The following is a 140,769-nucleotide window of genomic DNA, read 5'->3' as shown; positions in this document are numbered from 1 at the left end:
TAAAAATAAAAAATAGAAATGTCTTTGTTTCCCATTCATGGCCACAAATTCATGATGTTCAGAGGTAGCACTTGATACACGATGTGGTGTGATCCTAATGGCCTCATGTGTCAGAATCACAGGGTTGTTTGAGTTGACTCGGTTCGTACAGATAACACACAGAGCACCCAAAGGCCGCCTACAAACTGTCTCTGAGGTTGTGGCACTAAAGCTGAGCAATAATTTCACTCCTTATCACATAAATAAGAAAAATATTGACGGGGATACCAGAAAGACGACAAATTGGAAGGAACAAAGTCTTGCGCATAGGTAATGATTGATGTCTTTATCTCTTCCTCTTTTTCCTCATCCGCCCTTTCAAGCAGGCAGGGAAGTAAATCGAGGACTTAATCTCACTGCTGTGATTTACACCTCTTCAAACGCCGTTTCTCACCCAGTAATACCTTCCCCATGCCTTTACTCAGGCCACAACTTGGTTAGATAAGTTGTGATGCTGTACAGAAATAGGAACTGGACTGGATGTATCCCATGAACCTAACACAACACCTGATAGCGTAAAACTCCAGATAAAGCCGTGTTGTGTAAAAGAGGCTCGGACTAAACATGCTGTGTCGCATGGAGAAAGTTGAATTAATAGTGGGTTGTTACAGACCTGGTTTGAACAGTTTGGGAGGCTTTTAACCTCAAGATGTATCATGGGTAGTTGGGTTAACTACTGAATTGGATTATTTCATGGCCTTCATCAGTTGTGATTTATAAGCAGGGGCAGATAAAGTGTTAAAATATTTTACTGAAATTAAAGTACTGTACTGCACTAATGGGCAATTTCCATCTTAACTAGAAGTAAAAAGACTTGTGTTGTCACCACTAGTTGGCAGTGGAAGACAGATTATAAAACCGGGTGCAGCTACTCATTAAGTGTAATTTAGTTCATACTAACAATAATCAATAATGATTGCTAAGTTTGCCAGCAACATTTGCAAGGCGCTATACAAGTACAGTCCATTTACCATTACTGTACTTGTGTTTTGTCAGGTAACACAGATTACATGACAGACTGTAACATGACTGTAGCCTTTGCTCTGCAAGATGTGCACTGATACATATCTGTGGCTATTTTTAGGTAGGTATATGGTAAATCCTCATGCGTATACGCCCCACTACACCTCTGTGAATAAGCAAGGCTAGCCTCAGACGGGGCATTTCAAAGTCAATTTCAAATATTATATGGCTACATAACTACATACACTACTGATGATTCAAAAGTTCTACACCCTAACAATAACAATTGCAGTTGTCTTAGTCCATAGGAAATGCCTATAAAAAAGTTGCATCTTTAGTGATAGAATATTCCAGCCAGGAGTCGCGCTCATACCAGCTCTGAATGAAGCTGGGGGGGGGGGGTACTTTGTCATGGCTTAAGTAAATACATCTTATGCGATGTGAACGACGTGAATTTGCCAAGGTTATTCCAGTGCATAGACGGTTGCTATGGAAACTGGGGGTGTTATTGGACTGGATTAACCAGAGAATGGGAGAAACAACAGCCAACTAAAGGAAATCAGATTTTAATGTTTAAGTGTTTGGTAATTTCTTCACGGGGCTATGGTGGGGCTATTGTAGTGGCTATTGTGGGCAATAGGCCACCGTAGTGAGGATGGGGCTAGGTCAGCCACTGACTCATTGTTTTTGTGTTTGCACTGAGTAAGCAAAAAACTGAAAAGCTTTTGTCTCTTTTTATATTTAAAGCCAAAGTCAGTCCTTATGGATTTCCTCCTAACCAAACTTCAGACAACTTTGATGGGATTGAATTGGAATTATGTCCGCAGAATTTGATTCCTCTGTTGCAGTTTTTCTGCATTAAACCAAGAACAGTTTAATAATTCTCTAGTTGTTGATACGTTAATTAACAAAATTTCCTCATTTTCTTTATAGAAAACATAATCCAGTTGGTATTATGTGTCCTTCAAAATGTATTTGCTTTTGCAAATTAGTTGTATATAAACATAGTTTCTAGGAAACAGGGTTGGCTAGTGCATCTCAATACTTGAAAGTTATTGTAAGATAAATAAAAAAGAGATCTACACAGACTGTAACTAGTTAATTTCCATATCTGTTTATTTGTGGAGGTACAGAGAAACATGACAAAGAACACAGGTAATGTGCTGGATTTCAACCCTAGAACACAACCACACAGAGAAACTTTCTCTGCCTTACATGTGCAGTGTGGTGGCATAAGTGATGCATTCTGACATTTCTATTTTTGTTTGTTTTTATTTGAAAACACTTGCAAGGCTAGGTCTGCCTTTCTGTCTGTCAGAAATATTAAAATGCTCAGAAGCAAAAGCTCTGACCCTTAGTATGTGGAGCGAATCAGAACCCCCACAACACACACACACACACACCCTCCCTGTAGTGGTAACTACAGGCTGCAGAGCTTCACATCAGCAGGCTTCATGCAGAGGCAGAAAACTGGCTGAAGACAGATGGTGAACAAAAAAAATAAAACTTTTGTTTCAGCTGCTATTTTCTCTCACAATCCAGTCAATCAATCCCCATAAAAGATAACGCCTGAGATAAAAGAGTCAGACATGCAGTAATTACAGATATACAATGCTGTCAGACTGAGGCCTTATCATCTTCTGTCAGAATGACTGTAAATTGTCAGATAGTACCACAGTGATGAGATGAATGCAGCAGGTGTCTCCGCTGAATGAGAACGCTAGAGGTAAAAGCTTGTTAACATCTAACATGTAAAAGTTAAAAAAGCACAAAATAAAATACCGAAGACTGGTGATGTTCTTATTGTATTCTATTTTGATTGATTCTATTTTGCTTTGTATTGTGTTTTTAAAAGTTGTCCTAATGAATTCCCTGCTGCATTTTACTGTGTGTACTGTCTGTGTTTCACCAGGTCAGATTTGGAGGGAAACTGCTGGATGTTTTTACAGCACAAAAAAGGAACAGAGCTTCTTCTGGAGCCATAAGAGCTCAAACTTTCAGTTTATGATTGGTTTAACTTGAGTCCCAAATGGTTTTAAATCCGACAGCCACAATGCACATTTATCAGGACCTCGTCTCCACCCTGTAAAGGTTGGTGCATTGCTGCTCATGTCTTTTTATAAAGCTTTTTGGGCAGCTGGGGATGTTTTTGCTGTACTGGGGCAGGCCACAGGGACAATGTGGCAGCCGGGCAGACTCACCATGCTGAATCCTCCATACAGTAAAAGAAGGATCAAATAGTTGCTCATTTACTCCCAGCACAACACCAACTTGTCAAGATACAGCTTCATTAATCAAACAAGAACACTCTCCAGTTTGGTTTCTATGTTTGGGACAATAATGAGCTACGTATTAAAATGTCAACATTGTACAGATTCATATCTGAAGGCGGCATCTAGCTATGTAATACTGAACTATATGCAGGACGTTTTGCACTAAGAAAAAGAGGTATGGTTCTTCTTGCCACCTAATCGAACAAAACATCATTCAGCTTTATAGATTAAAGGTGTTTCTGACCTCTAGTGCCACTATGGAGCTGTTTTTCTGTGAGTGGGTCCCCAATTTACTCATCTCGTACACACGCACAAGAGTGCACATGCACGTGCCGATGGTTTCACACTATTCCACTGATCAACAGTAAAACGCCAAGATGTGGTGCAATGCTATTAAACATGAATTTAAACAGTGCTGGATTTAAAATACTTAAAACTCAACTTTGCTAATGTTTTATGAGGAAGGAAATACATTCAACACATGCATTCATTGAACCTTGTCAACATCTGTTGATGACGTTTAAGTTTGAATATCTACATTTCAAGATATTATATGCATATCAGAATTCAGTGTAGATCTGGAAATGACCTGACACCACCGATCTGTCACCAGCATGTGTAAATCTCACAGCAGGCCTAACCAGAGGTCAGAGTAGGTCAGAACGCTGGTGTTTTTTCTGCTCTCCTATCAAGAAGCTCTTCATTTGTCCCTTTCTGTCGCTCACTTGGTTCCCCTTCTTCTCTCTCTCCGATGCAACTGTCCTTTGAAGCCTGAGTGAGGAACTGTGCGAGCGCTGCTTTCAAAGCGTCCGTGTCATTTAGCTTGCTGACTGTAGGCAGGTCCTTACCCAGCCTCCATCTCTCTCCATTTTCAAAGCCAGGCGTTGTGGGGGAGGATCAGAGAGACAGAGAGGGGGAGCTAGACGGAGGCAAGGCTTTGTGGAAGATCAGTCAGATCCTCCTGACGCGTGGATACTCTCGATCAGAGGGCCTTCGGGCCAAATGTGCAGAATCCGCCAGTATCTCTGATCGGCGGCTGTCTGGGAGGATCTGTTAGGATGTTTGTCATCAGACATTTTTGTGATGGTAATCAGACATGTTTCAGGCTCAGGGGGACGTAGAGATGGATTTAATGTAACGCTTTAGAAATGAGAACTTGATATATTTCAGTGGTGCTGCTTTTAGGATGAACATGGAAGGCTCTGGTTTATTACAGGTCCTAAGGTACAGAATGTAATATAACAAAATCTACACTGAAATAAAGAAAATCTGAGACTGAGATTCGTCTGCGTCTGGTTGACTCAGATGTTTTACTGTACTCAGAGGATCTTTCCAAAATGCAGTTGCAGCAAATTTATGTTAGTGGCTCCAAATGGCAGCAAGATGTTAATGTTTAAAGATTTTGTTTTTGAATGCTGTTTGTGCTGCACGTCAAGATACTCCGCATACTATTACTCATACTATTACTCATGCAGTCAATGCATTTTCTTTTCTGTTTAGGGCCAATTCCAAAAGTTTTAATGCAATCAGTAGTTTCTGTTTTCTGTTTAGTTGTATCCCAATTCCATACTGCTTAGTAATTCTAAGCAGGCTTTGAGTAGCCTATGTAGTGTGTACACACTGGGAAAAAGAGTCTACAGCCATGCCAGCGGTTCTGTTAGGCTGTACTTAGGCACAGTGGTGTTTCGAATGATATGCTAACTTGCTGATGCTAAGCAGATGTAATCAACTAAGGCTGATGGAAATGTCATTTTGCAGGTATTATAAACCAAAGAATTGGCCAAATTAACATTTTTGACCTGATGATGGAAATTTCATGGCAATTTATGCAATAGTTGAGATATTTCAGTCTGAACCAGTGGTGGGCCGACTGAACGACTGACATTGTCAACCCCGAGAGCCATGCCACTCGTGTGGCTGAAAAGGCAAAATCCTACCTGCTACTACCTGCTGAGCCACAGCTGCCCTTTGCATTTTCTTCTCCATCTTTTATCCAATCAGTGTGACTCCCTCAAATTATGACACTGATGTTTGTTTCTTTCTGTACCCAGGGTTAAAGTTGGATGGTGTGACACAGCTAATACAATGGCTTCCTCCATGTTGGACTCCATGTTGGTTTTCTCTGTTCTCACAGGTCAGTGCTGTCAAGATGTCAATTTGCATGTCAAAGTTCCCCAAACCCTGAACTCTGTGCGAAAGCTATAGATTGTGTAGATTTACTTCACCTCCATAAGCAAATCCAATGACCGTTGCAATTCTATTGAAATAAATTGATTTTGCACCAAAATGTTACTCTTATACAGTATATGCTGGGGTGACCAAGCCCTAACTCTGAAGTTGTATAAAGCTTCATTTAGTTGTAACGTACAAATTGCATATTGAATATATGATGGTGAGTGCCAAATAGTGATTGCTATCGTTTGAGAAGGTGTTGCCAGCTGTTACAGAGTGGCAGGCAGAATAAAGTGATTTTAAGGGACGGCAGGTATCTGTATTTAGGAGGAAATGACGGCACTTTACAGTTCGGATCATCTAAATTTTAAAGCCACGGAATGATTACCTGAAGGAGTCGTCCCCTAAATGAACACATAGCATTATGGAAATGAACTCTTTAATTTCATGAAGTGCAATTTAGCTGTAATGAAAGAGTGTGCATTAAGGTGAGAGATGAAGAGCTGCAGTCCAAAATGAGATTGCCACCATCTGAGAAAGTGACACCAACCTATTACAGAATGACTGACAGCATGGAAGTAAAGCTAATTGTGGCACTTTATAAAGGTGGGTCCTTAAGCTGGGTAATCTTATTTGCTTGTGTTTGCTGTATTTGCAGCATGTTTCTTTAAGCTGCATATGTGTTGTGAAAGTGGTGAAGATGTATTTCTTCATTTGCTTGTGTTTTGTCTATTATCATTTTTTCACATTGCTTTCTTGAGTTGCAGTGTGTTGAGCTCTCTCTGCCACCACAGTATGTGTATAATAAGACATTTGATTGTGATTTTGAGTGTCTCCTAATTATACATATATCCTGTTTTGAATCAGTTATTACACACACAGTACAATACTATTAACAAATGCACTAACCTAAGATCCCAATAAAAAGAAAAGGAATCATACTATGTGCCAAATACGAGAATTATACATGGATTTGTCTTTGTGACATATGGCAACAACACCTCACATCCACATACACAGTACTGTACATTACATTCTACATACTGTAATTCTGTCAGCAAGTCAGTAGTGTAAAAACAGTGTTGAGGAAATGTACAATAATGTTTGGCCACTTCTTGGAGCAAATGAAGCATGAGGGCATTATTAAAATATTCAGTGTTTCCCATGATCTCCCTCATGTTTCCCCGGTCTCCCTCGTTCTTGCGTAATCTTACATAATGTGTTGAATATTTAAAGCGGTTTTAGCTCAAGTGCTTGTTTGCCGCCAAAGGAATGAGGACGACAGTTGGATTCACTCGAGAGGAGACGAACAATGATGGAAAAACACAAGGAGAGATGTCTTTGAGGATGCACACACACCCGAAAACAAACACTCGTGAAACCTGCCTGGTGTTGAAATTTAATTGAAATGTTTACTCTCTCAAACTAGACCCTGTGACAGCTGTGAACTCCACCTTCAGATAGTTTGACATGTAAACTGTTAGATACAATTTATTGCAGCTGTTATTTTGTATTGAAGGAAGGGCTGTCACGATATCAGATTTTCACTACACGATTATCATGGCCAAAAGAATTCACAATACCGATATAACCGTGATATCTATTGAAAATCTGAAAAAAACAGTTAGCGAGCTAAAAACCAGCTAAAAGCTAGCTAGTTACTGTGTCTACCTATTCTTTTTTATGTTTTATGGCAGGTGGCAACCAGCATTAAGGTGCATTACTGCCACCTTCTATGACAAAGCGAGAATAGAAAGAAACAGAAATGATTTAAGAGGCGCTGGATTATTTACACGATATTATCGTATGTGTATTATTAACACGATATCAATATGTCATTTTGAAATATCATATTGACAATTCGTCAATATCGGTATATCGCGACACCCCTGTATTGAAGTATTCATTTCTTATTGTGTATCATTGTGTAGCAATTTCTGTTGCTTCCTGCATTTCGCAGAACCACTTTGGGAGGCCTCTAGAGGACTCTGGACTTTCATCCAGCTGTTGGTTTCAGAAGTAAGTTGAGAGTGAGACAAAGATCATAAGAGCAAGAGTTGACAATTGTTTAAATCATTTTTAAGCAAAAAATCCCTGGTTTCAAATGTGAATATTTGCTGGCTTTCTTCTTCTATGACAATAATCTAAAGATTTCAGGGTTTTGACTGTTGGTTGGACAAAATAAGCTATTTTAATATGTCAAAAATATTTCACCTTGGGCTCTGGAAAACTGTGATGGGCGTTTTTTCTGACATTTTATATACCAAATAATTAACTGATTAATCAAGAAAATGATCTGCAGATTAACTGATCGAAATAATAGTTAGTTGCAGCCCGATGTGACTCTGCTTAGACTACAGTCTGTTTTATAGCAGTACTGTATCCCACTCTGGTCTATTTCCTAGTCCTGTCGGTGCAGGTAAGGGTCTTTTTGGCCTTTTTTATGACAGATTTCTTCCTGTAGGTTTGGTGAATTTTCGAGGAAGAATGGAGTAAAAATAAAAGAAATAAAAAATAAAAAATAGTCTTTGTTTGCTTCATTATCGTCTGTGGATCTCTCTTCCTTAAAATAATCATTTACTAGTCATTTACAGCATTATCTACACCATCTTTAACATCCCTCAATCTTTGGCTGATTACTTTCTAATATGGGGAAATATAGTTAACAAAATGAGTGTTATGGCAGAAAACATGCTATTAAAATCAATTTAACCTCAAAACCTCTTTATTTCTTAATTAAAGGGTATAATAAGAGGCTAATGGCCCTTGCCAAATGAAGTACCTATAGTTAAACAACTCTAACATATTTTACAATTATTAATTGAGCATTGGTTGCCAAATGAATAGACTTTAAAGTGTCTTTTCACATTACTAAGGCTGTAAATGTTGCCCAAAATGCATTAAAAGAATCCCTACATTTTTAAAGCCTCCACAATTCAACCCATTTACTAATTCCTCGGAAAATCCATGATACTAACCCTTACTTTTTAAGATATGACATTTGAAAACAAAAACAATAAATCTTGATTCAGTGGAGTACGTAAAGACATTTATGGAATAAAAGGGTTTTGGTTCGTAGACGGCCTGAAGGTCAGGGTTGACGAACATTTTTAACAAACTGCATCAAACCGGGCACACAAATGGACTGAAAACTGATACAACAACAGGAGCATGATATCAATTAATGATTACTTTAATTACTCCCAAGAGCTTCCTTGTGAAGAGGCGTCACCATTAACGGCCCATGACAAAGAACCCAATACCACTGCTACTAAAACAAAAAGCAGCGGGCTGAAAATAACAGAAGATACCTGCTTTGATGTCCAACATATAACAATCCCATTGAGAAATCAGTCGAAAAAACTCCACGAAGAACCTGAGCGTCAGCCCACTGCCTCGCTGAGCCGCCTCATTGGTCCCGGAGCTTCCTGCATCATCATGATTGGCTGTGGAGGCGGCCATGGTGCCGACTCTCGCCTAGCAACAGGCACAAGTGCAGCCACTGCAGAGCGCCCCCCCACCCAGCTCCTGCCTCCTTGTGGGGGAGCAGCTGATAGATCGACCATGTGGAGACACACAGAGAGAGAGAGAATGAGCGAGAGCGAGGCAGGAACATAGGATGGCATATGTACATGAGCACACACTTCCATGTGCACACACGCACACATACAGTAAGTACATCTTGTACTGTCTTGTTTAACTCTTACATAACCAGGCTAACATTGGCAGCTTCAGCCTGTAAGAGCAGCTGGAGGGAAATCAAACACACAACACTTTACCTGCAGTTCTGTATCCTAAAAATTATGTGCTACAGCAATTACATTTTAAAATGAAACGCCGCTAGGATTTTATCATCATAACAAGGGAACATTCATATTGAGTTGAATCTGCAAATTGTTTACTGTCAACACAAAATGTTCAGACAAAACCTTCACTGTCGAAGTATTTAGTTTTTTTTCCTACATATCTGCATGTGTAAACTAAAGAATAATTCATGTTTCTATGGTAATGCTAGCAACTCAAAGCACTTGGTTAAGGTTAGGGAAGTGGTCTTGGTTAAGTGTTGGCAAAATCATCGCTTGAAGCAACTTGGAGCACTTGGAGCTGGAAGCACTGCATGGGACGCTTTGAATTTTTCAATATTCAACCAAAACCACCTAATAATCAGAGCAAACTGCCATTTCATTTCACTTCATTCAGGCTGACATCATGTTGGTGTATGCCATTTTTTGTTTTGCCCAAACTAACCAGTAGTGAATGATGTATCTGTCCTGCCGATGTAATTATCAGTTGAAACAGGAGCTTAAATAGCGGTATCAGTTATCATTTTTCATGGTGTTCAAATAAATATGTCAATTTAAGAAATATTATTTCTGTGAATTGAATTACAACAACCTGTGCAGCTGTGTTAATCTTATCTACATTTGTTGTCATTTTTGTATAAATCTGTCTGTCACTGTTTTTGATGGATGTAGCCAGGTAGCTAGATAGCACCACATTTTTAATCCCACATTACAAAAGATCACACATTGCCAGTATTTTCTTGAATAAATCAAGGCTGAAATGCTAAAGAACAAAAGGCCATTCAACACTGAATATTTGGAGAAAAAATGTTACAGATGAAGGACCAGTTTGATCTCTCTTAATTCGGTTATCCAAATGTTTTAGCATGTACATTTTCTTTTATTCCTCAAGATGGAGAAAGAAGAGGTTTTAAAGCAGCTTTTCAAATGGCGTCGAAGAACATGCTGTGAGTATAGTGTAACAGTCCCTTTAAGTTGTCATTTTTCAGAGCCAATGAACCCTCTGTCCTCTCGCTGTATTCCAAATTTAGATATCACAAGTTTGGCAGACGATTACAAAGACTGACAGGTCTGAAAGAGCATTAGCCATCATGCAGGTTTGGAGAAGAGGAGGGAGTTATGTGCAATTCAACAGTCTAACTTCAAGGTAAAAAACGTTTGCATGGCTTTTATTATGATTTCACCACACAGGTATCTGACTGCTCACTGTCACAGTGTTCATAGTGTGCTTTGCAGGAGAATACTCAGAGCCTGCAGTACACTATAGTTAAGCTGAAAAATGGTCTATCATCTGGCTGTATTGTTGTGTAATGAACACAGACTAGTCATTACCTACCCTGTATTGCAATTCCACTTTCCTCTCAATTATCACAGATTGGGTTGTGTTTTAGTTCCACAAACATTTCTCTGAGCCAGAGGGATGATTTCAGGGAGATTTTTGGATGTTTTTGGACAATATATGCTACTGCTACAAGCTTAATTACCACCGCAGTTTAATGAAAATACTGCATTAATAATCCCGTTGTGCATGGATGTTCATTCTTGACCATTAGGAAAAGAATCTAAGCTGTAGCTCTGAGCTCGTGTCATGTACAGTATATACAAACACCTGTTATCACGTGACCCAATGTCCACATTTATAGGTCACGTGATAACAGGTGTTTGTATATAAGGGCAGATCATAACCCTGGTTTCTGCTCAAAGATGGTCTTCAATATGTGAATGTCCTTATTCTTCCTCCAACTGTCCACTGACTCCTGGTCGACGAACTTTGACCTCTTCCCAGATGATGCTGTGATCAGTTTTGGTCCAGTCTTCACAGACAGATGATGTTGTCTGTGTTCGTAGTTCATTCAGTCTCTTGTCCAGGGTCCTTGCTGTTTTTCTGTTTTTGTTGTAGTGTTCCCAACAACTGTTACATGTTATGTCATACACCTCTCCAGTCTTCCCCTTCATGGGTTAGGGTCCATTATGGTCTTAAGAAGAGGCTGGATTTTAATTTGGTTTTGATAGCTATCAGTTATCAGTCATTGTGTGTCCAACTGAGCCTACTGAACTCAATGCAGTACAATTTTTACCCGCCTAATTAAATAAAAAGTAGCCCAATTGGGCAGTTTTCCGCTCAATCTGACAACACTGTGACTCATTTCTAATGTCTGTAGGTTCAGTATGGAGCCGAAACCAGGTTGTTGTTAGCCTGGCTTATCATAAAGAGTGTGTGGTTACGTTACCAGTCCGTAAAGGAAGAAGTTGCTTTTGCAAGAACTGCTCCGTTTGCTGGTGGTTCCGTGGTGGATTAGCCAGGCTGGAAAGAATTGTGGTTCTGGGAAAAGTCCTTGCAGTGCAGTATTCCGATTGTGCAGATGGAGGAAGCCGGTCGCTCTGTCTGTTTTCCTTACAGTTAGCTTGGTGCTAACTTCCTTAGATGCTTCTTAAAGTTAACTGGCAGACTTTGTGTTATAGCCGTTGGTTACTACACAAAGCTACTAAGGTTTGTTACAGAAATCTTACATAGGCTCTCGAAGCGCTGCTTTAGATCAGAGAGTTCAGTTCTGCCGTGTGTCTGCTGGTTACCGCACTGAGAGGGAGACAGCAGCAGCTGTCTGCTGCAGTGAATAATTACAGGAGAAGAGAGAGAACAATGGCCGCTGACCCTTTTGTTGACCTGGTGACATCACGGGTCACAGGTCAAAATGACCAATCATAACTGAAAGCTGGGTCTATGGTTGGAGTTCACACCTACAGTAGGTGTGAATAATAATGGATTATGGCAGACTGAGTTCAATGGCTCTCCTTTGTTTATAGAACAAAAGAGCATGCAGTCTCCTTATAAGTTAGGTGAAAGTCACAAATGAACAAATTCATCTGTGGAGTCCAAGTGGTCCCAACAATTGTTTGCAGAGTTGCAACTAATATTGATCTTCTCATGTGACTCTGGCCATGATGACAAACTAAAAGTGCTGTGTTTTAAAACATCTGTTTAGTGCTTTTAAGGGACACCAGGGACTGGTGCTGCAAATTAGCCTTGACTAGAAATCCTATACACAACACATCTGTATCATGTTATTGTAACCTGTTACAATGTTTCTTGCATTGTCTGAACTAATAAATACATTTACAAAATGGTCACAACACTAGTCTGCTCCATATTCAGACCTTCTCCACTGAATAATTAAAATCAGTTCATTTGCCAAGTACAACAAATGTGCAGCAATTTGTCATGGTGGCACTGCTGCAGTAAAGTCAATAAAACCAAAAAGCTAACAGCAGCGACCCATGCAGTACAACAGGAAGAAATTCAATACAGTAATTTATACACATCATCATTTGATTTAGCTGCATATACTGTCTCTGTACTGCACTGTACTTTACCTGTACAAAATAACTATGTGCATTCCAAATGATGTTGCCTGCATTCCTCAGGCTGGTAAATTATGGTAATAATATTATCCCTGCAGCCAGTATTAAATCTCAATCATCAATGCCATTTGCACTCAGATGCTCTTTGTCGAGGGCGGTGAGTGAACTGCGGAGTGTTCAGAAAGTCTTCACCTCTTTAACAGTTCAGCCAGTTCTCTCTGTGCTAAATGCCTCAAGTACACCAGCAGTTTTCAGCTCAGCAGACTGTATCACAAATGAAGATGTTACATTCATAACAATATGAAGAGTGATGTTCTGCTCTATAATCTTTATCATTTATTAGGTTACATTCTTATCCAGAAGAGGCAACCCAGTCTCCTACAAAACACGTTCATATATATATATATATATATATATATATATATATATATATATATATATATATATTACTTAATTTGTTTTGCCAATTAAGTTTTGGAGGAAGTGTAATTGCTGCCTTGATAACGTTCACTGTTTTTTTTCCAAACAGACAAATAAGTAGCCGCAGAGCAGGTACATGTACATGGACATGATTTACAACATTTCGACCACCTCATATAGATTAACTGAAACTACATGTTTCGACCATAAATGAGGCCAAAGTCTGGACTCTTGAGTTCAACTTGCCAAGTTTGAACCTGGAATGAAAGTTCGATTTTGCAGTGCTTTGTAATGAGAAAGTAGCTACGGTCCTGTTCAGGTATCGTTAACCCAAAACTACCCGTGATTGCCTCTTTTCCCTATGTTTATATATATTTTTTCCAATCCAGAAAGTGACACTGCATAAATGTTGTACGGGGTATGGTTTGGCACACAATGCACAGCACTTTGATTCCAGGTTTCATGTTCTGCATCCTACTAGGCTACTAAAACACGTGTGAGTGTATCAAGGTGAGAGAAAGAATGTGGTTGTGATTAAATATCAATGGGTCCTGTCTTGTGCTTCTATTCGGCCTTGACTTCAACATTTCAACAAGTCTGTTAGCTTTCTCAGAATCCAAGCGACCTCATGATTTCTAGAAAACACATTTGCTATTGCTAATTACTTGTATGCAGATGTCATTTTTGGAGGCAGTGTTACATTTCCATACACCATATTAAAACTATAAAATATGAACAATTTGCTAATAGTGCACTATTTAGACAGCTGGCTTACTAAACTGATTATTGCACTGTACCATTTTGTACCAAAAGGGTTGATGATGATGATGATGATGATGATGATGATGATGATGATGAACTCACATCTCAAATACTGTCCCAATTTGAAGTCAGCATTTAGCCAAGTACAAAAGTCCAAATTCCCTTAAGTGTTCCTGATCTGCCCATTTTTCTTTATGCTTCAGGTGCTGACTGGTGTGTGTGAACTTTGGTCTTAGAGTTGAAATCTAATATTTGTTTCTGGTCAGGCATATGACTTCTGTGCAGAACTTCACACTCCTGGAGTGGAAAAATTGCTGCGATTGATCATAGCCCAGGAAATAATTACGTTTCCTCCAAAATAAAAATAAATGTATATAAACACATTTTGTAGGAGACAGAATTCTTTACCGTGAGAAAGTCTGCACTTGCTGGAGAAGCTAAAACCCTGAGCACAAACTGTATTACATTTTAACTTAGTATTCATGTATAACAATATGCACATAGCACAGTGAAAAAATGTCATATATCCAGAGAGAGTTTTACTACATCTTCATTCAGTAACCAACAAGTTCAACAAGTGCTTCTGCAGCTTGCGTTCGCTGTCAGAGATGTTCGTCAGCTGAGCCTCCTCCAGCCCCCTTCGTCTTTTTTTATCCACTTCTCCATCCTGCTCAGTGTGGGGTCTGTGCATCCGTCAGGCGCTGTGTGGGAAACAGTGGGACTGGAGCTTTGTGATTGTTATCATTTTCATCCCGCCCCCCTCCCTCCACATCTCTTGTCTGTGGCCACCTGCCTTTTTTTCTTTTTTTTTCCCAGCTGCTGATGCTGCTTGCCTCTCAGGGGAGTCGGCGGGTTTCATTGGCTCGCTAGATTGTCATGGCAACCGCATACTACAATTTGCAGCTCTCAGAGAAGACGAAGCGATGCCTCTGTGTCATATTAATTAGGTGCATATATATGTTTACATGCTGAATGTGTTGTGGTGTCTTGATGACGCAGAGACAAACTGCAACTTAAAACCTGCACGACGTGATCACATAGTTGCTGCTTTGGGCCATTGTACTAGAATATGTTCATATCCAGTGATGTAGTAAATACAAAGGAAGGCATATATATATATATATATATATATATATATATATATATATATATATATATATATATATATATATATATATATATAAAATGTAAACAAAAGTAATTATCTTTTCATGTCAGATTTTATTTGGCTTTTGCTGCAACCGTGACCTTGATGAGTCTAATATTTTTTTCTGATTTAGAAAACGACAGAACACAGAGTAGGCAGCTCCACTGCTGGCATCATTGACTCTAAACTGTCATTTCTCAAAAAGTACGTTTTAAGTCCACCATAAAAGGGAAATGTGTTTTCATCTTCCAGCTATTGTCTTCTCCTCGCATTGGCTAAAAGGTGGAAACACACTTTGGTAGGATGCAACTCTGTGCATTAGCACACAAATGAGCCAGCACCTTCTCAACAAATAAAACAACCAAGAATAGAGGTGAGTCTACAGTAGGTACATGCACGTTTTAAAAACCTTTGCAGACAGAGTCTGGACGCAAATTTTGATGCAAAAATACAAAACGTTTTTCATCATAACTGTCGCACAGGAACAGTGCACACCAAGCCCAAGATAAAATTGGGCTGTTCTTTGTGTTGTATTTTCTGATTTTCCATCTTGTAGGCAATGGTCCGAGCTCCAGCGATCTCTGATATTTGGATTTTCATGTATCTCAGTAAAATAAAAAGTATTGCGTTCATAGAATCTTGGCAAGGTGACAAGGTAGATGTTGAGTTTCACCGACTGTCTGGCAGCTTTTGATTATTTGACTGATAATTCCCAAAACAACCTGTGGACTAGGTAGGTTAAGAAACAGTGACAAACTCATGCTTTGGCCTCATCTCTTAACGTCGCTAAACAGACACGGATTTTAAAAAAAATTGGAACAAACACCACAATTCTGAAAAGCTTTTTGCATTGCACAAAAGTGTGCAAGGAGAAACAGAAACACATGCACGGTACCTGCTTGGTTTTGTCCAAATATCTTGCATGTTAATATGTAAAGATGCATCAGCAAAGAAGTATTAGTCTCAATTACTGACTTAAATATGACTTCATTAGGTTTATAGTTCTGTTTATGTAAATGTGCTTACTCACGTACTGTACATGGCCAGCGTTTACAGATGAACATTTAAGATAGCAGTTAATGCTCTGTTGTTGTGCTCTGGTAGCTTTAGCTGGTGCTCTGCACAGTCTCCCCGCTGAGAACACCCATCACAACATTTTCAGAACAAGCAAGAGAGAGAGAAAGCATTCATTTTTTGCTCATTCGCCTCAACAGGCTTCAATTTGTCTCCCACTTAGAGACCAATCGACTCAGCACTTCACCCCTGAGACCTGCGAGCAGTTTGGATTAGAAAACGGAGCTCTGCTGAACTGCACTCAGCAGTGTGTGAGGTCCAGTACAGCTACACAACGCAGTGACGTGGCTGACGACAAACAAATGTCTAGATTGGCTTAAAACCCCCAGTTACCACACCTTAACAGTAATATGGTCAGAAACATTAATTCATACAAGGAGGTTGGTGATGATTGGTGCCTGTTATAGATCAGTGGGAAAAAATGACCGTTGACTCTAAACTACATGATATATAAATTTGGCTTTGTGTAAAGTAGAATAGAATTTACAACTCAGATGCTGCAGAGCAGTGAGTCAGACCTTACTCGTACAGCCTGTTCACACCAGCATTTCTAAAAGCAAATTTACAGACTGAAATCTTTAGTGTAATCGCTGGGATCAGTGGTTTCGCGTGCAGAGGCAAAGTAATACATCTGGCACTGCTTTTACATAGTGTTCCATTTTGGTGAACTCTGACAGAAGAATTTGCACCATTGACAAATTACAAACCATCTTGACAGTGCTGACCTTTAAAGAAGCTATCATATTAGCTTTGTTTCAACTGCAATATAACTGCTCCTCTAAAGACGTACGGTTTGTCTTCAGTCATGAGACAGGAGTCAGTGGTAGAAATACATGTAACAACCATGTAACCAACCCAAACTCAACAGGTCCCAACAAAGTATCGGGTTTTGTTTGGGGTTAAGGCTGTTGTTGCCTAAGGCTTTCGGCTCCATGTCACATGTTGCAGGTAGATGTACAACACCCAGTAGTAAGAGGGAACGTAGGTGTGTGAGTGTAGCCGAGCGCTAATGATAGCCAACATAAGTAAAGGATGCATTTTTGTGCATTTTCTGATTAAATCAACCAAGGCAATAAGCAAGCCTAATAACAATAATAAAGTGTGGGTTCAGTCACACCCAGGCCCGAAGTGCCATTACTCCACTAGTGGACATAAAATCCAAGTAAAAATGGGTTTAAACAAATGTGTTCTGTTTTTGAAATCCAGGATTTTTTTTTTTTAATGACAAAGAACCTCGGTATCAGGTTTTAGCCTTTTAGAAAGAAAATACACTGTTTGACTGAGACTTGAGGAACAGAGGCCAGCTGCAGAGCTCCAGCTATCTGTTGTCATCCCCAGAGCCACGCTGCTAGTGTGGCTAAATACACACAAGAAGACAAATACTGAGAATTTCTCTGTTTGGGGGGGAAACTGTTCAGAGGCGCACTTGTCACATTCTGTTAGGTGTGTATGAGACAGCGGCTGTGTGTATATGTGTGTGTGTGTGTGTAGGGGGTGATGATGTTTGAGACTGTTCCTTGGATGTGGGTTGAGCCCCGACAAGCCAAACACCATCATCCCACCCCCCACCCCCACCCCCAGCCAGTCTAGCAGCTTGTCCTTCCCCAGGGCCTGTGTCTGCCATGTCAATCCAAGTCTTGGTGGGTACACACTGGATCATAAAAACACACACCCACACACACACACACACACACATATATATACCAACCGTGTACAAATGTTCAGACAAGCACTCAGAGCGGCTACATTGAATTTTACAAATAATTGCAATAAGAACTTCATCAGAATCAAAATCAAACTGTCATCTCAATCAGAACAGAGTGGCTCATTCGGAGGGAAATATCTTTCTCATCTCAAAGAGGTGGGTCAAACCTTCCATAAGCAGTTCAGTGGATTATGTGTCATGTAAACACGATTCTGATTACTTTCTGTTTTCAGAATATCTAACCTCTTTCTGCACATCCACTCATGCACTTGCTGCAAAGTCAATGGCTGCTGTTTAAAAATAAGATGTCTAGTGCTGCCGCCCCTGGGGGTCAGGAAGAAGAGAACCAAAACTACAGGGTTAGATAGATGTGCAGTAACACCAGAGGTAAGTTAAACACGTGTTTTTCTTTTGTATTTCGGATGAACTGCCCCTTCGCTTGAAATAACAAGCTAACAAAACGTTTGTGCTAGCTTGCAAAAAGCTCAGAGAATATATGCGCTGCATCGCTGTTGGTGATGACCATTTATAACCCATCAGGCTACTCAGAGGTTTAGTTCAACATTTGGGGAAATAGCTTAGGGTATTTGCTTTTTTTTTCCAAGAGTTATGCCAGAAGATTGATATAACACTCCACAGCTGGAGTAAGGACATTGTTAGCCTAGCTTAGCTTAAAGACTGGAAGCAGAGGGAAACGGTTGGCTCTGTCCAAAGTGATAAATACACCTACCAACACCTCTAAAGCTCACTAATTAACATTTATCTTGTATCTCTGCACACACTAAATCTAAACATCTGTTTAATTGTTAGAGATACTGGTTGGAACTTTATCTTTGCCTATGTAACAATAGTACAGTACCAATAATTATATATACTGTTGTATATATAACAATCATTGTTTGTCCCTACACAGCCATGATCCACCTACACAGGTGTTTTCACTTACCTGACCTGATTAGCCCTCTAAGGACAAGGTGTTCATCTCAAAACCTGAACGTGTGGATTCAGAGTCAGTAAAGTAAGAGTTATTTTCAGTTGTCACAAATATTACAGCATCTTCTCACTTTTGTTCATTATATTTTCATGAGTGCATGGTTGCTAAGCAACAACAGCAGTATTTCTGTGTCACAGAACACAGAGAGAAACTACAGACAGGCTGAGTGGGTTTTGATTAAACAAGAATAAATCTTTGATCTTCTCTTGCTCTGCTTGTTGAAAAAAAAAAACAGGACTCTTAGTTGGTTTGTAAAACTTGTTTTATTAGTGGACGTGAACTTTCTGCTGCATCAAAGTTAAACTAATCATGTCACCGTGTTGGAAGAGTGACAGTGAAACTGACAGACTGGCTGACTGAGCTTTTATTGCATAAATGAATTTTAGTGATATTTTCCTTGTTCATAGCTTCCTCCTGGACATTTTTATCTTTAATATTTTGGCTCTAGAAATGGTGATGTCAGTCCACCAATTTCTTTATTCATGACAGGATACTTCTCATAATGGCTGAGTTCTTGTCAGCTTTAGCTTTACTGTACTTTGAGCTTCTTTTTCTTCCTGTGTTTTGATGGTGGGCTACAGACCAATGTGAAATGCCCATGCTGCCAACTATTTAATAGGATAGCAACATGACTTCACAAAATGTCTACATTCTGGATATTAAACCTGTTTCCTGAAGATATCTTAAGAAAGCTTTTCCTACCTCCCATTGTTTGTCTCAGACAATCCTTTACTCCACTCACCCCTTTCTCTATTGACCTTTTACATCCGACCTGCACAATCTCAACATTTAGCTCACCTTTCCAAACGTCTCATTTTTCTGTTGCTTTCTTATTCATGATATAAAATGTTGCATTAAGTCCCGAATGCCCTGGCCGTAATCTTAAAACAATACAGCTTTTTTCTGACAGATACCTCTATAAATTCTAACTCTACAGCAGACTGTTTTATGCTGTAATAATTCCTACCTTAATTGTCTTTAATCAATATTGCCTGCCAAGATTCCAGTATGTATTAAGGAAAGGTTCGTTTTATGGGGAGTTATAAGTCGCTGTTATCATTCGACCTCCTTCTTAACATGATTCCACTGGAAAAGATGGGGGGACAAAATCTACTGTATGCCTTCTGTTCAAAATGTTTTCTAAAAGCAGTCGAAGCTAATTGGAGGCTTCAGCAGAGTGAGATGACTCACATGGGTATCTACCGTTGTTTGTGGCAAAATGGATACAAACGGGAAAGATCTTTAATGTGTTGCATTAATACGAAGGTCCCAAAGTCCCATAAAATGGTATTTTATTAATCCTGTGTGCACCAGATCCATATGATGTTGCACACAAGATTACAACTTGTTAGATGGTTATGCACAGCTTATAAAATAGCTTCCTCCATTTCCTCAAAGGTCAACACAGTCAAGATGGTTTCCAATTTGTCAGCAGCACACAACTCTACTGTACATGAAAGCATCTCGCAGATTTACTCTGCCTTCACAAGCTTTCATTCACATAAATTGATCTTGGTCTGAAGTTTCGCTGTTTTTAATGCCTGTGTGACCAGGCCCTTCATTAGAGCGATGAAGTCGAGCCACGTCTAACAATACAGAGCTAAGTCTGAGATGATGATGAGATGTCAGAGATGTCCTAAAGTGGTCACTGTAAAGAGGATTTTTTAAATGTTTTCTCCTACAATTTAGTTTTCCTGGTGTTTGACTCTACAGCCTCACAGTGTTGCTGTAGACTTTTTCACATTTTATTGGATTCTTGTTTATATCCTTTGCTTCATGTCTGCTGCACTGACCCACTTTTTCTTCAGGGATCAACAAAGTTCTTATTTTTATTGTATCTTATCTTATGTCGGAGCTAATATCAGCCATGCGGTGAGTGCTGTGTATTTAAGTGGAGATCGATGTTGGGCTAAGTGGTGTCTGATTTGTATTGTAAGGCCAGATCAGACAAGCAGGACCTGTTTCCTCAAATGTTGTTAACTGTTAGGAGGTTTAAGGTTTGGACCACGGCCATTAAATGAAAGCTGACCAAAGTACTTTTCTGACTCTCTGTTTGGCTGTGTGAAGAGGATTTGCTCTTTTCATTGTCACAGCTGCAGTATTTCGCTGTGAAACATTAGCTTAATGCTAAAATGTACATTTGTCTGTTAAATAAAACTTCATTTGCATTTTTGCCAGTTAGCTGATATTCGTGTATGTAGCAGCTTGCAATAAGCAGCAGGAGGGTAGTTGTACATTTCTAAATGACATAACCAATAGTAACGAGGTCGAGCAGCAGACGTCACAATAATTACTGGAATGGAATAGATACTTTTGTGGCCCTGCAATGATCATTGATGTGCCCGGTTTAGGCTTCAACTCACTCCACTGTTTTATACTGTGAAGATCTATGAAAGCAAAATATGCAACACATACTGTATCTTATTTACTGTAACACGGTGCAAAGAATTCAGATGAAAAGTGTAAAACAACAATGACCATTGTCCAGTTTTGGAAAGCTTTTCCATTTGCTGCTCTAAACCCTCTCTGTATGTTAGTTATTCCTGCTGGACAGGAAGTGATGCAATTTACTTAATGACCAAAAACAGGTTTGACGTAAAATGTATCCTTGGAACTCTACTGTCACTACAATAAAGGATGTGATTGAGGCAATTATGTGCATATGTGTCAACTCAAATGGACTCTACTATGTTCTTATTGGCAAAAGACACTATGCATCAATATTAGCATCTGTGTTATCTAAATCAAGTTTTCGATTCATAAGCAGAGGTGGTCATTTGGGGAATGTTCAAGTATACATGAGTTCATTTGCAAAAACAGATTAACATTCTTAAAATGAATAAACCAACACTAGTTTGATTGATTGATATTCCCTGGAGTGCACAAAAACACATGATTTAGGAAAATAAATCAAAACAGAGATATCTGTTTTTGCAAGTGGTAAATGGACTTTACGGCGCCTTTCTAGTCTTCCGGCCACTCAAAGCGCTTCACACTACATATCACATTCACACCATTCACACAGTGATGGCAGGTGCCAACTGCTCATCAGTTCAAGGAAACTAACTAATCATTCACACACCGAAGGCACAGCCCTCAAGAGCGATTTGGGGCTCAGCGTCTTGCCCAAGGACACTTCGACATGTGGACTGGGGGAAGCCGGGATCGAACCGCCGACCTTCCGATTGGTGGACGACCTGTATGTTGTTCTGTACGCTGTACAGAACAACATACAGACCATACACAATCTATGAAGGCACTGTACAAAAAACATAAACACTTCGTCTACTGTATATAATTATATATTATGTTATTTTAACCAACATTTCCAAAAAATGTGCCTTTTATTGTTCCTTATATGTTTGGGTCTGTTGTGTCACATCCTAAATCACACTTTGCAATTTTTGCCTGGAATTTTTGAGTTTTTACTGTTGAATGTTGCGTTTGTATTGAATGGGGCAGCTCTGCTGTATTGCGGTCTTTGAAGGGTTAAAGTTTGAGGAATGACAAAACAACAGAGAACAAAACACAGAGGCGACTAATTGTCCAAGTTCTCCAGGGGCCTGTACTACGAAGCCAGATTAGAGGGTTAGCCACCTATCTTTGGGCTTAACTCAGGTTTTTCTGTATCATGAAGCTGGCTCACTTTTAACCAGGTTAGATCACCATGGCAACCGGGGTAGATCACCATGGCAACAGGGGTAGATTTCCATCGTAACCTATGCTGCAGGGCTAACAAGCTCCGGAGCAGGTTAACTTCAAAGGATCAGATCAAAACCTGTATTTCTGTCAGATAGAAAGCTTCAAAGGTCACTGGTGCTTCAGAAAGCTTATTAGTGGTTTGAAACAATAAACTACTCTATATATAATGCCTCAGTGACACTTGATGTTGTTGGGATAAGAAGAGAGGAGATAAATTGTGAGAGATGGCGAGTACTACTGGCAAACGGCGTTCAAAGGTTTGGGAGCATTTCGATCTGATACCACCAAATAAGGCATAGACTACTTCTGATGTACAACTTTTTATGTGCCAGTGATGATAATATGGGTTGTGTTTAAAGAATACAATTATTCTTAAGGTTTTGTGTTTGCTGTGCACACTAGAGTTGTTTTTCAACAACAACACCTCATCTATGTTGAGACATCCAGTGTCAGTTGGACACTTTTTATCCACCCAACCATCCAACCCAACCTCTCTAAGAAGTTTTGTGGCGCTCATGTAACATCATGCTAGGAGAAGTCAAAAAACAAAACAAAAAAAAACTTTTAGCATTTGAACAAACAGCCAATGCTGTTGTTTTTCCAGTGAGGACAGTATTGGTTAGTCATTAAAATGTAAAGAAAAATAGTTAAATATGTCCATTACAAGGTGTCATCTTCAAACTGCTTGTTCTGTCTGACCAACAGTCTAAAACCAGATAATACTCAATTCACAGTGATATAAAACAGAGAAAAGCAGAAAATCCTCACATTAGAGAAGCTAGTGCCAGAGAATGTTTGGCATGTTTGCTTGAAAAATTACTTTCAAGATTATTAGATTATCCAAATATTTGTCGATTAAATTTCCTGTCCATTGCAAGGCACTACACTGGTGAAATATGTAGATGATAACAAATAGCTTACTGTAACTTTCTAATTCCACCATGACACATCATTTCCTCTAAATCTACTTTAATGTACCTTTTCTGTTGCTGTACACTGTTTTCAGATGCTGCCGGTCCCCGTCGAGCAGGACCGAGGCATCTGATGAATTATTTCCTGCTTTACAGAAAGTCTGCCTGTCCTTTGAATCATCCGGCCCTCACTCTCCTGAATTATAGATAGTTAAGCTCAGTGATTACAGCAGATTGCCGTACAATTGCCTGCGTCAGTCAACTGGAGCGCTATCAACTGTCCTAGATTCACAAATTCTCCCTGGAGTGTCTCTCCTGGGATGGAGGGTGCTACTCGTCTCCGACTGCTTCTGTTTAAGAGGTTTATAGGCTGAGAAGTGACAGAAATTCATAGAGAGTGAAACTATTTTCAGCGCTTTTCAAGTCGAGTGGTATGATGACAGGTGGTGGTGGGACTGTTGTCACGAAATCTTAAGTGGAGGTTATTTTTGGTATGAAATTAACAAGGTTGCTGTGTTGTTTTTGTCAGTCTGACGGAGAGAGAAGTAGGAACAGAGACAACGTCGCTTCGGGTAAACCTCTTACTGTAGAAGTTTCAAATCTTTTCTACACAGGATGACTTTTAAAACTAGAATCTGCAGAATATGTTGGCTGTGTTCACACTGCAGCTCAAAATGTCTTAGGTCGGATTTTTCTGACAATTTCTAATTAGTCTAAAAACAAAAGAAAAGAATATAACAAAGGAAAATTAATGTACAATAGATACAGAAGTAATGTTAGGGCAGTGTTCATTTTGGCACACAATTTTTATTTAGTCATTGTCTTTTGAAGAAAATGTATATGTATAGAAGTCATTTGATAGAGACAAAAAGCATATGGTTGTCCAGCCCCAGTGTGTGTTAGCATGCATTCAGGTCACAGAAGTAACCATCAAAAAGGGTTCTTCACAAGATAATTAACCAGCGATGTTTGAAAAACCCAGAAGGTCATCTAAATCTATACTTACCGCTGTTCTGACTGTATTTTCAGAATACAGAAGACTCTTCTAACCATCTGGATGAAAAAAGACTCTGTCCGCAGCACGATAAAAAAAAATTTAAAAATGTATTTATGACATTCTGGGTTTTTCAAATATCAATGGTTAATTATCTTTTAGAGAAACGGATGGTTACCTCTGTCATTTGAATGGGCTAACTGTTGTTCATGGTGTGTCAACTGTGATATAAATTCAATCATACGGTAGGCTATTTGGACAAGTTTGAAAAGAATAGGAAACATAAATGTGACTTTGACTAAATGTTACAATATTTGCTAAAATGGAAAATGCATCTCTGATCAATGTCACAAGCTAACTATGAACGTATGAAACCCATCGGCCCCGTTGTGCTTAAAACTACATGTCCATATTGAGGATGCTCAGTTCTTAGATGGTAAACACACAGTATGCAAATTTAATGTGGGTTTCCAGCCTGTACTGCTTTACAAATATTAGAGTTGATTCATCGGGAGAAACGCTGATGGAGCTAATTCTCCAGTCGCTGCCATCAAACCATCGCAGACGAAAAGCACACAACGAGCTCCAGTCGAAGCTCAAACGATGGAAAACCATGTGGAAAACATGCTGGAAATAATGAATGAAAATATATGTACTGTACATTTACAACACAGGGCTGCACAGTGAAGTGAAATGTACGTCATCATTTATTCACTACGTCTGTTTCTGTTGTACTTTATTGCATTTTATTTTTATCAGTACAAAAACTTTACCGCCTCAGCCAAGCGTAAAAACTTGTGTGCAATATTTCAACTTTTTTTCAGATTTCCAGCATTTCCACTCCAGTTTTTAAATGCACACATTGAAACTGCGCACAAAAACAGCTGGATAGAAACGCATTTATTGTCTCCCGAGAGAGAAAACTGTCTTGATTGAAGAAATTGCTGCACAGAAAAACAGACATGTCAAATGATACATAAATAAACACACTTGTAAGTTACAAAGAGACATTAATTCAGATAAATGTATGGATCAAAGTGACAAAATAAAATAATTATTGTCTAAATATTATTACCCCAAGGGAACAAAATTATTAATACAACGTTGCAAATAACTGATTTCATACCTGCCAGGCTCTGTACAGCAGTTTCATATTGAATACTTTACATTTTATAGTTCATTGGATCGGTGTATCTGTAAATAATTTGCTGTATCACCCTTCATTCCTTCATCACAGTTCTGTGGGTAAATAAGTGACAGTGAAAAATAAAGGGAAAGGCAGCAGAAACCAGTCCTGAACCCAATCAACAGAGCACTCCACAGGTTTGTGTTATTTAAGGGATTAACACACCTGCATCCTTCCTCCTTCTAATCACAGCCTGGGACTCTTTGGGGCTGTATACATTTCAAAGGGAGTATATCATGAGTGATAGCTATGGATAAATAGCGAATCGTAAAATGTGGAATCAAACATTGATGAGTCGTTAATAATTGAGAGGCAGTGTAGAGATCTGTTGGTGAGCAGGCGTTAAAAGAGGGTTTGTTAGACAGGAAGCACTGATGAAGCCTCGGCATGTGTGTGTATTCACATATCTGTGTGTAACATGTACATAGCTGTGCTTTAGTTCCTTTTCAATCACAACTGAAAATGCAGAATTTGTGGTTTGTGAAATATATACTTTCAGAAACAAACATTTGAATTTATATTCTAACACCAATTCAATATTTAGTTCAAATCAAGCTGAAACTTTAAGTTCTCCTCACTCATAGGGAAAGAAACTATAAAGACAATACAGCGTTTGCAACACTTTTCTAATTGTCAAAAGAAGTACAAACATTGTGTGATGGTTAATAATAATGTGACAATATACCACTACTAGCTTGCAACTTCCGTGGACTGCTGCTTGTTAAATGGAGAACTTCATACTGCTTTAACGTAAGAACCGTAAGGCGTTTTTATCCCTCTTTCAATCCCACATGCATACGTCTATCTAGCATTAACGATTCAAGCCTTTTGTCCGTATACAATATTTAACATTTAGGAGGAGTCACCGTGCTGTTCATTTCGTATGAATTTTGCTAAATGGAAGCCAGTTAGCCTGCCTTGCTAATGATAGCACTGATTCCCAGTGGACTTTACTTTTGGTTCCTGTTATTTCAACAGCACCAGCAAAATGCAAGTGCAATAGCCGGGTTTCAACCTGTAGAGGGCAGTCGCTATGCATATTTACAACACAATATGTAGAATTAAATACTTTGCACTAAAATGTCAATATTTGGACCTGAATCCATCAACAACACTACTAAATATCCATACACGTTGGTTTTCAGCTGAAAAAAGTGGTTTGGGGGTTTAGTTACTCTTAACATCAATTCAATATAATAAATATTTAGTTTCTTGTATTCTTACATTTCTTAACTTTAAATCAGTATGTATAATTCATACATTTGGCTTATACAGTACAACAGTACATAGTCACAAACATCTGCATAGTTTAAAACATTAAAACATTAAAAACAAGTCGAAACATGATTAAACAGCAAATAAAGCATATCAGACATCGCCATGGTGTGTGAGTATGTTTCCTCCGAGCCTCCATAGCTACGCTTCCCATCATGATCCTTTACAGGATTAAATACAGGATTTGCTTTTGGCTTGGTTTGCCACCTATACAGAATAACTGACTTTGAAGGCTGGTACTGAATATTAATGTGAACTCCAGATGTCCCAAGGACATGAACTATGGAAGCTCAAATCTCATCATCACTACTGAAATGACATCATCACCCAGTGTTCATCCTCATCTAAATAAAAATAATAAACTGGGATAAAGAGAGAGACACAAGGTCGCTTTACGATTACAATTCTAAACATGAACAGGTGAGACTGAACTCTGGAAAAGTACTCATGATAAAAGAAATCTTTAACTGAGTGTAAACTTTGAAAAATTCATCTTAAAATACAACAACACTGTCTCCTGTTAGCTGTGGCTTGGTTGTAGTTCCTGAGTTTTTGTGTTACTGATGATTTCCTGTTACACAACCCTGACAAAGGTTCTTAAAAATGCATTTGATGGCTACATACACGATATAATGGGAAATCAGTGCTGTGTGATGGTGCGCAAACATTACTGGGGCTAATGCCTACAAGTCCCAGGTAAAAGTCAGCATCGTCACACGTTGATGATGACACTGAAATTAAGCAGCAGAGTTGTTCTTGTAAATATAGTCAGTATATACTTCAGTATGCTAAGAAAAGATGTCATCTCAAACATTATTTCTTCTAACACCACTCAGATGTTTACTACAGAATTACTTGAGTTACTTGGACAAGCAACACAGAGGTTGAATTTATGCTTTTTGTTAGTATTTTCAAACTATATCCCATTTAGTCTACAAGTAAAGTCTTTAAAGAAGAGGACAAACCGATAAGTTTGGCAAAGTCCTCTCGGGTAAACTTCCCCAAAGCCAGTAAAGAACAGGACAGAGTTGCAAACGTTAACCTGAACTGTCACATACGGTGGGCCGCCACGGGTAAAATCTTTGCCACCACAGCAAAAAAAAAAAAAAATCACAAAAGAAAACAAAACATTCCGTAATCAATCATCTGATCACTTCCTCAGTACATACACGTTGGTTCCTCTGCAATGAGAGGGAAGCGTACAGGCGAGGGAGCAGCAGAGGAGAGAGAGCAGAGGGAAGAGAGAACGATGAGACGAGCTTTCCTTTAAAAGGTCATGGAAAAGCTTTAAACTGTGTTTAATACAAATTTTAAAATGGCCCCCAACAGCAAACCTCTCATTCCACATTAAACACTGTATATTGATTTCTAACAAAATCAAGTCATTTGCAGCAGCTTCTTTAGCTGTTCATTGAATATAATATATATGAACAATGTGACAACTGCAGATGGTGGCAAGCTGAAGGAAAACATGAACAGATGAGTAAACATAACAGATGCAGATGCTTCCATACAACAACTGAATGGTTCAAGTATGAAAATGATGGGAATCATGTGCTGTGGCCTCCAACGTCACCAGATATCAACCCAACTGAACACCTATGGAAAAGTTTGGAGCAATGTGTTAGCACTTTGCACCGCCATCATCAAAACACCAAATGAGGGCATATCTTTTGGAAGAATGCTGTTCTTCCTTTGACAGTTCTTTCTTTCATGTGTCCCCATCTGAAGTCTGTTCAGACACACAGCTGCTGTCTCGTTTTGCCACTTCGACTCCTGACGGAAACTCATCTTTGCCTGTTGTTCCTCTCCACGGATCCTCTTCCGTTCTGCTTTTTCCTCAGTCAGTCCTCCCTGACTGATAAACCTCATTATACACATTATGCTGAGTGCAGCCCCACACAGTCCCAGGGACATGGTTCAATGCTTTTTTCTTTCTTTCTTTCTTTCTTTCCGTTTGCCCAGTTTGTCTCTTTGCTTTTGTCCTCACTGACCCATTTGAGCACTTTCAGGTACAGCCGCAGCTCAGCGAGACTCGACGATGGGGCTCCGGGGCTTGTTGCCTAGCAACAGCCAGCAAGCCGGCTTGTGTGGCGGTGGTGGTTTTATGTAACAGTGGGTTTGATGGTTGAATGTAGGGCGCTCAGTCTCCAGGGGGAAGTGTAGGGACGTTTGTGTCAGCGACCATGGCACCCCCCCACCCCCCACCCCACCCCCAACCATCTCCATGCATGAAGTGGATGGACAGTTAACAGAAAGGGCACCCAGCATGAATAGCTGACAACAGAGCCCATCTCTCTCTGGATATGGACTGTGTCATCAAGTGTTTGATCTAGGTAAAGTGGATGGGTTTTCGTTTGCATGTCATTAAAAAAATAATTATAAGGATCCTATTTTGCAAGTGCAGGGTTTTATAATAAAAACATCACCATCATAAATAGTTACATTTATGTAGTACTTTGCTTAAAAAGGTCATGAAACGCTTCACACATGTACACTTACGCAAGTACACAAGTAAACAACGATACATCTAAAAGCACAGCAGTATGAGTAAAACTAAAGCTAGCACAAACTAAAAACACGTACAAATTCTGGGAATGAGAACGGTTGGTCATTCCCCACAGCAGAGAGTGGGGAGTGACGACGTCAGATATAAACATTGTATAAGTTGGCTAAAAGAACTAAATAAAAATAATCTTTTTTGTTGGAAGCATTTTCAGGCTAATGTATTATGAGAACTGCGTTAGTGTTTTCGTCTTTCGTCCTACCCCCTTGTTAAAGGGACCTTACGTTGAGATGATCACAACCACATGAAAACAGCTTTTCTAGGCTCTGAAAATAGTTTACAAATATTAAACATTCATGGTTTTTAAAAAAATCATCATACAAAGACCAATAATTTCAACCTTATTTGCAGTTTAAGGTGTCCTGTCAATTAGCGGAGCTGCTCCCCCACCGCCACTCAACTTGTTCTCGTTGCATATGACAATAAAGCTTTCAATCTTTGAATACTGTTGTTGTATGCCAGTCAGTTGAGTTTCATGTGCTTCTCCTGAGTCTCAACTAGTTTGTATGCTTTTGCTTAATCAAGAATGTGTATTCACGGTTGTGTGTTGGCTCATGTTTTGTACACATTTATGAGTTGTGTATCTGCTTGTCTGTGTTGGTTTGTGTGGCATATTAACATGCTTTTTGTGCATGCATGAGTCTGTGACGGCGTGTGTTCGTGTCTTGCTATGCATGCCTTTTGTGTGTTGTGCATTGTTTTCTGTGCGTGTGTTTGTGTGTGCTTCTCCCTCCTCCCTCCGCCTGCTGGCCCAGATGGCGGTCGACTCTTTGTGGTCAACTGAAGAGTATCACCAGCGGGAAGGAGACGGTTGCCATGGCGAACGTGACGTCTGATTCATATTCAAACAGCTTCAGAAATGTTTAGTTTGACTTCAGTATTTTTAACAGATTTCACCAACAGATGCAGAAAGAAGCTCTGATCGTTTATTCATTAATTAGTATAAACAACAGGGGCCCTCGATGGCAGTTAGACGAGGCCCCCATCATCCTGCCATCATTTCCCCTACAGTTCAATCAGCAAATGAACTGACTTTTGATGGCTTTCTGATCACGTCGCTTGCTGTCAGTTTCGTCACTGAACGCGACAAGATAAACTCCTGTTTGTTATTATTTCTTCTTTTAAAGTGGAGCTGCAGTGGTGGATGTGAGACTTGTGTTAGCTGTGAATAAATGCTTGTCTCTGGTCTCTGTTTCGACTTGGCTGCTTGATTTGATCCAGACATCAGGCTCTCAAGCTCTGAGGTAATAATTTGAGCTCAGCTGCAATGCCACAGGCTCTCTGCTGTGTTTGTGTGTGTGTGTGTGTGTGTGTGTGACAGAGAAGAGAAAACAGGAGAGTGTGTTGGTAAAACAATGTTTTGCATTACAACAGTACAATTCTATAAGCCATGGTAGCAGCTCAGTGAGGCTGTTATTACATACCAGAAAACTAAATTGTTGGATGCAGGAAAAAATTGACACACATTTGTTACTCTTATTCCTTACCACTCTTGGGGATAAAAAATGGGATGTTTGTCCTGAGAGCTACACCAGAGGAAAGGTTACTAGAAAGCTTTATCATTGGCATTTTAGGACATTTCAGACTCAACTTGTCAGGCTCAGCTCTAAACTGTCAAACTTTGTTCAACCGTTATATTTGAATACAGTGTAAACATAGACAAGCAGGTGTGACATGAGTGTCCACATCACACACTGTGGACTTTGTATCCACCTGTACCTGGAGGATTAAAAAGTATCCACTAGTTTACCAAGGTAGCCGAGTAGCAGAGCAGCAGCCCCATCTCAGAAAACGTTGTTGTCGGTCCTTCACACCCTGATTTACTGCCCCCATTGTTGAGGTGCTGAATTGCATCTTGCAGTAATATATGTATATAGAAACCACGTGTATTTAGGACATGTTTGATTATGCTGAATCAATAGCTTGCTGATTTATTTTTTACACAAATATTATTTTCTGTTCTTAAGGTTTTTTGCCCACAAGGGGGCAGCAGAACAAGCTGTTAGCACAATACTGACATATTATCACCTTATAGTGATAGCGTATGCTTATCATGTTAGCAAACAGTTGCTTACTTTCAAATTCAGCAAATACAAAGCAACATTATCGTTTATTTCATGTTTGTGTTCACCGGATGAATGTTAGTCCAATATTCACTCTCTGTTTGGTTTGGTCTCCATCAACTCCTGAGAAAAATATCTGGCTGTTTAGCTGCCAGATGGTCACCAGCTAACTTTGTCTGCTGTGTTGTAACTATTCACTTAAACCAGACTGATTCCTGGTGTGACGACAACAAAATCCTGATTATGAGTAAAAATGTTCCATAGTTTCAAACAACCTGTTGTGTCTTTTGTCATGAAAACCTTGCATCATATGAAGTCTAGTTTTTCTTTCCTGTATTACATTTAGTTCAGATCAGATATCTGCTGGGTATTTTAACCAGCCAAGAGGAAAAAGCCATTAGAAAAATGGATTTGGCAGCGTTGTGTTTGTGGTCAGTCGGGTCAGAGACCTCTGGGAGCGGAAATGAGCCCAACACACAAGGAGCTCGGCCTCAACTTCGACCTCTGACCCCCTGGGGCAAAAGCTGCCTGGATAATAAAACCCATTAGACCCTGTCCGGTTGTTGTGGTCTGTTCCTGCTGGCCTCATGTAGATAGCACTTTACCAGAGCTGCTGTTACTAACCGAATGTAAAATGTTTTCTTCCAATATGACGGAAAAACACTGACTCTTACAAGATGACTAACAGCATATTATTAAAATATAATGCTCAGGGATGTTGTTGAGGATAAACAGCCGCAGCAGCATCAAACTAAGGAATGCTTATTTCTGGACTTGGCATTAAAATGATTGCTAGAGGTCAGATTGCTTCATCCTCCTGTTGAATAATAGGCTTCTTGTATTGAATTATTTGTTTTTATTATTATTATAACCCCTCTTTAATTCATTCTCATCACTGCTGCTTTTTATTCAACTTACCCTTGGATTTTTCTTTGGGTACCTCAAAGAAATTCAGTATAAAATATATTCTGTGTCTGCTTTTTCATCTATATTTTAGGTGAAATCTTTAAAGATGTAATTTGCCAGAAAAATTCTAGACATCTTTGCAAAATTTGTACTCATTTCCCTAATATCCTGACTGACAAATTTGGTATCTTTGGAAACTTTGGGATCTAAATTAGAATTCAAAATAAAGTTTTGTTGGTTTGAAGTTTCTATTTGGATGAAAGTGTTTTTTTCACTGCAGTCTGTGATTAGGTACATTTCCACTCATTTGTATGTGCATTTATAACTTAAATCTGAATGCAAATGCCAGAAATTCAATAAAAAGCCAAAGTATCACAAATGTGTTTCTGCTTGATTGATGCTGAAAACTTCAAAAAGCTTAAAAAAAAACTTGGCCACACTTGAAAAAGAGAAGATCCTCAGAGAAACATCCTCACATTTCTACTTCTGCTGTAGACAAAACATTCATGTCTTGCTGCCAGTCCTATTACAGGCTTCCACTCACGAGACAGACCAAAATATAGTGGGGGTATACATAACTCACCCACCATCTCTCCCACACTGTTGGCTGATAAAAACACCACAGGGTCAACCCTGTCTCCTTAAATTGCATTTATATGGTACTAATTTGTTTTGCTAATTACAGTTTGATGGGATATGGAATTGCTGCCAGGATTATGTTCCCTGGCAACAACTCGAAAAATTCCCAGCACAATTTTTCGAGTGTAGGAAGCACTACATTTACGTACGACATGCAAATCTCAGGGAGGTGGTCAGGGTGGATGGTGGGTGTACAAAACACAGGCATTAGACCGGGGTTGTCAAGTTTAGGCAAAAGCTCTTTGGTTCATGTTAGGGAAAGATCATGGTTTTGGTTAAATGTTATTAGAGTAAACACAATGGGTCTCTTGCTTTAAGTCACTTTTAATTATTTCTATACTTAACCAAGACATTAGACTAGGCAGGTTTACCTGGTAAAGTGGCCAATTTCTAGGAGACAGGGTTGACAAGGTACACGAGGATAAGAAGAGACAAATGAATTTTTTAAAGGCCTTATACACCCACGTGAGAAAACCCACACAGGTGCTTTAACTTGTTCAGTCTAATCAGACTTCTTCTCAGAACCACGTGGGCATGTAAAAACTGTACTTGATTAAAAGCTCTCTGACCCTATTTTTTAAATTTGTTGTACCTGTTTGTTCGGGTGGAAAAGTCACGCCTTCGTCATTCTTAAGTTTGGTGACATCATGTAATTGCAGCATAGCTCCACCCAACTTCAACCCGATCAGCCAGAATGAGTGCAAACAGCTGTGTGGGGGTGCAGGGCCTTTAAATGAAAATTCTGGTGTATTTCAACCATATTCATATTTCCCATAAATGTAGTCAGTGTGACTCTGGGTCAGAAATCATCATGTTTATTTGGAAAGATGTAGGAGGCTCACACAGCTTGCCCCGATATACATTGCTTTGGGCCTAATCTCTACAAGCACAATGTTAGCACGGCCCATAGAGCCACAATGGCCACATGTATGGGAAATACGCCAGTATGAAGTATACTGGAATTTTCCTTTAAGAAAATGCCATCTTAGCTTGTGGTATTTACATTTTATTTTCAGAGTTTCAGAGATTTTCTTAAAACTTGTGCAACATTACAATGGTAAATAATGTTTTGGGTTAAACTGCTCTGTGAAAGATACATCTAGGTGTTTTTTTGATGGTTTATTATCATTTTCAAGATGCAATAGTGAGGCTGCTTTACAGCTCTTGTTTCTCCTCAATCTGCAGAATAATTCCCTCACAGGTCTAACATCCGAAATCTAAAAAACTTCATCTGCTAACAGACACACACAAACACACACGTATGCACTCATAGTCACAGTTATACACACACTGCACCCCCAACATGCCAATGGTCGCTATGGCAACTCCATTCTCCACATCTCTGCCTCTCCCGTTGTTTCCTCCTCCTCCTCTTCCTCCTCCATGTCTAACAGAAAATCCATACAAGGGAGGGAAATGAGAGAAACACAATCAATTTCTCCTGAACACAGCGTTTGTGTTTGTCGCCGTCGTGGTGACCGAATGCTCCGAGTCGTTCGGATTGATTTCCTGATTTATTCATCAGTGATGTCTGTATTTAGAGACGCCTATTTGAGGCAAATAGAAGAGTGGGAGGAAAATTAAAGCTGCAATATGCAACTTTTAACACATTCAAATGACAATGATGGGACATTATTAGTCCGTGTACTAAGGTAGACTTTTTGTGTTGTGTCTGAAATTGACATGAAATCGAAATGATTTTTGTGGGCGTACACTATTTCCAGTGGGCGTGGCCAGCACCAAAAAGAGTGAGCGGTGATGGAAGACAACAGGTAGAAAAGAAATGTGAAGATAAACATTCAGCTATTGTTTTGGTTTGCTTGTTAGCATGATCGAGACCTGACAGCTCTCATCGACTTCATGAGCAGCTTCCTGAGCTAGCACAAGCTGACCGGACACCACCTGCTGAATGCTAAATGAAATCCAAAATACACGAGCGGCTGGTGAAGACTTGAGCATCTGCAGCCCGGTCCAGTGTGATGTGTGTGTAGTATGGCGAAAGGTAAATATGTTGAGGTTGATGTGGTTTGACTTTGACACAGGCAGCAACACCTCTTATCGCCCCTAGTGGTTGAAAACTTACAGAAAGTTCTGACCTTACATCCTGTCGTGCTGCTGTTCCAGTGGCCTTCTGTAAAGCTGGATCCAAACGTCCGGACTTGACCGCACTTGAAGACTTGCAGACCAGGAGCATGCACACTAAATCCACAATTCCAAATCTACCATTCATTAAGTCCGTAAGGGCGCTGATGTGGACTTTCTGCAGAATTTTTAGAGAGGCCGCTTGCAGTGTAAACTTCACCTGACCCACAATTCATTACAATACAGATGTGACACTTATAATTTTAATCGAATACACAAGAACATAAAACTTATCATACTTGTTTTATGTAGTCACAAGACATTAAGTATACTTGCATCATGTAGAAACAATATTTAACCTTATAATATTGTAGAAATATGTCAAAGAAAATAGATTACACTAAAATGCATTTTAAGATATTTTTAAATACTATAAAAGCTGTGAAATACAATATATAATACATGCTCGATCAATAAAAGTTCATACTGTAAATATGTTATTACATTGCTCCCATGCCATTTGCTTTCATATGAAATCTCCAAAAACATTTACTACTGATGTTCTCAGGTACAATCCTTCGGTTCCCTACAAGGTAACCAGCAATGAAGAGGTCAGAGGTCACGGCACCATGACAACAGATGGGATGGGACAGAAGGATCAACAATATGTATCTGCTTTTTAGGCTGAAACCCTCCTCAGTGTCTGACTGCAGGAGTCTGACTGAGCATATTCTGCCATCTAGTGGGTGTCTGCACACATCGCAAGAGGTTTGTGTTGAGTTACTGAGCTGTTCTGTCTGTTCTTTCCAGTGGTGGTGGAAGTATTGAGATATTTTAAGTAAAAGTAGCAATACCACAGTGTAGAAATACTTTCTTACAAGTGAAAATCCTGCATTTAAAATCTTACTTAGGTAAAAGTACATAAATATCAGCATCAAGATATACTCACAGTACCAAAGTAAAAGTACTCATTATGCAAAATGGCTTATTTCAGAAAATAAATATATTATTTTACTGGATTGTAATTAGTGATGTGATGATATGTAAGAGTCACTAATGTTTAAATGGTAAAGGTGGCGCTAATTTCAGCTACTTTATATACTGCTGGGTGGATTAATGTATAACAATATTATTATTTATTAGTAGATTTATAGTTTGTATTAATAATAATAATAATATGCAAAGTAACTTGTAACTGAAGTAAAGTATCAAATAAATGCAATGGAGTCAAAAGTACAGTATTTGCCTCTGAGATGTAGTGGAGTAGAAGTATAAACCAGTACAAGTACCTAAAAGTTGTACTTAAGTCCAGTTCTTGCGTAAATGTACTTAGTTCCATTCCACCACTGTTTCTTTCAGCATCATTACAGATATCAGGTCTAGACAGGATTTGAACCCAAAACCTGTATATTACCAAAACTGCTTCTTAACGAGTGGCGCTAACAGGTTTTTATCAGCTACATCAGCTCTCACACAAAATACTGGATTAGAATATTTGTCAGAATAGTGAAAATAAACATTAAATCTGGATGCCAACATGTTGCAACTTAAAGGCAGAGTAAGTAGGATTTGTCGGTTGCTGTTTGTAACCACACGATTCAAAGTTGGCCCCTCCTCCCCAGCTCAGAGTATGAGAAAGAGAGAGAGCTGGACAGTGAATGAAGAGAGAGAGCGATGGTGGCGAGAACACAGCAGTGAAACAGAGAAATAAAATAAACAATGAAATAAAAAAAAGCCCTGTTCTTGGTCGAAAAGACACAACAACCAAATAAAGAGCAGCTCTTTATACAGTCTTGCATGACGTATCTGCACACTTCGTTTTAGCACTGTGCCAGCGCTGGAGATACAGCCATGACATAGACAGAGAGCAGAGAGAGACGGAGACAGAGATGTAATCTGCTCGCTACGTTTTTATACAGTTCTGACCTCACAGCGCTGTTATTGGCCGGGGGCTACACCCCACTGCCGAGAGGTTGACGCCCAGAAACGTCCCGAACACAGCAAACTAATTAGGAACTAAGAAAATAGAGGCAGAGGGCAGGGTTTTTTGCATGAGTCTATACAAAAAACTTAGTTTTTTTAGGTAAATCTTACTTATTCTGCCTTTATATTCATTGTGTCATTATACCAGTGATAACATGTTGGAGACTAATAACAGTGAAGTTGGGATCTTGGGATCAAAGGTTAGTTTTCTCTCTACAGATTCATGAAGATTAATTTTCTGACGATCAGAAGAGATGGGGTCAATTTGAGGAAACACCCAATAACACAGAGACATGGAATCAAATCCCAGCAGACAAAGTAAATCTCATACAAACAAGGGGAATGTCATCACAAATATTGATGCAAACAGCTATAAGTGGGACTAGATGAAAAATCAACAGGTGCAAAAAGAAAGAAAACTGAAAGACAAAAAGCTGAGAAAAACACACTCAAACACACGACACTCTAAAACAAAAATCATTAGAACTTTTCTGTGTCCAAACATTTTTTCTTGGCATATATATTCATTCTGTTAATCAATAACAGTTCCTCCCATCGTTTTAGTGGAGATCAGATACTTCCAGTATCTGGGCTCTGATCAGCCTTCTTGTCACTGATGACTGATTTAAGTGGTGCTTTCGGTTTTGTCTGCAGTCAAACATGAAGCTCTCACGGCTCTGATCACATCTTTTCTGCATCAACGTGAAAATCAACAGAAAGCCGAGGAGCCTCATAAGAGGTTCTCTGTTTTAACATTTTGTTTTCAGGTTCTTTTCATATGATGTATTAAAAGAGGCTTCGGGCTTCTCAGGAATCCTGGAAAACCTTTGAATCTTTAATGTGACTTTTTAAGCAAAGAAAAGTCCTGAAGTAAATAATTGATTTTCATGGAAAATGAAGATGTAACTCAACTCTGATATGGACTGTTTAGCCACCTAAATGTATTTTTGTCTCATGTCCTTGCAGCTGATATTCAAGCTCTGTTAAGGACGTGGAAACACTGATTATGTATGTAATGAAACGATGTTGCTGACACTGCACTTCATAGTGTGATTTTCTTGGTCAAGGGTACATCATCGTCCCTAATTACTGAAATATGCAGACATCTTCAGACAACATTAAAACATACTTTCATTAAAAACCTAAATCAGTTTGCTTTTAGAAAACTCATTTAAAAAGAAAAATGTGTAAAGACTCTGATCGCCCACTGCCATGATAAATGTGTCTGAGTGCAGGCTGGTATTTCAGACTGTGTGGCTGCATGAGTTCTGTCCCTGTTTCTAAGCACAGTGGCCCTGCTAGACCAGTCTTGTATCAAATAGATCCAGTTTGCACAATAAATGAGATTTCACACATTCACATACATTTGTTTAATTCTGCTGGTGACTGTGGACTGGCTAAGTATCATTCATCATAATTTCATCAAGCTGTGTCTTTCTGAATGAGCAATTATTATGTCATCATTAAACTGACTGCATCGTACAATGGGATTCCTATCCCCAGTTTTAAATACTTTTTTGTTTTATTTGTTTATTTTACTGTTTTTATCTTATTTTAATGTGTTTGGGGCATTTTATTCTACTTTATTCACTGTACTTTTATTTTCTGGATTTTATTTAATTGTGGTGCAAATGTGTTCTTTGTAAAGCACTTTGTAACATTGTTTTGAAAGGTGCTATATAAATAAAGTCAAAATGTGTCTGGAATTATCATTGTTATTAAGTTGTATGAGTATACATTACAGAAATCCTGTCAACTGTTAAAACTGGAAAATCTTTATCCCAAAATATTGTTTATGTGGAAAAAATGGTAACAGAACATAAATAATATTTAAGAATGAATTTGATGTTTGTTGTTGATCAAAGTTGACCTCAGATGCTTCTTCCCACTACAACCTTCTCATGGTCAGACAAGTTGTGCAAATGTGACAAAATAAAGGCAACCAGACACATGGCTTATATAAAAAATTAGACCCCTTTTATTGTGTTCTCATATATAAAAGAAATACAAAAAAGAAACATCGACACCGGGCGAGGGTCAGAGCGGGACAGGGTTTCTGGGTTTTGGGCGGGGGTGGGTCGGTGGCCAGGCGACATAAAAAGGGGAAGTGGAAACGACAGGAGGAACGTCAGACAGTCCGAAGGGATCAGTCGAACAGACATCGAATAGATGAGGGTGGATGAAAACAGAACGCAGCGGTCCCGTCCAGCCCCTCCCTCCCTACCCCACCAACCCCACCACCTCCTCTTCATCCTCCTCAACCTCCTCTTTCAGGATCAAAGTGGAGCGTCAGTTCTACAAACATTCATCAAGAGAAGAGCTGTCCTGGAGCAGGAATTATCTCATTGATTGAGTTAAACCTGAGCGGGAGGAGCCAGAGAAACCTTTTCAGAGCACATTTGGGCTAACTGGCAAGAAATTGAAAAGAAGTAACATTGGTGAAAATATGTAAGTGACTTCATTCATTCTTACTAGACATTCATGATGTTGAAAGGTCAGCTAGGTTACCTCGAAAGCCAGCGTTTGAACGTGTGAGCTCAGCTGGGCTAACCCGCTAATTAACCTCATAATGTGAGACTGGTTTATGTTCAGGTTGTAGCTAATCTCAATAACCAACTCATCCAACATGAATATGTAGAGATTAAAGGTGCCCTGTGGTGTTTTCTTGTAAACAAACAACAATTTTTCTGTTTACATTCAGTGTTGCTCACCAAAACACTAATAAACTTGTTATATGTCTACAGAGCCCCTCTGGGGTCAGCTGAGAAAAAACAAGAGCCATGTGTAACGCTGTACTCTCCAGGGGGGCTCCATTTATTTCTTTCCTTACAAAACAGTCGATTTTTCTTAAGTTTGAAACCTGCATTGGTTACCGCCATGTATATTAGCTGGCAGTCTTCTTCTTCCTTGCCTTTGTTGGTGCATTGTTGTGTTTCTTGTTGCGTTACTGCAACCTGTAGATCAGTGGAATAGTGTGACACCATTGGCAGGACTGTGTATCGCCTCACCGAGGGAACCCACGTCCCAACAGGATTTGGATTAAGGTTTTCGATACTTTTTCGATACCATGTGTTTAAAACGATACAATATCAGTTAATTATAATATCGAAAGTATTGAAGCTATAAAAAAAAAACAGATCTGCAATCAGATTTTCAACCCAAGGTTGCACAGACGAAACAACGGGGAAGAAAATCAACTGGTCCTCAATATGTGTTCAGTGACTTAAAAAAGAAATATATTATATTTTGTGCCTAGGACTTTATTTTTGCCATGGTATCAAAAGAAGTATCGAGTATCGTTTTTTTATACTTGTATCAAAGTTTAAAATTCTGGTATCATGACAACCTTTAGTTGGATCGTCCCATCAGCTTGTGTAATGCTCAGGGGCCCGATTCACCAAATTTGCTGCATGAGATAATTTCCTCTTGTGCTAATTTTGAAGTTTCACTAATCACAACAAACACCATACTTGCGACTCATGCATAAGCATATTAGAGCACTATAGGATTCACAGATTTATCTGCAATTTGCAAGCCACGCTGCCACCATCTGCGATCTGTGTGTTCTCGCAAACTGCTTTTGTGAAATTGGGCCCACGGTCTTGGGGTTTGGGAGTTGTGCACGTCCCCTGTAAGCCTCTGCAACCGATAACACTCTTCTCTGCGTAGACCTACAGCGACGATTACGAATATCTTAGGGGAATTCAAGCATTAGGGTCAGAAGTTTTAAAGGGGTTTGTTGAAACCTAATAATGAATTCCATTTTGCCCTCACAAGTAGCGACGAATATATTCATCCCGTTAATGCCACTGTTAGTCGACACAGAACGTTCATCAGTCTCATCCACAGTTTTTGTTTGGAATGGATTCTGGCTCTGGTACAGGTACATGATGTCCCCATTATTAATCCTGCCTACAAAGCTCTGATTGGTCAGTTGGTTTTCCCAATCAGAGATATGGGCAGCCATTCAGAGACGAAGCTTTCAGTACTGGAATGCTAAAGTTGCTACGACTCCTGAAGAACTTTCACCTGCTTTTCTGGTGTGCCTGCGTCCTAATGTTACTTAGCCAGAAAGCCAGTGTTCTGTAGCTGCATCCACTGAAGATTAACTCAACCACTGGGATCATTTTTGCCTGAAGAGCAGCTCTGCCTCTGAGAAATCTGAGTGGAACTAAAACTCTAGTCTGCTCTTTAGTCTGCTCTTCAGGACAGCTCAGTCTTATCAGCTGCTTCGGTGTGATGCCCCCCTCCCACCTCGGAGCCACCGGGCGCTAACAACGTCCTCCGGTTGTAGTGGTGGTGGCCCTTCATGATGCCCGAGTTGTTGTTCTCGTTGAGGATCTGCTTTTGCTTCTGCCTGTTGAGGGACTGCACCAGGCCGAGCACCACGGCTGCCAGCGAGTACTGGCCGGTGATTTTGCGCGGCTGCATGATGAGCGGGTTGGGCTGCACCCGGCCCAGCAAGAAGTGTGTTCGGATCTTTCCCTCCTGCTCACTGATGCCCTTCACGTAGATCTCGCCGCGGTACTCGAAGGCGAAGCCGCGCTCCTTCAGGATCAGGTAGGTGTCCTCGGGCACCTGGATCTTCCCGCTGACCCCTGTGCTGTCCATCCGGCTGGCCAGGTTCACCGTCTTCCCCCAGATGTCGTACTGAGGCTTCTTGGCACCGATCACACCCGCCACCACTGAGCCATGGGCCATACCTGCCAAAGACACACAGGTGATCAGTTGTCACAACTCAAGAGGGTATGCTCAATCCTCCTAGACCCTTTAAGGATTTTCATTGAAAAAACAAGAAAATTCTCCTTATCACATTTTTATTGACTACATGCTAAATTATTCTGTTTAAACAAACTTTTCTCATCATAACAACATGTCGACTTGCCTTGTTGATATAACACACAATACCAACATATCATGTTAAAACAAGAAACCTTTCTTGTTACATTACAAGCAGAGGTGGAAGAAGTACTCAGATCCTCAGTGATTTAGGAATACCATAGTCTAGTAATACTCCATTACAACTAAACGCCCTGAAATCTAAATGTTACTTAAGTTGTATACTGAACAGATTGTGAAGTCCCTTGAGGCAAATTTGTGATTTGTGATGTTAGGCTATATAAATAAAATTTACTTGATTTGACTATGAAAAAAATAACATGCTTCTGATTATATAGATCAATAGAAAAATTTGGTCAAAATGTACAAGTGATAGTGAGTACAGAACGCTTAATGGCAAAACTACTTAATGTTTGCGGTAAAAAGTAAAAAGGTTAAAGATGGCAACTTGTTTCCTTCAGTAGGCCTTTTTCACAGCAGACATTTGGACATGTCAAAGTCAAAAAAGCACAGGCGTAAATAATACAGTGAATGATGGCTGAATTCCATTTAGTTGCTTCAGTTTCAGAGTCCTGGTATTGTTCTTGCTGGCTCACTGTCACACTGTCATAGCTTACCGAGACACTGGCATAGAACGGAGTAACCCGTTATTAGTAACACATGCTTTCTCTACTGCGACAGTCAAAATGTCTGCTGTGAAAAAGACCTACTGACGTTACTGTACCAAGTTTCAGACCCTGAAACCGACAATGTGATCGTACTGGTATTTCTCACGGGTGAATTCATTGTTTGTTCCTGAAGGAACATTTGTCCTGTATGTTCAGACGACGTTCAGGCAAATCATTGGCACTGGTTGCCATAGTGACACACGCTGGTCCCTGATGACTTCTAGCACAGTTACTGTGCAACAGGGGTACAGCAAAAAATAGTAACATGCTTTTATGTATTCTGACTGTTTTTTCAGCTGCGGTGCAGAAACTATTTTGCACATGTCATCAGTGCAGTATGCTGGCATCTGCCATGTTTTTGGGGAAGCATGAAAACATATTATTTCTAAAGACTCTTACAGCATGTTCCTGCTGGTTCTCAACTATGATTGCTGCTTTCTGTTTGTAATGTTAAGGGGAAAAAAACACCTGAAATATAAATTTTAATGAGCTGCATTTGCTAAGATGTGATTTGAAACAACCTTTGCAATATGTCTGACTCTAAGCACTGAGGTTCATGTGAACAGCAAGACGCAGCATCCTAGAAAAGAAACTAAGGCCAAAACAATTGGTCAGTCGACAGACAGAACATTTACGTAATTTTTCAAGCAAAAATGTTCAACATTCTGTTTCTCAAATGTGGGGATTTGCTGATTTTCTTCTGTTTTATATCATTGTAAACTGAATATCTTTGGGTTTGGACTATTTGTTGGATAAAACCAGATCTTCTTGAGCTGGGAACTTGTCATGGGCATTTTCTTACTATTTTTCGACATTCTAGAGACTTAAGGATCAATACATGGTCAAAGAACATAATGAATTGATCAGTAACGACAATAATTGCTGGTTGCAACCAGAAACGTCCTTCACCTTTCGTTATGGGCTTAAAAAAGATTAGAGACTATTAAAATGGGGATAAAGATGTGATGAGATGAAGCGGAAGACAGACAAAAGAGAAAATTTACTCAGCAAGGCAAGATTTAAGAGGAAGCATACTCCATAATCCGAGTTAAAAAGAGAGGTAACAAAAGAATGAATCTCCACGGAGCTCTTACCGATCCTCAGCTCGAAGTTGTTGAACGAGTGCTTGTTGATCTCCCGGATGCTCTCGTTGAGGGCGATGGCGAAATCGGCCAACGCACACAGGTGACCCCATTTATCTTCACATTGCTGTGGAAGGCAAAGGAGAAGAGAAGAAGAGTCTGAGTCAGCTGAACGTCAGGACTCGGCTGACGTCAGGACCAGCTGGAGGGCCAGAGATGAAGCTGGAAATTTGTCAGATGAGAGATGAGAGATGAAGTGTGTCGATGTGTCAGAGAACGCGGCAGTCAGAACTGCAGCTCATGTGTAGCACCTACAGTCCTGTTGTCACTGCGGTGGACGCAGAAGTCACTGACGTATTATTTTGGGTGCATATTCAGGTACACAGTGGTACATTTACATTTTGTATCACCTCACATGCATGGCAAACTCAGCTATAAGTCAGATTTCTCATTTTGTAAATTTAACAAAGTATAAAGCTGCCAAGAACCCAAAATACAAGAAAAACGACAAAGGTGCCTATAAATATTAGTATTATTATTATTAATATATTATTATTTGTAAAAATATTGTTTTAGGGTAAGGGTTATTTATTATTTATTTATACACATAAATACAGCAGAAAAATGTAAGAAATAAAACTATAATACAGTTTTTGTGCCTTTTTCACTGAATGTCCACAGTATGTATGTAATTGTAAATTATTGAAAATATTAATAATTTTTCTTTCAAAAAAAACATTTTATGGTCTACAGACAGATATGAGATACTGTGTGAACGCCCCACATCAGCACTTTCAACCTGTATCTGGATGCTATATAAATACATTTGTGTTACTATAAATAAAACATGCTCACTGTATTCACCGATGAAGATGGCATACAGAGGATTAAGTGAAAAGGTGGTTTTGCAGAAAAAAACATGTTAATATTAATGACAAAGATGTCGAAAGGTATTTTATTAGTATTGGTACTGAAACCTATCATGTATTAAAGTATTAAAAAATTCAAACAATACCCAGCCCTTTACAACCTCCTCAAAATATATAACAACACATTGGGGCTACATGGACGTGATGCCATGAGGTGACCACAAAACTGTCATTTGTCAGCTGCTTGGGCTTTTTTTTTCTCTTCTGCTACATGTTTCCAGTGGCAGTGAAGACAATATGGATCAAATTAAAGAAGGTTTAGAAATCTGCAATAATATAACAATTTTCTCCCATTTTTGGTCTATACCACAAATAATAAATGATATACTGATATAATCAGAATCAGAATCAGAATCAGAAATACTTTATTGATCCCCGTAGGGAAACTCTTTGTTACAGTAGCTCATCTTTACGTCAGTGCACACAGGAGAAAGTACTAGAAAATGATATGATACTCTATAAACACTATAAAACAGGTCAGAAATAAATTAGGTATCCTGTCGGTATAAGTATAAGATAAACTAAGTGTCAAGTACCAAGTGGGTTTACTGGTTGATGATGAAGTACAGTCTAAAATACAGTCTAAAATACAATATAAACATGATTACTTTTAATGTATAATAAAGGCACAGCACGATCTAATAATGTACAACATGTTCATCTACAGACAAAAAAGACACACTGCAGGTAACCATCAACCCAGAAAAGCACCACATGAAATTCCCTCCTCAGTGCTCACACTCATCTGGAACAGCATGCAGGCTAGAAACAAGCAGTGAGTCGAGTTAAAATGAACCTGGACGATCTCACCTGTTTTTCAGGCGATAGACCAGAGACGGCCATGTAGGTGCTGCCAATCGTCTTGATCTTCTCGATGTCCTGGAAACGTTCCTCACCAAGCAACTATGAAAATTGGCACAATGAGAGATTCTGAACATCAGTAAGTGTTTACATAATAATAATAAGAAGAAGAATCTTTATTTATAGAGCACTTTTCAAAATCCATGTTACAAAGTGCTTCACAAAGGCAGCAAAATAAAACACACAAGTCATAAAACCATCTGGTTGTAAAAGAACAAGAAACAAAACAAGAAAAACCTTTTTAAGTAAGTAAAAGACAGTTTAAAGAAAATTAAAACTCAAGTAAAATCAGGAAAGGCTTTCTTTGAAATATTTCAAAGACGATAAACACACGATTGCACAAGCTTTGTGATGTGCTGCTCAAAACTTAAATCATTATCGAACCAGATGCCAAGATTCTTTGCATCAGGCTTAATGCAATCCAACAGGGAACCAGCAGATGGCAGATTTTGGTTTACCATGTGTTGGGAACCGATGACACGGATCTCTGATTTGTTTGAGTTCAGCTGAAGGAAAAGGATCCACAGGGTCTGTGGATCTAACTTTTGTGATCTCAAAAAAACTTTTGCTCAACATTATCAGCAGGTTGGTCTCAGTTATTCTGAAGACATTGTGGTCAGCTGATGGCAAAGTTATAAAATTTTTACAAGACTGAATTTCTGAATTAGATTTTCAGCACGACACGTTTTCAAATCAATAAACATATAGATACACAGACATTAGTTCGGCCAAGCTGTACTGTTTTTGGTGTTTGTAAGCAGCTTCGCGTCACACTTCATTCCACCTTGGCAACTCGAGAGCACAAATGTCAGTTATGATATTTTCCTCTTTCAACTTCCTGCCTCCAGCCATATATAAATGCAGCATAGAGGATGAATTGTGTACTCAGCATGAGCGCTAACATGGCCATCTAGAAGTACCATTTACTGAAACAGCATTGAGAGAAATCTCCAGGAAAAAAGACAGTATAATCCTGCCCACCCGACTGACTAAAACAATGAGCCCCAGCAACAGAAAGCACTAACAACAGTTCAACACCACGATTATTCTGAGCTACAGCAGCAGACTGTAAAAGAAATGGGACGTTTCAAATCAGCAGATATACCAGAACTTGTGATTAGTTGTTGTGGAAAATATTCAGTTTCAGATCCTTACACGTGATAAATTGCTCTGCTAACTGTCTCTGCTATTCTGATCTTATTCACTGCTTCTAATATTATGAGTGACTCTGTCGCCTTAATCTCTGTCACTCAAGGCGAGTTCCCTGATGGAGAAAAGTCTGTTTGCGTTTGAGGAAAAAGTGTGTGAAAGTGAGGAGTGTGGCCTGAGGCAGCACAGAGCTCAGCTGGTGTCTATCTCGGCTCTTATTAGGAGACTTTGACATTTTCTGTCAAAAACTCAGTTCAGTTCAGAGGCTCATTCAGGACCACGAGTTCCTCTACACTTCAGTCAGTCCACAGGGGACCAAGATGTGCCAGAGCTTTAGGAAACTTCAGCAAGCATGCTAACTCATACTTAAACTGATGCAGGGAGAATTACTGACAAGCTTTTTCATCTACTTGTATTTCATTTCACTTTTAAAATGCTAAATTTCAGTTTAAGCAGTCTAAGGAATAGAGGCAAGGGGTACTTTCCTGAAAAGTAAATCCTGAATTTAAAGATATCCTGAATTTAGACTTCAAGCCTGACCTAAATAAGCCAGATGTGTCATGAGTAGAAAGTGAGTTATCCACAGCAGGACGGCTTCAAGAGGGAGGGACGTTCAAACCCTCGTTACTCCTCTAGTCTCCTAAACTGGGAAAGCTACGCTAAACAATGACACAGCGACTCCACGGCCTAACTGACTGACCGACAAATTGACTAACATGGGAGTGTGAATACACTGCTCTTATATTTTTAGTGTATTCACCTAAAAATGTTTTGATAAAGTACTGTACTTTACTTTTTTAATAGTACATACTTTTTTTGCAAAGATATTTGTAACTCGACAGGGATTTTCTATTTCAGTTGACTTTGAACTTCTTTTCCTTTATTAGAAGATCTGTGAGAAAATATATAATAATATATGTTCTTCTGATAAAGAAAGATGAACATATTTTTGGAGGGAATCCTGAACTGACAAACCACAGTCCTGCCATTCACAACTACTGCAAAGCTTAAAAATCCTTCTGTAACTCATAAAGGGAATCAGTACTGGAAGAAAGCTCATACCTGGATCTCATCTCAGTACTTCATGAAATAAGTGTCCATAATATTTTGTACATTGAGTGTTTAGTCTGTTCTGAAGTATTTTCTATCTGCGATAAATGCTGACGTGAGCTCTCCTGTTGTTTCTGCCTTTGCATTAATCACTTCTGAAGTGTTCTGGGACAGAAGATGGGCGTTTTAATCAAAAAGGGAAGATGTTGACGTCGCAGACGGTCCCCTGCATGTTTAAAAGTTGGGCTGAAGTAGAAGTGGGTGCACTTCAAAGTCTGCAGTCTCACCTCGTCAAAGTCAGCAATAATTTCGTTGAGGAGCCTCAGGCACTCGACTCCCTGGTTATTCATCTCAGTCTGGGAGTAGAAGTCGGCGAAGCCCGGGATGGATGCGAACATCACACCCACAGAGTCGTAGGACTGCGAGTACAGCTCCTGTGGGGACAGACGTCACAGACTGAACACTTATGTTACCTTTTTTTGATGAAAATGCTAAATAGCTTCAGTCATTCACAGTTTTTTTGTTTATATACAATTTCTTTGAAGTGCAAGGACAGCGGTGGAAGAAGTATTCAGATCCTTTATTTAAGTAAAAGCAGTACAGTTCTACAGGATGTGTTTAATGCCTGCAGCAGCTGAAAGTGCCGCTGAAGTGTCCTTGAGCAGGGCCCTGAAACCCTTGCTGCGAGCTGCTCCGAATAAAAGCAAAAAAAAAAGCCTAAAAATTAAAATGTTGATATAAATGACTCTCAGCTTTCTGTTAAACTGATTAATTCCAAAGATCATCAACACCTCTTCAGGGGAGTAGGAGCTTATTAATGACCCAGTGCTCCAGTATCTAAATCACGGAACAATAAACAGCCCGATTAATAATGTAACAAGTGATTAGGACCCAACCTACCCTAATGGATGCATTTTTAATCATGTCCTTTTTAATTAGGAACAGGCATGGGAGCAGAATGATATCAGCTCTCCTCTCCTGACATTCATAATTCATTGGCCGCTTGCCTTTTGTTCGCGAGGCAACGGAAGATTGGAGGAGTCGATAATGAAGGAGCCCGATGCGGACAGATCAGGACAATACAGCAATTTGACTCTGGTGTGTGATAACTGTCCTCTCTGCCGACCAATACAATCAGTCATTATCGAGTTGGAAAACGAGAACAAAGTGGGAAAGAAAGAAATCAACAAAAAAAAAAGCTAAAATATTTTACTTTATTTTTTGTCTCAACTAATATCAAACCCTGGTGATGGATATTTAAATAGATTCATCCCAAAGTCAACTCATCTTTACTTTTTTAATTGCTGGCAGCTCATTATAGAGTAACACTTAAGTTATCAGCCAGCCTTTGATTATGTTAATCATTTGATAATTGATTTGATTATTAAGTTTTCACACATTTTAAAAATTATCACTTTCTACTATTTCTGTGCATTGCAACTACGCTACGGATAAGGTTAGGGAAAGACAGTGGTCATGGTTACTAAAAAGGCGGTAGACTTAACATTGCAGGTCTGTAATTTGACCACGACGACCTCCACACCCTTACTTTCCACCTGGCTTCGTACGGGGCACGCTACTTCCTGCATTGGCACTGAACGTAAACACGAGGTCATCCCTGGGGATACTGCACTCGCACAGGATGCCTTCTTTCCAATAAGTCTGTTTGTCGGACTTCTGCTCTGCTAGATCTGCCCCGGTCAACTGTATGTGCTGTTACTGTGAAGTGGAAATGTGTAGGAGTAACAGCAGCTTAGCTGCAAACCGATAAGCAACACAAGCTCACAGAATTGGAAAATCAATTGTCCTCTGTTGCAACACTTGCTGCTGAATTCTTAACTGCCTCAGGAAGCAACTTCTGCACAAGAACTGAGCGTCAGTAGTTTCATGGCATGGGAATTCCATGAGCGAGCGGCGGTACACAAGCCTCAGATCACCATGTGCGTCGGCAGGAGTGATGTAAAGCTCACTGCCACTGGACTCAGCAGTGGTGGAAAGGTGTTGTCTGGAGTGATGAATCACGCTTCACTATCTGGCAGTCTGGCTTTGGTGGAAGGGGAACGCTACAGTTGGCACTATGCATTCAGACAGGTAGAGTTCGGTGGAAATGGTTCGTTTCAGTTAAATTAAACTGAAACAGCACTCAATTATATTTTAGACAACAGTGTTCTTCCAACTTTGTGGCAACAGTTTGGGGAATACCCTTTCCTGTGTCACAATGCCCCCGGTGCACACAGCCGGGTCCACACAGAAACGCTTTTCCCAGTTTGGTGTGGAAGAGCATGACTGGCCTGCACAGAGCCTCCACCCCATCCAACACCTCTGGGATGAACTGGAACGCCGACTGAGAGCCAGACCTGATCACCCATCATTAACGCTCTTGTGGCTGATAAGGGGCAAATCCCTGCAGCCATGTTTAAGTGTCCACCTACTTTTAGCTATGTACTGTATGTCATATTAATCAAGAACACATTCCAGGATGTAAAGCACTATGGTACGATTTAAAAGACAGGTTTAGTGGTGATGTAAAGTTCATGTAATTCAGAAGTAAATGGGTTACAACATGCACAAACACGTACCAGCTTTACATAAGACCCAGCATATTTGTGTGTTAATGTGTGTGTTCCCATTCTAGACCTTTAACGAATGCAGAACAGCACTATTCAAAGGAAATTAGACGTACAAAAGGAAAAGGGCAGCAGCGATAAGGTGAACAAAAAGAGAAACTTTGTAAAGTCTGACTCTGCAGAGTTTGGGAGCTGAGTCACTGCTTCGACGGAGAGACAAATCAATGTGTTCTCTGCTGCTGACTGACAACATGTTATTAACATCAAATGAAATGCATGCAACCAAGAAAAAGCTCCCCGGCTGAACGAACCGCCCCGCCACTTCCTTCTCTCGCTCTCTCTCTCGCTCCCTCTCTCTCTCTCCCTCTCTCTCTCTCTCTCTCTCTCTCTCTCTCTCTCTCTCTCTCTCTCTCTCTCTCTCTCTCTCTCTCTCTCTCTCTCTCTCTCTCCCTCTCTCTCTCTCTCTCTCTCTCTCTCTCTCTCTCTCTCTCTCTCTCTCTCTCTCTCTCTCTCTCTCTCTCTCTCTCTCTCTCACTCTCTCTCTCTCTCTCTCTCTCTCTCTCTCTCTCTCTCTCTCTCTCTCTCTCTCTCTCTCTCTCTCTCTCTCTCTCTCTCTCTCTCTCTCTCTCTCTCTCTCTCTCTCTCTCTCTCTCTCTCTCTCTCTCTCTCTCTCTCTCCTCTCTCTCTCTCTCTCTCTCTCTCTCTCTCTCTCTCTCTCCCTCTCTCTCTCTCTCTCTCTCTCTCTCTCTCTCGCTCCCTCTCTCCCTCTCCCTCTCTCTCTCGCTCCCTCTCTCTCTCTCGCTCCCTCTCTCTCTCTGCAAAGTTGTTTGAAAAGCAATTATGGAGGCTTTTGTTTTCTTCTTGGGCTGGAACACCGAGGCTCAGGGAACGGATTGTAATTGTAATTGTTATTCCTCTCCTTACAGGTTATGCAAAAAGCAAGAACGAAATGAACGCAGGGGACTAATTTTAGAGCAGGTCTGCAGTGAGAAATGTGTTGAAACATGCAGATGTGGGAGAGGAGGTGCTGCTTTATAAAAACTCTGAGCTGCGTACTGAAATACTGAGCTTCAGAGTCGCTATTGTGCTTAGATTTGGCCTCACCTCATCAGTGGTCGACAAAGGAAGTCCTGCACTTGGGTCTTATTTTCCTAGCTTTGTCCATCATTTCTTTCAGTATTAATTACATTTTACTCACAAAATTAACAGCTGAGATTCAGCAACATTGCTGAAGAGAAGTCTGGCAGGTTGGAAACAAACCTCCAGGTTAGACAAACTTATTTGGCAGAGGACAACAAAGGTGAACGGCAAACTTTTTGCCCAAACTCTCTGTTGTAAACATCCATCACATTTTACAGACCGACAGTTTTCCGACATTTCAGGTGCGCTCACTTTCAGTTTGACCTCCGAATGAAGCGGTTTAGATCATCTGGATAAACTGTTGGTTTGTTTCCAACCTGTCCGATCATCTGACTGCTCGTGTTTCTTGACTAGTCAGGCTTCATCATAGTGATGTCACAGTGTTCCCAGATCTCAATAATTACTTCGGTGAGTACAATGTTATAGTTATTGATACAAATGATTGACAAAATTACAAAAATAAGACAAAACTTGTAATAAACTGGAATGTTCCTTAAGATCACATTGATTTCCTGCCTTCAGATTAGTTTGTTAATCCATCACAGAGAACAGTCCACTGTATTCACTGATTTTCTTTTGTCAAAATAAAGTTAATGTCACATGATAATACTGTTGGAGACAATTTTCCTGTGAGGAAAAATTCAAATGTGTGACTGGGTTTTGTGCAGACCTCGTTGTCCCGGTCCTTCTCCAGGAAGTGTCGGGCCACGTGGCTGGGCAGGATGTTCCTCAGCATGTTCTCGTTGTGTTCTCGCAGCTCCTTCATCTCGTTGATCTCCTCTTTGGCCTGGACGCGCCACAGGAAGTCTAGCCGGGCTGTGTACTCCAGCTAAAGACGGAAGAAACACAAAAATTACCAAAAAAAGTTAGCAAAGTATTCTTGTCATAACTGTTCATCACGGGACTGGGACAGGACAGGGAAAAAAGTCAACAGGAGCAGGTAGGACGGGAATCATACTGATTTTTTTTACTCTGTCATTGATTGAGATGGGACAGGAGTACTTTTATGGGAGTGGGATTGAGACAGGAGTGAAAATCCACTCCCATGTCACCCTCTACTCCCCAAATGATCATCACCTCCTCTGTCTCTTCTCTCAGTTCAGTCTCTTTCAAGTCCATATTGTTCTGCTAAGGGGACCAATATCATATTTAGTCATAAATATTTTATGTTATAGAGAAATACTTCTCTTTTAAAGCCCCTGGAAGCTCGGTTTTAAATCTTATTTTCTTCTCTGTCTACTGACAAATCTACTGAAGTTCAACATTTGTATGATTCATACAGATACTCATCCTGGCCCTGCTAACGCTGCCTGATACAGGGACTAGAGCTTACTCTTCACAGAAAATAATAACTAGGACAATTCAGTATAATTTTCCATTTTCTCCAAACATTTGGTACTACTTCTCAAGCCTCTCAAGACCTGAAAATCCCTACTCCTTTCCAGACAGGCCTAAGATTTTGTTAATTGCTTAATTTCTTAGAAATGTAATCAAAGAAAAAGGGGAAATCTGTCGTTTATATCATTTAGATGATGGAAAGGTCGAGCCGCGGTTCTATAATGAACGGCTAAATTAAAAAATCTCTTAAAGGTTGGATCAATTATGGAACACAAGAGAGTGCGATCTATCAGAAGTGCAGCAAAAGGATTATATTGGGTAACACAAATTGCTTTTCTGAATGCACAATTAATACAATGTCATTTGAATACATTAGAGCCAAACAAAAGTCGGTACCATTTGGTTTGTACTTGTAGGAGAGAGGGGGGTGGGAAAATCCCTGATATTGAAAATTAATTTTGGGGGCAGGGAGATAAGCCTGTGAGGTCTTTCTATGGTGATTGGCGCAAACAGTTTTGTGATTAATCCTGGTATCAATTAGTCTTAATCATGTAAGTGAGTCCAAAACTTCAGTCTCATTTTCAGTTTTTCTAATTAAGAATGCAAAGCCTGCAGCGCTGGTTTGGATGTGGGATAATGAGATGGTGGCCAGTGAAATGACGGGTCGTTCAGGCGTTAACCAACATGACCTCCGCAGCACACAGCTGGGTGACACTTTCATTCAAAATGACTTCTAATAACCCTCAGAGAAGTATAGAAAAAACACTTGCTCCTAATAAACATTTTACTCAGCATTAGAGCTGCTCTTATCTTGTTTCCTGCTGAATAATGTTCTGATCTGACAGCCTTTTACCCAGCTGGGGTTCAAATATATGAGGATATTAAACACAGACACAAACACTTACTGTGACTTTGGACCTTTTATATGTAATATGCATTTTAGACCTCATGAAACACTCACACTTTTTAAGATCAACATGTAATCCTTCAACAAAATGGCCAACTCTAGGGATTTGTTATATTCAAAACTCATTTTTATCAGAAAGCTTTTTCTTGAATTTAATTCTTGAAAATAATTGTAACCTGTTTTGTTTTTTGTATTCTCCTCATTGTTTTACTGTTTTATTCTGTGTTCTCTTCTTAAAGTGGCAATCTTGAAGATTTTCATTTAAATATATGTCTGTTAAGTCACTATCTATGGCAGAATGAGGTAACACAATGGTGATTGAGCCTATGGCCCACTGATGAAATTATTGCAATATTTGTATATTGTCAGTTTTACGAACTGGGTATCTGTGGGACATTCCCTGGAAAAATGCTGTATTAAGTTACTGCTAATGCAAACATTTCCTACTGCTGCAGCTGCACATTAACAGCATTTATCTGGTGAAACACGAGCTGACTCTTATTATGAAGTAGTCACAAGAAATGCAATGTGTTTGTCAGTGAGCTTGACGCTGTCGTTCATCAGAAATACGTCTACATAACAAGACAACGGTCATTTTTGTCATTTTTGGCAGCGGATCAGTTTGAAATATTGCAGGGAGTAATGGAACAAGGAGCAGCCAGAGCTGTTAGATGAAGAGCTGCAGGCGACAGGCTGCACACCTCCAACCTGTCAGCAAGGTAACTCCTTTCACTGCGCCCTGCTGTTGGCAGACTCATGCATAAAATCAGATCACGGTTGCTCACAGAATGATGGAAAAACTTCTTTATTAAAATGACCTGTAGTATTAAACCGCATTTGCTGTTACCAGCAGTAACTTGGTGTCGCCAAACCAACCAGGACTAAAATCTTAATGATTGCCACTTTCATTTACCCTGTTTGTTTAACTGTTTAACACTTTGTAACTTAGCTTGGAAAAGTGTTACAAAAATACAAATATCATCATTATTATTATTATTATTATTATTATTATTATGAGACCATCTTCACCCAAAAAAACCTGACACGTCTGATGTTTGTTCAAACACTTATAATGACCTATTTTCCTGGCAAGCGACCTCTTGTTCATACGTTTTGTTACCTTTGGAACTGGCAAGAGTAGACGAAATAAGCTATGGCTCCAGCCGACAGTACAGCTTTTCTCGCTTTGCTAAAATCCCTTATGACCCAAAAAGCTGCCCGTTTTCACAGCACTCCTGCATCTACTTTCAGTTTTTATTATCATTTCACCTTAGTAAAATGAAGGACCAAAACAAAGCTAGATAGTTCAAACATCAAGCTGAGTGATGTTATTTGTTGTTATACCACCGCAAAACCTGGGCAGATGGTAGGACACAGAAAAGTGTCTGACTTGGACGTCGGAGACTGTGGTTGTCTGCCTGCTATCAACATTTAAACATGACTGTGATCTTACTCTAACTTTTACCAAGTAGTTTTTAAGCTTAACCAAACCTTAACCATAGGTTACATGAAATATGGCCTATTTTGTTGTTTAGGTTTGAAGACTTGTTATTACATTAATTCTGTAATTACTCTGTAAAAAAATTATTCAATTATTTGATTTCTTTTTCTTGTATTACTGGTACCATTAGGTAACAACCTCAACTAATCTACTGGTCTTAAAACGATTCAACAGAAAAGTGAGGTGTCAAAACAAAAAACCCTAATCATTTCAAAATAAGAGCCTTGTCTGCAGCTTTGTAATGAAATGCTTCATGTTCCCTGTGCTTGATAATGTAATTACTGCTCTGACAGGAAGCAGTGTTCATGAAGAACAACCTCATCTGGCTTCAGTGTTCTTCCTGTTAGTAGTTTATTATGTAAAGAGACAGTTTCCTCTGCTGCTTCTAAAGAAACAAAAATCAACGTCACATGGCAGAATACATATGAAAGTGTCAAAAAAACACTTAACGCAATACATTAACTTTATCATTATGTTATTGCTTATATTTAAATGCACAATAATCCAGTTAGAAGAGCCTTCATCCCTGTGAGCTTAAAATTGTACTGTAATCATCTATCTGTTTATTCTTTTGTATCTTTTATTTTTCAGGCTCACATAATAAGTTGTGTACGTGCAGCTTCACCATTATGTAAAGGGAAAATGTGTGCAAATGTCTTGTGGGTAAATGTGAAGACATCATACATGACACTCATATTTAACAAGCACTGAATGAGAGCTTCACTGAGATTCTTGTAATGAAAAAGGCTGAGAAGAAGAATAAAAGAGTGAAAGAGTCTCATCCATCTTTCTGATCTAATAGGCTCTTCTTTGCAACACAATAAAATCACTTAAATGTCTCCTCTGAAAGAAGCACTAACTAACGTTTTAACACCCTCTGCGTATTTTCCCAACAACAGACGACACTGTGAGTTTTCAGCTACAAAGGAGTGAAAAGCCTTGTTCTTGTTCCAGAAGCCTAATGATGAAGCTGCTTCAGTATTGGTGATATATTACGTCTGTTTTACATCATCGCTACATGTTTCTGTATTTCTGTCTGTGATTTCAAACCTACTCCCCTCTAGAAATGTGAGATTTGTGATTACTGTTAGTCAGCCTCAGGAGGCTGTAGTTCACTGCTATACAAAGAGGAGTGGCTGTGTTTCCAAAGGAGCAGATGACTGTTGCAAATGTTGTTTCACTTTATTTTGACCTGGCAGATCAATACCCAGTTAAGTCTTATTTCTTGAAGTTCCTCTCTACTCTTGCCAAGGTTCTACCACTTGGCCCAAATTTGTATTTTTGGGCTCAAGTAGCTGCCTGAGTGGTAATGAGCCATAAAGAAATCAAAATCTGCCTTAAAGTTACAATTCTTAAGATTTCAGTGCTGATTTGGTGACACCTTGTGGTAACTGGTGGTAACGGCAGATGTATTTAAATGAAACAAAATGACACAAATGGAAATGACACATGTATCGACCACTAGGGGCAGCAAACATACATTGACTACTAAACTATGGCTAAAAGGATTCAATGTGTCATGTTGTTTTAATAGAAAAGGCTACAGAAAATAGTCAACAGTGTTGTCTGACACAATGATACACTACTGTATTCATGATCCAGTGTTATCTACATGGCACTACAAGGATGGACCACTCGAATCTTTAAAAAGAAAACTGCATTTCTCAGGTGAAGGAGTTTTTGAAATGGAAGCTATAAAGCTGAACATAAGAAAATGTAGGTTTCGTTCAGACATGTTCACATTTCTTTATAAATGTCCAGATTGGGGGTATAAAGTGCGTGTCCACTAAGAAGCATCGTCATGTTTAGGAAAACACAATGTAAAGAAAACATAGAAGAAATCAAGACACGGAAATCATTTTCACCCCAGTGACAGTGTAAACAAACCACTCCATCTGTGAAACAAAAGAATTTGGATTTATCAAAGTAAATGGACGGGACAATGACAAGATGGGCAACAATATTACGTGCCACGAAGAGGAATTTAGTTTCCTATGCTCTACTAGAAGATCTCTTGTGGCAAAAAGTAGAGAAAACTTCCCAACAGGAGTTATCTTCGGAGACCTATAATTCCAGCATTGCGGAAATTATATGGAAAGTATATTTACATTTGCTGTTGGAGCCGCATGCAGCTGCTGTTTATGCTGCTTTCTCAAAAAGGTCGAAAGGTCCAAGCAACCCAGTCTCATGGTTTGAGTTGGCATTGACTTTTAAAATATCTAACTCAAGTCTTTCCTCCAAAATATATTTGAAATGCAGACTATTATAAAAAAAATTTATACAAACATTTTATCACTGTGTTGACAAAAAACAACTCTGGGTGGTCTAACACAAGCTGAATATGAAGGTAACTTTTAGGAGACAAGGTTGTAAAAAACACCTGCTGTGAGTCTGAGCATGATGAAATGAAAACGAAATGTGCTTTTCTGTCAGCCAGTACCGATGTTACCCAAAGGTAATTTGGAGTATTTTGCAGAAAAGACAGAGCCAATTACAGAGTTCACATTGTGTTTAAACCTGACATATCAAACCATTAACACTGCATTAAAAAGAAAGCTGGATCACATTTTGCACACTGGACCTTCCTGCAAAGAGTAAACGGTCTCTTTTATATGCACTCGCTTCTCTTGGCCTGATGCATCTCACACAGACAGCTTTACAGAGCTCATGCTGTGAGCTGTCATTGTCTCTGCTTTGCCAAGCAAGTGGTAGAACTGGCCCTGGGAAAATCAATATGCCACTGGATGACTTCAAATGTGGCTGCTTTCTACTTTCATGGGGCTACAAAGGACCTTCAATTATGGCCGTCTCACCTTCATCTCTGACTGTCGCTGAACCGTGTGATCAAAGGTTGCCATAGAGAGAGCATGAAAGCAACGCGGTGATACCAGTTTCCTTCAGGCTGCTGACTCGGACTGCATCTTTATAAAAATGTATCAGATGTGTAAATGAAATGGTTTGTTTCTGTTTTTCTTTGTATCTGAGGAAGAATCACTCAGGTCGGATAATACACAGCAATAACACCTGACAGGATAGTTTTCTCTGGTATTATGGATGAAATGCTTCTGCTGGGTACTAAAGAGTTGGTTCCCAATCTCTTAAAGCGTTGCACCCCTTCGTCACAGCTTGCATATGTTTACGAGCTGTTCAACCAAAGAGTGTATTTTCTTCTTTCGGATTCCTTTATTTATCTCACAACCCCTCAGATTTATTGTACAACCTCTTGGCGAGATTTATCCCAAACTCCACATTGGGAGCTGCTGTCCTAGTGGTATAGTATCTAGACTTAGAGACACTTGTGGTTTTACTTGTCCAGGTTTTAAGATATCTGTTTCTGAGTTTTTTTCCAGCCCCAATACAATGGAGGTGAATGGGGTTTAGTTTGTGGTGCTCACAGAATTGAAAAATTACTTCTTAAAATTTTCAACAGCAATATCTGTTTAGAGAAACAGTGCCACCATTACTCTCGATAGTCATTTGAACTATTTCTTCAGCAGAAAGTCAGAACTTACTGTCACCACGTCATGTCTCAAGATTTTGTCTTCAGGTGTCACTGCAGATGAGTTTGCAGTCCGCAGCTCTGATATACACATATGAATTCAAAACCGGAACAGGAGGTGTCCTGGTAACTGCTCAGCCATATAATTGCAATGTTGCTGCTGGCAGCACTTGTTTGCTTTTTACAGAAACTGGTAGGAGTTTAGGTGTTGACTTCAGCTGAATCTTTTATGCGAAGATGGAAGTTTCCCAGAGACTTTTGTTGATGTTGTTATTTCTGACCATATTGACATGTGATAGAGCCGTCCGCACCAAAAACCCCAAAAACAAAACAAAGTACAACAGAAGCAATCGATAAAGGATTGTTAAATTATTAATGAGAGAGTCTTACAGGGACATACACTTTGTATCATATGTTAGCTAGTTCACGCATGATCACATAAAGACTAGTAAGTCCCTTAATTTCTATAACTATCAAGTAGTTGTTTTCTCTCCTATTTTATCCAAATGCTGCACTAGATGAAACGTCACATTGCCGCGACAATGTTTTGATCACGGCCGACTTAGTTAAGTTATATCGAAGGTGGAGACGGTGCAGCTGAAGTGGCGAGTGTGAAATGATGAATATTTCTCAACTTTACCTATAGTGCACAAAACTGTCCATCGTTGTCAAACAGAAAAAAATACAGCAGCAGCTGGAAGGATGATAAACATTTTTCCATAGGGTGATTTTAATTTGGGGAAATTTGAGTCCTCATTGTCTTGTTTGAGTACCATCAGGACTTCTAATTAGATGGCTACCTAGCAACAAGAATGACGCAGTGTTCCTCAGGTCCACTGCACTCTTGTTAACTCTGTTATTTACGGGAAGGTCCACCATTTTTTCGACCCATATCTTCACATTATTTATAGTCATGCAGAGCTCAACCTCGCCAGCTTCTTTAGTCTTGAGAATCTGCTGCTTTCATTTTTGGACTTTGTTAAAGGCCAGTGCAGCAGAGCCGTTAGTTCCATCAGATAAATGAGTGAAAAACAGTAAAGCAGTCCTTTTGGGAGGAGAATATGGTGGTAAGAGTCTTATCTTGCATATGAAGTTTAGTCACTACATTTCCTTTCACAGCTCAAACTCTACAGTATCTGACACTGCTGAAATCCTTTTAGAAGAAAGGAGAATTATGTGTGTCTGTAAAGACAATGATCTCTGTATTTCAACAAGTCCTCATACAACAAGATAATTCGCCAGTGCTTTCCAGAAAAACTCACAAGGGTTTTCTGATCTGACACATCTATGGTTACGGTCTGGTTATGCTCAGGTGATCGTTGTCTGGATTGCATTTGGCAATGAATCAAACTTTGCTGATGAAGTGTTGAAGCTGGTGTGGTCTTACCTGCTGGCCATGGTAAAACACAGCGAGGAGGAACATGGCCATCAGGAGCAACGACGTCTCTTTGGTCCCCAGGAAGTTTCTGTAGCAACAAAAGAGAGGAGGAGGAGTTTTGTTCATTTGATGCTCTTCTATCATTTCATTGATGGAAAGTGTAGTTCAGGTTATAAATCAAACTACAGCAAAATATTTTAGAAAATAAGAAACAGTTCACAGGCCAACAAAAAGTGACCCTAAAAAATGTCGTTTTTTTAAGTGTTTTTAAAAGACAGCACTGATTTTCCTCGCTTAATCTGGCTGCTCAGTTTGTTCCGCACAGCAGGGGCCCGATGGAGAAAAAAACCTCCATGACTCTTTGTTTTCAGCTCAGACTGTAGAAGGGCTAGAAGTCCTGCAGAATCCCAGGCTGATCTGAGGCTCACTGAGGATTAACAGCTCAGAGAGATGTAGATATGCTGCTCTGGCCATTTCATAGAGTTAGACTCCCAAAACAAGTGAAAAAAACAGATCCTTTGTTTTCATTTGATATCTTTAGTATCCAAATGACACCACAGAAAACAACGAAAGAAAGAAGGAAATATGAGGATTTGGAACGCACTACGCATACGGATGAACATTTCAAAAGTTTAGGACTATGCTTGTGGTTACGCTTCAAGTGCAAGACACACTGGCTGCATCACAAAGTGTCATGTTATTTGAGACGCGTCACAGCACACACCAGATAAATCATACAGACAGAAGAAGTAATCATAGTACAGAAGCCAGGATGTGCTGATCCAGGGTGCAAATAGGATAAAGTTGCTGCTTTTCTTACAGTACTCAGGTTCATTTAAACTGATTCTCATCCGAATTTTATGTCCCCTCATGCACCAAAACTTGTCATGCTGCTGCTGAAGACACTGATCCTTGAAGTATTGTAAAGAAGGTCCTCTTGCAACACTTACAGTGCAGCTGTTAAATGTTTCCAGTAATGGAAAACAAAGAAAAAAATGGAGAGAAAACACAAAATGACCTGCTGATATACTGGAGTTACTCTGAGAAACTACAAAAAACAATAAAGGATTACACTACACACTGTTTGCACTGCAAATGTTTTTATTGTTTTTATTTTTTCTGATTTGAACCTATTTTATTACTCAATATGAACAAATAACGAGCTTTATTTATGCAGCAGGAGTGTTTTTTCTACTTTTTTTCTACTTTGAAAACTTGTCACCACCAGAATCCATTATAACTCGTCATGAATTCCAACCAACCACAGCCTCCGTGCTCCATGAAGGATAAAACTGCAAACCTTTTCAGCCACTTTTCAAGTCTACAGAGAAAGAGTGCTAATAGTTTGGGTGGAGTATCACTTTCAGATCATCATTTTGGATGTTGTGAGATATCTTCCTGATTTTTCACAGTCAGCTTAATCAACATCATCTTTGGACAGAGAAAAACTGACAGCAAAATATTTTACTGGGCAAGACTAAAATAGATTTTTACCTAAACAAACAAAACGTCTGCCACTGCATATGTGTGGAAAGTTTTCTTTAAAATAGAACATGCTGTTAGTATCGTATTAATGCTACTTTCCAGAGGCAGAAACTCATTCACAGCACTGTTTTCATGAATTTCCGCTCAAATAAATAAAATATTACACTAAATGACTCGAGTCTGGAACTTTTTGCAGGGGAAGTTATACAAAGTCATTGTTCCTCTCCTTCTGAGGTCTTTTTATCTCGACCTTCTCTTTCGTATCTCAGAAGGCCTTAAACCAAGAATCTCACTCCCATCAGCTCCCTTTGGAGCCTGTATGGAAACCTCTGCATCGAGTGCTTTTTTTTCTTAACATGGTTATATGCTCAGTATGCCCTCATGTATTGTCACTGTAAAGGTCACTGTACTATCTGTAGATGAGTTTTCTCACATTTGCAACATTTATGTCCAGAAATAAGGTCACCGAGGTTCCCTGATGAGTTTTTGTAGAGGATGAGGTGAGAAAATGACGAGACATTAATACCTGTCTTTGCTTTAACACATGTACTTTGTTAATATGAACTTTGCAACCATTAAGGAGTTAGTTTCACCAATTTGCCTACAATCCTATTAACACTTCTGCAGCCAGTGCTATAAAATCTTATCAGATCACTGGCTGTACATGGTACATATGAAGTCTCAGTCACAAATAGAGAAAGGTGGTCAGTTTCAATCATGTTTTGTTCTTGAGTTACTGTTCATACAAGAAGATGTCTACAGTCTACTGTAAAAATGTTTCATGATGTCTACGATTCAATAATTGTAATTCGATTCCTTACATGTAACCTTGGCTCTCACTCAGAGAACCAAGGTTACAATGTAACCAAACACTACATGGCCAAATGTCGACATCCAAACTACGTAGACACCCGGACATTGCACTCGTATGTGGTTGCTGAACATGTCCTTCTGAAACACTCACTCTGTGTTGTGGTGGACGGTGTCGTAGCGAACAAACAGCGAGGTGTAGAAAGCTTCGGTCAGCAGTGAGTAGATGGCGATCATCACCAGCAGCACCGCCAACTTCAACACGGAGTTCAGCCGCAGGAACACCGCGCACGTCACCATCGCCAGGACCCCCGTGAACACAAAATACTGGGGAAAACAAAGAAAGATGTAGTTAATATCATTAGGTCCATCCTTCACTTAAACAGATTACGCCACTTTAAGAGTAAGTACAAAGTGGACTAAGATTGTCATGACATTTGGTTCAGACATTCATGTTCCCCTCAGGATGAATTATAATAACTTTGGTGATCCTCTGACTTTTCATCTAGCGCCATCATCAGGTCAAATATTTAATTTGTCCAATGCTTTGGTTTATGACCAAATACCTGCAAAACAAATGACATCATCCTCAACTGTACTTCGATGTACTGAAAATGTAATCAGTGCATAAAGTTAATCTAGGGAAGATCACAGGTTTTGGAATATAAGACTTTAAATAATGAAAGGGCTGTTCAATACCTCAGTCTTCCTTCGTGTAAAAAAAATCTTAAAGAGGTACTCCAATGATGTACTATTGCATTTCCATAATCTTGGGGAACTAATAAGAGACAGATTTTAAAAAGACTGGTCAAAATCAAAGCAGCAGAGGCCGAGATATCGGCTAGCGTGGGTCAAGCTCCAAACACTACATTTCCCATAATGCAACTCCATAGCATCTTTTCATTAGACCCTACTTGCCTGGTAAACACCCACATCTTTTAAACTCAATGGCCCCAGTTTGTAACACAGGCTTTCCGTTATTAATTTGTAGTCTCCAAGCCCAAACTGAAATAACTGTGATGACATCACTATGACATCATCAGGGGGTTATTTCCTCAGACTTGACAAATCTCCTCCAGAGCCACAGATGATATTATACAAATGTTTTCACAGGTTGATTAGTGTTAACCATAACCAATGAACTGACCTTTATGTGTAAAGTTGGTGGAGTGCCCCTTTACAGGCTATAAAACATTAGAATGCATAGTCGACATTCCACTTCACCAAAGGCCTCAGATTTGCATGTTTTTAGTTTGTGTGTCTAATCTAATATTCCAGTCTGGCTTTATCCTAGCCTAAAAAAGTCAATAACTCTTTTTTATATTTCTAAAAACAGCTCATATTTGCACACATGAGCTCTCCTGACCCTCTGGTGGAAATAAGGTTGTGACATATACATGCAAAGATACATGACTCAACCCAAGCTTGGAGCTACAAAAATGTTGCTCCCTTATTGAGTCCATCAATCAGCTGCATATTGTGTGAGCAAAATAACATAATGGATGTTTTCTCTGTGACGTTCTGATGGCTCGATTAGTCGCCTTTGTCTGAGGCGAGACCTCCCTCTGGGTGCGAGCAGATGTCGAGGATGTTTAATTCATCGTTTTGCCGCTGTCGCAGAAGTGAAAAAACACAACAGATGGACCTGACTGCAAAATTCAGACACCTCGTTTAGTCGGTACCTCTGGGTAGAAGCAGATGTCTGGGATGGAGGCCGACTCGTTGTACGTCTGGTTCCTAAAGGTGCTGGACTTGTCGAAGTCGCACCACAGCTGTGAGAGACCATCAGGGGGGATTAGTGTTGTACAGTATTAAACTGATGCAGGGTCAGTGTCAAAATACCAGGAATTACTCTTCATACATTTTTTCATCAAGCTCTTAATCTTTCAAGTTGTTTGTGTCAGAAATTCACAGCTCATTGTGAGAAAAACAGGATGACACTCTCTGCAGGAAGCTGCATGTTTCCGACCTCTTAAAGAAAGAATGAGAAATATTTTCATATTAATAAACAGCTGATCTGTTACTGAAGTTGGTACCCAGTGTATGAGAGAAGCACTCTGGTAGCTCCTTCCTGCCACACAGGAAGTTATGCATTTAAATTTCTGGGAGAATAAAAAAATAAAAAGGAGAATAACCCGTGGTTAGAAAATCAGCATCAACATGGAATTTAGCTCAAGATGCAAAGCGCTTCACAGGGAAGAAAAAACAGATGATGTTAGATTTTCTTTTAAAAGATAGAAATAAGACAGGATGTGTGAAACAACGTTTTCTCAGTAAAAAAGAAATAAGGTAATCATCATATTCAAATCAAACTAAATGAAGGATACAGAGGGCTTATTATTTATTTAATTTCATTTAACAATTCAGGAGTTTGTCAGTTTTTATTTGAAATATTTAAATTAATGACGTAAAAATCTTGCAATGCAGTTGCATTAAACCACTTGTATTTTTTTTACTTAGAGGGGACATAATCAGCAGCTCATTTTTGTTTTCTCTTTACTTTCCTAAATTAAAAGTTTTTTGAGCTGTACACTGTTCACTGTGAACTTTTGGGTGTGTGGGGACATAAAATCACTGAAAACTACTGAACTGATCTGCTCATTTCGAAAAACCCATGTTGTTTTTTTATTTTGTTGTTGTTGCATTCCTAATTTGCATCTGTTCTCTGTGTTTATTGCTTTAATCTTTAAAGCATTTTAGTGGCTTCTATTAGCAACAGCAAAATGTTTCTGCATCATTAACAACATATTTTATTTCCTTATCAGCTTGTGGCAACTAAAGCACGATTAACCTTTTTATGGTTCTGTTAAGGCTCTACTGTATATTTAAGCAAAACCACCATGTTTTCCTAACCTTTCCTAACACAGTGTTTTCGAAGCCTAAACCTAACTCCATGTGGGACGGGAATCTTGAGCTCAAGACACTGAACCCCAAATTGCTCCCGATGGTTGGCCAGCACCCTGCTTAGTAGCTCGCTGCCATGGGTGGGTGTGTGTGTGTGTGTGTGTGTGTGTGTGTGTGTGAATAGGTGTATAAGCTGCAAAAACCTTGTAAAGCTCTTTGGATAAAAGCGCTATATAAATGTAGCCATTTGATTATTTTCTCACTAGCTGAGGCCTCAGGGTTGCATAATATGGGCTGTTTGATGCAACACCAAAAGCTAATAATGAGCTTGTTGTATGTGCTTTAGTTAAGTAATGACTTGCAACCCAATGTCTTTCAGATGCCGCCCTGCTGAGGAACAGCGCTGGCATATCAGGTAAATTGGGGTCGATGAGGTCAGACTTTCAGACAAAAAAAAAATAATGGCTTTTGAATTATTGAATCTCAAAGTTATGAAAGTGGCAGTCGGTTAATGCTGTCACAACACTGACAAACTGATCACATAATGTATTTTGAATAATAATTTGTTTTGAAATGTTACCCCTTTTGTGTTGGTTATAGTATGAGGTTCTTATGTCTTACAGATGTGCATTCAACTTTCACACTATTTAATGGTCAGACAATAATACAACATGACATCGGTCAACATTAGACAAGTCTGGTGAAATACTATAAATTTTCTTATTGTCAACAAATCCCATGAAAAGACCCAAACCAACAATGAATATAACTACTGTGTGTATCAAAGCCTGATATATCTTATTCCTCTGTGACATAGAGCTCCATTTTGTCCAAAAACTATTAAAAATAAAGCCACACTGTTGCACTGGGTGACACGTTCCTACATTACCATGAACACACACACTTTTTTTTTACTTTATCCCACATACACTGTCCTGCTGTCCAAGAACGAGAAGAGAGTAAGAGTAAGAGCATCAAATGTGTATTAATCCACTGCTGAAAATAGTCCCCAATAAATGCATTTCCTCCTGTTTGAGTACACTTCGATAAAACCTACATTTTACAGCTGTTTAATGAAATTACTGTGCCCCTTTACAACAAAAAATGAAACTATATATTTGTGTTTTTAAACATTTACATCCTCAGTTAGAACCAATGCCACAGACAGGGTAGGGAAGTCAACAAGTACTGTGAGACGGACTCTCTTGATATTTTCACGGGATTTGTTGACAAACGGGAACATTTTGAAAAAGGCTTATCCCTTTACAAAGTCAAGGAATCCCAGTGACACTCTTTACGCCTTTCTATCCCTTTCTATACCAACACAATTTCTCAATAAAAGTTTTATTTTATATCAAGATTAAGTTTAGACACTAAGGAAAATGATAAGAAAAGGAAACAACTCAATGCATCATAACGTGTGTTGAGTTTGGTGTATCCTTGCGGGTCAAGGTCAACGCATACACAACAAATATTAACTTTGTAAATATTCTGCAATCAAACAATAATCTGGTAGTGGAAATTGAACTCACTATATTGATCATGGCTGCCAGGAAGTTGATGAGGATTGAGATGAAGATAATGACATTTCGCGCTGCATAGGTCTCATTGATCCAGCAGCAGGCTTTGCGCAGGACCAGAGGCAGACACTTGTAGTCTTCCGCCGTTGTAACTAGGACCAGACAGGAATGGAGGACGATGAGGACCGAGAACTGGATCACCATGGTTACCATCCTGCAGAAACACAATAAATAGCAAAGTAATAAAAAATACCATCAGCTGTGGGCTGAGGCGTTAGGATACTACATTTAAGCATTGGACTTTGGACTTTCCCAACACATTAAAGCATCACAAAAACATTTTGGCATATGTAAATAATAAATATAAGCTTAAAAACATATTTTAATACATTTTTATTTTATGTTTTCATAATAACTAGATCAATATCCTATAATTAAAAGAACGTTATCTATAAATTTGAGATACAGATCTCAAAACTAGGATCCCATATTTTATGCAATACTCTGTTCCATTAACTTTGGCCAGATGATGTATTTTCTCACAGAAAGTTTCTTTCATCAGTCTTTCTGTTAGACTAATATTCCCAGGGTTTTCTTTCCATACTCAAAAATAAATGGGCATCTACTACAATAACATTCGAACATCTTGTTATTTTACAAAAAGTAAAATGACCATTTGTTCAACAACAACATCTACCATGAGACATCAGGTGTGTTCAGACTGAAAGCAAAGCAAATCTTAAAATGGCACAATTGTGTATTAGTCAATAATGCGTGAGTGGAAAATATTTCAACTTGAGCTAAAAATTTGCGCTTATCCTGTGACATTAGTGTGACTCCAATTCATAAATGTATGAGGACAAGAGGAAAAGCTATGACGGCCTGAGCTGTCACACACACACAGCACAATCACTGTCGGTGTGTATGTTGCTAGCTAGCAATAGCTAATGTCTGTACAGCTGGTTAGTTTGTTAGTTTGTTAGTTAGTTAGTTAGTTAGTTAGTTAGTTAGTTAGTTAGTTAGTTAGTTAGTTATTTCGGGCAGGACTTCTAAACACTCCAGTGCTCAAATGTAAGCAAATAACACAAGACAAATGTAGGAGGCTTAGACAGCACATCTGTGGGTATACTAATAGAAGCTGTAGTTGAGAAATGCTAACAAAATAATCATTGTTAGATCAAGCAAAAATTACGAAGTTTCTTTCCTGTACAGTAGTAAATACTGATTTATTTTTGAATATGGACGGAGCCCAGTTTTAAAACCTTTCAAATGTTTTATTGTTCTAGAAAGACTGATGAAAGAAACTGTGAGAAAATACATCGAGAACTGAAAGCTAGTCGAACAGAAGCTAACCTGGAGCTGTGGTGGGACCTTGGTTCTTTGTTAAATGTGGAAATATCTTTCAGTTATCAGTCTTTCAGTCAGAACTGTCCACCATGTTGACAGTCTTTCCTCTTTTACCTGGCAGAGGGAAGCAGGCTTTGGATGGTGGTGATGAAGATGAGCACGATGAAGGCGCACACCAGGTTGGACTTGAACACCTCGTCCCTCATCTGGGAGTACTTCACCGTGACAGGGAAAAGAAGAAGAGAAAGAAGGAGGAAGAGGAAGCGAAGGGGAAAATGGAGAAACAAGTTTTCAGACAAACGGAGAAGACTGAACACATTGAAATGCACCTCAAACACACCAGCGCACTGCCACAGATGCATGCAATGGTTCAACCACAAGCGTTAGAGAGAGACAGGAGCCGGTGGGTTAGCTGTGGGGTCCTGGGGAAGGTGCAAAGCTGACAAGCACAATGCTAGCTGTTAGCCGTCAGCTATTCGCTTAGTCAGAGACACAAACAGAGAGCTAAAAAATTAAAAAAATAAGCTAAATGCGAAGCTAAAAAGAGGTGTGAGAGGGGTTTTGAAAGCTTAACTGAAATGTGAATTCTATGGATTTGAGAAATATTAGATAATAAACTACATTCTTCAACGCCAGCACTAACAACTCAACCACAGAAAAATATCACAAAAGCAACAACGGCAAACAAGTGCATTTATGCTAGTACTCCTATTTAAATCCAGTTTTGAGGTTATGATCATTTTGGGAGACTTTCTACTTTTCTTCTACCACATCGATTTTACCTTAAAAATTACATTCATACAGCTGTTGTTGGGCCAAAATGATGTATCTCCAAAATGTCTGTAACTGTAAACAACAAGACTGTTTTTCACCAAGAAACAACAGTTTTTCCAAAATGTTGAACTATTCCTTTAAAATGCACTCTAAACATAGAATAAAATAACTTCTCTTATAAAGTTAACATGTACAAAGCAGTATAGTAAAGTTTACTTAAATGTTAGCTTACAATTTTCATTCATAATTATATTGAGATAAAAGGTGGGAACTGTCTGGTATGTGAGAACATGGGCATTAGCATTTCCTGAATAAAGCCCTGCTCTGATGTACGAGCCTAGACTGATGAATCACCAGTCTGGACCAACAGCCCGACTCATCTCAGTCTTAAACTTTCCACCCCCGTGACCCCCGCTGCCCCATCCTCGCTCTGTCTCTTTCTCAAAGGGTGCTGGGAAATTAGCAAGAGGATGCTTCACGTTTCGTCACAACTTTGGCAAAAAAATGAGGGAGGCCAACAGCAAATCACTGCACATTTACTGAAGAGGTTAAGAGGTCAACCAAAACAATATGGTTCTTGGAAAAGTTTTGAAGATGGCGGTGGGATTCCAAGGGAATAGATGTGAAGGGGCCCATATGAAGGTCAACTCAAAGGTTAAAGGTGAGCTTATTTATGGAACAAAAAAAATGGGGAGAAAGGGGACAAAAAGCTACAGAAATGCATTGCATTCACCAAAGAAAAAGAACATTCAGACACATTTTCTTGTAATTATGACTTCCATATCTTATGATTATGACTTAACATCTCGTAATTATAAGGTAATTACCCGTGGATTGTCAATGTTAAGTGATCAGTCAAAATGCTGCTATGGGCTGAAACAACTTGTCAAAGTTTACTTGGTGTCAGCTGTTGATAGCAAAAATGCAGCTGTAAATAAACCCATTTATAGTGATTATGTACCTGTACCTGCCAAAGCATCAAACCAAAGAGGAAATACAACAAATTAGCCCCTTAAAAATCCAGTTTTCCACTTTTGTTTTCCCTTTAAGTGGGTTTATCTTATTCCTCATTCTGACAATATCATATATCACATTCTTTAACAGCTTGTTCCAGCTCTTCATTGAAGATATATTATGTTTACACTGAGTGAAATAGTCAAACCCAAGACTTTTTATGGTTGCACCATTCCATTAAATGGAAATATTCTTGTTGCATAACACATCATTTTAGACACATTTCCCCAAAATTCAGCCTGATATATTTGGTATCTTTGAAAACTTTTGGATCTCCAACAGATTTTAAATTAAGTTATGTGGGTTTGATCAATGTTTGGCTGCACAGGATGAGTTTGTAAAGACTGACCCCACAGCTGACTTAAGGGATTAATTGAGGTGGATGTCATCATAGCCCTGTCTTATCAAATAATAACGGCGTTGTAATTTTACAGATCATATTCGGCTGGCTATACAGTATATTTAGAGTTAGGGTTAGTTTTTTACTGTATTCTGTTTACCTACTCGAGTGTCCTTATCTTGTTTTGTTTTATGATTGATGTAACTCAGCTGCAACAACGCAATAATGTGCTCTAGTATTTAATTAAGTCATTTAAAAAAGTAGTTGTAGTAGTCTAATAATTTGGTCTAGTAGTAATTAACTGTAGTATCTATCTAAAAAAAATATTTCAAGGTGAAGGTCTCATAATTATAGAAGTCATAATTATGGGATATGTAAGTGTAAATTTGAGAACGCATCTCAGAAATGCTTTTTTCTTTAGTGAATGCAATGTGCTCCTGTAAAAAGAAAAAAGGTTGAACAAGTCAACTTTTTCCACAAGACTGTAAAAGGGTAACAGGTCCATGGCATGGACTTTTGGTCATGAGTAAACTGAAGGGGGTTCTGCAGTCTCGGCAAAACAAATCAACAAATTGCCAAACATTAATGTTTCACCCAGCTGACTATTTTCTACTAGTCGAAGCAAGAATCAAAGCCAATTTTATTTTCTGAATCAAACATGAGTCATGGTTAAGTTGGTTTAATGTTTGAGCACAATATGGGCATAACTCAATAAAAAAAGATGTTGTTCCGAAGAGTTATTATCTACTGTTAGAGATTTGGTTCACTATGTTTATTCAGGGACACTAGTATAGAGTCTGAAGTGTGCTGACAGAATAATTATACTTCTACAACTTTTCATTATAACCAATTAATAAATTAATACATTTTAAAAAGCTATCATAAACTTGAGAATAAAATGCCATTTTTGACATTGAGAACGGTAACTGTGAGAAAATGAATGTAAGCTGGAATACGATAGGGAGACAGTAAATGGAATAACAAAATGTAAAAGCCTTAAAAAATACATTTTCAATTATACTTTAAAATTGAATTCTAATGTATCATTTAAAGGCAGAACAAGAAAACAATTACATTAATTAGCAAATGTACTGACCATGTTTTAACTTAATGTAATTTCAATTTATAATAGTTCTTCTTTAAAATGTATGTATTTATTAACTGACTATAATTAAAAAGTGCAAGTCCATAATTTTTCTGGTGGCACACTTCAGACTCCATACACTGGGAGGCCAAATGGAGGAAAGTACTGAACAAAAACAAACCCTGGACTAGTATATGTATATTGTATTGCATAGTTTTCCAATACATTTCACAACATCCCTCAGTTACTCCATTAAGCTTTGTCTTAGGTTACAGTGACTCATGTAAATACAGCAAAATAAAAAAAGACCATGCTTTTTTTTCTCTGCAATACCACAATAGCATCTCAAGTGCCTTTAGCTTACTCATGATAGGAAACAAAATGTGTTGGTTGTTGTTTTGCTTCTGAAAATCTTCATCTAAGAATAAATATGAGGAGGGAGAGAGAAAGAAAAAAACAGTTATCTGTCTAAAACCCCAGCTACCTTCTCTTCCAGGCTGGATTCTTTAAACATCAGTGAGAAAGGCTTGATATGCTCTCTTCTCAACTTATCGCCACTCCGTAAGTCGATGGCGCTCTCTATTCGCTTGTTAATTTCCTCAGGACCAGAGTGGACATGCAAAGCTTGTGCGAGATGGTTTGGAAGCAGATTTATCGAATTTCTCGTTAGGGCAGCCAGAGTCTAGGGGGAAAGCACATGCACATAGAATGAACCTGCTTGTCCCCCTTTTGTTTCATTCAAGTTACAAATGAAAAAGAACAGACACACAGTTACGTTCAGTACATACACAAAAGAAAAAGAAAATTAAGGAAAAGGAAGAAAAGGGAAGACCAAAATGCAACGTTTGCTATCAGACAGACAGCTCAGAGCAAGTCATGCATCTCTCATTCACTCGCAGCATGTTCACTTTGCGTTGATGTTAGTGGTGACAAGGCTTGTAATTATGCACACATTATAACAGAGCTGTAATTTATGTCCACAACTGTGGAAAGGGAAAGGACTGGCAATGAAAACACACAGAACAGATGAAAATTTAAAAAATATAAAGCATGAAATGGAGGACAAAAAACACAGCTGAGAGAAGAAGAGTTTAGTTGCAAAATGTCAGGACAAATACACTAAATGCACAAAATTAAAACTGATTCTGAAACATTTATTTAATTTATTTATTTTATTGTATTAATCTTTAGCAGGTGAAGGTTGAGAAAAACATTTTCATAGACTGAATCCTCAATGTTTTCACCTCTAAAATGTATTTTTATGCATTTTTGAAACAAACTCTTAAAATGCATTATGTCCCAACCAGGACATCCTTGCAAGACATGAATATGTAATATTGTAAAAGGTAAGTGAATGACACAAGCTTCTTTGGTTTACAAGGGTCTCCTCAGGTTTTAATTTACCACTTCATCACTTCCCATCTCGCTTGGCCTTCCTTGTCTCTCTGTAAAATAATAAACTGAAGGTCGTAACCTGTCCATAACTCTTGTTGTATGTATACTTTGGCTTTTACAAAGGCGTTTGGTTGAGATCATTTCTATGAAAATCACCTTACAGTGACTTGAATCTTGCTGCAGAGAGGGCTATAGCCAAGACTTAGAAATAATGAGGTCCCCCCAATACATCCAACTTTTTGTATCTTTTTTATTATTTGGATTTTTCACATTTATTTATTCAGTTACCTGTTTAATTATATATTTTTAACATATATACTGTATAAATATATATAGTCTACCAATACTGTAATTGGCCTATATAATACCCACCATGTGTTAGTTTTTTAATTGTAGAATGACTGATTTCCCAGTGAGGGCAGTCCCCTCTATAAATTGATTTTCATAGTGTAATGAAAGCAAGTGAGACCATGGCTGCCTGAAAGGAAAGCAATCTAAAAACTGATAGAGTTGCAAAATGTCAGTGGCTATATAAAACTACGGTACACATTGCTCGTGGTTAATGAGCTAAAACAAACACTGGTATGGTCCACTGATGTGCTCTATTCTGTAATTAGTCAAGGTGAGTTCCTGTCCACCTTGGTGGAGACGTCACAGTCGTTCAAGAGAAGCACTTGAGGTAAAAGTGACATACGTGAGGATCGCAGTCATTTTCTCTGAGCCACTGACATTAGCTTTCCACCATTAGCTGTGAGTTAAAGCAGCAGCGTGGCAAATTTGGACAAATTACCCTTTGGAGTGTCTGGGCCCTATAGAGCCAGCAGCCATTAAAGTGATTATGAGAGAAATGTGTGATGATGGAGATGTGTGAGAGAAATTCAATATGTCTCTCACCAAATCCAGATGTCTCAAATGTCTCACTTAGTCTCGCTTAATCCAACAAGTTAACAAATGAAGTCTTTCATACTTAGATCATTAAAAGTTCATTTTCATTGATGTTCTCAAACAAATCTTGATTATTGGAATTGTTTTCTTTTTTTACCTGTAAGAGCCATTCTGACGATCACTGGCCATCGTTACAGGCAGATTTAAGTCTAATCAGAGCTGCCTGGGGATTATAAAAGACAGCAATTTGGAGGTTTATCGGTCAATACCTCACAAATCAGAAACTGCAGCATTTACTCAGAAGATTCTCACATATTGAGAGAGCTTCGATATTCACTTGTAAGACAGGTAAGCCACAAACAAGTCAAACGGCTCACTCAGTCTCAGTCGTTCCATCCAGTAGTACAAAATATTAGTTTTTTGTTTCAGTAACTTTCATGATACCCAAACAGATCTAAAGTAACATGAACTGCACCAAACGATGCTCGAAATGCAGTAGTCATACGTAAAACTCAACCACACTTGGTGAGCACAACTTTCAGATAAAATTATAATATGAGGAAATTAACACACTTTGACGAAGACTTTTCATTTTGATTTAGCGAATAATAGCAAATGGAATGTAAACAAAATAAAATACAGAAGAAGAAAAGTCCTGCCTGCCTTCAGAATACTACTACTGTCTTGTGTCTCTGCCCGAGTAGAATATTACCGAATGTAAATTGGCCACTTTTGTTCTCAACACACAGTGAAGATAGGGGAGAGAGAGCTGAGCTGACATTGAACTTGAACTCGACAAAACCTCTGTTGCATATGAATGAAAATGCGTGGCCTGTGTGTCAAATCATTAACATATCTGGAGCAGCCACAGAAAATACATGAGCTTCATTATAATGAAGACAATTGGACGGCATTTTGTGGAATCAGATGAGCATCAACTACTTCAAATGTATTCAAATGTTCCAGGGCCAGTTCTTGGTGATGACATGTAGACCCTATTATCAGTTTATTTTAGAATGATCTCAGCTCACTTTTTGGCTGTTATTTGTGAAGCATATGAAGAGTAAAAATGTCAAGGAGAACTTTCACTTTTTTAGTGTTGTGGAGGTTCTGTTTTTCTTTCGTTTGCAAACTTGCTTTATTTAGATTTTGTCAGGTTTTTCTCACATAAAGACAAAGTGCTGAGTGCAGAGTATTCCTTATCTGTTGGGAGATGGTTGGTTAACTAATGCTTGTTGAGAGCTACAATACTACTGTTTCATCTTAATACGGTTGGTTCACTGGTCACTTAGCCTAGACTCTGTACAATGTAGAGAAAGAGAGAAAGAAAGTGGTTTTGCAATACTGGCTTTGGACTTCAGGTTTTGGGCTTCACTTCAGGTCGATGAAAAAATGTATCTGACAGACATGGTAGGATTGACACCGTAATAAATTGGGTGAAGTTGGGCTCAGACTTTAAGGAATCGTGCTGATTGGGCTGGGGCCATAATGCACTGGGACAGGTAATGAATCCATCTAGGTCGGGCTCAAGCTACGTCATCGGCCACGTTGGGCTCAGGCCGTAATACATTTGGTCTGGGTCATGCTTGGGCTGTAATGAATGTGGCCAGGCTGGGCTTAGAGGAATAGTTCGGCGATAGTTAAATTAGAAAATCAATACCACTCTCGTCTGTTTTGTTAAATATGAAGCTGGAGCCGCTGGAGAAACTAGCCTAGCTTAGCATAAAGACTGAAAGCAGGGGTAATAGCCAGACTGGCTCTGGCTCCGAAGTGTAAAAACAACACATTGAGGTCTTTCTGGGCGTTATGTGCCGGACTATTTCTTGGCCAGGTGCAGTCACTTCCTCGACTCTTGTCATCCCTGTGAGGTTGCTAGGCAACCAATGGAGACTGCAGGGAGTCACTGCTCCTGGCCAAGAAATCGAACCAAGGTGGGCTCAAGCCAAGTTGGGCTTAGACCATAACGATTTGGATTGGGTTTGGATCAGGAAAATATTTCCGGCCATGCAGTACTCTACTGTTAATACAAAAAAAGTTCATTACTTTGAAAGCCTTCCAAATGTTGTCTTACCTATTTACTCCTTACTCACTTTTTCACAAACTGTAAGAGATCACTTCACTATCACTACAGCTAGAATTCCACCGTAAGTAACTTCAAAGTTACAAAAAACATATTTTCCAAATTGTAGCGAATGTCACACATGTATTATATATCCCCTTCTTTCCAGAGACTCGATGAAACAACATGACTCTTTCATCTAGCAAAATATTCAAACCCAAGATGACATTTTTTAAAGATTTTCTGCGCACTATACTCTTTCCCCTATAATTCAGCCTGACACATCTGCTATCTGAGAAAACTCTGGGATCTCCACTTTATCTTAAAAGCTCAGCTGTGTAACATGCTTTTGTACTAGACCCTCTTTTGGGACCAACAGGGTACGACATGGATCACAGAAAAGAGGGTGCTACTCTGCATCGGAAAGGTGGATCTAATACTTCATAGGCCACTTTATAACCTCACTAAAATCCCTGCCCTCAGCCATCCACTCCTGATGGGCTCAGAGGGGACGGTCGCCAGTGTAATGAGCCTTGCTGCCATGATTGTTTTTGGCGTGCATGTCCCTGAGGAAGCATACAGCCTAAAGGGCACATGCTTCCTTCTGTGACATTTCTCCTGTTTATACTGGCCGGTGTGATGTTGCCCAGAACAGTGGTTGGCTGTATGGGGGAAGCAGTATGGGGTTACATGTATGATACATATTAATAACAGGACACACTTGTCTCTTGGAAATGTCAACATATGATGCCAAGAAAAGGGCATGTGGGGGGGGTGATATCAAATATCTGGTAGTGTAGTCTATATAAACAGATATCTGCATAAGAATGCAGAATCTGTAGGCAAGGGACAAGATTTTGGTATCGGAAGCATTCTGGTTTCCATTTGTAGTCCGAGTGTAGTCACATTTAAGCGGGCTTTGGTTGCATGCAGGTAAACAGTCCATGTGAAGAGTAAAAGGGACGGAACACACTGGCCGGAATGCAATCTCGGAACCAATCGGCTATCGTCTAACGACGATTTAGCTTTTTATCAATCTCGGAACCCTAGAGATTAGCTTTTTATTATCTTTTTTAAAATGTATCGGCATTCATATCATCATCAGGCAATAGCTGATGGGTTCCAAGATTGTAAAGAATGACCAGCGCACAGAAGAGGAAGTCTTGGCCTGGATATCCGTTATCTGTTATCCGGATATCCACTGGCTACACCGAAAGCCCCGAAACATTGGCCGTTGCCCCAAGAGGCTAAATCGCCGTCAGACAATAGCCGATGGGTTCTGAGATTGCTGGTAGTGTGACAGACTAACTTATACTTTAAAGACAGAAAGTATAAGTCACTGCAACATGACTTGTTTGGAAACGGTGCTCTTCAAAGGATTGTAAGCAGGTGGTTACGCAAACCACAAACAGGCTTCAGGGCAAATGATGGATCTGGACTAACGACAACTATTGGACAGATTGCCATGAAACTTGGTACACATATTCATGGATGTATCCTAATGAAGTTGTTGATCCCCTGACTTTTCATGTAGTACCACCAACAGGTCAACATTGTCACTTGTCCACTGTATCCATGACTGGATACCTCTAAACCCATCAGTTCCCATCAGCCACAACTGTTCAACTGAGATTATTTCTAACATTAGTGTGCTAATGCTACACCAGTCGGGCTATGATCACAGCAGTGGTGTAAGAAAAACCTTATTTTGGCCTTTGCATGACTTACAATCAGCATAGCAGTACTGTGCACTCTTCTAGACTCAGACTGATTCTAGTTTTCTTTTACATTCCTCTTCAGTAGTGTACCAAACATTTATAATTCTAAACTAAAGAACAAAATGCAACGTAAAAATAAATAAGGGGTTACAATAGAAGAATTGGGTATGTGTTATTAACAGAATGTTTATAGGTACCACATTAAATGTCAGCATGTTAAGTTCCAATAGTTATTAACATGTAGCCTTCCCTCTTCCCTCTGTGTGCTAAAATTTCCACAGAGGATAAACTCTTGATTTAGCTAATAACATGACCATTCCTCTAGCACCATCCGCAGGCCAAATGTTACATTTTTCGCCCCACTAATGATAAGGATTTAAGAACAGCAAAGTTGTCGAAGTTGTTGAATTTTTCATCTATCCAGCAATTGTTGCCCAGTGTTTAATGAGCTTTATAGTCTCATGGGGCAACAAGCATGATTATGGCCTGGTAGACTCTGGGGATTTTTGTTCTTCCACCCTTTGTTCATTATATATCACAGTGGCAAACTGAACAGTCATGTTGAAAATCCCCACAGGCAATCTGCATTACAAGCTAAGGATTTTATATTATATAATACAAGCTGAGACTTAATACCGACTTGTATTTGCCTTAACATAGCTAATAAACATTCTAAAACTATGAACCTTCAAAACGTATACATTACATGAACCTTTAAAACCTATGAAGTACCTAATCTATGGAAGAGGAACAAGGACACTGAAAAGGACATTCATTTTTTAGGGACGTGAAGTCCAACTGTCGTAAAAACTATTTAAATCAACTCAGTTTCACTTATAAGCAGACAAGCAGCACAAAGAAACCAGTGACTTCATGATGAAAAAATGACATTGCAAATAATCTAATTTATGATTTCTTCAAGCTTTCATGTTTTCTTACTCACTCTGTGTTGTACCTGTGAAAAACAGTGAGCAGGGTGTAAATTTGGGGATTAAAGATAAAATAATTTAATCCAAACCTTAAACTGAACCAAACTGAACAGTAATTAAATAGCCGTGGTAGCAATTTCTTTTTTATTTGGTGACAAAAAACGAAAACGTACTTTTTTAGTTGGATGCGATTCGAGAACTGAAGCTGAACTGGTGCCAATGGCAGAGAGAATATGTTCATCATTATTTATTTAAATAGCATTGTTAATTAGTGTTGTGGCGTTCACTATGGCACATCTTTAATATAAACGGGGAAATGGAGGCAGAGTGAATTAGGGTGGTCTGTCCAGAATGAGATCAAGCTGCCCTGTGCCTCAGATGGCTGAGCCACCTTACATCATTTCAAACATTTAAAAAAATGTTTTCAGTAGACATGAAAGCAAACATCTCAAAAACCCAGCACCAACACAGAATAAAAACCAGAAAAGAAATGTGAAAATGAACCCATTTCTTTTTGGCCTGGATTTCACAGTGTAGAGACACTGAGTAACTGGGTCTTCTGAGGAAACGCACAACCTCCTTTGAGGCGAAAGCACTGTGACAGTGCTGTGCATCATGGGAGCCAGCAGGCACACAGCGAAGCATGAAAGAGGTAAAGACAGAGCCACTCAGCCGGTACAGAGAGCCTACACAGAGCTGGGAGTCTGATTTCAGGGTTTTGGGTTTGATCAGTCAGTCCTGATAGTTCCCATAAACACAGTGACGGACAGGACATCATGTCATTTATACAATAGTCATCGGTGTACGTCCCAATAAAAAACAGGACGACTGGAAGATAATGGTTGGTCACAGATACCAAATACTCTTTCTATGGCAGTTCAGCACAGAGCTGTTACCTGGTGTTTCATACGGCCGCCTGTAAAGATGAATCGTCTTTCATTAATCTTTATTGCATGTCTTTAACCTGTTGTTTACCGTTAATGGAAGTTCCTATTGTCCATGTCAGTATGTAAACTGTATTATTAAGTCTGTAATTCCCCTGTACTGTACTGCACTGTACATGAGAGTAAATCATTAATGTTGAAAGAATGAGAGAAAATTAACCAGCATTGATTTTAAATTATCAAACAAAAATGCTTGCAGCTTCTCAAATGTGAGGATATTTTTTGCTGTGAATGCTGGTAGTCTCCAGATTCTGATGACTCTATTTCTTCAAGCACCATCATCAGGCCAAAATTCCCACTTGCACACTACAAGTATTGAAATGAGAGCCTGACTGGATTTTTAAAGACAAAACTTGAGAAAATCTGATATCAATATATTGGCCAATATTTTTTTAAAGGAATAGTTCAACTTTTCCGATATACTATTACTCGCTTTCTTGCCGACAGTTGAGAAGATTGAGATCACCCTCATAACTGTAAACAGTCCAACACTAGCTTTGCTTTACCATCCCTGTCGTCTCCTGTCCTCTCTTTGACCCTCATGGACTCGGCGCCTACAGGCTAGCTGCAGCCTCGGATACAAGAGGTGCTGATCCGACAAGACGTTCAAACTTGTAGGGCTGGGACCGACAGCAACAGTGGCCCGAGAGTCATCGCTATCAATGCTAAAAGTGGCTGATGCAGTAGTGATGGTCAATGTATCAATCTGTTTCTGTCCCCTTGTTATATTGGTCTGGCCGATGCATCAGTGAGCTTCTAAGCACGGATAAGTCATTCACAGTTAGAGATCACACTGTACTTTTTGGATTCTACCACAGCGAAATTAAAACAGTCTAATTTTTCACACACTCCTGCATAATTGAACAAAAATAAAATACACACTCTCTCCATTACACTTAGTCCTCTTCCTCTCTTTTTTCCTCTCTGTCTGACTGACACACACACACACACACACACACACACACACTAATATTTTACCTTGTCCTCAATCCAGTGATGCTGAAAACTGAATCAGACCAACAGGAAGGGAGGATGGGGACCCGGAGGACAGAAAACCACCAGAGAGGGAGAAGTTCAGCTCCAGGCCGAGCCAAGCGACAACATAAAAGACACTTTAAAACTCCTCCAAGGGCCTTTGATATGCAAAGAGCCACTCTTTGAAATGACTGTCCTGACAGGCGTTCATTGTGCCAGAAACAAAGAAGTGGCACTTTTCAGAAATAACATTCCTCTGAATCCAAACGCACGGTTACATCAAATATGCTATAAGCTCCTGACAGGCTGGCGGCAGAGGAGGCGCTGCACATATCCTCATAGATACACAAGAGGTAACGCCAAGTTCAGTTAGCGCATGGCTGCAGGAGATGAAACAAAAAGACTGTGGCTCTGCACATTTGTCACAAGAGCTGATAGTGAAGACAAATATTGCTTATCATCTTACAGTGTAACCATATTGTAAAGATAAGAAGATATGTTGATATTGTGACTAGTGCTGAAAAAACTTTTTAATTGAACTGTCAGTTGAAAGAATATTACAGTAACTGCTTAAAATTTGGCAATTAATTCATAGTTTTTAAACAGATTTATCAAGTAAAAATACAAAACCTGCGCCTCCAAACTGCACAGCGGACAAAATAAGCAACATGGGAAACATAATTTCACAGACTGCCAGTACTACGAAAAGTTACATGAATACTAACATGTAATATATTGTATCTACTGATCTACTGATAGATACAACTCTCCTCATTTACATTTGTTTTCAAAACCAACGTTCTCAACCAACTGAAACCTTAAAAATATTATGAATATAAATATATATATAAAATGTGGTTTAAAGCAGTAAATCTTTGAGAACTTCATGTCAAAATTAATCTCAAGCATCTAATAAATAGTTTGTTTTAATTTGGGCAGAGCCCCTCCAAAAGGGGGGTGGATACAAAGTTATGCTGTCTAAAATGGTGATGAGCTAATTAAAATGATTTAACAATGGAGGGAGCACCCATTAATAAAAGCGTTGGTCGTTCGATCCCCAGCTCCTCCGGTCTACAAGTCGAAGTGTCCTTGAGCAAGACACTGAACCCCTGCTTGCTCCCGATGGTCAGGCCAGAACCTTGCATGGTAGCTCGCTGCCATCGGCGTGTGAGTGAATGGGGTAGTGAGAAACAAATTGTAAAGTGCTTTGGAATAGCAGTTTTAACATCATCATCCATTACAACTGAAACTTTTAGCTCTGTACACATTGGACTAAAACTATTGGCTTCCCAGCTTGTCATAGTTCTGGGGTTTTTGTCCTGTTTCCTGTTTTATTTTCTCCTCTCCTCGTGTGTCTTGTGGTTTTGTGGTTTTACTTCCTGTCTTTGTTTGCTTTCCCTCCAGTTTAGATTGTTGGCCCCGCCTTGATTAATTGCACCTGTGTCTCGTTGTCTTCCCTACCGAAGTGTGTTTAGTCCAGGTTTTTTCCTTTGTTTAGTGTCAGTTCGTTGTCATGATCATTTGCTTCAGCAGTGGTATGTGGTTAAATGTCAGGTGTCCCAGCCTTGTTTCCTGTGCTTCACCTGAGTCTCCTGGATTTATTTCTGTTTGCTTGGACCTCGCCTGGATTTTTGGATTTAGTTTATTGCCTGCTCTTTGTCTGATTTGTTTGCTTGTCTTGGACTGCCTTTCTGATTTGGACCTCTGCCTACCTGAGTATCCATGTAAGCCTCTCCCTGTAATAAATTATTGAACTGCATCTGCTCTGCCTCTGAGTCTACATTTGGGTCCTATTCCTTGTGTTCCCTGCTCCCTTGCGTGACATCCACTACGACACAGATGATAATTCAAAAATTTACTATGCTCTTAAATTATAAAACATTTCTACATAAATTCATTAAGTGCTTCGCAATCAAAAAAATTAAACAGATGAAATGCTCCAGGAAAAACGCTACACTAGTGTGGCTTTTGGATTTTGTGGATTCTGTCAAATAAATGAATAGTTTAAGGCTCAAAAATCTTACAAAGTTAATAACAAAAGGAAAAGAACGGACAGATGACTTTTTCATGATGAAAGAAAAAGAAATTAAGCATCTGGGAGATTATTTTTTTTTAAATCACTAAGTTTCATGTTTTAAACATGAAATCAAAGGGGATTTAATGTGGCTTTTTTTGATACTGATCAAAAGGAAAAGACTCTTAAATGTCAAAGTGAAAACAGATTTATTTAAATCTAAATTATAAAAGACAAAATACATCAAAGGCATCAAGGCAGAAATGATACTTTGACTAATTTACACTCTCAACTCTTTCAATATTCCCACTAAAACATGTGTTATGTTGCAGAGTTGAGGTAAACATCTCTCCAACCTTAATACATTTTTAGTGTCTAATTCAGTTTCATGACCTCAGTGTCCATGAGACAAATACTATCAAAAATAAATGCTCCAAAGGCTACTCCTCCAAATCTCTGAACATACAAGGACTTCCTCTCTCCTCTAGCTCCCACTCCCATGTGTCACATCTAAGTGAACATCTCGAGTATCTCCATTTAGGACTTTGAAATGACCTGCCAATGTATCTGACATGAAATGTGAAGCTAATTGATCTCGCTCCCTGCAGCGAGAGTTTTGAAATGATTCTGATGAGACGTAGTGAAGCTGAACGGCCTGGAAGAGAAGCAGCCAGCTGTAGAAAGTCACCGGTTGGTTCTGGTGGAGGAACATTGAGTCCCAGCCAGGCGGTGTGTTTTTGACGCGGGGTGTCCACCAACAACGCAGGAACCAACAGCTCGTCCCCTCAAACCAATCTGGGGATGCAACTGTGGTGTGAATATGCAGCTATCCCCTTCCCCCCTGAGCTATTATGTATGATGACATATCTGTGAGTGTAAGTGTGGGGGACAGCAGTCACCTCCATGTACGAGTCTGTGAATGACTTGTGGCTGTGTCGGCTTGGGACCAACATTTTTCTGGGATGAATCCCAGGAAAGTGACTGAATAAAGCTGAGCCTGATCTGTTTCATGAAGAACTGCACACCCTGAACATTGTCAGCTTGGCTTCTTTTCATGGGCTTCACATCCATCTATTCTGTTATTTTATTATATAATAGGAGTAAGTACATAAGCTATATTTATTTATAAAGAACCATTCTAGATCAGACGTCACAAAGTGCTAAAAGCGAGACATAAAATACAGACAAAATGTCGCTCCGCATTATATAAAAGAAAAATCTGGTCCTATCTGACTGAGTATGCCAATAAACTCCTTGAATAGGCACTGGTCCTTTCTCGTCTTGACTACTGTAACGTCCTTCTGGCAGGGCTGCCAGCTTGAACAGTAAAACCTCTGCAAATGGTGCAAAATGCAGCCCCATGTCTGGTCTTAAACCAGCCAAAAACTGCTCGTCACTCCACTTTTCGTTACTCTTCACTGCCTCCCTGTTGCTGCTTGTATTAGGTTTAAGTCCCTAACGCTCACCTACAGAGTGGCCACTAGCACGGCACCCACTTACCTGAACTGCCTCACTCAGATTTATGAGCCTTCTCGTTCCCTGCGATCTGCATAGGAACGGTGAATACTCGTTCCCTACGACCTGCAAAGGAATGATGACTACTCCTACCGTCACTGCGAGGCAGGAAATCTCAATCCAAACTTTTCTCATGTGTGGTACCTCGGTGGTGGAATGAGTTACCAAACTCAATTTGGTTAGCAGAATCCTTTTCCGTCTTCAAAAATAGCTGAAAGACCAACCTCTTTGGAGAATACTTACTCACCTAATGTACTTTTTCTCTCTGTAATTCTCAGTCCTTCTCTACCTAATAATTTGTCATTTGCTAGGCACTTAGATGTTACTTCATGCAACTTCAAGCCTTGTGGCCCTTGTGCCAGATGGAACATAAATTGAGTGATGCAGCACTTATTCTCAAAGACTTCTCCTTGGTCTACTGTGGCTTGGATTGTACCTCATTTGTGCATCTGCCAAATGAATAAATGCAAATGTAAAATAAAAGAGAAATAAATTAAACTGCTTTTGATGTCCAAGGGTGTCCACACGTTTGATGTGATTTTTGGATGTTTTGAGGGTTAATGGAAAATGTATAGTCTCAACCGATGATAGTTAATTAGTCGATTAAATAATTGATTATTTTAGTCAATTTTCAAGCAAAAATGCCAAACATTCTCCGGTTCCAGCTTCTCAAATGTGATGATTTGCTGCTTTTTCCTGTGTTACATTATAATAAATTGAATATCTCTGGATTTTGAAAAAAAATTAAACGTGAGGATGACACCATGGGCTCTGGGAAATTATGATGGCCATTTCCCCCCTAATTTCTGAAACAACTAATTTATTAATTGACTAATTGATTTATTAAATGACTGCAGATGAATCGATAATAAAAATAATCATTAGTTTCAGTACTAGTAAAATTCAATATCATCTGCATAGCAGTGATAATACGTTTTAAGGTATAGCTTATCTCCCCAAGGGGCACATGTACAAGGCATACAAGAAAGAACCCAGAACAGAACCATCAGGCTCACCACAACCCAAAGTCGCAGAGGAGAACACATAGTTACTGTCTGCATGCTGGCTAATCAATGCTTTTACTGTAACTTTCAGTTCTGGGTCAATGCCAGACCCTGCAGGCCAAATGCAACACGAAACACTCTTTGAATTTTTAGCTTCTCAAATATGAACCATAACACAACATTTGCCTTAATTAAATAAGGTTTGTGATGTGATGAGTCTGTACTTTACAGCGCTTAGAGGTTTACTTTTCACAGTCAGCCATCCTTCTCTTCACACTGGACGCTGTTGTATATGAGGACTAAATCTAAAAAAAGTAGGCAGGCCAGACTTAAAAAAAATCACCAAAATGGTTCAAACAATGTGTTCATCTTTGTGATGAAATGGCCTCTCACTCTTTTCCTCCATAAAGAAGAAGAAGAAAAAAACTCAACCCTGCTCTACTTCCTCCAAAATCAGCCATCTCAGACAAAACACCCAAAATGTCAACATGATGCCTCCGGCGGCTGATGTGTTGTCACGGGCAGACAGGAACGCAGACAAATGAAGAAGGGATGAAGAGGATGTTTAAATGGGCCACACAATCAGAAGCTCGTCATCCTCACAAACGGGCAGGCTGACACATAGTGACGAGTCACCATGGTAACACAATCTCTCCACAGAAAGCTGTCCACTCATTCCCAGGAAAACAAAAAAAGACAAAACAACCAATGAACAGGCGAGACAACTGAGAAGATCCCATGCACTGTAAAAAATGTCCATCTTAAGAAACCACTTCATCCTGCAGTGAGGCTTAAAGTCTTATTTTTAACAAACAAAATCTACACAAAATCTGTCAACAGGTTGAGGTTATTTTACTTGTTTCAATTTGGTTAAAGAGTTTGACAAAAAGCTAAAATATCCATACTCCATATTTCCTCCTAGAAAATGCCATCCCCATGTTTGAATAAAAATAACAGTTTAATACTCAATTGAGGAACCAGTTTGCTGTTAAGATAGACGTTTTTTTACAGTGTGATAAAGTGCACAACATGACTTTAATTACAAGCAGTGGCAGGACTTACGTTCTGCTTCCCCACAATGTTGTCAAAGGGAAGCTCGGGGCTCCAGGATGCCTCGTTGAAGGTGGTGCTGCTGGCCCTGCGGTCGGCCGAGCTGGCCGCCTCCTTCATGATATCCTCCGGCAGGGTGAGCAGACTCTCCTCCGGCTGCTTGATAAGGTACGTCTCGATGTTGTGGCGGCGGAGGAAGTCGTTGCGGTCCTTCCCGTGGCCCTCCTCCACCTCGTAGTCGCCGTTCAAACAGTCCAAAGCGGCTTTGGAGATGTGGATCCTCCTGGAACGGGACAGGAAGAGTCCCGTTACTTCAGGGGCAGAAGAACTCCACAACAAGCTGACTGACAACTAGCTCTGACACCTTTTTAAGTTAACATGTCAGGAAACAACTGCCTATTTACACATTCAACAGACACATCAACATTATCATCCCATTGAAGTGGTGTTTTTGTCCACCTGATGAATGTAAGTCCAATATTCACTCTCCAACTACCAAGAAAAATATCTGTCACTTTAGCTGCTAGATGTTTCACTCAAAGTATAAGAAAACAGCTCTAAAACTAAAACCTTTAAGCATGGTCGCAGTTTGGTTAGGTTTAGGCAAAAAAAATACTTGGTTAGGCTTAGAAAAAGATCATGGTTTTGGTTCAAATAAGTACGTTACGTAAGTTACGCAACTAACGTAAGTTAAGGTTTCAATCGTAGTCATCTGGACACTGTTTTCAGAATCAAGACGTTTCGGCTCCCATCCGGAAGTCATTCTCAATTGAGAATGACTTCTGGATGGGAGTCTTGATTCTGAAAACACGACTGAAACCTTTTCTACGATAGAACACTCCTGGACGAATGAGGGACTACACCGTCTTAACGTAAGTTAAGTTACATAAGTCACATATGTAATGTTATGTAACTTAAAACTTTAAATAAGTCAATGTTGACTTTTGGTTTCACACGGGACAGGAACTCCAGTCTCCTGGGTGAAAGTCCTTTGTTTGTTTGTGTCATCCATCCACCCCACCACCTCCATAAGCAGATTTTCTAGCTCTTTATACTACGTCACCTGACTGGTGGTTTGGTTTGGTTTGCTCCTTTCATAATTACCACGGCCGCTAGAGGTCGCATCCTACAATAAACGTAAACATGGGTCGTAATAAGCTGCTTGTACAAACAACCTATATTGACTTTTTTTTTTTTGGTGAGGACAGTCTGGATTCACAACAGTTTTGAAAAACATGTGTAATGGGGGTGTCACCATAGCATCATAACATCTGTGGTTCAATTCTGACCATGGATCTTCACTTCATATCATTTTGCTTTCTCTCTAACCATGTTTGTTAACATTCTCCACTATCAACAATCAAATTAAAGGCAATATGCCCCCAAAAAATGTTTTATCTTTTGGTTTACTCACCCTGGGATCCCTCCAGACTCCAGCTTGTTGGCGATGTCCACGTCCCAGGACCAAACGTCAAACTGCCACTTCCTGAGTCCCAACACACCACACAGCACAGAGCCTGAGTGGATCCCAATACGCATGTCGATGTCGTGTTTCGTACGTGATCTCACATATCTGGAAGAAACACAATGAGTCTAGTTCAGGTTTTAAAAAGTAACCATGAGAAGGATCCAGTAGTCTTTCTAACTAAAAACTATATGTTCAATTTCAATTTATTTATGTTCTCGGCAAGTTTATTTTCATAACATACTGAACAGATGAATGGACACCGAGGCTGCATAAAAGATCTAAAAATACAAGAGTTTATATGGTATGCTTTGGACATGCTTGGGAGGAATGTAGAGTACGTGAGAAAACATACACTTTTTTTTCCTACACATTTACACTCATCGTGAGCAGTTTGATGTTTAGCGCCTTGCTCAAGGACATGTGAACAAGACGTCTGAACCACCAACCCTACGATTAATAGCCAACCCACTCTACCACCTGAGCTACAGCTCATTATGATTCATAATTCATAATAAATGAGGAAAAAATGGCATAAAACATGCAAAAACACTGGTGTGGTCCTTTATTGAATAGTACTAATAATTTGTATCATTTTGTAATTAAAATAATTATTTAAATTGATAAAAGTAATGATATATGAAGGTGCAAATAAATATTTAATGATGAACATGTATATTTTAGTATATTATAAGATTCATATATTTAGTTTGTGCTCTTGACTTAAAGGGCCAATGTTTTGTCTAAAATATTTTAGCTTTGGGTCGCTGAGTACAATACAGTGTCTGTGTGCATTAACTCAGCATTAATATACATGAAAATGACCTTTGGCGAAACAGAACGCAGATTACGCTGACAGACAAACATAAATTCACCAAGAAATGAATACAATACATTTCACGCTTATCAGTGAGCCCGAAAAAGAGGCAAAAAACATTTTCAGCAGAATTTTCACACTCGTTAATAAATTTGATTCTCATTTCATACTTTATTATCCCTGAACACAATAAAAGAAGGACAAACTGAGGCTGATAACAGACTGTGAAGAGCAGACAGGGCTCTCACGCCCATCCCTGCCTCCCGGTCTCATTTCATGCTTTATAACAGCAGTGATGAATGTGAGGTGAAAGGCATCCTGGGAGTTTGTGACAGGTGCTTAAAGTCAGTCGACTGCTGAACGACACCCGGGGCTGGAAATTAACTCAGACAAACTGCAGTTAGTCATGATGAGATGATCATGATGTGATGCTTTATTGACTCTGCAGGGAAGTTCTTAACCTCCCTGCGGAGGTCAGAGGTCAGCACCACGCTCTGGTTCACCCACATGACCACCAATTCTCCCGAGCCATCAGAGTCACACCCACCTTACAAGTAATCACTATGTCAGAGGCTCTTTTTTGACCCACTTCCTGTTTACATACAATCAAGGATGCACTCTCAGTGTCTATTGCCACACATCATGATGGCTTATACTGTATATGGGCATCAGTCAGTTTTTAGAATTAAGGAATTTGATGGAAACCAGTTAAATAACTTTTTAGAGGTACATCTGTGGCATTTCCAAAACTCGTTTTACTGTAAGCCTCATGTTGATAGACATCTGTTGGCTCTGGCTAGCTAACATGAGACTTTTAATTCCAGGGAGAAATGACAGCTAGCAGCAGTAATATCGCTGACCAAGACTAAAGGAAATTAGCTCTTGCAGGTAGTAAGAAAATACCTGTGTGTCCCAAACCATCAACACAATGCCCAGGTTAAGAGCACAGAAGTCTCATTAGCCTCATTCAGGGTATTAGCATGTGTGAAATTCCTGCTGTTTATCATTAAAATAAACCAGATATTGCACATGACAGATCTTGCTGATGTTAGTGCAAAAACTCATATTAGCAACTTACACATAAGAAACTGTGCCAATAGAGTACTGCAGGGATGATGCAAACTAAAGTTTATGACACTTACACTTTTTGTTCAGCAAGATAATCTTCACAAATGCACAAACACCACTTTTATGATTTTTGATGAGTAAATGCAATCGCCAGAAGTAAAAAGCTAACGTTGTAAACGAACTACACCACGGTCACATGACTTCAACGTCACCACCACTAAGCTTCCAACTTGTAATTTGATTTCGATGATGATGTTTAATGTCCTTGACAACCTCTGTAGTCTCATTTAGCCACTTGTTAGCAACCACTTTTTCTGTGTTAACCACAGACCTTATTTCAGGCATCTAACCAAAAACCCATTCAAAAACCCCATCGACTTCGAGACAAAGGAACCGGAAGTACAAAAATGCTAACTAATATCTGGGTTTTAGGACTCATTCCTGCAGCACTCTATACAGGACAAGTAGCTACAGACATGCTAGCGGCTCTGTGAGGCTGTGTTTAGGCACAGTGGTGCTTTGACAATGACAATGCTAACATGCTGATGTTAAGCCTGTTTAATGTTTACCATGTTCAAACATTTACCAATAAGTTCTAAACACAAAGTAGGCTACAGCTGAGGCTGATGAAATTCAAATTTGCCCTGATGATGGTGCTCGATGAAAAGTTAAAGGATGACCAAACAATTCATCCTGTGGGAAACATGCATGTCTGCACCACATTCCATGGAAATCCATCCAACAGTTCAAACATTTCACTCAATACCACAAATGTCAACCTGCTGGTGGCGCTACAGGAAAAGTCAAGGGATCACCAAAGTTATCAAGTTTCATCATCTGGGGACCATGGATGTATGTATAAAACTTCATGGCAATCCATTCAATAGTTGTTGAGATATTTCAGTCTGGACCAAAGTGGTGGACCGACCCACCAGCCAGCAGGCTGACATTGCCATCCCTAGACCGCCACTAGCATGGCAAAAAATGATAAGCATAACAATGTGATGCATTTTCCATCCAAAGCCATCAGTCTGCACCTCTATCAGCTTTCATCAAGTCCCACACTGAAACTCTGGGGTGTAAACGTGGAGTAGGAGATTTAATTCTAAAACGGATCACTCTTACATCCCAAACACACATAACCATGCTGTTTTTTTATTTGTTGTTGTTTTTTTAATCTAGATCGTGTTGAAAATCAATAACAAACTTGATGAGCCTTAAACCTACTGTACAGTATGTCTTACCTGCTCTGTACTCATGTTTGACCTCAAGGTTTTAATAGGAAAATTGCATCTTGATATGCACTAGTGGTGTTGATAAATGAGGCACCAGAGCTCTTTGTTAGGTTTTTGTGCACAGTCATAATTAGCCCACCTCTTGTAAACATGAACATCATCATCAAAAGAATATGAAAAAAATCATCAAAAAAGTAGGAAAATGAGATCCAGTAAATTCAGGTTATTAAATTGGTACAAAGGCAGCTATTAATCTGCACGTATAAACACAAATAAGTGCCACACAAGAGTAGAGTAGAGTAGTTGTGCAATAATAAAATTGTGTTTGGTGAAGCAGACAAACCTTTTGAGCGAAAACAAAAATGTTCACAGCTACTGGCCTTTCATCATGATGACAGCACACACTGATACAGTAGGTGTACGTCAGCACAGGGACTGAGTGAATGTCTCAACACAGGAAACTCATAGCAGCAAAGAAAACCCAGTTCTTAACTCATCTGATCTGATGTTGTTTTAGCAGTCTAAGCAGAATAAACTCTGTCCAGGCAGCTGAGAGACAAGGAAGCCTGCCCTGACGTATAAGGAGACAAAACTAAACAAGCTCTAACTAATCAAAAACCGATCCACCTTTTCACTTCCTGGCGTATTTTATTGCCAGTGTCCGACACAGTGTTCTTCTCAAAAGCCACACACTCTTAACGTCTCAGCATGCTAAAAACAAACTACTTCGTACATTGTGTCATCCAACCACATCAAAAGGGAAAAGTGTTTATAGCTGTTCTGAATGGTCACACTCAAAGGCAGGGTGAAAAGCCTGCAAAGAGAGGGGGGAGACGCGATGAATTGTACAAAAGGGTATACACACCTGACCAATCACTGCGTAAAGATTGTTTCGGAAAAGTTACAGAAGTTGTCGTCTGATTCCACTGTTGGAAGGTGTGGGGAGGGGTTTTCAGACACTGCTAGTCGATCTGACAAGCACTTCATTTGAAGCACACTGAAGCCCTTAGGCGATGGTCAGACTGACATTAACGGTGAGTCAATAAATACAGCCACCTCATTCAATTCTATGAGTCCAGTGATGCAGTGGTAGTCCCGATGTAGATGCTACGCAGGATATTCAGCAAAAAAGTTGAACCTAAACTTTTGCCACAGCGCAAAGCCAAGTCACCTGGCATCACACTGCGTTATCCAACAAAAAGGCCACATAGATCATTTCATATCATGAACAGCATAATTCTATCTTTTATGTATACGTCACAAGCTGCAGATGCCAGGTTCAATGATTGTGACAGTGATATCTCATAGTATTATAAACCTCTTTGCAGTGTTTTGACATCTGATAAACTTTCACATTCATGGATCTGTGACTCCGGCCGTTCTGGATTGTATTTCATTATCTCACCAGTAACAACACACTAACACCAACACAGGCCCTTGCATTTTTGTGACAAAGTGCTGTCAGTCTGAACACCTGCAGACCTCTGTTGCAATCTTTATATTTTTAGTTCTTTTAATTAACATTGTGGCACAAATATTGAAAACATCAATATGTACAAAGCTGCACTTTTGTGGCACAAAGTGGTCGTCTGTAGGCAGCCCACCATATCACAGCTTATACCATCATTAATCCCTCTTTTCCCTCTAAACATCAGTGCTCCTCTCCTCCCTCACTGTCATGCTGAAACCGATGCGATGGGGCCAAAATGCTACAGCGACAAAGAAGATAATCGAAATGAAAACGCCTCAGGCTTTAAAAAGTACAAACTCCAGGGTCTGTGTGCCTTTTCAGAAGTTACTGCAGAGCGACTGTGATTTAAGGGAGTGACTGGAGACTTTATTTCTGCTGCATACCTCCTTTTTTACATGAACTGAAGATTACACAGTCAGTTGTGTCAGGATTCATGAGCTTATGAAATCTGTAAATCCCTGTTGTGAAATTTCAAAAAAATGATACCGCCACTGAAAATGTTTTTTTCTCCCGTGTCAGTGATGCATGGATGTGTGATATGGTTGAACCTTGTAATTGCATGCATTATTTGTTACTGATGTTCTGTAGAAACACAGCCAGGGAAAAATTCTTGCAAATGCAAATATTGAAGGAAAGCTGCTTTCAGATCACAGACCTGGCGTACCGAGTACTGTGAGAAATGAGATGAAGGAAATTTACAGATAACAGCACTGCTGTCCAATACCTCGGGGGTAAAAAGCGCTCATTTTTTGAAGACGATTCTTTTAAAGTGGCAGGGAAACAGGTGTCCAGCTTCTCTAATTCAATATATATATATATATAAGTTCATTAATGCAGTGTGTGTAATCTTGAGCTTCAAGCTTCAAAAGTTGCATGTTTCATGCATGGGGGGGTGAGGAGTGATTGTTTGACATACTCAAGTAAAGTACAAGTGCCTCCACACTGTACTTAAAGCTGCGTTAAGCCTCTGAAACTGATGCACACATTCAGACTCTTAACTGCAGTCGATTCTGAACACACAGACGCCACACACATATATTGCTAGAATCACCGTCACTCACTCTTTCCAGTGATGGCAGTACGAATAAATTCCATAGCTTCCATAGCGACATTTTCTTTAGTATCAACAGTTATCCACTACATCCATGGTTACAGTGCAAACAGAAACTACTAACAGCTCATGCAACATGACTTTTCATGTTACAGATTCACCAAATTCAAAAAGGCTCTGAAAACTGGGCTCAAGATGAAGCCCACATCTAACTGACTGACTCCATAGCAACATTACTGTATACTTCCTGTTTGCATCACCCAAAGTGTGATGGGAACTTTAGTTCCATAACTCATGTTTAAACATATTTATCCCAAACAGAAATAAGAAAAATTCAAATAAAAATGTTCTTTTGCTAGTATTCAAAGGGTTAATGGTTTTTAGCCCACCAGGCAAACCATTAAAACAAGCTGACAGGCACACACCCATCATAACGCTAGACGAAAAGTCAGGGGATTGCTTAAGTTCTTACAAGTCATCCTGTGAGGACCATGAACGTCTGAACCAAATTTTATGGAAATCCATCCAACAGTCGGCCAAAGATTTGAGTTTGGGCCTAAGTGCTGGACTGGCCAGAGAGGACATCCCTACAGTTAAAACTTATTACAACCACAGAAGCATTATGGAAGAAGACAGTACCTGATGGTTTTGATCATGCTGAGGCCCATCTCCACACAGCAGTGGGCGTGGTCCTGTCTGGGCTCAGGTAGACCAGACACACAGTAGTAACAGTCTCCCAGGATCTTTATTCGTAGACAGTGGTTCTCCTGCAACAGACCAGTCCCATCGGTTTATAAGCAAACACTTACATACATCATTTAATTAACCTTACAACAGAAGTAGAACACGAGTAATAAAATATACCATATGCAATCTAAAATAGAAATACAGAGAAATCTAAGTGACAAATTAAAAAAAATAAACCAGTGAAAACAATTTCCATATCAGGTTGGTTCTGCATTAACGTGCCGACTGTGAAATCCTGACTGGCCAAGCATGACAGTCTGAAATGCTCTTCAATCTAATATTAGACAAACACACAGTCCTACAGAGTGAATGTTGAATTAGTTATTCACTCTGTTGTTTAGAATAAAATATTCATCTGTTGTTTTGAATAAAATATTCATCCTGCTACTGGAGTATCTTTATTTAGCTTTCATGAGCTTTGGCAGCCCTGAGAAGCTGTCACAGAAAAGATGAGCTCCGAAAAAGAGACAATCAACCAGAGACACATCTGGGTAAAGTGGAAAACGAGTGTAGAATGTAAACTATATTTAAATCTGATCTTGAGCTGTGAAGAAGATGCCATCTTTTTAAATCTGAAACTAAATTTGAATAAAAAATTATTCCTTTGATATGTAACTTTTAGCATCTATAACAATCAACATGACCTAATTAATCACACTTTGGTTCCTGTAAACCATGTTGTTTCCTTTGGAAGACACTGACAAACGTTTGGATCATTTCAGTATGAGGGCTTGATGGTCCATCCATAAGCTCAGTATGTTCCAAAAACTCGGTTCTACAAAAATATGGCTAAAGAAACAGCTCTAATACTGCTTTTTAGCCACAAAAACTTGTCACTATTCAAATCAAGTGTAACCTACATGAATCTAAATCGACCTCTGCTGTTTTTTTGTAAAAGAAGCCAACTTTAAAGCAAGTGTTTGATACTGAAAAGTGACATTTTAACTTAAAAAATGACTTTAAATCTGAGCAAAACTGAGCATTCGGGTTTAAAAAAATAACACAGATACATGCATCTGGGGTCAAAAGCTAAATCACTTACATGTGCGAGGCGGTCGAAGCGTGCAAAGAGTTCATTCAACATTCGCACCAGCTCCTGCGCTGACAGCGTCGTGGAGAGGTTTGTGAAGCCTTTGACATCTGCGAAAAGAATGCTGAATAAAATATGGAAATGTCACTTTAATATCCAGGTCAGTTCTTTAACACCATCCAAAAACGTATAATATTTAATGCAGTTTAAACTTTGTGTGATTATATAACCTGCACATTTATGTGAAGTCCTGTTTTCCCTGTACACTTGACATCAGGATATGTGAAACTTTCCTTTCTAATGAGTCTCAGTCAGTTGGTACCAGTATGTCTAACACAAATTCCAGTACACATAAGTGACTGATGATAAACAACTGTAACCACAGTCAGATCTCTGTGAGTGGTTTCAAAGATCAACATCGCTAATGAGAAACTTATCTGCAGGTCTCAGACTCAGAGCCTGACTGAAACCTACAGTATCAGTTAGACTCTTAAATAAACACACCTGATGTCCATCAAGTTCTACTGTGACTGAAGGTGAAACTCAAATATGCCTGTTGTAAAGGATCTGATTTCTCTTTGATGAGCCCTGTGTTAGTGGACAAAAGCTTCCTATTAACCGGGCTTGGATGTTAAAGAGGAAGCTGGAATTTATTGAATTTAGATCAAGAAAACAATTTGGTTAAATTATGCTGATCATGTCAAAATGTGGAACTGTATGGGAAATATGAAACATGCAGAAAAATACTTGATTTAGGAAGAAACCTTCCTACAGACAGGCATAGCAGAAAAAGCACAGACGAAACTAATACAACTAATGAAAGCTCCAGTTCATTCGGACAGGTGAACTCACACGGGTGTTTTCACTTATGTGGGCTGATTAGACCTCATGTTCACATACTTTGTTCAATTGTCCACATATTTTTTGCCATATAGTGTAGTGTAGACACATTAAGCTGGGCACATCACGCTACACGTTTAATCGGCCTTTCTGTGCGGCCGGAACTTGCGACTTTTATACTCACACTGTACGGATCAACTGACACTCACACTGAACATAAACACAGAATCTCTGGTCGGTTTTTGCAAGTGATAATTCCAATAAAGTTAATTTAAACAAAACAACCACGTCCTGAACGTTGACAAAAAGAGAGAAAGGCAGCATTACTTGGTGCAATTCTACAATGAGAAGAAAGCAAGAACAAAGAAAGAAAAATATGGAGCCACAGACAATATGGTCTGTCTGTTCCACTGTGAAGTTCAGTTTTATATCACAGAGTCAAGACCACAGTTTTGGCCACAACATTATGACAGATCTTTTGAAAGTAGCCATGGCAACTCGGACCATGGAACTGTTCAAAATGCAGAACCTGCCAGAAATCCATCCGATCGTCCGAGAGCCCGATCATTGATCGTTCAGGTAATTATTCAGACATCGTGACCTCCCTCAAACTGCACATCCAACAACAACTGATATGGCAGAAATTCGCTGAATCTGTACAGTGTCTGCCTGGCATTAGAGAAAAGCCAGACCAAATACAGCAAAAGGAAAGTCAGCTCAGTGCAGCTCCTGTATCATTTCTAAACAGCAAAAACAATGGAAGCAGGTAGTAAACTGTATTTTGTTTTACAAGATAGTTCGACTCACGAGCAGTCTCATGATATACTTGCTTTTTACCAACGTGTCTGAGTGTATCCACTAGGGGAAAGACTGGGGGTGTATCATCCCTGACTGACACCAGAACATCTTCCTTGAGAACCTCTGAACCGTCACTGAACTTAAAGATAACTGAACAGGTTACAATGTTATGTTGTAATGATGAGTGTATGACAAATAAAGCAGGTGCTGTGAAAAGCTCTGTTAGTTTCTTTTCAACATCTTCCACCACTGTGGTTTGTTCAGAGTCTGCTGCTGACCTTACTTCATATCTTAACATACTGCTCCCACCATTCAGGTGCTTAATTGCATGTTGCAGACGTGTAGCATTCATTTCTGACCAGCGTACTAAAGGAACTCAGGATACACAAGGTAGCCATCATGCACAGAGTTAAAGGCAAGTATATCAATACTCATAAGCTTTGTGAATGTTTTCATTATATGGAGATCTGCCCATCTTAAGCCTGAGCAGAGGTCTAATCAGCCTGCAGCCCAGTTTTTTTTAAATTGGAAGGCTCTGAAAGCTATCACAAACATGCTGCCACACCTGACCCACCCCCAGCAGCCATTAAGTTACTGCTGATTAAGACACTTCACTCCAAAGGTTGAAAAAATTACTAAATTACAACCAAACTGGTGGCCTCACCTGACATTCTCATAGCGGTGGATGTAGATTCTGTGAAACTGATGTTGGAGGTGTTCGTCCTCTACATTTGTCATGTCGTTGATCATTTCCAAAACTACAAAACGTGGTAGGACTGATAACACCAGTCTTTCCTGTGGGGGAGAAAAATCAATCATTTAGTACTCTGAAACAACAAAAAAGATGATTTGTTCAACACCTGCACTGTAAAAATATCCTTCTCGTGAAGTCATTCTGTCGATTATTGAGTCTTACAAGTAATATTTGAACAGTTAAAAGAATCAGCAGCCAATTTAACCAATATTACAGTTTCCAATATTAATCAACTTGTTCAAAGAAGTTTCTAGTATAAAGTATATATATATAATCTTTCTAGTGCACCAATCCTTCCAACATGGTAACACTTGTTTCTATCTACAGTAACATCTTATTGCACCGGCAGATAGTTTCACTTCTTTAAAGAAAGCGATATTTTTAGGGCTCATTATATATATGTGTGTGTGTGTATATACTGATATAATATGCAAAAATTGATTGATATGTTTGAGATGTTTGCAGCAAAGTGAAACTTGATATATGTATATTTCTTAAGTGTTCTACAGTGAATAACACAACATCAAGATTAAGAGGAATTAAATGGAGACACAAGTCAAGAATTAAACAGGCAAACACTAGTGAAATCTTGTAAAAACAAATTACATAAAGGCCCGTCTGTAAGAAATGATTTAAAAGATGACTCTGACTCTGCCAACCTAAGCTCCTCGAGCAGGATCCTGCAAAGCCTCTAGGCCCACAGAAACAACACAAACAACCGAATTTGTCTTGTGGTTTTTGAACTGACGCAGTGCCACTTGGCAAAAGCAGAAACAGATTTGGAGTGGGAGCCATGCAGCATCCCTCAGTATTTTTTGGCCTCAGGGATCTGCACCGGCGCCAAGCAACTGCCTCCTTCAGATACTGAATACATTAAAACCAGGACTCAAGTTTCTCTACCCAGAAATCCTGCTAACATTCAAAACCCCAGCTGGTCTCTGGTTCTCTACACTAACAGAATGACAGAGGGACACATCTAATAACTGCAAAGAATCTAAACTGACGAATTATCTTACAGTTTAGTCTATTATTGAGTCCTGAAACTTCCTTGATTGAACAAGTGCAGAATCTGCCAGTGTGGTGACAAAGCTTCACCTGTTACCAAAACAAAACAACATGTTTCATGTATTTATTTGGATCAAGTGTCGTTAAGAGTTGGTTAAAGTAACAGATACTGTCATGCTGTGATACAGACGCTGGTGCTGCTTATGTGGCTGTAGTAGTGTTTGCTTCCCGTTAGCTTGCCTTGCAATCTGCTCATCCCACATTATGATCAAGCAAAAGAAAACACAAAAGAAAGCTGTTACAGATTCTGATGCCTCAGTACCCCAGTGATCTCTTTTTCCCAAATCAACAGTGTGAAACTCTTATTAATGTAAGGTAATATGAGGTGAGGGATGCTGTGGGACTAAACAGTGGCCAGTTGTTACTGGATGACTGTAACTGACAGCAGAAACACTGAATGTTTATGACGACATAGACAAAGGAAGTATATTTAATGTGGATTGGTCACGTCACTGCAATTCCTGACCCCTCAATAAGGTCAGTATCTGGCACAATACCAGTCCAACACATCAGATCAGTGCATCCCTAAAAACAGACACAGAAATTATATTATAGTTGTTATTCTTCTTTTTCATGTTCTGTCAAAGTGATGAAATAGTAATATTTTAAAGCTTTGTTATCTTCGAACTGTAAAAGTAAGAAATGTTGCCACTTCCACCTGCTTCTGAAGTTATAGTATACGTTCTCATTTATTCATCATATTATCTTTGTGCAAAACCAAAAATATGGTAAAATAGATGATAGATAATGGAGATATTTTTCATTTCAAGATTTTTTCTTATTTAAGTAAGTTCTGTAGCTTAGGAGAAAATGCTGGAAACATAAACAAGAAAATAAACAAATATTCTCTATCTTGGGATGTAAAGACATCCTTCCTGAATCTGCACCAAAAGCTAATTAGTTCTTCTTCTGTGCATGAGTCAACTTTCTGTTAAATCATACTGAAAGATGATAAGCTTCGGGCATTCTGCTAACAAGGTGAACATTTCCTCATTCTTCTGCGGCAGTGAACACTTTAGAAAGTACTAAAGTCTTTAAACGTGTGAATGTAAGGAATCAGAATAAAGAGTTGACTGTCTTTCTGTCTGGATTATGAACTCTGAATGTGTCGAGGTAATGACTGCAGTTGCGTATGATGTTTTCATGTATTGTTCTTTAGCTCTTCAGTCTTTTGTCTGGAAAAAACAATGAAAAAAAGCTGAGAACTGTGTCAGCTCACAATCAGCACTACACGCCAACACCATGTAGAGAAGATATCTGTACAGCTGATGGGAATATTACTATATTGTTTTTGCTCTGTTTGGTTCGTGATGGAGACTGTACAGCTTTCCAGTAAAAAATAAACGTCCAACCTCCTGTGAACTCAGTGAAGCCACATGACGCTGTCTGAGAGCTCTGGAGAGTCTTATCAAACCTCGAGCACAAGTGGAGAGAGAGAGAGAGAGGAGAGGAGAGGGCGAGAAACAGAAAAGAGACAGTGAGGGGGGAGATGGGCAAGAGACAGACAGAGAGAGAGAGAGAGAGAGAGAGAGAGAGAGAGCATCCTCTGCTCCATTCACTCTAAAACAAACATCTATTTTCATTCATTACAACATTCATTAACAAGCCACTGATGCTGTTTCATCACTGCCCCCCACTCCACCCCACAAACACACACACACACACACCACAGGAAACAGGTCTGATCTGCTGCTGGTTCAAATCAGGAAAGTCTGATTAGAAAAACACTGCTGCCACGTGTCATGATTTAAATAATGCAGCAAGTTAATCAAATGTCCATTTTGATATAATATGTCTGATTGGTATAACAGTAAACATACAGTGTATTCAGTTCCAGTCTGATGTCTGGGGAATTTGTGGTGATTTGTTCTCAAAGAAAAGTCGTTCTAAACAGGTCGCCTGGGTCAGTTTCTTTTTCTTTTATAGTTATACTTATTTATAATTATTTAATTTCCCGTGCAAATTTACTGCATAAAAAGCTGTGTTGTTAAATGCAAGTGAGTGATACACACACTGGATGTCCCAGGGGAGAAATCGTGATAAAAATGCTGGAGAGTTGAAGTGCGTCTGTGCTGCCAATAGGTGCATCCTGACTCGATGTGTAGAGACACCACCGCTGAGCAAAACAGTAGGCCGTCATCCACTGCAGGTTACTCTTTACTGTTTGTTTTCTTAAATACATTTTGATTGGATTTGATTCTGTCATAAACAACATACACAAAACATAAATCACAGTTTCAATCCAACATGGGACACAGACATGCAAAGACAAAAACTATAAAATGAAATACAATAAAACCTTCTCTAATTAGCATGTAAATCACATGAGTTGTGCATATTAATTGAAGCATTACAGAGGATAAAAAAGGGTATAACTTATTTCCAGCTGTAAAATATGCTGCCTTTATCTTTGTCACTATTTAATAAGCCATTTTGAAGAATCATTGCCAAAAATGAATGATTATGTAAAAACTATCTGCCCCTTTAGTTAGATACATATAAATACTTTATTTTAACTTAAAGCCTAAAAAAGACCTTTTCATTAAATTTGTATTTATGTTGGTTAGATAGCTTTTTCAATATTCCCACATTTGAATGTTTCTATGAACTTACAAACAATATGTATTACTTTTTAACAATAAAGGTGCACAGAGTGCTGTAGTGGTGTTTACTCCACCACAAATGAAGGTATCTGTTGCCGTTATTGTAATTGTGGTGCTTGTGATGCTGTGAGTGGAGGCCCGGATGCTGATCGGACAGCTCCTCTTATTGAAGCTCCAGGGTGGACGTGACCATCAGCTGAGTTTGTAAAACGTGTAAACTGCGTTGGAGGAGAGCAGGTGTTGCTGTTGTTCAGCACTCGGTGCCGTCACGCTGCCTCCTGCTCTCAGCGCGGCTCTGTTGTGTTGTGTTGACCTGGTATCTGTGCTGGAAAGCGGAGCAGTGCATCCCCAACTTAAGGTCTAGACAAACATTGCAGTGGAGCGTGGCTAATGCTTTGGCTGCCGCATCGCAACCAAACGCTCCAGGGTTTGGTGCTGGAGATACACTGCAAGAAATGTTGATTTTACAGTCGTCTTGAATTCAGACTGAAAGTTTGAACCTCTGAGGAGCTCAGTTTGGTTTGGTTTAGTGTCAGAGCATCAGAGTCTCAGAGCTGTGATGTTTCTGTTCTGCACCGCAGAGAATCACCTGTCAATAAAACTGTAGCTGCGTTCACATGGAAATTTCTGATTCCTCCAATAATCACATTAAAATCTTTGTTTTAACAGAAATGCCTCGTATAAAAGGCTGCCTTTCACAATCCATTTAGATGAAAATGTAATGGAAATTCTATTTTTTTTTTTTTTTGCATTTAATTTTTTGGAATATCTACACACTCTCGTTGCACATGTCAACATGATGTTTATTTGTTTCCAAAAAGGATCATGGAGCTTGACCTCTCTTCTTTATCCTTGTAATTTTATGGAGTCTATTACATTTTTACGCAGTTTGACTTTAGATTCACTAAGAAACAGAATAACTTACTTTTATACCTTAAAAATGCTAATCACTTCATACTAACTTTAAGGTGACATAGGAATGGAATCAGTAATATTAAGTATTATTAAGTCTTTATAAGCTCCCTGTGTTGCAAATTAAGGGAGATTTGAGGCATCAAATTTAGATTGTTATGGGGCCTTGCTTATATTAAAGGGGAATGCATAGATTGAAGCATTTTCAGTGGAAGTTTGTTTACTAGTCATTGGGCTTGTCATTTGCTTTAACACATTTACTGACAGGTGGATTTTGCACTTGTGACAGGTCATGTTAACTAATATCTACATATAACAGTATAGGTAACCTGTAATACAAGACCTGTAGAATATTTCCATCACATGGAATGTGTCTTGGATTTGAATAGTTCACACAATGTTAACTGTCAGACACAGTGAAGATAGTCTTGTAAACTTAAAGAAAGTTAAAGGGAAATTCCAGAGGACAATCAGGCTTATAACAGGTTAATAAATACAAGTTTATCTGTGTCAAAAAGCTGCTTGTGGTGGACCGTTGGGTTTGTTCTGTTCAAGACTTCATTCATTTCTCTGGTCAACAGAACATTTCCCCCGGTACTCTGATGTGTTCTTCAGTGGGATTTAATATTGATAGAGTTTCTTTTTCCACAGTTCTAGTGTCTAACAATGCTCACCAGCTCTTTTCCTTGAGCATGAAATTATTGACCTGGGAACAGAAGTTTGACAGAATAATCTTAACTCAAGGTTAACTTACTGAAAGCTCAGGAAAAAACTCAGTATAACATTATTTTGTCAAAGCTCTTTTTAAACTTATTTAAAAACAAATATATAAAGTCACTCCTTGCGTGGTGTGTGATTTTTTTTTCCAGGAAAATACTGTCTGACACAAATTGCAATAAGTTTGCATAGTTTAATATTGAATATATTGTATCATTATAATCTAATATATTTGGTAATTACCATTTTTTATTGGTATCTTAATGGTATGTCTTTGTTTTGTGTATTGGATTTCCTTTTTGTTAAATGTGATAATTGTATATTTAATATGTGTCATGTATCTAAACATGTTTTTATTCAAAAATAATACAAATTGTGACGTTAAAATAGTGGAAAAGAAATGTCAGCTTTGCTTTTCTCAAGGATCTTCTGAAATACAACAGCATTTAATCAATATTTAAAGAGTAAACAAGTGTAATTAGAGTCAAACTGCTTCTCATCTCATGTGTGTTTTTGTGCTTTTTTATAGTTTAAACCACAGCAGGTATTGACTTGCTCAGCTGGACATTTTTTGCAGTGTGGACAGTTAACGGGGGCTGTGGTGTGTGTTTGCTCCACTGGACATGGTCTCTGGTTTGGACAGCTGAGAGCCAGCGGACTCAGTGTCAGATTAGCTTTGAAAGTCATTAGCGCAGCTTGATTTTAGCCGCAAGCTGAAGCCCTCCAGCAGCTCACTGACGTCTTCTATCTTTATGTATGATTCAGGTTGTGTTAAAGGTTCACTAGAAAACACTTTGTTCCTTCGTCCTGTTTTTATTGTCGCTTCTGCACTGAACCATAAGGGGTTTATTCCAAAAGAGAAAAAAAATCAGTTTCTTTAAAGACTTAAAAGATGCATAATTGCCCCCAATAATGACTCTTTTATATTCATATGTTGCCCTTTTAGATGATACTCTCAGGACTTCATCACATCGCCGCTGCTGGGAGATACACTTCACAAAGTGAGTCCTTTCAGGAACAGGACAACTTTTACTTAAAGAAAAAAAGAATCATTTCAGCTCAAACTTGGAGTTAGGCTATACAATCTAAAATATATTTTATGATAAACTGTTACATTTATCTTAATAATGATAAAGGTAATGATAGGCATTTTTAATACATCGGTACATGACATTTCCATTCTTATGTTGGCTAACTTTTTATGTTTGGAAGGGCGAAGATTTGGTTTCAGATGTGGGGGTACAATCAAGTGAATATATATATATATATATATATATATATATATATATATATATATATATATATTAAACCATATGTAGTGTCTGCAGGTATTCCTTTCAGGTTGCATACAGCCCCAACAACCCTCACCGATAAGGTAGGGCAGCCTGTATGTAGCCCGAGAGACAAAGCCCAAACAAGCACGAATTGGCAATAGCTGCGACCACGTACGCGCATGCATCTACGCGTTCATGCATTCACACACACACACAACCTCACAAACACTTGACCTCCATGGCAAATTTCAGCCTCCTGAAAACTGTGGCCACCAAAGGGTGGGGAAGTGTTTGTGGACCGACCGACCGACCAACCAAAGTAAAGACTAAAAAGTCTAAAAAGCACCTGCCACACCACTTACTGCTGCTTGTTAAGCTTATTGCTATCAACTCAGATCTTCTCTCATCTGGACTGTGGTGGCAGTCGATTTTTTAAACCCAGCCCTATAAGAGACGCTTTTCACATTACATGTAGTCATTTTATCCATTTTAATATAAAACATTAATTAGAGCAGCTTTAAATTCTGTAGCCTTTTTCTCTACTTGCAGTTTCTATCCACAGCCTGCATATCACAGTCTCACTTAAGGAAATGCAACAGAGTACGGAGAAGATCCCCAGAAGGAGTCGATCTTGCCTTGTGCTGTGAACAGAAACGTGGCTCTGTGTTCTTTCAGCATGTTGACAGAAATACCAGTCCCTGATTGGTTCACATTAAGGTGGTCTGCTCGGGGCAGGGCGTCATCTTGCTCCATTACAACCATCCCAGAGCTTATCAGAGCCGAGAGCTTCCAGGAAACACAACGCCGTAAAAGCTTTCTGTGGCTCCTCGGAGCCTGACTGTCCACTCCACTGCGTTAACAAAGCTCACTATGTGTCATTGTATATGTGTGTGTGTGTGTGTGTGTGTGTGTTGCTGTGTTTGTATACTTCTCTGACTCAGACTATGTGTATTGTTTCTATTTGAGTACGTGTGTGTGCGCTCTTGTTACCTTGTTAAACAGTGTTTGCAGCTGTGTGTGTGTGTGTGTGTGTGTGTCTGTGTGTCCACTGCACTGATGCACAGTTTGCGTGACAGCAATGGATCGATGCAGCGTCCATGTTATTCTCCCCTCAGTGGGCTCGTTAGCCGAGCTGCTAACATTCGGTCCTCAACTGAAACCCATCAGTCGCTGTGCTTCCTTTATCAAACTCTCTTCACACTGAGCGCCATCACTAAACAACAGGAAGTATAAGCACATCATTCTACACATTATTCTGTTACGTACTGCTGTACATGGGCTGCCGTGGTGGTTCAGTGGTTGTTGATGGTCATCTAGAGGTCACTGTTCAATATCTCTTAAAGTGTACAGGCTAGAATTTGGCTTAGGGCTAAAATTTAAGTCTGACAGCTGACTGATTTTTCAGTCCAGACCCAAACCCCCAACCCAAAGCCAATTCCATCAAAACTCCACCATTGCTGCTGTAAGTTTTGAGCCCATCCATCATGATGAAGCAACCTGTAAACTGACTGTAAATGTAAAGAGATAAACAATAGTAGCTCATGAGTTACCCAGCCATCACACACACGATTTAAAGTCCACAGCCATGCTAGTGTCTCTGTGAGGCTGTACATGAGCTAAATGCAAACAACATTTCAGCATCAGAATCAGAATCAGAAATCCTTTATTGATCCCCGAGGGGAAACTCTTTTGTTCCAGCAGCTCACTGTCACGTCAGTGCACACGGGAATTGAAGTACTAAGCAAAAAATATAATACACTATAATACAGGTCAGATAAATTAAGTACCAAGTGGGTATAAGTATAAAATTAAAATAAGTGTGAAGTACAAACTGGGTTTACCGGTTGATGATAATAATACGGTATAATAATAATACAATGTAATAATACAAGTAGTAAGTAATAGTGCATGAACTGTCAAGTTAAGTGTAGCCCATGCTAACATGCTTAGGATGACAGCAGATGTAGTTTTTACCATTCGCACTGTGTTAGTTTGGCGTGTTAGCATATGAGCTAATCAGCATTAAACACCAAGTACAGCTGAGGCTGATGGGAATGTCATTATTTTTGCAGGTATTCTGTCATAAACCAAACTATTGGACAAAATGAAATAATGACAAGATTATGGTGGTAGAGCAAAAGTCAGAGGAACAAATATCGCAAATTATTCTCTGGGGACATGAATGTGTGAACCAAATTTCACAGTAATCCCTCCAATAGTTGTTGGGATATTTAAATAAAAAACAAAAATGTCAACATCATGGTGGCACTAGAGGAAAAGACACCATCTGTAACAAATTTTGCACCAATCCATCCAGTATATGTTGAGATATTTCCCAGGAAAAGTGGAAAATCTGACCTGCTGGTGGTGCTACAGGAACAGTCAGGGAATCATCCAAATCATTAGAATTTATCCTCTTGAGACTTTGAATATCTGTTGAAAATTTTGTGGCAATCCATCCAACAGCTGTCAAGATATTTCACTCTGAACCACAGATGTCAATCTTATGGTGGCACTAGACGAAAGGTCAGCTGGTCACCAAAGGCAGTAGGAATTATCCTCTGGGAAGCATGAATATCAGTACAAAATTTCCAATCCATCCAATAGTTTTCGAGCTACTATAGTCTGGACCAAAGTGGTGGACGTTACTGTCTTGTGTCATGTTGTGGACTCACCTGTCTCTGATTCTCTGTCTCGAGTCGCAGCCGAGCCTCAATGCAGCGCCGGGTCTCCAGGAAGGCCTGACGCTGAGCCCGGTCAGACAGGTAACTGATGAATATTCCAGCAGTGTTCATACACATGAACAACACAGCCTGAGCCGCTACCTGAAACACACAGACAGACAGACAGAGGGTAAAGATTACACATACAGCTCGCTTTGCGGAAAAGCTAACTGCATTTCTGTATTTGGCTCATTTTACTTCACATAGGCCATTCACAAGCGAAGCAGTGATAGTAAACAAACATCACATAACTCACAAGCAGCTCGTATACTGAACAGAGATTTAGTGACTTGTCAAACCACTAGGTTCCAGTATTGGTCATCAAACATTTCCTTATGAATTTGTGGATTTTGTTCCCGTGTTTGTGTAAAATCTTCACTCCTAAATAACCAGTATCCTGTTGGAAGAGAATTGAGACTTCCATTGTTTGTGTATTTTGAAACCACTATCTGCTGCAATCCAAATTAGTCTTATTTGTTCATTTGCAGGTCAAAACGTTTCCAGTCCATCTTAAAACTGGACTACGTTGGATTTTGTAGCATTTTTAGGGCATTTTATGCCTTTATTAGAGAGTTGACAGTTGAGAGATGACAGGAGAGAGAAATGGGAAACGACATACAAGAAGGGTCCGTGGGCGGACTTGAACTGGGGACATTGCGGTCCATAGTCAGTAGAGATGCCCCAATCACATTTTTTGTCACCGATACCAATTGCCCCTCGTCTTTATCTTACTTTGATATGGGGTATAATCCTGTTCTAAGCTTTAGAACTAAAGTTCTCGTAATTTGGGGGCTTTGAGTAATGTATAAAGGAAGTATAATATTGCCATGCATTCAGCAAGTTAGCTGTGGGGCTACAATTTGAGCCCCGTTTTGTAGCATATTTGTTTACATTTTGGCAAACTGGCACCATGAAAAGGATGCAGAATGAGCTACTAGCTGTCCCTGTATACAATGTCTCCATGGATGTAAAGACAACTCTCAGTGGAGTTCTGGATTTATAAGGAGCATATTTTTTCTATGATTTATAAGCAGATTTATGGACATTTATTATAAGGAACATCGGAGATAATGATATCCTGAGTTTTAACTCTAAGAAGGAATAAGAATTTTGATGCAAATTGCAGCAATCGGGCACTAACTGTTTAAAAGTACCTTAATTGCCTCCATGACCTGTGTCACAGCCACTGCTGCTGCTATTGATCATATGATAACACTTTTATGAACTTGTTTATTCTATTAAAAAGTAGGAGTTGTGTAGCACTACTGGGCAGACTCCTTTTATGCTTGTAGTAATATAATGTAAGTGTTACACAGTAGTCTGCCATGCATTTGTGGCACGATAGCTGGATAAAGAGTCCTCTGTTTAATGTGTTTGCAGATTAACTGCTTCATTTATCCACAGGTGATCTGTTGAACATGTGGCACTTTTATAGAATCATGCTGCTGATGAAAACACATCAAGAAAAGAAGCCCAAGAGATCCCATGTGCTTCTAAAACTTAAGTATTTGTCCATTTTCAAGTGTCTAAGAAGGGGAGATCTGGACTGCTCAAACGAAAGAACCTGACCTAAACAATGTAACTTTTAAAAAATGTACTTTGAAAACACACAGAACCTGTAGTTACGTAGTTTATACCTTAGCTTAGCTGCAATAAACGTGTCAAGATGAGATTAAACATTAATGTCAGAAGTGAGTGTGACATCACTGATGAGCTTTCCAACACCATAAGAAGTCAGCGAGCCAAGATGTCAACTGAAAAGAGACGAGAACATCTGAAACCAGAGTAGACAAGAAACCAGAGCCAAAAGAATAAACCAGGTCACTGATCATCATAGAAGGAGTGAACACTGAAACTGCACAGCTCCTCCATTACATGTTTTAACCTCACCGCTGGCAGAGAGAGGAGGGGCCGGTTTGTCTCAGCCGGCAGGAAGTTTATAAGATTTTGCCACATTTTAAGATACATGACAAACAGTCAGACGACATACAGAGAGCTTTCGTTTTAGCTTGTTTGTAACAATTCACTATTAGCTGAGCTAGCACACTGTGCTTGTGTAAACATATCGCCGGTTGATCAGACTGCACAGATTAAAGGAAAATCTCTCTTTCTACATGTTCACATCTTTATGCCTGTTGAACAGGTGTGTTGATAAAGTCTTGGCTTTTTACTCGTGAAGGTTTTATTGCACTTACAATAACGAGCGTAGTCAACTCGAGTGATCTCACCCGCCTCTCTGCTGTCCTGACTGCGCTGTGTGTGTGTGTGTGTGTGTGTGTGTGTGTGTGTGTGTGTAGCCCTGATGCAGAGAGCAGGTCAGAGGCTGCAGCCTGATAATAAATAATATGTTTTTTGACAGCGAGGTTTCTTTAGTTTATTTCTATGATTTCAACATGTATTTGTTGTTCACAATGTAGCTTTGTCAGGGGAAAAAATTGGGCGTGTCCCCTGGATGCTCACCTGGTAGAGCACGTACCATGTATCAAGGCTGAGTCCTTACTGCAGTGGCCCGGGTTCAGATCCAGCCCAGGCCCTTTGCTGCATGTCATCCCCTCTCTCTCACCTGACTTTCCTGTCTCTCTCTACTGTGACAATCAAATAAAGCAGAAATGCTGAAAAAATAATCTGAGTGCACCAATGACTAACTTGCGGTTTCATTTATCAGCCTTCGTCCTCAGTAGAAATGTGATTTAGAGGTAACGTTTCTCGAAAAGAAGCTCCAGGAACCAGCTCTGTAACATTTCAACAAAACACATCAGTGACTCAGAAAAACACGGCCGCTCTCATTAATTCTTTGAAAGATGACTGTATAAAGACTGAAGGTTTTCATCAGCCGTGATGCTGTAAAGTGAAGAGCAGTTCGGCCCGTTAAACCCTCAGAAAGCAGAGCTGATGTAACACTCTGCAACATGAGCGTCCTCCTCAGCTGCGCGGGGGAGTTCACCACCACCGCGCCGCCCGGCCGGCTTCCTCCCGCCTGCTGGAGCTTTACATGACGCAAGTGTTAAAACAGGCTGGCTGAGAGTTCATCGCATCTCTCAGACAAAAACTATTCACTGCTTCCACCTTACTGCATCACACACACACACAAACACACACACATATTCTGCCCTTCAAACTAGCTGAAGATGGTGACTTGAACTGTTTTTAACCAAAAGGGTCATTTTAGAAGAATGAAACAGTGTTTATCTATTGTATTCTCATGGGGTGAAGCTCGCGCGCGCGCGTGTGTGTGTGTGTGTGTGTGTGTGTGTGTGTATATAGAGAGTAATTACAGTCATAGACAAGTCTGGACAGGTCCTGATCATCTGCTGCCATCTATAGTGTCTCTCTGGCTTTTAAAACATATCTTCTGACCTGTACAGGCAAAGCTTGATTACCAGTAGGGCAAAGTAGGGCGCCACAACTCCAGGGTCTGGGTCTTTGTTTGGGAATATTATAAATAGTTAATGCTGTACTCTAAAGCACAGTCTTAACTGACATGATAAAAGGCCTTAAGGTGGTGGGGTCCATGTGTCCAGATGTAGTTTTAACACCTTCATTATTTCAGTTTTGGATTAAATATTCCATATTCCTATTTTATGTGTATTACTACAAAGCCGGGGCCAGGTAGTATATAGAAAATATGTGCACAGAGATCGGGAGGAACTGTGGTTAATAGGGGCCCGGCAGCTCATTTCTGGCCCAGGGCCCTCTTGCAGGTAATTCTGGCCATGCTCCAAAGCCCCCACCTGTCCAGAAACAGATACACAACTAACCCAACAAAGCACAAAAGGTACAACTAAGTACTGTACAAGTAAACAGGCAGACAGGGGTGTCCATATACTTTTGCCCATATAGTGTACTTAGTTACTAAGTTTGGGACGGACTGTCTTTATGGTTAAATATTGTATTAACTATATTAGCCATGTTTAAATATTTCATCACTTGACCATGCGGTCGAAACGTCTGTAATAAAATCACGGGAGCTTCGAGTTCGGTCATCTTGTGTTCAGTATATGTAATTGCCATGACCAGCACCTTGTTGTACATTCACCCTAAATATTTTATTAAGCCTAAATAACTTTTTGTTGATCTGACACAAACACATTGCCCACCCATGGCTGCTTCAATACAAAAACATTCCACTACTTCCTGTATCAATCGTAATTTGCAGATTTATCCAGTGTAAGCAATGCTTCGCAGGCAGACTGAGCTGTTCAGATGAAAAACACACCAGTGGTGGCTCAAAAGCTTATTTTCCAAAAATGCATAAATGCCAAGGCAGGTCTATTATTCCAGAATTCAGTATAGTGATATTTTTCCTCTTCACACCATGTTTCTCCATGATTTATGCTCCAATTAGCCACCTTATTGTGAAAATGTGACTTCTGTTTGTCTCAAAGGGTCAGTGAAAAGGAACGTCTAAAATCTAAACACAGAAATGTGTATTTAAATGCTCCTTTAATAGTTCACTCCTGAGCTGGAGAAGTCACATTAGCATGAAGCACACCGTAAATCAAAGTGATGGTGATTAAATAACTTTAAACCCGTTTCATTGCTCCCAGTCTACTGTCTCGGTTTTCCATTTTTTTTAGAAAGAAAAAGTGTTATTGCTCTTACACTCAAGGCAGAATTGTGTCACAGCTGATAAAAACCTCAAACAGACAGTTCAGTGTCCTCTGTCGCTGAGAGACAAGCTCTGGAGTGCTCTGCCACTGTTTTCCTCTGCAGTGAAATTGCTGCACTAAGAGCACATTTCAAGAGGAAAAAAATAGAGCATGGAGAGGGGATTTTGTCATTTCTGGTGCTCTCGACAGCGCAATGCTTTGTGGAGAGCGAGTTGACATTTTATAAGCGGGCTTTCCCCGACTGCCCGTATAGGCCTCTCCACCGCTCTGGATCGGTGTCAGTGTTAACGGAGAGGAGGTGGTCTGGTGGTTACAGCTGTTTAATGAGGATGCCGTAAATTCTCAAATATCTGCCAGAGATTCAGGCATTTAATTGAGAAAGACAGTTGGTTCCGCTGAGCTGAAAAATATATACATATTCTCTTCAAAACCTTTTTTTAATTTCACAAAATAAATCAAACTCCCACTCGAATGCATCTGTTGTAATGTTAGCCGCCATACAAAAACTTTGCCTGAAAAACAATACAGCCTCAAATTATCAGAAAGTTGATTTAAATGAGGAACTATCGGATCAAAGCAGTAAGTCCTCTTACCCAAGGCCGTAGGTTTGGTCTCAACATTGGTAGGGACACAACAACCCACCCCCAACCCCCCACAGTGCATCAGCTAAATATTTATGAATTTATGAACGATTCTCTCAAAATCAGCAGGGGGGCGCAGCTCTCTCTCTCTCTCTCTCAGCGCTGTCAGTTGTTCTGTAACAACAGCTAAGCAATAGTCACATGTATCTCAACCAATAATGACGGCGACAGGATGTGAACAGAAGTCTCCGGTGTCATAAACAAACAGTACAACAACGTTATACTTCTTCCACCTTTGCTTCTGACAGAGAACACTCATTCCTCTCACAACCACGAGAGGTCCCTCATCAGGACAACATAAAAACAGTAACAGTCCTCCTTGTAAGGACAGTCCCGGCCTGGCTCTACGGAAACATTTAGTCTGTACTGAAAAAGTATTGAGGTTTTTTACTTACTTTACTTACTTAATTTGTCAACTCACCTTTAGTTTTATGTTTAGTTGACGGTTGAAACATAGCCTCAATCATTAAATATATGACTTTACCGTGTAGCATAGAGCATCTGCTCATTTTTCCTGAATCTCAAAAGCATTTCAAATTCAAATCACAGGATTGGAGCCAGATATCAGTCTTAAACCGACTGGCTGGTCTTTTAGTACAGGACTAACCGTCCTCCACGGATTTAGCATTGCACTCCTCAAATGCCTCAGATTTACATGGTCAAACGTACTGCAGACTGGGCCTTTAAGGTTTTATTTGGTAAAACTGTTTTAATGTCTTCTGACGATGGCAGAGGTGGTCATTAATTCAGTGGAGGCAGCCCGCCTCTGCTTAAAGAAATTGCATGTTACCATAAAGAAAAGAAAAAATCTCTTGTGTATTTTACATTCAAAACTGAATGTGTGTAGGAGTATTTTTCATATAAACTACACACACACACACACACACACACACAGAGCCATCTTTCTCAGTCTTCTCCCCTGAGGCTCTTTACTGTATCTTACAGAGCTGAGGAGCCTCTCTGTGCATTACGGTGTGTTATTGTGAATCTCTCCCAGGACGCCATCAGCACTGATTCAATTTTTAAGTCGTCCCCTGAAGGCCCCTGCTCCTCCCATGGAGATGAAAATTAAAACCCCTATAAGCTGCAGCAGCTGTGGTAGCTGTGGCGGCGTCCATGTTGTTTTGGAAAAGAGCAGCACCAGCTCGCCATAAAGGGCATCAGCATGGAGACCTCCGGTGCACTCATTAAAGGAAAATGCCAGTGATGTGGATTTTTTAACAAGGTCTCATTAAGAGCAGCGTGCCAGGAAAAGGACAGCTTACAAACAGCTACATGGAAAATAATGAGGCAGGGTTAATAATAGTAATAATTATCATAATGTTTTCAATTTGAGTTAAGGGTGAGGAGTGGCATACAGCGTGACATGGAAAATACACACACGTGTAGTCAGTTACAAGTCTGTCTTTAACAGATAGATATCTCGATAGATAGATTGATGGATAGATCGATAGATACGGAGATTCATTCTTGACTTGGGGAACACATTTCTCAAACTCAATAAAACACTAAACGCATTATGTTCAAATATTTTGTGACCAATGTGGTTTTTTTTTTACATTTTGGCAAATATGTTCCTGTTCTCCTAAAAAGCCAAAATAAGATGTTCTCCATTATATACAGGTTAAACATATACACCTCAATAAAATAAAACATTTTTTAAAGAATTTTTGCAAAGATTTATTACTTTATTTTCGTGTCATCCGAGATGTCTCTGCGTTTCACTGTGGGACAGCAGCGTCCATCAACATCACATCCCAAACCTGAGCGATCAGAGTTTACATTGTGGCATTCTAAAACATACTTCATTTTATCCTTTTCTATAGTGGATGTTCTTCATATTAAAAACAAAATTTAGAATTAGTATATAGCGTTCAGAGGAATAATGTAGTGGTCTCGACCCCCTCTGGAGTCATTTTGTCCATTGGAGTCAGCAGACAAGTTTATGTTTGGCTTGTTGTCAAGTTACTCAAGCAATTAGTGTTAAGTCGTGACAGCTGATGTGACCTGCCACCTGCAACGTTTGTCATTTTAACTGGTGAAAGTGGCGGTCAGCAGCGGCTGACTACCTGAATGTTTCGAACACTGAGGTTTGCTAATAAGAAAGAGAGAAACGATGCGATAATAGACTTGTTAGCGTCAAAGCTTAGTAAATCCGTATATTTTGCTAATCCAGACAAACCCCGGTTTACGTTCAGTGACAACGTTTGACACCTTTACTTTGCATCTCGCTACATAAAAGACCCAAGTTTCTGCATTGGCACCAAACGCTGTCATTAACCGTAAAACGTGACGTGCAGAAACATCTAACATGAACAGAATTGCTCGGATACTGGGCTGTCATGTGAAGAGAGAGCTCAACTAAGACTAACATTGCTCTTTAAAAAGATTAAATACAACTGAGACTAATATGAGAATCTCTTCTCCTGAACTCCAGTAACATCATATTTTAAGGTTGCAGAGGGACGAGGGTAAGATGATGTGGGAATTTCTCAGCTCGTCACATCAGCAGGATAATTAGTGAGTGTCACCCGTTAACACAACAAAATGATTCAGAAGGAGCGGGCAGACAGCCAGATCTGCAACGAAACACTGACACCCACCCTGCATCAATGTTTCAGAGCTATCAGTTACCTTCCTGCACAATGTCTGGACTTAGATTACATTCACGAGGAGACTTTACAGATTTACGTATGCACTCTAGAAGGAGTCACAGCAGCATCGGCAGTGTGGAAATCTGTCGGGCCACCTCAGTTTAACCTGCTCTTGGTATCTGATGACAGCTGTATGAAAACATGTTAGAAGAGCAGCTGGCTAAGAGCAGCAGAGCTAAACCTCCCCGCTGCCAGCGCTGGTCTCTGCAGAAAACTCTTCTGCCAAATGAAGGGATTTATTCTGCGGCTCCGAGGTACAGAAGAGGACAGCGAATGATTTACTCGGCTGCACGCGCTCAGTTATCTGCCGACGCCTAGATGAAGATATTCCAGGCAACACAGGCCGTCAAAAGATATTAATTTTAAATTCAACATGACATGGACGGCCTCGATTAATAATTCACCACCCTGATGTTTGCAGACAGACTTTGCAGAAAAACAATCTAAAGCTCTGTGTATTCTCTCAGCGGACAAACTGTCTGCATATATTCCACCAGTCCAAACAGCTGTGGTCAGTCTCTCTATTTTAACTAGATTAAACGTTGTGTGACTGGAATGAACCTGATCTAACCATCATAAATATCTTCTACGACCTGGAAAGGACCAGGACCTGTGACAATCTGCCAATACATGCTTTACACAGCATTGGGTTTCAGTAATTAGCGGTATTGAACAGGGATGTTCCAAGTCAGTCTACAAAATGATCATCAGGGCCAATCTGTCTTTTTAGATGAATTGAAAAAATTTTATGGCCTCAAACAGGTCAGTCAAAACCTGCTGTGCTCTGTTAAAAACACAAACTCTTCCCTAACGCAGTGCTGTGATTGAGTGAATGACTGAGCAGCACAAATGAATAACAGCCAGTAGTTTCAATTAATAAAATCCACACAGCAGAGCTGTTAAAAAATCTGCCACTTTGCCTCTATTACAGCAACATTTCTCAGGTGAAAAAACCTCTGAAGAGATGGTAGGCATGAAGAGAGGCTGAAATCCTATTCAAAGAGAACCAGACTGACACTCTACAGACAGTAGGCTATATATAAATAAATAAATAAATAAAAATAATATATATATATATATATATATATATATATATATATATATATATATATATATATATATATATATCTTCTATAAGCCTATATCTAACTAAAATATTTATACTGGACCTATTTTCCAAAATGTTCAGTGACGTTTTCCTACAGTACCTGCTTGTAGCAACAAAAAATTATTAACGTTTTTATGCGTTATGTTTACAACTCATAACACTTGGTTAAGTTTAGGAAAAGATTGTGGTCTTGGTTAAATATTGAAAGTCCCAAATATATAGCAGACACTAAGCAGCCCCAAAGAAATAAACTAAATATTACGCAGTGACTTAAACCAACGGTGAGTAAGAAAAAGTATAAATGATATGGAATTTGTTCAAAGGTTTTAGTGGCATGTAGCGGTGAAATTGCAGTTTGCAACCATTTGAATACTGCTCGCATAAAATTGCCAATGAGATATTAAAAAATATTAAAACAAAATATAATATATGAAAATAATTAAGAATATGTAAAATACGACGATTACAGTGTGTGTAATGAGGGGAGTGTCTGAAACAGTTTGTGTTCGGGGTGGGAGGGGTCAGCCACAATCTTTCGTGCTCCCCACAGTGTCAACAGGGGAGTCACACAGGGTGATGGGGGCGGGTGGGGCTGGGCTCTTTCTGAAATCCACAACCATCTCCGCTGTCTTTAGGGCATTGAGCTCAAGGTTGTTCTGGCTGCACCAGGTCACCAGGTGGTCAATCTCCCACCTGCAGGCAGGCTCATCCCCATCAGAGCGCAGCCCTGGGGGGGAACTGGTGCTGATGGTCCGGGAGTCAGAGACATGTTTCCCCAGCCTCACGTTCTGCCTCCTGCCATTCATTACCAAGCAAATGAATTCCTGCAGTTTGACCTTTTTCATAAGGAGCTATCAAGTATGTCTATCAAGTAAATTTACATACAGCAGCAACATCCCCCCCCCCAACAACATAAAACATGGCAAAACTTTCAGCTTTCGTGTTTGAAGTCAGGTCACCGACAGCCGATAGCGATCCATCATTGAGCTTGAACGTTACCAGCCCTCGTTAAGAAAGCAGTCTGTAGTAAAATGCACAGACGTTGCCATCAAAAATAAACTTTATCCTCTCGGCTCTTCTGTCCTCTGAGGCTGGTTCCGTGACATGGTATCAATTAGTTTGGAGCTGAGTAACTGTTCAATAAATAAATGCTCTTGTCTGACCAAGAATTTGGTCAGACAAGAGCATATCGACCAACCAATCGACCAACCGAAGAAGGTGTCAGCCCTACAAATCAGTGCCTGGATTATGTTCAGAGACAACATTTCTTTGAGTGAATGAAACACTACATTTATGTACCACGCTGGAGTCAAAGGGAGGTGGTCGGGGTGGACAGCTGGCATACGAAGTGCAGGACTGTCACACCAGAATCCAGGGTTCGGGTCCAGACTGCTGTGGTTAGGTTTAGGCAACAAAAGCACTTTTGGTTAAATGCCAATAACATAACCATAAAAAGGTTGAATAATGCTGTAGTCACAACGAGTGGATAGTGTATTACAAGACTGCGTATTTTGGCAGAAAAATTAAATACGTTGTCTGAACATTTTACTGATACGTTCCGAATCAACAATTTCCTCATTATGTTAATATCAAATGTAATTCGGTCGGCATTATGTTTCCCTCAAAACTTATTTGCTGTTGCAAATTAGTTGTATATAAATGTCATTTCTAGGAGACTGGGCTGAACATACAGTCTGGTAATAATGTTTAACTGTTGTTTAAACTCGTGATCTAGAGCCGATTCAACTCTATGGTCATGTTTGAGGCTGAGGTATATATAATATATAGAAAATAACAGTATTGACATTACTGGTAAAACTAGTCGTAACTCCCAAACACCGATCCCTATAGTAGTCAATGAACAATTTGTCCAAGTGACTGTGAAGAGCACAAAGAAAACTGTCATCTCTCACGCTGTCCTCTCCCAGTGACGTAGCGGCTCAGTTCCCACTGCAGCTGAAAGTGTCCCAGCTCTCTCTGTGCCAGAGATCTGATGTTTTCTTTTTTGTGTGAATATGAAAATGTTGTATTGAAGCACTTTTATTTTTCCATTCCATTCTAGACCACACAGATCTGTGCTCCAAATATGAATCCCATGGCATGTGACCTATATGCGACTCGTTACCATGACAATATCTGATGTCATTCAGCAGAGACAATTGTCACAGACAGTTTGGAGCCATGGCAGCTTTCCTAAGCCATCGTTAAGAGCGAAGCAAAGGAAAGTAAGTCAAGACTCATAACATGTGTACAACACAATAAGGTGAAACTTGGGAGCAAAAACGGCTCCCTTAAAGCTTAATGTCAGTTAAGGGTTGTTGTTTTTTTAAGTGAGACTAGTTTTAGAATTGTTTTAGAAGTATCTTATAGAACTGAAGACATGTGACGAGCAATGCAGCCATGATAGCGCTAGTTATCGCTCCTTTTACAGTAAAACTTTTACTGTACACGTAGCTACTGAAGTGACTGGCAGTAGCTTACCAACATCTGAGGCTACAATATATAGGTCAGAATATTTGTTTAAAAAAAGTGAAGAGGACAGTTTAGCAGTGACCACCTAAATTTAGCAGATGGATTCTTCTTCTAGCCCCACGTTAAAATTAGCCAGTACTTCTGCATGCAGTGGTAAAACTTTGTGATCTCACCCAAGCCTAACTAGGAGTGGGGTTTTTTTGCCATCAGTCTTTCCATCTCGCCATCATCAGAAACCTTGACGCAAAGGACAGCACCTCTTCCTGTTTTATGCAGGAAGATAGAATTGCTGTTGCTGCAACAGTGCTGGTGTGATGATTTATTGGTGAGGAAACACAATGCATACAGTAGAACTTCTGAATGGTCTGAAAAGACATAGAGACCTGCAGTAGAGTGTATGGATTATACAGACAGTAAAAAGACAGTATTGGTATAACAGGCTAATTTGACAGTCAAATCATAAATACTCTTTCACGTCAGTCTGAAAACAGCTTTGTTTGGCACCTCCAGTACCACAACCCAGCTGTTTTCTCAGGCTGAACGTGTAAATTGGCCTAACAACTAAGATGACAGCTGAACGTCTGCAGGAGGATGTGTGTGTTACAGCAGCTCATTTCAAATATGCAGTGATGAAAACTGAGATGTTCACCAATATGTTCCGAATGTGTGATCAGAAGCAGCCTGATGACGAAGCGCCTGAATAACTTTGCATATCATCTGGGTCACTGTATATGCTGCAGATAATGTATTTTTAGTGTGCGCTGTATGAATGTTCATTTTAATAAGAGAGGGGGCTGCTGAGGCTTATAAATCAGCAGGAAGAAGCCTCCTCCAGCCTCTACACTCTAAAACGGCATGCGTCAATTAAACGTCATCCATGTGTCAAACCATGTGGGTGTCTGTGAGACAAACAAAGTAAGTCCATTTACTCGAGCACTGTAATTTAGTACAGTTTCTAGGTACTTGTACTTTATGTGGTTATTACCAGTTAATGCCTCTTTATATCTTCAGTCCACTGCATTTCAGAGGGAAACACTGTCCTTCAACTCCACTACATTTATCTGACACTAACTGTTTTTTGCTGCTTTTCAGATTCAGATTTTACATACAAAACCCATCAAGCAATAAAATATGATGCATTCTTACAGATTAAACTACCCAAAGGTATATTAAGTACATTGTATAACAGTTACATTGAAATGTTGCTTACAGGTTTAATACATTAGCAATAATATTCCAATAATATGCCATATATTAATAATAAAATACTCTGAAACAAGCTATTCTGCATGCTAAGTAGTTACTTTTGATACTTGTGTATATTTTGCTGCAGTAGACACCTTTCTCCAAACTGCTACTGTACCTTTTCAACACTAACAGTCTACAACAAACTCAACTGGGCCAGATTTTAAAACCAGGAAATGGAGATGGGCCAGACATTTTCAGCAGCCTATTTTAAACCTTTTTTTGGTTTCGTTTTTGGTAATGACAAATTTTAAACAAATGCAAATGAATGTTGCAGTAAAATAAACAAACACCTGCCAGTCCAGGCAGGGTTAAACTGACGGTTTTCATTGTCAAATTTACGTTTCAGGGTTGACAGAGACATATTATTAGTAGAGCACTTCCCTACTTGCGACTGTCAATAGCCAGATGTTTTGAAAAGCTACTAAGCTGGTCGGAGCTCACATGAGAAGAGTTTGTGAAAGATATGAATGGCGGCGTCGCTACATCCGTAAACATCCTGCCCGATCGGTACTGCACATGTGGAACTCTCAACAGAGATGAGAAGGAAGCGAGATGGCTCCCTCGTTAGCTGCTTCCATACACTATATATGTAGTTTATTTATTTTGTCATCAGATTTATGTATGCTGGGCCACTTGAGGTTGCTTCTGGGCCGGATTGAACAGGCCCGGTCTACAACCTACCTTCGTAGTTGTGATAAAGTGCTGATATGCAAATTAGCACTGGAGACAAAGAACGGGCTGATGGGAATGTCATTCATTTTGCAGGTATTTTGTCATAAATCAGAATATTGGAGAAAGTGAAATATTGACCTGATGATGGCACTAGAGGAAAAGATAAAAAGTTAACACTTTCTTGATCCCCAGGGGGGAGATTAGGTATATACAGAACAAGAAATAGACCAGATGGAGAAAGAAAAAGGATAAAAAAAAGGAAATAAAATATCAATCACCATAAAAAATGAAAAGTCAGGGGATCACCAAAGTTATTACAATTGTCCTCTGGGCACCATGAATGTCTGAACCAAACTGCATGGCAATTCAACTAATATTTGTCAAGATATTGTATTTCACGCTGCACCAAAGTGGTGGACCACCCAATCGACATTGCCATCCCTCAAGTCAGCTGGGCCGTTAGCTGGGCAAAAAAAAAATCGAACTTTCAGATGAATTAACAGCCTTACAGTTTTGAATTCTAACTGATTTTGGATTCACCAGTACAAGTTTTATATAATAATCATTCCAGAAAGGACATTGTGATCCTGCAGTCGAATTTAAAATGCTAAAATCACCCATATTAGAAGTATGTGTGACACAATAATCTCTACTCAAAGGTCCACTTAATACCTTTTTGGAAACTTTCAGCCAAATCGAGTTACAAGATTCCCACCAAGCAGTGATGATACACAGCTCTGAATTCTCAATGTAAAGAGGTTTTTATATTTCCAAACGTCCATGGTTTTGGAGAAAGAATATATTTCTAAGAGTCATCAGAGATTTCCAAAATGCAAAGGCTCATGCCTGAAAAAGTTATAATTTCCTGAATTTAGAATGAAGGATTCACATGTATGTGGCTCTAAACAAGTCACAAAGAGGTGAATTAAGGAAAATACTTCCCTCAGTGCAGCGCTGCATTGTCAGACCACAGTAGCGGTTTTATAACAGCGACCTCTGACAAACCTTAACAGAAGATCCAGCGTTCGTGTACTTCCCCCTGTTGTGGCCTTTGGCAAAGCCTCTTCTGAGCATGTGATCCTGACATTTCCCCACAGCTCAGCCTGCAGCTCAGCAGCATGCTCGTCTCTTTAATGTCACTTTATGGATGTAACACCTTGTTTTTTCCTCGGAGCGAGAAGCAGAAGAAGCTGAAAGCAGCCATTGTGGTGAGCTCCATCAGCTCTCTGTGTGGCTGTAAACAACTTTGATGGATTGCTGCCTGAATGCACAGAGTCACTGAGTGCTGACAGACATATGTGACTGATGTGTAAAGTCCACAGTGTGTACTATGTCTTCTTGTGTTTCCTCTCACGATATCAGTTTATCAATATTTTTCTAAGACTGATATATTAATATCACTAATGGAATCCTTGCTCGAGTCCGTCTGCCCAAGTCGGCATTATACTATATGTGAGCTCCTCTCTTCTGTTGAGATCTGGGTTAATATCAGCATTTATTTTAATGTGACTAGGGAAGATTTCAAAATTATACTACACAACTGAACATAGACAATGTGCTCGGAACTATATCTGGGGAGAGTGCAGTTCCCCAAAGAAGGCTGATGAATGATATAAGAAAGGCGCTTTCTGAAGCCCAAACTGGAATTGTAATCAAATAAGAAAAGCTTAATGTTTAGGTGTACAGTGATACACCCATACTCCTCAACTATTATTTCAAAATCATACTCCATGACATTTTCACGACATTTTCAGGGAAGCAGCCTATATCCAGTACATGCAACTTTTTTCTGATTGCATTGCTTAACACTTTGGTTTCAGCTGTTTCCTACTCCCTGTCCACTCTGCGTCGATTTGGGTGATGGTGTGGAGATATATTGATATTGATATATTGACACATTGAAAGTCATTTTGAACAACAACAATTTGTACATGAATGTTTGCATTATTGTTTTTGTTGAAATCCTATTTCACTTTTTATATTCAAAATAAACACAGATGAATTCCCAGATTCTGGGTGGAAAATAAATACTTAAAACAAGGATCGCTAGGGAAAGGTATACTCTCTGATTTTTTTTCCCTATAATGCCCAAGCCCCCTTGGCACACCCTGGACAGAAGGTCAGAATTCACAACTGAGGATGCAGTTTTGACAACAATAAACAATTAGCAAGTGCGTTTTGCCTGGAACTTTAACATCATGGTGGAGAGAGACACAGAACGGTGACATTGTGAAAACAGAAAGCCCCTGTGTGCCAATGCAATTTTGCAACAGTATAATATCCAGTTCACCAGATAAAACATGTAATTCTGAACAGCCTTAAGTTAACCCAAATGCTTCATTACATCCTGTAGTCAACTGCAAAAAAGGTGAAAATGTATTAGTATTTAACAATGAAAAAGTAATCATATTACACACACAAAAATGTGGTGATTTGTTCTTTTTCACCAAATACTATAGTCATAATGCAGATGAACCTTTGCTAAATTTACCATAAACTGCCTTTTCACAGTGGATTTAGAGAAAGATCAGAAACTCAGTATTAAAGTTAAAAAAGAAGGCAACAAATAATTTTGTCTTTAAATTTACCTGACTTGCAACTGACAGCTGCGATCCAGGACAAAAAGCAATAAGGGCTTAGCACCAAAACGGTTACTAACATAAATTCAGGAATCACTCAGATTTTCTCTCTAGCAAGAAACCCCAAAAAGTTAAAAGTAAGTCAGGTTGTGAGACTTTTTTTTGCAGTGTGGGCAGCTCTGTTTGTTCTTGAAAGGCGAGCTGAGGGTTATTCCCTGAAACTGTAAGGGCGACAGTCCCTGAGGGCAGGTAGCAGCTCGAGCACAACAGCCTGAGGGAGAAGGGAAATAGTCTGTGATACTGTAGTCACTGAAGACCGGTCATCCCAGGAGACACACCAGACGACAAGCCACTACAAGCCTCGAGATCATGTGCTGTACGGTCCAGTTTGTCCTGAGACAGCACTAGAAATAAACATAGAAGACGGCGATGTCTGCAATGGTCTAACAGCTATTCAAGGCATAAATAAATCAGTATAGACGATGATACTGATACATGATTTCTATCATGTCACATTTCACCCCAGCTGGGTCCAAACCCTTTAAATTGCCGCCCATATCTCAGATTTTTTTCAGTGACTTTAAATAGGTCTGGTGTTGTGCTCTTTGACGGCTGTTTTCCTGGTTGGAAAATCACCCAAAACCAATCAAAGCTTTGTGGGCAGGATTAAGATTTATGATGTCATCTTCCTGTGCCAGAACCACAGGCCTGTGCCAAAGGCCAAAAAACTGAGACGTGGATGAGATGGACGCAGCTTTTAAGTCAAATTACAGAAATGACAACTCTTACTCAACATAATTTTTTGACCGACCAAATGTTAAATATCCCTAGCAAGCGCTTAAACAGCTTCTGTGTTGACTGATGGAACTGTCACTATGATTGAGGCAAAACGAACCCCCTCCCGTACAGAGTATTGCTAAAAACATAAAAACCAATCAGCATTTGCGACCAATATCAACCTACGGTACTGGAGAAACGTTGTTTTGTCACATTCAGTTATTTCCAGAGCCACAAAAAACTGTAGTCCTGATGAGAAAATATATTTTGGTGTCTAGGATCAAAACAGTTCCCCAGTTCATTTTTAGGCGAAAATGTTGAAATCCCAAATTACACACCCATGAAAGAGCAGCCTTAAAATGTCCATTTGTCTGTGTTTCTCCTCTAACACTTTAAAAGCTAATGGTTATCCCGCTGCCAGAATCTTATCAGACATGACAGATAGTCGTTGTTGTGTAATACCAGGGTGTCAACCTGCACACAGCCCAGAGGCAAATTCATGGTGAGCTTGACAATTTCATTGGCAAGTGTCAAACTGCTCTGTTTGGATTCAGTGTCCCTCTGCAAGCAGCTCTGATGTTTGCTGGACACTCGTGAACACACTGGGCTTTCACTGCTTTCCCAATTAAGCCAAATTAAGGTTGAAATTAGGAGCAACTAGCTGCAAAAAGCTATGATGTTACTGCAGAGACGTTTTATTTTAACAAGTCCTGTCTTTTGTTGAGTTCTTAAATCTCATTTTCATGACGCAAAAAAAAAAAAGTTTTGTATAGTTTCTCTTTGAGGCATTTGATCTTCTCCACTGAGGTCAGAGGTAAAGGGTTCCCTGGGCAAACTGCAATAGATTTAAATTAGCCTTTGTCCCTAGTGCAAAAAACATGCTTAACTTGCACAAAAGGTAATTGTAACCTTGCACCTATGCACTTTGTGCTCACACTTAGCACCGTAGCACTTTATCTTATCCAATCCTATAAAAATACATCTTTTTATAGATTGCACTGTTGTACTGTTATGTGTGTACTGCCATTATTAATCTGTGCTCTGCACCTCCACTGAGAATCTGACACACCTGCGACTCATCTGCTGTCACTCACCTGTTTCCCATCCACCAAGACCCTGCAGTATATCTAGCCGGCTCTCCACTCCAGTCTTCGCCAGATTGTGCGTTTGCATTTGTGGTATAATGGCGCTGCTGCAGAGTCTGATCTTAAGAGTTTTCCCTGTTTGTTTTCTGACTTACTGACCAATCCTGTGATTCCTTGTGTTCAGGTTCACTACTCAAGCCTTCACCTGTACTAGCTCTCCAGGCTATTCTGTTATGGATCCACTCCAGCCAGCTGTCCTCGCTCTGCCTGCCTGCTCTTCTGAACTGCCTATCCAGCATAGGAACCCTCCTCGCTCCAGCACTCCTGGTTAACCCCTCTGCCTTGTTTAAATAAATAAACTAAAGACCTTTGCCACTTTAACTCTGTTGGGTCGTGCTTTTGGGTCCAGAATCTCTGTCATATAACAATTATTAGCATATTCATATTTACATAACCACTTCTAAGGCAAAAGCAGTATTGATTATCAAAATATAAAAACAATATTTTGTATGAGCAAAACTTTATTTAAATATCACTTCAAGCGCTCCCCTCTTTCTTGATGTTTTCACCCTTTTCCAGATTTCTATGACAAATGTTTAGAATTTTAGACACTGACTGAAGTCAAAAAAGGAAGAAGTTCACATAGGAAACTCTTGACAACTAGAATGTTTTTGAATATATTCTCTGCGATCACACATTTTCTCCATGAGGGTTGAATACAGACGCTGTTAGTTCATTTTTCCGAGTACCTGCTGTTTTTCCACATTTCAAACAGATAACAGTAATCCAAAAGTAATCTCATTAAATGCTGACCCCAGAGGAGAGCGGTGAGCGCGGCTGGCTGGCGCTGGTGCTATGAATAGATTACAGCTGGTAGGTAATCCTGTATGAAATCATCCTCAATGTGAAGAATAAGCCGAAAATCACCCTCACTTTAAGCTTAAAACCTCACTCAATATGTTCTCAGACTCAAACAGGGCAAGTGTTGTTGCATATCAAACCTGCTTTAATATGTGTGGTGAACACACAGGAAACTAAGAATGATGTAAAGTTTAAAAAAAAAATCATCTCAACAAAGCAAGATTGTGATGTTAACTGTTTTCGCTCCTCAGTATCAGGTCAGCTGAGATGATCACACATGTTAAAAAACCTTCAAAAACCCATTTGGCACATTTATGACTTTGTTTTGTATTGTCTTTTTCTGCTTTTATTGCTGAATTTTTTTACATTATTGTATTTTAATGTTTTCATGTTTCGATTTATCTGCCGATTATTTTCTCGATTAATCCCTTCATCGTTTAGTCTATAAAATGTCAGAAAATAAAGCCAATAATAATTTCCTAAGGTGCAATGTAATATCATCAAATGTCTTGTTTTGTCCAACCAACAGCCAAAAACCTAAATATATTATAATATATATATATAATATATATTTATTATCATATAAGAAAATTTAATTATTTGACATTTTTTTAATTAGCTTTTCTGTGTATTTGTAAAGATCTTAGTGTGTGCTGTTGTGTGAAAGTGCAATAAAAATAAATTGTACTTAATTAGTACAATGACTTGAGAGATGGGGAGGTTTATCTCAGTGTTGCTTTTTAACCAAAACCTTGTTCTGCCCTGCAGATCTCCGTGAACCCGTCTGAATGGTGGAAAACTGATCCACTGGGGGCATCCTGGTGGCGTAAGGGTTTAAGACGCTGACCATGTCATCGCAACATCCCCAATTCATGTCAGGCTATGATGCATGTCATCCCCATCTCTGTCTCTCCTCATGTCCTGTCAGTCAGTCAATCATGTGGTAGGGGTACATGGTGTGCTTACAAAGCCCTACGTTTCTTGCAAAACACATTTGCTGTTGCAAATTACCCGTAAATAAACAACAATTTTTAGAAGACATGGCACTTGGTGAACAATTTTCTCTTGTCGTTATTTTTTAGCTGTCAGGCTGAAACAGAACTTCAAACAGACTCCTGACGCATCTCTCTACACCTGAAGCACCTGGTTGTGTTTCAATCCAAATCCTTGATCAGAAACTTTTGACTGTGCAGCAGGAATGCGTCACGAGGACCCTGACAAAGCACATTTTGCTGATGCTCTGCTTGCGTGATGCAGCCGGGGTCTCCAAAAAACTCAATGAGTTTGTCGAATTTATTTAAGAGGTCACATCAGAGCATTCAGCCTTCTTATATTTACTAGCAGCAATACAATAACCAGTAATAACGTTCTGTCAGCAGTTCAGTGAAAGGGACACAAAAAGAAGCTTTCATTGAGATGAATGTCTGGCTGCCTGGACGATAATGGAAGAAGAGGAGGGGGTGAGTGTTGAGTCAGCGTTTGGCAAGAAAAACAGAATGACTTGCAGGTAACTTTGGAGGTCGGTCACCACTGCTGAACACACTGAATTGAATTGACACATTTCAGTTTACATTTCAGGAAATCTGGACTTCAAAACATGACGTTTGAATAAAAGCAACAAAGGAATACATTTCAGTAAAAGAAAGACAAAAGTGGAAATAGCTTCTGTATTCCCTGATGGTGGTTTCACTGACTTTTCTGTAAAACTACACAAGGTGTCATTTATCAGGTCCGGGCAGTCTTCTGGCACTAAAACTCCACAAAAAGGTTTAAGAGCCCAAAGCGGAGGCAGAAAGAGGAGGAAATGAGCCACTGCAAAGCGTCTTTTTTATCGTTTTAGAGCCCAGACTCAGGGGCTGTAATTCTCCCAGAAGTTTGTGATGGCAATGAGCTGCATACTAAATTCTCTCTGCCTTTAAACAGACCTGAGTGACTGAAAATGGCCACACTGTGTCTTACTGCTTAATCCATATTATCCTTTCTCATTTAATATCTTAGGCACCGACGTAAAACTGAGAGACAGTGTGGACTCTCAAACTGTAAAACTGTACAGTTATTTGAGTACAAGTTCTTTCATTATTTTTTCTACTTGTGGATTAAATGGATACAAATTTTTCGAACTGCAATCACACATTATTACCATCAATTCTCAAATAAAAGCCAGTATTCAAATAATGTCTCGGCCAGTGCAAACAAACAAAGGCAAGTCTCTAATAATGGCAGAGTAAAACAACAAGCGTGCACAGCCATGCTCGCAGAGTCTGTACTTAGGTGCTTTGAGCTAAATGCTAACATACTCACAGTAACAATGCTAACATGCTTTTGTTTAGCAGCTATAATGTTTACCATGTTCACCAAAATATTTTAGTATGTTAGCATGCTAACATTTGTTAATTAGCACTAAACACAAAGCACAGCTGAGGCTGATGGAAATGTCATTTTTGCAGATATTTTGACCTGATGATGGCGCTAAATAAAAAGTCAGAGGAAGTTATGACTATTTATCCTGACGGGGACATGAATGTCTCTACCAAAGTTCATGGCAATTCTTCTAATAGTTGTCAAGACATTTAACACAAAGCCACTAAGTTGTGCAAGAGGAAAAGTCAGGTAATTAGGATACATCATCTGGGAACCATGAATGTCTGTACCACATTTTCTATCAATCCAGATGTTGAGATATTTCACTGGATTAGTGAAAACTTTCAGCTGCAAGAGGATCACTAAATTCCCTTAGTTTCCTTCTCTGGGAACCATGAATGCCTCTACAAAATGTCATGTCAGTCCACCCTGTAGCTACTGAGATATTTCAGTCTGGATTGAAGAGGTGACTGACTGACAGACATCGCCATCCCAAGAGCCCTGCCCTATAAAGGCGGTCATGATAAAGTTAGAGTAATGTACATTTCCACAGTACTAATTCCATCAGTACAACAAGAGTCATGTCATACTCACCACTCTGCTGCTCAAAGTTTCTCTTTTTAACAGATATACTGTTTTTGGAGGAAGCCTTTATAATAACTGACTTTGCAGTCAAGCAGTCACCTTCAGAAGCATCTCTATAAAAAAAATCCTGTTTGGATGGATAAGTTGTAATAACGCTTGAAGATTTCTAAATGGATGAAAAGTGTTTATTTCCTGCCCTGATTTTGGTATTCATTCATGACAGAAGAATGAGAATGAAGGACAGTAAAAGCTTTAACGTCTGTAGCAATTTTTAGAAATGCCTGGGAGGTCAAAGCACAAAAATATCACTGGAAAACTCTGTCATTAAAAGCTCAAAAAGTATCTGCTGATGGCCCTAATCCTTCATTAAATATTAAGAGTGACTGAGTGCAGTGTCTGGTAACAGCGAGATTGTCTGAGATCAATCGCATGAAACCGGCAAGATAAAGGAGTAGGAGGAGGGTGAATGAGAGGTCAGGGAGGAGGAAGGAGAGGAGAGGAGATAAAGGATGGAGTCACTGATTCGTCCCTCTGCATCTCCCTGTCCCTTCTTCCTCCTCCCTCAGAAATTATTTTTCATCGAGCTGAGTCAGTGTAACTGCTCACAAACATCTTCATCTTCAGATAAAGCTCTAGAAAAGCTATGAAATGGAGGTTAAGGTGAGATTGTTTGTTAGTTCCTTTCAAAACAACCTATATGTCTGCATTTTGAACTGCCGTATATATTGTTAAAGTCTGGTTAGCTATAACTGCTTGATTAAGGTAAGAGAAACGTAGTCATGGTTAAAGAAATGAAAGAAATGAAGCCACATGTGACTTTGTACGAGGCGGCATGTGAGCGGTCTCTGCTATTACAGTCACACGCCTTGTTGCTTGACCACATGAGGTAGCACAGGTCTTTTTAAGTGTTTGAACAAATGATTAATTCTGCATTCTGCAACATTTTTCTGGTGTGGACAGTCTCAACCGATCAGATAAACTGGATAGAGAGCAGAGCCGAGGCTGCTTCTGCTACAGTGAAAACCTTCCCATGAGCCACCACTGGCACCAGATGAATAAGCACCTCAATCATCGAGTGTAGATGAAACCTGTGATTTATTTACACATGCAGACGCAGCTGTGAGAATAATCACAGAAACGCAAATTTGACTATTCTTGTTTGCTGTGCATGAATGTGGTGCATTGTTTTTAGTAGAAATTCTAGAAAATGGTTCATTTAAATCAGCAAACAGGATCGTGATCAGCCAGTGGCACTGTTTTAAAAAAAAACTCAAAGAATCAGTCACAGAAAATGTGATCAGTTCTTTCTAACATAAACGCCTGAAAGCCCATAGACGAGGCAGACGTCTTTGAAAAGAAAATGGGTTTGATTTTGATTGGCTGGCAGCAATGGAAAACAGCAGTCTTTTTAATGATTAAAAAAACGCTAAAGACAAGGGATTGATAATGCATGCATGTAGTCTCCTTATGAAATCCACACTTGGCCTTTTTTTCTTTTTTTTCTCCTCTATCTCCTCGGTGCAGCCGGCGTTTCGGGTAAGCTGAGTTTGACCTTGGAAGAGGAAACTGCGGAGAGCTTGAACGGCTAATCAGCGGGTGTGAAGCTACTGCTGTGTGTCTGTGTGTGTGTATGTGAACGCGAGCGTGAACAGGGGGAAGAAGATGCAGTGCTATTGACGGTTTAATAATGCTCTTTACACAAGAACACTCCCCTAACACCAAAACACACACATTAACATACACACACACTATCCAACAGCACAGAACAACCTAATCTGTTATTTACTGGCGCCTCGTTTCATTTAACAGCAAGTATAAAAGCTAAATGACTTCTGCACAAAGGCAGCCATCAATACAGCAGCGAAGGGAGAAGCAGAATCAGGTCTATCTGGAGTTTTTTCAGGAGGAGAAAAAGGCAAACAGCGGGTCAATATGAGCTTATTGTTTAGAGAATGAGAAGATGGGACGTGATCGTATTGGTGTGAAGGTTTTGAAGGAAATGCAGCAGCCAATACTGAAGCCTTCGACGGGCCGGAGACAAAGGATGTGGGGCCAGCAGGGGCATCGAGATCCTCTGAAGAGACAGAGCCGGATCGATGGAGGCTGTTCTGAGTCTGACGGGAAGAGTCAGGCTCAGAGATGGAGGGAGAAGGGAGAAGTGGACAACTCTCAACAGTATTTACAGTTTCTGCTGTGAGAGTGGGAAAATATCCATCTTTGGGGAAATTATACTTTTTTAAATTCAAACCAAACTGCCTTCACTTTCACAATGTAGTCAATTAACTTACAGACGAATCCGTTGGCTGGTTTATGTGTCGCGCTTCACATACATTACAGTGCCCCCGCAGTGATGGAGGCTGGTCTGCTTCCTACTTCAAATATATAAATCAAAAAATAGCTTTCATTCATATGACGTCTGTGCAAATGTACGAATAAAAAGTGATTGGTTAATGTAATCTTTTGGACAGTTTACACATTAGTACAGAGCATTTGATTCAATGCACCAGATTGCATCGTATCAACTCGACAGGATGGCCTACGATCAAGTTTAATTATTTGTAATAAAGTTAGAATAATGATTGTTGACTGTACCTCTATGAAAAATACCACATACCACCTGTTAAAGTGGCCTCAGACATCTAGTATCGGTCTGTCTCTACACAAAATGCGAAGAGTCTCTTGTAGTGGTGACATTATTCACTTTCAAATTAAGACTTCTCCTTCATAAATAAGTCTTTGAGCTGCTCTGTGGCAGGAATATTTTTAGTTCCTGTTTAACTTTCAGTTTAACTTTGTGGTTCTGAGACGTTTGATAAATCCCGAGCTTTCCTTTCTAATTAAACTGACAGTCAATGTCCTCTCCTCCTTATCTCGCCCCTCTGTAGTTAATATGTATATTGTATGTTCACCACATCCTTAAGCAAACACAATTAATGAAAGCAGATTAGCACCGCTTGAGTTGAGGATGTTTAATTTCACAGCGAGCCCAGTCTTCCTAACCCCAGGAGTGCAGCATGAGCCATCCTAATCCTCCTTCCGCCACTGCGTCCGTCCAGCTGCATGCACCGACCGCAACGCAGCCTGCATGTCATCGCAGCCGAATTGAGACAGAACATGTAAGGCGCTGATCTCAGAGCATTCTCAGGTCGACTAATATCAACACACAATGCTAAAATAATCCCTCCCGCCCACAGAGTTTCCAGCGAGCTAATACTTCTAATAATGACACAAGCTAAGATTTATCACAGCATGGATGGATGCTAATTCATGGACTCATGCCTGAACTTCTCCACTCCTACATGTCAATCATTTATAGAAAATCTTACTTTAATTATCATAACATAAAGGCAGGGATCCATCAGTGTCAACAAACAGAATTCCTATAAATGGAAATGTTATCCAAAGACATTTCAACAAATAATGTGTATTTTGACAGGATGATAAGTTGACAAAAAAATCTTTTAAAGACTTAATTATTTGCTTTTCAGCTGTTTAATGATCACAGTTTGTTCACGTTAATCGTGGATTTGGTTGAAAAGTGAAAGTTTTTTAGTCTAGATTACAGAAAAATACTGTTTCAATAGTACTTTGACTTTGACTTTAATAGGTAGTTACCTGCTTCACTTTGAAATTAGAGCTGCAACTGACAATAATTTTCATTATCGATTAATCTGTTGATTATTTTCTTGATTAATCGATTAATCATTTGGTTTATAAAATCTCAGAAAATGGTGAAAAATGTCTAGCACAGGCTCCCAGAGTCCAAGGTGACGTCTTCAAAAGTCCGAAACCTAAAGCTATTCAGCTTACAATGACATAAAACAGAAAAGGCACAGAATATCCCCACTGTAAGCATTTTTTCTCAAGACATGATTCAAAACACGTTATTGATTATCAAAATTGTTGTTGTTTCAAAATTAATTGATTAACTGACTAATCATTGCAGCTCTAATTTAAATTTTGCCATTGAAATTCTTTTGAAACAACAGTTATATGTAACCTAGACATCTAAAAACATTCCCTTTTCAACCAAGTTCAGCCCACGATTGTAATTTTGATTCTCGGGAATAGTAGTTTCACAAAATAAGTTTTCAACTGCATCTCACGGTCTTCAGCAGCGAACTGAGTTGTCTCAGCACTAACAGAGACGACCTAAGCATGAACTTCAGTCACGTGATAACAGGTGGTTGTATATGAGCTGAGGTTACATACTGAACTAACTCAATCTGCTGCAGGTAGAAGCTCTGGAAAAAGCAAGTAAGTGGACCTTGAGTTAAGATTATTTTGTCAAACTGAGCCCAGTTTTAACCTCGATGTGTCTCATGTAGGTTCTTACACTGTTTCACTGTTATACTCCAAAACAAATGCAGAGACAAGCAGCAAATGCACAGGTGATTCTGTTGAAACTATAAGGGTGTCTTCATAGGTGGACGTGTTCACACGTGTTTGTCTTCACACTAACCCTCACAATGTGGAAAGTATAATTTGGGCTATAGATCTATAAGTACACTGTAATGTTTCAAGCATTTTAGGAGGTACTCTGTGAATAATATCAAAACTATACTTTTTAATCCTCCTCCTTCCCCTGCCTTATCTACTACAGGTCATGTTTTCCTACAATTCCCAGGATGCTTTTCAACTACCCTATTCATGTCTTGCAACCCAAGGTCGCTTTATGAATGTATCTTATTCAGCCGTGTTATTTGTGTATGCCAGTCCCGTAGCCAGGACGCTTCCTGCACGAGCATTAGATTTTCTTTTTTATTTATTTATTTTTTAGCACCGGTTCTGTATTTCACTATAGCACCCGGGAGCGCCCGTGATTTTAAAATCATTCCCAGTGTATCAAAACACGGAAAATAAAGTCCTGAGCTTTGTATTGTAGACATTTTAAGTTGTCATCAATAACACTGAAATGTTTTTTAGCGGATTTCCACCCGGTTTCCACTTGCAGGCTAAATCTAAAAAGCTAAACTAAGCGTCCCCGTCTCTATAATCGTACGGATGCCGCAAGATTGTGTTGAGAGAGAGATCCTGACCCACAGTGCAACATTTTTGTTTTTGTTCTTATAACATTGCTGTGTGGGTTTAAGTGTGGCACATTGCTCTTTTATTCTGAAAGCCTAGCGTTATCCAGTGAAGGATCTGTTTTGTTGTCAGACTATGAGTTGTTGTAAAATTGATTTGGAGTTACTTTATCTTCTTTTAGAATCCATTGCATCTCTCATTCAATATTTTGATTGTTTGAGCCAGACATTTTCTCATTTCAGTCATGGTGGCCATCGCTGCTCACTGTTTATTCCAAACAAACCAGAGACGAATCCAACAGAGAGTGAGTGCTTAGAGCAGCAAATGGAAAAGCTTTTATGGACTGAAAACAGGCTGAATCACAGTGTGTTGAATCTATCAGAAATCAGAGGTTTTATTGATCTGCAAAAATCATAAAACAATGCAATCATCCACTGCAAAAGAAAGTGTCAGAGTGACACAGCTGAACCACACAAGGGGAAGCTGGGAAATCCCCCCTGAGCTACACAACAAGAGACACACAGTGCAGCGTAGTCGGCTGCATCACGTCGACAGTCTATCAATACAGCCGCGCAGAGGGTCAGCTGAGATGTAGAAGTAAAGCATGATGGGATTCAGCGTGACACCGGTAGGACAAGGCTCTGTTCAAAGGCTCTGTTCATCCAGCCCTCAGATCAGACAGCATGAGTCGCACTGAGCACGCTCAGCAGCTGCAGCACATGAGGTTTCCTCAGTGTTTTTGGAGTTTCCTGCATGTCTGGACGTGCATGACTCTGAGCTGCGTCAACAAGCACCCTGAAAATAAGTCATGACTCAAAAATTCAACCTTGCATGCCTGGTTTGTATAAGATTACAGAGTGAGATTTGGGGGTTTGTCTGTTTATAACTCAATGAAATACAATGTGCAGCTGCTACCATCTCTAAATATGCATAATGCACATACAAGACTCAACAGTCTCAGAACAATCAAAATAAAGCTAAAATCTAAAATAATAATAGCCTCTCGCCACTGGAACTAAATCTGCCGAATCTGTGTGGGGTTGCCTTCTTTGTAGGGCTGCAATCAACAACTATTTGTATCAGTGATTAATCTCATTATTATTTCTCTCAATCGTTTGGTCTATAAAATGTCCGAAAATTGTGAAAAAAGACAATTACAAGGTACCACAGTCCAAGATAATGTCTTCAAATGTCTTGTTTTGTCCAACCTACAGTCCAAAACCCAGATTTTCAACTTACAATAATATAAAACAGAAAAAAGCAGCAGATCCTTAGAATTGAAAATCTGGAACCAGAGAATGTTTCATTTTCGCTTGAAAAATGACTTTAACGATTAATTGACTGCCAAAGTTGTTGCCAAGTAATATTCTGTGGATCAACTAATCGATTAGTTGAAAATCGTTCCAGCTCTACTTTTCAGAAAAGAATTAAATATGAAATGAAAAAGCAAAGAGCTAATGGCCTTAGTATAACCTAAAGGCCACAAATTAACAACCTGGATATGAAAATGTTTAACATTAGCTCTGTAAGATTAGAAATATAAAAAGTAGTCTCTTTTTGTTAGGGGGTTGTTCTTGATCAACTCCTCACTGAAAATATCGAGGAAACCTGCAGCTCAATAATTTGTCACTCTGTTTATATTCCAACTATATTCAAAAAGGCTCCATTAAAACTAACCGGGACAAATGATTCAAAGTTTCAAAGTTCAAAATAAATAAGCTTTTGACCGATGAATAATTATGTGCACACTGGTGGTTTTATAATCACTTCAAAACACTTTTGGTCATGACAGCAAACAAGATGGAGACACTTCTTAACGGGGAGTAAAACCGTTTTAACAGCATAAACTATAATCTGTCAAGTGTGCACCTACGTGGTCCAATCAAAAAGCATTTTTATTGCAGAGTGGTCACCTACAGTAGGGGTTCCCATGTGGCTCATTAGTACACTGCTGCTTAAGAGATACACAGTAAGAGAATTATGAGGAAGAAGGCTTATTTCACAACTTAAGTTTCCTCGCGACAAATAACAAAAACCTTTTAGGATGAATATAGTTGAGTAAAATGAACCCTATTAAATCCCCTAAAGTTTAATATGCTCTAGTTCTGCCTCCATAAATCAGCCAGATAAATGGTAGACGGTATGGTACTGTTTTAAATGCATTTCACAAGCTGTACTGTCTGAAATTCCAGAAACTGACTGATGGGTAAACAGGAAAGGAGCTCTTGAAATAGCTCAGTTTCAGTATTATTTCCCTCCTTAAGAGAAAGTTCAATGATGCTCGTGGATTAAGGCTGCGTGCTTCACTCTCTTCGCCCACCTACAGAACGGACAGAAATGTGTAGACTATCAAATACTAAGGAGCAACAAAACTCTTTCACAATAAAGTTTCTCCTATTTTAATAGAGATATATGCGTTTACACTCCAGTTAGCATGTAATAGGAGAGTGAAATGATTGGATTTTATATCAAACAACTACTGTATGAGGTTAAAGTGCTGTCTCTCATCTATGAGTAAGTTTACATCCACATCAGATGAACAGTTGAGGGGACGTTTTGCCTTCAGTCTGGCCTTCAGCTGTGACACACATGATCAGTGGGATTGAGGTCATGAGACTAACATAACTAAAAATACTCCGCTGTCCGCCAATAAAAAACTCCTTGGATGTCTGTAAGTTTAGGACAATTGCCTTGGGGGACTATTTATAAAACTAGTCGTAAACTGAGTGGAAGTACAGAGCTCATATACTGCATTGTATACTCTATACTTACATTGACTTCAATATTTAAAAAAGCTGGGGATGCATGCAGGTTATGTCAAATTTTCCGACATTTTCTGACAGCAGCTGACATTTAAAACAACTCTAGTAAAAGAAAGAAACAAAGAACAAAAGAAAGAAACAAAGAAACAAAGCTGATTTATGATTATCATATTCACCAGCAGGGGGTGCTGAACCTATTTGGAGTTTGGAGCTGCAGTGCATTTCAGGACCTCTGTGTATGTGCTGTGTGTGTGTGTGTGTGTGTGTGTGTGTGTGTGTGTGTGTGTGTGTGTGTGTGTTGGACAGCTCCTGGTGCTGAAACCTCAGCAGTCAGACCAGGCTGGTGTCACACACACACACATGCTGCCTTATTTCATTATTAAAAGTGAAACCTTTCACAAAAATAAATTCAAGACCTGACAAATCAGGAAATCAGAGACACGGAGCAACAAACAGCCCAGGTAAACCTACAAATTAACACCTGTTCATGCACAATAACAATAAGGAAGGAGGAGAGTGGAGGTGGAGAAGGCTAAGGGAGGAAGAAAGGGAGACAGAGAAAGAGCAGGATGGAAGAGCGGAGGAGAGTAAGACAAGAAATGAGAGGAAGATGGAGAAAGTGGACAAGAGGAGGAGAGGAGAGGAGGATTAGGGGGAGGTGGAGGGAGATGGAGGAGGAAGAAGAGGAGGTCAATAAAGGAGGAGAAGAGGGGGAGAGTCGATGAAGATGTAGATAGAGAAGAAGAGGAGAGGAGAGAAAATGAAGAGGCAAGGAGAGGAGGCAAAAGGAGTAACAAATTGGAGATAGAAGAGGAGGAGGAGGAGGAGGAGGATGAAGAAAAGAAGGTGGAGGAAGATGGGAAAGAGGAGGAGAGGAGGATTAGGGAGAAGTGGTAGAAGAAGGAGGAAGAAGAGGATGCCAACAAAGGAGAAGAAGAGGAGGGGGAGAGGGGAGAGGAGAGGAAGATGGAGATGGAGAATGAGGAAAAAACGGAGAGGAGGATTAGGAAAAGATGCATGGATGGATGGTGCAAGAAAGGTAGGCTAAAGGGAGGAGGAGGAGGAGGATGGGAGGAAGAGACGGAGAGAAGGGGAAGAGAGGACAGGTGAGAGCTTACCTGGTTGGTAGAGAGCTGTGCATTCTGGGAGATGAGCAGCTGGACCAGGATGTGGAGCCCCGAGGTGAACAGGCCGGCCAGGATGGCCCAGGTGAGCGGCAGCGGCAGCATGCTGTAGGTGGCGAACAGGGTGAAGAGCACGTATCCCACCCCGTCACCCAGCAGCCCGTAGCCCAGCCCGGCCGCCAGGATCTGCGTGGCCATGGCCACCCAGGTGACCACGCCGCTGTACTGCAAGTAGCTGTGCGACGTGGTGTCCTTCCGCACCACCACTAAGGCACAAATTACGACTTCGATGCCCGTGAAGAAGCCCAGGAGCGTCCCTTTAATCGGGTCCATCGGTGAGGAGGCCAGGGTGAGGTGCAGCACCAGCAGGGTGAGCTTGGTCACCACGTCCAGGATGTTCATCACCACCACCGACTTGCGCCTCTGGCCCAGAAAGTAGCGCTGGTACAGCCGCTCCAGGTCGCGGGACTTGAAGGCGTTCCGCAGCGTGGGGAAGATGACGCCCCGGTACGTGTAGCCCCAGTTCAGGAAGAAGTCGGAGTTGCTCGGCGCACAGTCAATCTGCAGGAAGCCCAGGTCGCTGCTGGCGCGCTCCGGGAACACCTTGGTCCCGCCGTTGTTGTGCCGGTCTCCCACCGACGTCCGCCCCGCCGACTGCTTCCGCGCGCCCTGGCTCGGGTCGTAGGGCTCGTCCGGCCCGATGGCCTTCACCCCTCCTCCGCCCCCCCCGCCCTGCTCGTGGATGAAGCGCTGCTCGGTGATGTGCCGCACCGCGTTCTGCCACAGCAGCCGTTTGGGTCGCGCGCTGCCACTGCTGTTGCTGTTGTTGCTGCTGCTCGGGGTCTTGTTGATGGTGTACAGCTCCTCGCTCGCGCTGGAGCACCGGACCTCGGACAGTTCCATCACGGCTGCCGCTTGTTGCTGCTGTTGTTCTTGTTTTCTTCTCCTATCGGTTGTGTCGGTTGATATTATCCCTCTCTTCCCGGCTGTGAGTTAGCTCAGCGATTTTGGGGAGACGACGTCCTCTCGTGCGCATCGAACCGGGGGCGCGTGCTTCTCTCTTGGGTTGCGGCGAGCACGGCACTTGGTAAAGCGCGGATGGAGGTCATCGTCACGCGAACGATTCCACTGAAGAAACAGCACATAAATCCGACTCGAGTGGAAAAGCATCTCCCGGGTTAATCGCGTACCATCATCACCATCATCATCATGCTGAAGGCTAGATATCACCGGGCGGCGTGTCCAAGCAGCAGCTCGAGCCACCGTGCGCCGACCGTCCGCACCATCAGGGTGCCGCGGCGTCACGGAGAGCCGGGATCCGTAAAAACAAGGCGGAGGTTCGGGGTGCAAGAGGTGTCAGGCAGCAGCCTCCGCAGACGGCAGAATCACCGGTTCAGTGTGATGAACTGAATCCCCCAAAATGGCTCGTGCGTCGTTGGCACAGCTGGGTCCGTTTACTTTGCCATTCCTATTTGCGCGTGCCGCTGCAGAGCAAAAAAAGTACTAATTTTCACGTTAATTCCCGTTTTCTGTAACGTTCATAAAATATGCCACAGAAGACAAATCCGGTAAGGTCAACGGCCGACAGAAAACGCCAAAAGAAAAGACCAAAAAAATCCGTTAATAGAATCCGTTTCTTCAAACCGCAGTGGTCTGGAGCCGGAGACTGTTCTGATTTGTCAACATGTTGTTGCTCAAGAGGCTCAGTGTCGAGTGCGCGAGCTCCGCAAAGCTGATCAACCCTCCTTCTCGTGCCTCTCCATCTCCACGAGGGGTTCGCACTTGAATGCAACACCTGGCTGGGGAGCGGTGCCAGTAAGACACACAACAGTCCTCCGTCACAGTCCTACTCGGTTATCTCTGTGAGGAGACCGCGCAAGGGAAAGCGGCTCGTCTCCATGTGTCCAAAAAATAATGTCCTATACGTCCCCGTGCTGCGCGCGAGGATGAAAACGTAGCCTCCTTCCTCCTCCTCCTCCTCCAGTTCCTCCTCCTCCTCCAGTGAGCCGTCTCTCCGTGTGAGTCCTCCCGGTTTTCCCCCTTCTTCTTCTTCTTCTTCTTCTTCGTCTCCTTCTCCTCCTCCTCGGTGTTTAGAAGGGCGTGCAGCAGCCGCCGCGTGGAGTAGATGTGCAGGGAGCGCGAGGCTGGTCAGCGAGAGGAACGGCGGAGCGAGCGTGTCAGCTGGGCTCCGGTTTGACGTCACAGTCACCTCTGTATCTGTGTGTGTGTGTGTGTGTGTGTGTGTGTGTGTGTGTGTGTGTGTGCTCCCTCTCTTTCCTTGTCTTAACCGTCTTTCTCATCCCACGCTCTTCTCCTCCTTTATCCCTTCATCCTCCATTTCTACCCTCTTTCTTTCATCATCCCTCTGTCCCCAAATATTTCTCCAGATTCTTTGTCTTTTGTCTCGCCCTCATTCTCTGTTTCTGGTTCGGCCCTTTGTTGTGCTCACTTCAGTTCAATGAACCGTGAACTGACTGATGTTTGATCGAGCTGATAAAGCGCTCACCCTGGGTCCGTTTTTCCTGGTCTTATACTTCCAGTTAGGGGAAATCTTAATGCTTCTGAATAAAATGAAATTTTAGACAATATAATGTGCTTCCAACTTTTTTTTTTTTTTTTTGTTTGAACAAGACAATGCACCAACTCTATTGCCAGACATCAATGTCAATATTGGACAATTCTGAAAAACTAAACGTTTTCATTTCAAAATTTCGCCATTAGCCATCTCCAACCAAGCTGTCGTGGTGCTGCATTGTGGGTAATGTGGACAAGAAAGTAGAATGTGTGGAATAAAAAAGAGGACATGTCTGGTTCTGCTGCATTGATTTTTGGTACTTCCTTTTAAAAAAAAAACTGTCCATTGTGAGTCCACAGTGTTATTGAAGTGCAATGCTAAATCGGAGGAGTATCTTTTAAGGTTAGGGAAAGATTGTGGTTACGGCAAATGAACTCCGGTTAATGCTAAGGACAGATTGTGATTACAGGTAATAAAAAGCAAACGTTAATTGTATGTCTGTGACAGGAGGCAAACTCTGGTCTCCTGCGTGAAAGTCAGACGTGCTGCACGACCCTCCAACACGCTGGCCTCCACACCCTTATGGAGGCACTGCCCAGGATACCGAGCTGCGGGGCCCCCGTGCACAAAGCAGCCCCATACAGAAATGCTGTTCCCAGTTTGCTGTGGAAGAACTGGACTGGACTGGCCTGCACAGAGCCCTGCCCTCCACCCCATCCAACACCTTTGGGATGAACTGGAACGCCGACTGCGAGCCAGACCTTAACACCCAACATCAGTGTTGGACCTCAGTGATGCTCTGGTGTCTGAATGGGATCAAATCCCTGCAGCAGGTCCAACATCTGGTGGAAAGACTGAAACCAGAAGAGCGGAGGCTGTTAGAGCAGCACATTAATGAACATGGTTTTGGACTGACATGTTCAACAATCTCATATGGGTGAAATGCTTGGGTGTCCACATACTTTTGACCGTGTATTGTACTGTAGTGTGTGAATAAGTAACAATACAGACATTGGTAACAAGTGTGGATAAAGTCAGATATAGTCTGATTCAAAAAGACAGTATGAAGTCAACAAAAATAAAAACCCAACGATAAACAACAAGAATAGATGCTAAAGCTACATGTGATACATTTGGTATTAATGAACCTGAGATAGCCACAGAACAACTCATGTAAACAGACTGTCCTCATTACAAAAACAACAGCACTTAAAATAACGTACATTGACATTTTTCCGACAAGTGACCGCTTGTTGCCGTGTGACAAATGACTTTGATTTTAAATAATGAGGGTACCTACGAAAGCATATTCCATTGTTGCACTCACTGTAAGTCAAACTGGGAGATCATTTAGATAAACGACTGAAATAGTAACAGTAATTAACATGTGGAACACACACAAGCTCTTAGCTCTCATGTAGTAGCGGTGTAAAGTGTAAAGCTGTGTTTGACGGTGTGTCTGGGATGTGGTGTTTTACAGCGGG

General features: G+C 39.9%; 1 protein-coding gene and 1 long non-coding RNA gene across 3 annotated transcripts; both read right to left on the bottom strand.

Annotated features, from left to right (window-relative positions):
* Positions 1-8,624: 8,624 nt before the first annotated feature.
* On the bottom strand, positions 8,625-11,850 carry LOC122887357. The gene is made up of 2 exons (XR_006380522.1): positions 11,482-11,850; positions 8,625-8,997 (listed from the first exon to the last, which is right to left on the bottom strand). It is a non-coding gene; the product is annotated as an uncharacterized LOC122887357 (long non-coding RNA).
* A 27,124-nt stretch (positions 11,851-38,974) lies between these two features.
* adcy8 (adenylate cyclase 8 (brain)) lies at positions 38,975-139,550 on the bottom strand. 2 transcript variants are annotated; one of them, XM_044219928.1, is made up of 18 exons: positions 136,765-139,550; positions 106,156-106,305; positions 96,820-96,950; positions 94,530-94,641; positions 93,380-93,507; positions 87,048-87,206; positions 85,646-85,916; positions 71,630-71,827; positions 68,048-68,148; positions 66,599-66,800; positions 63,905-63,994; positions 62,377-62,549; positions 59,937-60,015; positions 51,975-52,133; positions 47,885-48,031; positions 45,348-45,440; positions 43,621-43,735; positions 38,975-41,722 (listed from the first exon to the last, which is right to left on the bottom strand). In XM_044219928.1, the coding sequence occupies exons 1-18, from the start codon at positions 137,671-137,673 to the stop codon at positions 41,223-41,225; spliced, it is 3,717 nt and encodes a 1,238-aa protein (XP_044075863.1). In that variant the 5' UTR covers positions 137,674-139,550; the 3' UTR covers positions 38,975-41,222. The 2 variants fall into 2 exon arrangements, with proteins under 2 accessions (XP_044075863.1, XP_044075864.1); XM_044219929.1 differs by lacking the exon at positions 71,630-71,827 and having other exon boundaries at positions 136,765-139,547.
* Positions 139,551-140,769: the final 1,219 nt, after the last annotated feature.

This window comes from Siniperca chuatsi, linkage group LG13 (assembly GCF_020085105.1).
Source record: "Siniperca chuatsi isolate FFG_IHB_CAS linkage group LG13, ASM2008510v1, whole genome shotgun sequence".
In the NCBI taxonomy this organism is placed as follows: domain Eukaryota; kingdom Metazoa; phylum Chordata; class Actinopteri; order Centrarchiformes; family Sinipercidae; genus Siniperca; species Siniperca chuatsi.
This window is presented reverse-complemented; position numbering and strand designations above follow the sequence as displayed.

What these genes read in the sequence shown, in the direction of transcription:
- adcy8 (XM_044219928.1), bottom strand. Translation starts at nt 137,673, where the DNA reads ATGGAACTGTCCGAGGTCCGGTGCTCCAGCGCGAGCGAGGAGCTGTAC. An exon ending in GCTTCGACCGCCTCGCACAT is followed by an intron (nt 93,508 to 94,529) that starts GTAAGTGATTTA and finishes GGTCTGTTGCAG; the next exon opens with GAGAACCACTGTCTACGAAT. An exon ending in CAACTTCGAGCTGAGGATCG is followed by an intron (nt 41,723 to 43,620) that starts GTAAGAGCTCCG and finishes TGTCTTTGGCAG; the next exon opens with GTATGGCCCATGGCTCAGTG.